The sequence below is a fragment of the Astatotilapia calliptera genome, chromosome 6 (genome assembly GCF_964374335.1).
Source record: "Astatotilapia calliptera chromosome 6, fAstCal68.1, whole genome shotgun sequence".
NCBI lineage: Eukaryota > Metazoa > Chordata > Actinopteri > Cichliformes > Cichlidae > Astatotilapia > Astatotilapia calliptera.
Window position 1 is genome coordinate 43,230,911 of NC_137427.1, and position 144,179 is coordinate 43,375,089.

At 42.2% G+C, this 144,179-nt stretch overlaps 6 protein-coding genes across 10 annotated transcripts in view; 3 read left to right on the forward strand and 3 right to left on the reverse strand.

Moving 5' to 3' along the window:
• LOC113024801 (sarcoplasmic/endoplasmic reticulum calcium ATPase 2) overlaps positions 1-6,591 on the reverse strand; it is a 21,066-nt gene extending 14,475 nt beyond the window's left edge. Inside the window, exons 1-5 of one of the 2 annotated variants that reach the window (XM_026172143.2) lie at positions 5,954-6,591; positions 3,277-3,396; positions 1,453-1,470; positions 1,261-1,343; positions 902-1,006 (exon numbers count right to left, since the gene is read on the reverse strand). In XM_026172143.2, the coding sequence (XP_026027928.1) occupies positions 902-1,006; positions 1,261-1,343; positions 1,453-1,470; positions 3,277-3,394 (324 nt within the window). In that variant the 5' untranslated portion in view covers positions 3,395-3,396; positions 5,954-6,591. The remainder of the gene's footprint in view (positions 1-901; positions 1,007-1,260; positions 1,344-1,452; positions 1,471-3,276; positions 3,397-5,953) is intronic. The other variant, XM_026172144.2, reaches the window with a different exon arrangement.
• A 434-nt stretch (positions 6,592-7,025) lies between these two features.
• Positions 7,026-12,668, reverse strand: pold4 (DNA polymerase delta 4, accessory subunit). 2 transcript variants are annotated; one of them, XM_080303286.1, is made up of 6 exons: positions 12,532-12,662; positions 11,098-11,233; positions 10,719-10,796; positions 7,933-8,044; positions 7,529-7,667; positions 7,026-7,232 (listed from the first exon to the last, which is right to left on the reverse strand). In XM_080303286.1, exons 2-5 carry the CDS (start codon positions 11,204-11,206, stop codon positions 7,553-7,555), a joined length of 414 nt encoding a protein of 137 aa, XP_080159412.1. In that variant the 5' UTR covers positions 11,207-11,233; positions 12,532-12,662; the 3' UTR covers positions 7,026-7,232; positions 7,529-7,552. The 2 variants fall into 2 exon arrangements, with proteins under 2 accessions (XP_080159412.1, XP_026027931.1); XM_026172146.2 differs by lacking the exon at positions 7,529-7,667 and having other exon boundaries at positions 12,532-12,668.
• A 19,815-nt stretch (positions 12,669-32,483) lies between these two features.
• On the forward strand, positions 32,484-34,421 carry LOC145429330 (uncharacterized). 2 transcript variants are annotated; one of them, XM_080302591.1, is made up of 3 exons: positions 32,484-32,864; positions 33,565-33,729; positions 33,820-34,394. In XM_080302591.1, the coding sequence occupies exons 1-3, from the start codon at positions 32,808-32,810 to the stop codon at positions 33,886-33,888; spliced, it is 291 nt and encodes a 96-aa protein (XP_080158717.1). In that variant the 5' UTR covers positions 32,484-32,807; the 3' UTR covers positions 33,889-34,394. The 2 variants fall into 2 exon arrangements, with proteins under 2 accessions (XP_080158717.1, XP_080158716.1); XM_080302590.1 differs by having other exon boundaries at positions 32,490-32,864; positions 33,807-34,421.
• Positions 34,422-36,623: 2,202 nt separating this feature from the next.
• p2rx3b (purinergic receptor P2X, ligand-gated ion channel, 3b) lies at positions 36,624-75,672 on the forward strand. 2 transcript variants are annotated; one of them, XM_026172150.2, is made up of 12 exons: positions 36,624-37,041; positions 41,825-41,960; positions 42,039-42,110; positions 45,103-45,175; positions 45,311-45,404; positions 52,836-52,913; positions 54,757-54,898; positions 55,459-55,595; positions 61,243-61,336; positions 61,599-61,664; positions 64,047-64,124; positions 75,255-75,672. In XM_026172150.2, the coding sequence occupies exons 1-12, from the start codon at positions 36,920-36,922 to the stop codon at positions 75,366-75,368; spliced, it is 1,206 nt and encodes a 401-aa protein (XP_026027935.1). In that variant the 5' UTR covers positions 36,624-36,919; the 3' UTR covers positions 75,369-75,672. The 2 variants fall into 2 exon arrangements, with proteins under 2 accessions (XP_026027935.1, XP_080159413.1); XM_080303287.1 differs by lacking the exon at positions 64,047-64,124 and having other exon boundaries at positions 36,632-37,041.
• A 3,205-nt stretch (positions 75,673-78,877) lies between these two features.
• Positions 78,878-90,193, forward strand: LOC113024803 (uncharacterized). The gene is made up of 11 exons (XM_080303288.1): positions 78,878-80,603; positions 84,706-84,792; positions 85,133-85,273; positions 85,412-85,551; positions 85,668-85,804; positions 85,910-86,003; positions 86,147-86,246; positions 86,364-86,623; positions 86,714-86,900; positions 87,073-87,200; positions 87,287-90,193. The coding sequence occupies exons 1-9, from the start codon at positions 80,261-80,263 to the stop codon at positions 86,795-86,797; spliced, it is 1,386 nt and encodes a 461-aa protein (XP_080159414.1). The 5' UTR covers positions 78,878-80,260; the 3' UTR covers positions 86,798-86,900; positions 87,073-87,200; positions 87,287-90,193.
• Positions 90,194-113,857: 23,664 nt separating this feature from the next.
• Positions 113,858-115,746, reverse strand: LOC113024568 (general transcription factor II-I repeat domain-containing protein 2). Its single transcript, XM_080302620.1, has 2 exons — positions 114,535-115,746; positions 113,858-114,004 (listed from the first exon to the last, which is right to left on the reverse strand). Exons 1-2 carry the CDS (start codon positions 115,744-115,746, stop codon positions 113,858-113,860), a joined length of 1,359 nt encoding a protein of 452 aa, XP_080158746.1.
• Positions 115,747-144,179: the final 28,433 nt, after the last annotated feature.

Below are 144,179 nucleotides of genomic sequence, written 5' to 3' on the forward strand. Positions count from 1 at the left end.
CCATGATGCAGTACTTTACACTGCGTCCAGGAACAGGAAGAAAGTAATCCAACCTGTACAAGTATACTGCCCTGGTGTTACCATTAGCACGGTGTCTTAACTACAAATCAATTATTAATTCGATCCATTAATTGAAGCCAAAAAGCCAAATTAAGTTCAACTAATTATGACCTAAGCAGGGCTTTACAGGGTGACAAACTGCTGCTGCTGGTCCCAGTCCTGGATAAGCGGGGACGGTTACATCAGGAAGAGCATGTGGTGTCACATCAGTGCCAAAGCAAACATGCAGATCCATCTGCTGCGAGACCACTCGGGGAGCAGCTGAAAGCAAAGGCGCCTGAACTATCGACTCGTGGACAGCAACAGTGTAACTGCTTTGGAACAAATAACATCTTCGTTTTATAGTTTTTAGTTCATTTTCCAAATAAGCAATAATCCACTGCAGACGTTAGCGAGTGCACCAGCTCTCACAGAGCGTGGCATTTACAGTTTGGAAAAAGCATCACTCGAAGTGACACGAACACGTTTTTAGCTGGTTATGTGGTGGAGTAAATGAGGTCAGTGCGCAGCAGGCTACACATCGTTTATTTTTGGAAAGATTCAAGTGAGTACCTTAAGTGTGTGAAGTAACACAGTAACATAACCCAAACTGGTGAGGAAGGAGGTGGTTTCCTAGTGTTAAAGTGTGCGACTCAGGGCCATGCAGCCCAGATACGCACATATACAAACTGTAAGCAGCCACATTCTCTTAAATGGCAGAAATGAAAACATCATCAGCTGCCACAACACCTACACAGCAGTCTGCTATATGATCCCAACATTTAGAGATTCAGTCATACTGTTGCCAACATGACCTTATACTGATGAGACAATCAGCTGTGCACACACACACGGGCTTTACCTGCCATACACCCACGATAGCATTTGCAATGAGGATGAGGAGTATGACGAAAGGTTCGACAAAGGCTGTGATCGTCCCTTCACCTTCTTCAAACCATGCCAGGGTCTGGTGGACAGAGAAGCCACAGACAGGTGAGGGCCTACACACACTTCATTTACACTCTGCGTGTATAACAGATTATATGAATGAAGGAAAAGCAAAATTGTGACTCAAAAACCCAAAATAACTTCAGACCAAAGCCAGTGTGCCTCTGCATACCAGCATGATTAACCTGATATATGCTGTGTTATTCACACAAACAAGATTCATGAGCACTTTAACTGTGGAACTGGTTATGATGAACTTTGTGGTTTCCTTACGAATGAGATACATGCAGCCAGCAGCAGGATTCGAACCAGGAGATCCTCAAACTGCTCCACCACCAGCTCCCACAGGGACTTCCCTGCATGGACCAGTGCAGAGGAGGAAGAGGCAGACTGAGACTGAGAGGCACTGACAGAGTGAAAAACCTGGTGTCAGAAAGAAAAATACTGCAGAAGGAGATAACTCACCCTCTTCAGCTGGTAACTCTGGAAGCAAACAAGTAAAAAAAGAGGTCGGTCATTTGCAAAGGGAATAAGAAAGACAACAAAATGAAGCAAATGGGTCATCTGCTGTACACAACACAAAGGACACAGCTACAGTGACTGCCTGCAGAATTCATGAGATTCAGCCAAGTTACGAAAAACCAAGTCGATAGGAATAAATCAGGAGATGCCTCCGTGAATGCACAGAGGCTGAAAACCAACGTGTGCACTCTACATGAAGAAAGACTGAACGTGAAACCTGTTTTTTTGATTGATGAATGATGGGAGGAGAAAAGGAGACGGTGTGGCTCTGCTCGTCTGTAGAGTACACAGAGCTAGTGTCAGATAAAACTGCTTCACAGTTCAAATGGAGAATGACCACAACATCCAGAAACACATCCACGTTACTTCAGTGCGTGATGGTGCGTGTCCCTGATGTTTGCAGGGGTGCTTTTGCAAACATTCACTTACATGGCAAAGCTAAGAGAGCTTCAGTGACTCAGCTGTGCTGGAGACGCTAGCTGCCTGTACTAACAGGACCCTGCGCTGTCTGATGACCACATGTACGACACTGAGAGCTGAGCCAACTACCCCTGCTTTAACCCCGCGTTAGTGAGACTTTCTTTAAGGTGGCCTGTTGGACATTCTCATGTGATGTGAGAACGTAATCAAACTGTTTTTGTGACGTCAGGATACTGAACCCTAACATTAACTGGCAAAATGCTAGCTTACAATCAGCTGCTGTTGCTGAATCATTTCCAAGCCTTTGGGTCACATGTCTCTCTCTGCTTTAGATTTTTACTTCCTGTTACAACAGACAGTTGTGTTTTGTGTGGCCAATAATTAAACACTTATGTGTTACATCTTATTTCACAGTGCAATCTTCAGACACTTCCAGCACCAAAATAATAAAGCACACTCTCTGTTGAATCACCAGCTAATTATATTCACAGTACTCAGTCCCTAGCTTAGCTTAGCTCGTAGCCAACTTGCTAGTAGCATGGCCTCTTCACCTGTCACCTAAAATTGAATTGAATTGAACAAGTAAATCAGCCATCTGAGAGAAAGGTTTTTATGAGGTTTTTAAGCTACGGTGGGACCTGATTATTTTAGACCTTGTATGTGATAAGCAGGATTTTGAATTCTGGATTTAACAGGGAGCCGACACAGGAGAAATCTGCTCTCTTTCTACTTCAGTTTGATCTGAATTAAGAAGCAGAAAGTTAGCGGCCATCCAGGTCTTTATGTCTTTAAGACATTCCTGCAGTTTAACTCATTGGTGTGTGTTATCTGGCTTCATGGACAGATAGAGCTGGGTGTCATCTGCATAGCAGTGTAAATGTATGCTATGTCTTCTAATGATGCTGCCTAAGGGAGACAGAATTGGTAAAATTGGTCAAATGACTTGATGCAGCAGTTGTTGTGATTTGGTGTGACTTATAAGGCGTGCTATGGATGCGGCTCGTCGTGATGATTCGGCAGAACAACGTCTATCTTGGCCACTGCATTGAAGGTGACTTGGCAACAGTGTTGCTTCCAAACCAGCACCTGCTCCTATGTGTTTTTAATGTATTATTTCTAAGTTTATGAGAATACATTAAGTTGTTGAAGAGATCATTACACAATAATTGATGTATATTTATGAGCACAACATTTATTAATGGTAAAAATATAATTAATATTATATCTGTACCTGTAAGATCACAAAGTCGGACATGTAAGGGAAACAATACGGCTCTCTAAAGTCTACATGGTACCAGCAGACTATGAAACACCAAACAAAGGGCCAGTAATGATTTCCATATTTACCATTGGGTCCCCATCTCTCTCTGTTCTTCTTCAGCTGCTCACAGCTCAGACCTGTAGATTCATTTACACCAAAGAACCCCAAAACCTCCTCCACCGTCTTAGTATGAGCATTATCCATCACTGTGGTGAGAGAAGATGTCAGTAATAAGAGTATCAAACATTTACCACCAATAGTCTATTTGTACATAGTTGTATTTGCCTCCTTTCTCATTTTTTTGCATATTCGTCACACTGACTTGCTACAGGTCATCAAACAAATGTTACTGTTATATTGTTCAAGTACAAAATACAGTTTGTTAGATTAGGATATCTGTTGTTAACGGACAAACTCTATCTACACCTACCTGCCCTGTGTGACAAATAATTGCCCACTAAAGCTAATAACTCTGTGCCACCCTTGGCAGCAGGAACTGAAATCAAGCATTTGTAATAACTATCAATGTGTTTTTCACTTCACTGTGGAGGAACTGTGCCTCAAACCAGCATGAACACCCTGTTTGAGGTCATGCCAAAGCATTGCAATTGAATTCAAGTCCCATCAGAGGTGGCCTTGCTGTTGCTGCACAGCCCAGGTGTGTTTGGGCTTCCTGACACTGATGGATGGACATTCTCCCTCAGGTTCTGGTCGTGGTCAGAATTCAGCCAGGTCCTGAAGTAGCAAAGTAGCCCCTGACCGTCACACTAGCACCACCATGTTTGACTGTTGCTACCATGATCTTTTTCTGAAATGCTGTGTTAGCTTCACTAACGCAAGCCCTGTAAAAAGTTTGTCTCATCAGTCCACAGAACATTTTCCCAAATGTCTTGGGAATGAGCGAAATGATCACTGCCACTGTAGATCTCCCACAGATGCAACGTTTGCTCTCTGTCTTATTGATGAATCATGAACCTCAACTAGGGTAAGTGAGGAAGCAGTTTACATGTTGTTCTTTTGTGTTGAGTCGTTGATATGCTATTAGTGTAACTCTGATGGGCCGGATGATCTGATATCGTCGTATCGGTGTTGTTCCCAGATCATCATGAAAATGTTCCAGGTTCAACATTGCAAGTGACCAATCACATTGTTGTGACGTTATTCTTTTGCGCGCCAAGCCATTCGTGCATTTATGAAATTCCAATGTTGCAAGGACAATATCAATTCTGCTCAGCGTTTATTAAAGGGTCAGGGTCCGTTGATCGGCGGACAGAGGCGGTTTCTCGCAGCTTAAGTACAGTTTTTTGTTTTACGGCGGTTTTTCCCGAAGTCGCAAAAGTATGACGTCACCACATTCTGATTGGTCACTTGTTGATCCTGGAACAACATTTTCATGATGATCTGGGAACAACACCAACACGACGATATCAGATCGTGCCTGATGGGCCAGCCATTCCTTGGAAGATTCAGCACTGTTCCAGGTTTTCTTTATTTGTGGATAGTGGCTCTCACTGCGGTTCGCTGGAACCCCAAAGCGCAGGAATGGCTTTGTAGGCCTTCCAGACTGGTACATATAGATGACTATAGATGAAAAAGACTTAGCATATTTAATGTTTAAATTAAACCAGTAATATTATACAATTATAAATAATGTTAATAGTTTGCCACCGTTCATTTGCTTTATGATTTAGGTTCTAAAATAACAAATGTTTAAAAATGAAGAGATTGCCTATTATGCCCATTGTAGTCCAGCACATCATGTCAGAGACCAGGAAACAAAGCATTACCGTATTTTCCACATTTGAAAGAAACTTGCTGGTTCAAAGTGTTTCACAGCATGGCAATAGAAACCGTTCCAGCATCAGATGGCTGGGGAATCAGACGTACCATACAGCCAAGCAACCAGGCTAACTGGAACCCGCAGAGACAGACGAGCCCATGAGACGGGAATTATGGTCATGGGACACAAGCTGGCACTAAAACAAATATCACACTGGATGCTGTTTTATTTCTGCTGTATGAGTCTGGTCTTCTCACGAACCCTGTGTGGATTTGGGCTTCCCAACTCCATTAACAAGTGTGACAACTTAAGGCTGAATTAGATGAAGATTGGAGGCCTTTTCCACACAAACCATCTAATGCACCAAGAAGGTTTTCAATAATTTAAAGGATGCCTGTTGTCCCCATCATCCCGGCCCACTAATCATCACCATGCTGTGTGCTGCCTGTGACAATCAGGAAACTTTGAAGTGCAACATGGTAAAGCACATATGCGCAGCCTGTCACAAAGACTTTATTCTCAGGATATTATTAGTTGTAGACGCTCCAGGCCAGGCTGACACAGGCCCGCGTTAGATCATTACTGTCTTCTGCTGCTCTATAATCACCTACTATCCGTCTGAAAATAATAAATATAATCCAATAATATTCCACACAGATTTCTACTACCACACACTATAATAAAGACACTTCTGTCCATTTGGTTAATGTTAACATTTAGCATTCAATATTTGGCCGTTTTCCCGATGAGCCTGGCCTAAATGCTGGGTTATATTGGAGATGTAGCACTGATTTGTAATGGCAACACAATTAACTGCCTATAATAATATAGTATGAAATGACTTGTGAACAATCACTGCACACTGAAATCTGTCGAGCTATAGAGCAGCAGTTAGCCAGGGAGCGACAGAGTCGCGGCTAGCACGCTCGGCAGCTAGCGTCCGTTTGGACGGATAATCCTGCGGAGATGAACAGGTTGCTTACCAGTCCGTGTGTCCGCTGCCCCGGGAGTATCACAGCACCATGCCTTCTGGCTTTACCTCCTCACGGCAATCAAACAAAGGTGGCAGGAAGTAATTTTTAAACAGCCTGTTCCTTTTCTCTTATCTTATCACAACAGTCTACAGAGTTACGTGACAGCCGCTCATGAGTGAAAAATCATCGTCAACAGATTTCCACTGCAACAGCATCCAGTCGTTCCCGAGCGGCTAAAGGTTGTATGTAAAACAAACACACCAGTGAACCGAGGCCTTTTAAAGGCTTCTCTAAATATGATTCAGGGTTAGTTTACCTATGCAGTACAGTAGTTATCGTTCTCCTGAGTACAGGAGGAGAGCGGCTCCGACAGCCAAACGGGCTACAGCATCCACCGTTATCAAGCTAGCCTCTCACTCACTAACTACATCATCCGGTAAAATCTTTCAAAGTAAAGACCTCTCCTAAAGAAATGACACAGTCTGTGATAAAATATAAATGAATATTTTACAAGCTAATGTTTAAATGACACTTTCAACGCTTCCCAAGTTATGCACAAACGATATCAACACGTTTAAGCCATTTAGTAAATCAAATTTCTCAAAGATCTGGATATACGGGCTGAAGCTAATCCAATCATAGGCCCGGGAATAAAGTCGATCACGCATGTAGACGGTCATTGTCCCGCCCACCGAAAGATTTACAACCTGAGTGCCCCGCCTCTGATGGCAGCCCGGAGCCTCTCCACCAATCAGCAGGTCGTGCGACTGCTGTCGCTCAGCTCTTCGAGTGACAGCCAATTAGCACCGAATGTGTGAGTAAACAACAAACCAATCAGGCAGCACGGAAGGCGGGCTAACATGTATGCAGAGCACTGACGCTCCATTAGCCCTACTCACCTCTCATCCTCTTCAGACCAGGAATTAAAAATCCAGCAGTTATAAAAACCCTGAAGCAAACAGGTGTCAGATTACAGAGCACATGGAAGAAGCCGAGGGAATTGATTTGTCCTTCATGTGTCTTTCACTATTTATTTCAACAAACAACATTAAACTTGCATAATAAGACAAGAATAAGTCAGTTTGGGTTCAATGTGTTTATTAAAAATATTACAAGCTACTAAACCACACAAAGACAACGGCAGGGTTTAGTCGCTGGAACATGGTTGCTGTTGTACAGATTTGTTTCTTCCTCTTTTCCTTTTCATATAAAACGCTGACGTAAAAAAACCCTGGTTTTGACTGCAGTTTGTTTGTGTCCTCCTCAGAGAGGATATCCACTCCACAAGCTGAAAGACAGAGAACACAATCGTCACTCAGCCAGTGAGCAAAAACAATGAAAGTACACTTGACAGTTCTCCAAGTGTTCCATCCATCAGTGATTGGCTTTGTAAGAAAACCTTAATCATGTTTAACTTGTTTTATGTGACATCTTCAAAATGAAGCTTTTTTATTCAAATCCATTAATATTATGTTATGAAAAATGCTGGCAGCTGCCAGTGCTGCCCTCCAGCCTCCTAGCAGATACGTCTATGGTATAAATGTGAAAATCTTAGGTGATTCTCAAAAAACTGCTGAAACGGACTTTGAAGATCAGGGAGATTCGAACTCATCCGGGATTTTTGGCAGATGCACGTGTATCTCCAGAGCCTACGTCACCTCGTTCTTGAGGTATTGTCCTCATGAAGAGGCTTTTACAGCTGAGGGGCACTTCTCTACATCTCCTTAGAGATAAAAAGAGAACATTTTTAACAAAAGAAACAATGTGACCTTTAATTTGCACACTATGTTTGTGTCTGTTACGAGGTGATGTGTCTGGAACCTGATGGCTTCATGAACCCTTCTGACACAAATCAGCTTTAAGCTGTCAACATCTGGGCTGTCACTCATCCTTCAGTAATGTTTATGACCCATCATGTTGTGGTCTTTTCAAATATTCTGGGGATACAAGTGTGTGTGTGTGTGTGGGTGTGTGTGTGTGTGTGTTACCCCAGGTTGTACTCTGGGTCGGCGTGGGTTTGTAGCAGCAGGTCTCTGATCTCCTCAGGTGGGTTCAGACCATGAAGCTTTGCTCTCTCCCACCTCTGCAGCCTGCTGATACCTGACACAGACACATCAGGATGAATCATTCAGTCACTTCAGTCTGTTTTACTGCTAGCAAAGAACGGACCCAAAACTAACGCAGTGCAGTGAGCATCAGGACAACAGGCGAGCACACACACACCTAGCAGGATTACTACGGCTTACATCACTCTGGTCACTCTGCGTTGCTGTGCTAATATGGCACAAAGCACTTGAACATCCCATTTTCTATTTGCACAATGTACATTTTCAGTTTTTTAATCTAAATGTACTTATTGTTTATAATGTTTTGCACAGTCGAGGATCAGCTCAGGACACGTTTCTGTGTCTGTGCACGTCTGTGGTCCTGCCTACAGACTCGTGGGGCAGTTGTCTTCTGTGGGCGGTCACGTCATTAACTGAAGTTGAGGCGTGGCTGCTTCGATCAGCAGGTGTGGAGGCACAGGTAGTAGTTGCTGTGTGAGTCTGCTCCAGAAAATGGAGTCCCTGAAGTAGACCTCCCCACCATGTTTTTAACTTTGGTGATTGAAATCCAAGAATCCAGTCTAATTAGCACAGATTACATTTAACACAAGCATTTTGTTAACCAAGCATCTTTTTGAAGCCATTCATCCAAATTTGTTTACATCTCACTAGATCAAAGCAACATGGTGGCAGCCAAAATGCTTAAGTTGAGAAACAAATGGACTGGTCTCACATACGGCCTCTCTGCTCCACTTATACAGACGTTTACCACGAGCCTGTCACATAAACTCACATTTTGTTCATGGTTTGTCCAACAGACAGACACACAGTCACACTGCAGTGGATGAATAGTGTGCAACTCCCTGCATGCTGATTCCTGCCTGCCCTGCTGAAACACCAGTGTCTGTCCACAGTGAACCAGGATTTACATTGGTGTGGAGAGAGTGGCGACCAAGAAATGAGCCCTAATCCCAAAACATCTTCAAACTCGACTGAAATCTGTGGCTGTCAACATGAAAACATGCCTTGTGGAGAAAGGCTTCACAGTCACGGGATTTTTGGACTACCTCCAAATTCTTAACTTCACCTTAAATCAGCAGCTTGAAACTTGGACGCAACTGGGACTTCCAACAGTACAATGGTGCCAAACACACATTACAACTTTGTTTTGGAATACATAAAGCCCTGACCTCAACCCTACTGTAAATTCGTACACTACGCTTAAAACCCAGCTCCGTGCCAGAAAACCAACCAATTCAAATGAACTCAACCAATCCTACCAAGAAGAGTGGTAAAATGCCCAGCCACAATTGTGCCAGCAGGCTGACGATGACTACCAACTGCGTCTGGACGAGGTACGACTTCCTAAGAGAAATTCAACCAAATACTAGCAGGGTGTCCGTATATTTTTACCTGAAATCCCAAATAAATGGAAAACTTGCAGGGCAATAATTTCCAGAGGAGTTAGGGGGGTTATGACCCCCCCAATAATCAGACCCAGCCAATCAAACCCCCCCCCCAATAAAATGATGAATTATCTTGCATAAATAGGCTGTTGATTTTCTTTACTCATTTCAGCTATTACCAGGAAAATAGCTGCATGTTTAATTATCTGGGAATTTACCCAGATTTATTTATTTATTCAGACAGAGCTCTTGACCGCCCCAAATGTTCAGCACAAAGTTACACCCATGAAAACTTGTATATCCAATTGTTGTTTTGAAGTTCATTAAAGGTGTAAGCAGTGTAATCATTCCACCTGGAAAAGGAACAGTTCAAAGGAATCAGCCCCAAATGATCATTTCACCTTTGGTCTTAATAAAGGTAAATAAACGTCTGACCACAGCTGCCCTGTTATAGTGATGACTGGGGTATGTCAGCGAGCGTAACAGATAAGGGGGATCGGGGTCATTTCCTGTTAATTAGGCCCATCAGTGTGCATTTTTGACAGGTTGCATGATGCTGCAGCACTAAGGTCTGATTCCACGATATCGCTCATTGTCTCCACTACAATCAGGCAAATTCATTACAAGCTGCAAGGTCAAACGTGTGTGAGTGTTGGACGTGTTTCCTCTCTTTGTTGTGATCGCTGTTGGAGTCGTAGTAAAAAAGTTACTGCACATGTTAACCAGAATCGTAACAGTAATGCAGCACGTTACTTAATTACACCCAGGAGAAAGACATTTGTTACACTACTCACTGCGTTACTTTCATGTTACTCTGTCTCATAATCATCATTTAACAATATAAACCTACAGGCTACCCCACACACCGACACACATCCCTGTCCCAACGAGGACACGCGTGATCGTTTTCTTAGTGTTTAGGTATGAACACAAAGCAAAGCTGGAAAGCAGCACAAAGAGACATTACAGCGACATTACTGTAGAACGCTGCAGACGACGGCTCACTTCATCACAGGGCCGGGCTTCACTCCACTTTAACATCACTCTGGGTTCTTGGCTAGCTTAGCGTTAGCATCCTGTCTGTGCAGGTGTTAACACCATGGTGCAGCTGATTCTGTCCAGGAGCAGTCTCCATTGTAGCATGGCACTCTCATCCTTTTGTGCAGTACAAATCGACACAGCCCCCACCGCAGGCCGAGCCATTATTCTCCTGCGAATCAAAACCAGCTGATCGCAGCGAGAGCGCAAGAAGCGATAAATGGGATCAGCTAACGATTCCAAGGAGCTGGACTGCTTCTCAATCTACCACAGCATGAATCTTACCTGTGCAGGGCCCAAAACTCCAGTCGAGGTCAAACTGTCGGAGCTTCTCCAGTTCCTCCTCTCTAACTCGGTCAGCCTCTGCTCACAGGAAGAAAGGGTCATGTGACAACAACACTCACATTAACATCAGGGTAAATATACTGGATGGATCTGCAATTTGGAACTTTCATAGAACACTCGTGCAGCAGGTTTTTGGACATGTTTAGACAGACAGGTAGATGTTCATGTGAGGGCAGTAAGCAAGCACTAAACTGATGAACCGAGGGTCACCGAGGGTCAGCATGAGATACATAATGACTATTTTTATTTGTGAATCATGGAAAGCTGCGTTTGCAGGGAATCTGTTTACAGTGACACCACAAAGAGTGCTGCTCTTCACCTTTCTGTGGGGAAGGAGGAGGAGTTGGGCTCTTCTCTCGCTTCCCTCCTTTTCTGGATCTCTTCACCACTTTGAACGAGTCCGTGATAAGTCTGCGCTTGGTTGTCATGGTGACCGATCCACAGCAGAAACACACCTGTGCAATGGGTTTTTGTTAAAAAGATGGAAGATTTCACATAAGAAACTCTCCTGCGAGCTCACCATCACTCCCTGATGTGATAAGGGCCGCCAAAGTGACGCGTTCAACTGCCAGTCAGCTATCGAGCAACATTTTCTTCAAATGAAAAAGAAAACGCTCGAGCCTAATGACTGAATCCTATATCTATTCACAACCTAAGAGTCGTGTTAGTAGCTGCTGCCTCATCACGCTCACCTTTTGTGTCTAAAAGTCTTTTCAGGTTTTTCCAAAGCTGATTGTTGGTATTTAAGCAGTTGTAAACGAGTTCTTGGCCCATCATTTGTGAAACGTTTCTCTCATGAATGACATCAAGCTATTTGTAGACAGAAAGAACATCTCTGTCACGAGGTAGAAGCTCTGATCAGTTCTTGGCTATCCAACGTCTATATAGCTGAATTTATGTAAATGTAAATATTTATATTGTAAGTGGTCAGTAAGGACTCACTGATTATAATTATACCTGCAAACAGCTCATTCTTTATTACCACTGTTTCAATCAGGAATAATTACGCAGTAATAGCGAGTCACAAGATAAAACGGTTTAACCCACAGTTAGTGGGTGTATCACGGCTCACGTGTGTAATATGCCACATGTAAGCTTACATGTTGTATTAGCATGAAGCTGCAAAACCGACCGTTGATTTTTCTAAAACACATGAAGGCGATTAAAAGCAAGCTCGTTAGTTTGGCCTTTGCCTCTAAATTCGACCGAAAAAGTGAACAATAATGATAATAATCATAATCATAACAATGACTCGTGTAGTTTTTGAACGCCTCTGACGTCACGCCCATGCAGTGACGTGTTGTGAAAAGTAGAAACGGGGACCACAGGTACGCCGCACAGGACTCACGCATTGACCAGCTATTACAGGTTTACTACCACCTGCCGATGACATCACTCCGTTTAGTTTCAGACCACTTCACTGATTTCAAGAACACGGAAGAGTCACAGTGTCCCTACTTTTCCACATCCACGGGCGCAGGAAATACGGTTCGCCGTGAAAAACACGTTCGTGTTTCACCGTCAATCTAAGGTCCAGCTTCACGTTTTAGCCGCACATCCTTCTGTGACCCAGCCTATTTATTTACGTGCGCTGTGATGGACATTTGTTTTGGTCTGTATCTTTTCACTTAGCCTAATAAATCATGTTGAGCTGTAGAGTGCACCCTGGCCTTCTCCTGTGACACGTCGTGTGTTTGGGCGGCCCCTGTCAGCCCCACAGAGGCAGGAAGACCCGAGTGTCCTTTGAACTTACCTTGTTGTTTAAGCGATAACAGCTGTTTGAAACAGATCAGCGCTTTCTCTTTTCTCAGGCTGCAGCACTTTCTTCTTCTCCCATCGTCACTGCGCTACACTGAGCCGGGGTCACTCCTTTGCTGCCACCTGTTGTTTGCTCTGCGTACTGCAGATCAGTGTGTTAAAGCGATGGGAATTCCGGATCTATTTAGAGAACCGGCTCGTTCGGCTCAGTTCACTACAAAGAGTCGACTCTCTCTCTCTCTCTCTCTCTCTCTCTCTCTCTCTCTCTCTCTCTCTCTATATATATATATATATATATATATATATATATATATATATACATATATATATATATACATATACATATATAAAGCTCTGACTTGTATTATGAGTATGATCCACATCAGCCAGGCCGCTTTGCTAGCTAAAACACTGGTGTCGGCACATAAGAACGCTGTCATAGCCTGTCAACAACGTTGATTAGCTGCGTATATACGAATGTGAATCGCATCATTGGCTGGACTATGGGATAAGGTGGCATCGTTCTAATCCCATACAGGAGCAGCCAGTCACTTACTGATTAACACTGCAAAACAGAATTATTGAAGTTTTAATTTAATTTCAATTCAGGTTAGATTTTTCTTGTGCGCAAAGCAGATTTTCTGTGCGCAGAGACCGTGCCAGCAGTGCGCAATTGCGCACGTGCGCAGCTTAGAGGGAACATTGCTCCCAACCAGGGTTTTAATATTTTTGCATTTTTCATTAGTTTTTATTTTTATTTAGTTTTGACTTCAGATTTTCAATTTTATATCAGTTTTAATTAGTTTTTACCAATTGTTTGCTAGTTTAGTTTAGTTTTTATTTTTTTGAAAATCCTTAGTTTCAGTTTAGTTTTGATTAGTTTCAGTTATAGTTTTAGTTGTGTTTGCAATAATTAAGTGTAACAAAATCCCAGTTTCAGCATATCAGTCATGCTCTTCTGCTTATCCTTGGGTATGTTACTATTCCAGCTACCATACCCTACACCCTGGACAGGTTGCCTGTCTGTCGCAGGGCTAACACGCAGAGACAGACAACTCACATTCCCACCTATGGGTTCTTTAAATAAATAAATAAAGGCAGATGAACAACCATTGATACCAGGCAACTATAAAATGTATATCTTGGCCCCAATGAGACTATTAACTCTTGCAGCACCGGGTGTTCGTAATTTTGGTTCAAGTGAATTGATAAACTTTTTGAAGGCAATTGACTCACACAGTTATGTAGATGTCCCCGTCCTGTTGTCTCGGGATGCATCACGCTGCCTTGCCTGGGGTTAGCTTCTGTTTCTGGGGATGAGGGTTGAGTGTGCTCCCTTACCTTCTCAAGGTAAGCTAGGTTAGCCTTCTTGTGTGAGCTTTTCAAGTGCACTTTAAGGTTTGTGGGATTTTTTTCCCTTTAGAAATGTCCCTCATAATTTGTCTCTTTCCACTACAAGACACTTGCTTTATCCAAAACACAGTCATATTCAAAGTAATCCCAAATTGGACTCTGGCGCTTTCTCCCGACTTTTCCTGACATGATTCTGCGCGTGGACGGAGCAGCAACACAGACGACTCGACTAACGTGCTGCCACCTGCTGGCACAATGAGACAGCAAGAAAAAAATCTGGAAACTAAACTTCATTTTCACCCTTGACTATTGTATGACACGCACACATCAATGAAAACTAAACACATTTTTGCTATAAATTCAGTTAACTTTAGTTAGTTTTGTGAACACTCATTACAGTTTTAGTTAGTTTTCCTTTTTTTGTTTTTATTTTTTGTAGGAGCCATATGAGTTGTTTCCGTCTGACTAAATGGGTTGGTTTAAGTGGACTCACTGTATTGGTGCATGGGTGTGGGGCGTGTCTCATGGGTGTGGTATAAGGTGAAGGTGGTTGCACTCACTTGTACACAGCACCTGATGTGATGAGCAGAAGGTAGGGTGAGCACGAGGCAAAACTTTCTGTTGACCGCAACATACCGCAACATACCGCAACAGAGCGCAACAGAGCACAACTTGAGCGTAACTTGAATGATTTTGTTGTATTTTAACTGGAACTTGATGGTGTTTGTATATCGGAGTACTAATTAATGCCATAAACCAGGTTGTAATTGGACATAATGGTTAGTACAGTTATCGACGAGTTGTAGTTATTTGTTTGTGCAATCTGTGCGTTTGTTTGATAGTTAATCCTATGTGCCGATGTGTATATATTGGACGGTTGCATGTGTAAATAAAGAAGCAAATGTTACAGAAGTGTTTTGTGCGTTAATTGTTGCGCGTCATCAGGTGTCCTCATGTTTAGCCTGCCGCGGCCATTGGTTGGAGTAGCCGCAACAAATGTCAACAGAAAGAGCTCTTTTTAGGTTTTATTGGATTATTTATGAAGAGCTGAGTTTTATTGATGATAGTTTTGTAGTTTGCTGTTGCCTTTGTCCACCCGCCTTTAGATTAAGCCTTTGGCTACACTAGCGCATTTTGTTCAGGAGTTTTGTTCCCCTGTTAGGTTTTAGCAGTACAGCTGCACAAGGCGTTGTACTGATTTGCTTTCTAGTATTTGTGCATCAGGCGGCTGAAGCCATTGGCTTGGGAGTACCGCCGCAGTTTGTGTTTAAGACAGTTTGTCTTCCTCACAGCTGACGGTATGGAGGTACATAAATACCCACCGCTAGTATGTACGGAAGACTAGGTTAAGTTAGTTAGGTTTAATAGGCAGTTAGTGGGGGATATTGCTCCTGTCAATTGTGTATGGCCAGGGTTTATGAAGTGAACGTCATCAAGTTGAGGTGTTGGAATGAGGCTGTGTGGCATAGGTGCAGTTCAGCGTTTGGATTTCGTAATGTTTTGAAGAAAAATGGAGACACACCAATTAACACAATGTGGTGATGTGGATGGAAAGAAAAGACAGCCAAAACCGACTGCTAAGGCTTTGGAGAATCAGATTGAAAGACTGCAAACAGAACGTCACACTAAGATTAATAAAATTAAAAAGGTCATAAAAATTATTAAAGAGTTAAAGCAATATGAGGATAATGTTTCAACTGTTCAGGCTCAGTTAGAGAATTTGTCTGTGTTGCTTAAAGAGGCGACTCATCTGCATGAAACCTTGCTTCCTTTGCTTCCTCAAGCAGAGCAAGAAAAACAAACTGCTTGGTTCATAAGTGTGCGAGCACATAATACTGAGTTTATGGAGGAGATAAAGAAATGGCTTCATGATGCAAAGGGAAACCCTCAGAGCAAAAATCAGGTGTCTGAGCTTGATTTGCCAGATTTAAATCCACCTGGTGTTGATTCCTCTGATCCATTACCTGCTGGAAATGGTTCTGGTGTTTCTAGGCAGACCGGGAATGTTGGTAAAGGTGCTGCGATAGATGATGTTAATCCAAGTGATAGCATCTCTAATGTTGGAAACAAAAGTAGGAAAAGCAGATCATCACTCAGTGGCTCAATGGTTTCATCTGCCTTGTCAGCACGCATAAAGGCAGAGGCTGACATGGCTGCCCTTCTTGTTCGACAGAGGTTGTTGAAAGAAAAGCATGCTTTGGAAGAACAAGAAATACAGCTTAAGAAAAGAAAGGAGCTGCTTGACTTGGAAACTGAAATAGCAGCCTCAGCAGCAAAGGTGAATGTTTTAAAAACTTCTGAAATGTCCCGAGTCTCAAGTGCTGCTAATGTTAAATCCGATGGAATGAATTCGTATTTAGAACGAGAGCAGGGGCGTTTAGCCGTTTTAAATCCTAATGCTCCGACGTTCAAACCTGTGTTACCAGAACAACCATATCAGGGTGTGGATGCTAGTGATCATCAAGCACAGGTATTGGATGTAAGGCCCAAGTTTAAAAATACTTTTCAACCCAAGGTCGTTTCGTTGGAAAGGGCAGAGACTAAGTTGCATCAAGTATTTCCAGGTGCAGTTTCAACTACTCAGATGATTTCACAGTCCCACGCACAATCAAAACCTCTCACACATACAGGGCAAGGTGGTGAGGGTCATGATCATTTAGTCACAGTTTTGAAGAAACAAAATGAAATTACAACTTTATTAGCTGAGCAGCAGTCTCTGTTTTTGTTACCAAGACGTGACATTCAGTTATTTGATGGCGATCCTTTGCAATATCAAACATTTATGAGAGCTTTTGAGCACATGGTGGAGAGTCAAGCTCACAGTGCTAAGGATTGTTTATATTTTCTCGAGCAATACACTAGAGGCCATCCAAGAGAAATGGTCAGAAGCTGTCATTATATGCCTGCTGAGTATGGATATGCTAAAGCTAAATCTTTGCTCCAAGAGAACTTTGGCAATTCGCTGAAAATTGCTGCTGCCTACGTCGAAAGGGTCAGTAAATGGCCGTCTATAAAATCTGATGATGTGAAGGCTTTGCAGGAATATGGGTTTTTGTTAAGGCAATGTTGCAATGCAATGGGGGACGTTGAGTCCTTGCATGAGTTGGATGTCTCTGCTAATATGCAAGCAGTTATAAAAAAGTTGCCTTACAAGCTCAGGGATAAGTGGAGGAATGTTGTCTGCGATCTACAGGAGAGATTTCGACGTAAAGTGTCTTTTTGCGATGTCGTTGAGTTTGTTGAAAGGCAAGTTAAGATTGCAAGTGATCCATTGTTTGGAGATATACAGGATCCTCCGACAGCCACCAGAAAAGATGCGAGGAATAGTAAGCCTCAGTTGTACCCCAAGGCTAAGCGGAGTAGTTTTGCTACTACAGTGGCCAAGGTGGAAGGGAAGATTGAGCCAGCACTGAGGCGAGAAAATGGTTCAGTTGTGACGAAGGCTTGCTTGTTTTGTGGAGCAGGGCATATGTTGGATTTGTGTCCTTCATTTGAAAGAAAGTTACACTGTGAAAGATTATCTTTTTTGAAAGAGAATGGTGTGTGTTATGGTTGTCTGCGCATTGGGCACAGAAGCAGAGACTGTAGGAAACGTCTCTTGTGTAAAGTTTGTAGCCAGAAACACCCCACACTCTTACATATTCACTCCAAGCGGAGGGAAAGTGTCGCAGTGCAAACTATAGGAGGGAGAGAACCATCAGATGAAGGTCCTTCTTGTGCTGTGCAAAGCAGTGGTGTTACTGGGGCCGGTGAGCAAAATAGTGCTCTGTCCGTAATACCAGTTAGAGTGAAGTCTAAGAAAGGTACTCAGTCATTGGTAACCTATGCTTTTCTGGATCCTGGGAGTTCAGCTTCATTTTGTACGGAAGCACTCATGAATAGGCTAAATCTTTCAGGAAGGAAAACTGGCATTCTTTTGCGGACAATGGGTCAGGAGAAAATGGTCAGTAGCTATGTGGTTTCAGATTTGGAAGTAGCTGGTTTGGGTTTAGATAATTACTGTGATTTGCCTGACTTATTTACTCAAAAAAGCATGCCTGTTCATCAACGTAATATTCCCCGACAGGAAGATCTCGAAAGATGGCCACATTTGCGCCATATTAACATACTGGAGATAAATTCCGGGGTAGACCTGTTGATCGGGACCAATGTGCCCAAGGCTTTGGAGCCATGGGATGTTATTAGAAGTCAAGATGGAGGTCCCTATGCAGTAAAAACTATGCTGGGTTGGACGGTGAATGGTCCTCTCAGAGAGGATTGTAATACTGACATTTTTGATGTGAGTGTTAATAGGATTTCCGTAGCAAGATTGGATGAACTGTGGAAACGTCAAATGAAGACTGACTTTCCAGAATGTATTCAAGATGAGCAGTTGGCTTTGTCTAGAGAAGACCAGCAGTTTATGGAGTCAGTGATGGATTCTGCTAAGTTGGTTGATGGTCATTACACCATTGGTTTGCCTTTTAGATGCAATCAGGTAAACATGCCAAATAATAGGAAGGCTGTAGAACAGCGAGCTCTGAGCCTTAAACGAAAGTTTATTAGGAATGGTTCATTTCATGACGAATACACCAGTTTTATGACTGAAGTCATTTCTAAAGGGTATGCAGAGAAGGTGCCTGTTGAAGAGTTCGATCGCTGTGATGGAGGATTATGGTATATTCCACATCATGGGGTGTATCACCCACAGAAGAAGAAGTTACGAGTTGTCTTTGATTGTGGTGCTTCGTTTCAGGGAGTGTCTCTGAATGGACAACTTCTGGAAGGCCCAGTTCTCACTAGCTTGCTAGTCGGGGTCATAACCAGATTCCGAAAAGAACATGTGGTGCTCATGGCAGATATTGAATCCATGTTTTATCAGGTCAGAGTACAAAGAGATGACTTAGATCTGTTAAGGTTTCTGTGGTGGCCGGACGGAGATCATAGTCAGGATCTGGTGGAATATAGAATGAAAGTACACCTCTTCGGAGCTACTTCATCCCCAAGTTGTGCGAATTTTGCCTTGAGGAAATGTGCAGAGGACAACAGAGATCATTTTAGACTAGAGGTTGTCAACAATGTTTTACATAGCTTCTATGTGGATGATTGCCTTATCTCTGTTGGTTCTGAAGAGGAGGCAGTGAGGCTCTATCAGGAACTTGTTGCTCTTTGTGCTAAAGGAGGCTTTAAGCTCACAAAGTGGGTTAGCAACAGAAGAGCAGTGCTTGCTGCTATACCTCAACAGGAGCGATCCAAGGAGATGAAGGATCTGGATTTGGATAGTGATGTGTTACCGGTAGAGAGAGTACTGGGTGTACAGTGGTGTATCCAATCGGATACATTCAAGTTTAAGATCACACTGAAAAACAAACCTCCAACAAGGAGAGGGATATTGTCCCTTGTGAGCTCAATCTACGATCCATTAGGGTTTTTGGCACCTGTGGTGCTGCCTGCTAAGTTGATCCTTCAGAAACTATGCAGAAGTCATTGGGGTTGGGATGATGTGTTGCCAGTTACTGTTGAACAAGAATGGACAGTTTGGCTAAATGATCTTTGCCTTCTTGCAGATTTTAAGGTCGACCGGTGCCTTAAACCTTCTGATTTTGGAGACGTTGCTTCTGCTCAGTTACATCACTTTGCAGATGCAAGCGAGGAGGGTTATGGCACAGTCACTTATCTGCTGTTGCGCAGTACCCAGAATCAAGTGCATTGTGCGTTTATAATGGGTAAAGCAAGAGTGGCTCCATTAAAACAAACTTCCATTCCTCGCATGGAATTGACAGCTGCCTTAGTTGCGAGTAGAATGGATAAGATGTGGGAAAAAAGAGCTGCAAATGCATTTGCAGGAGTCGGTATTCTGGACTGATAGTACCTCGGTGTTAAGGTATATCAGCAATGAAACCTCAAGGTTTAAAGTGTTTGTAGCAAACCGGGTGACCGAGATACTTAAAGTGTCCAAACCTTCCCAGTGGAAATATGTTAATACATCATGTAATCCTGCTGATCTAGCCTCCAGGGGGGTTAAGGTGCAAACCTTTTTGAGGGATGATTCTTGGTTGTCAGGGCCAAACTTCCTTGTTGAACCAGAAATTAATTGGCCAGTGAATCTTGATTTTGGAAAGAGCTCCATAAATGATCCAGAGATTAAAACGACTGTTTTAGTCAATGCTGTTGGTACAAACGAATGCAAAGATGGGGTGATGAAGTTCATTACTTATTTTTCTTCGTGGACTCGTCTAAAAAGGATGGTTGCATGGGTTCTTAGATTCAAAGATTTGTTGCAGGAACTTAGTAAAAAGAGGAAACAGCTGGAAGAAAGCTTTGCATCAAGCGTGACTCAAGAAAATCTTGAGGAAAGGCTTAAAAGAGAGTTGCAAACTGTCAAGGACCATGCTGCTAAAGGATTTCTTTCGGTAGAAGAGCTTAACAAGGCAGAGAATGCAGTTCTTTGCTTTTGTCAAAGAAGGAGATATTCAGATGAAATCAGTAGGTTGCAGAGGGGTGACAGGGTGAAGAAGAGTAGTGAGCTCTATAGGCTTAACCCTAAATTTGAGAATGGTGTGTTGAGAGTTGGAGGTAGGCTTAGTAGGGCAGCTATGCCTGAAGATGCAAGGCATCCAACAATTATAGCCAGGGATCTGCATATTACTAACCTAATACTTCAACATGTACATCAGAAAATAGGGCATGGTGGACGTAACCACATGCTGTCCGAATTGCGGCAAAGGTATTGGGTTCCAGGTGCAAGCATTGCCATAAGGAGGATTTTGGCTAAATGCATAGTGTGTCGCAGACTTCATGCAGCATCAGGATATCAGATGATGGCAGACCTTCCACAAGATCGCATCTCACCCGATGAACCTCCATTTTCTCGGGTTGGAGTGGATTGTTTCGGACCTTTTCAAGTTAAGCGTGGAAGGTGTGAAGTAAAGAGATATGGAATTATCTTTACATGCCTGGCTGTGAGAGCTGTGCATTTGGAGGTATTGTCATCTTTAAGCACAGATTCTTTTATTAATGCGCTTCGTCGATTTATATCAAGGCGAGGTCAGGTATTGGAGATACGATCGGATAATGGTACCAACTTTGTGGGTGGTGAACGCGAGTTGAGAGAGGCAGTGGAAGGATGGAATCAGGCACAGATTCAGGAGATGCTGCTGCAAAAGGGCATTAAATGGATTTTTAATCCTCCTGCTGGTTCCCATCATGGCGGTGTTTGGGAACGTCTCATAAGGTCTGTTAGGAAGGTGTTAAATTCCATTTTGAAAGTGCAGAATTTGGACGAAGAAGGCCTTTGTACAGTTCTTTGTGAGGCAGAGGCTATTGTGAACAGTAGACCAATAACTAAAGCCTCTACTGATCCTAATGATTTGGAGGCCTTGACTCCTAACCATCTGTTGTTGCTTAAGACCAAGCCATTGATACCACCAGGAGTGTTTCAGAAGGGGGACGTGTATGGACGACGTCGATGGAGGCAAGTACAGTACATGTCTGACCTGTTCTGGAAGCGCTGGGTCAAGGAGTACCTGCCCCAGCTTCAAGAGCGTCAGAAGTGGCAGAGAATCGGACGGAACTTCATTCCTGGGGATGTGGTTATCGTTGTCGATGATTCTGCGCCTCGTAACTCTTGGGTGACTGGAAGGATTGTGGAAGCGATTTCTGACAGTAAAGGACTTGTACGTCGGGTTCGTGTTAAGACAAAGACTGGTTGTTTGGACAGGCCGATCACTAAAGTGTGTCTTCTACAGGAAGCAGAAGAGTCATGAAAATTGACATTTTTTAAATATCTATTTGCATTAAGGTATATTTATTTATTTGGAATTGAAATTGTATTTTTGAATGTTTGATAAAAGATTGATTATGTTTATTAGTGTCTCCTACGTGGTAAGTATGCTGTAATTATTGCTCTAAAATAATTAGGGGCCGGTATGTAGGAGCCATATGAGTTGTTTCCGTCTGACTAAATGGGTTGGTTTAAGTGGACTCACTGTATTGGTGCATGGGTGTGGGGCGTGTCTCATGGGTGTGGTATAAGGTGAAGGTGGTTGCACTCACTTGTACACAGCACCTGATGTGATGAGCAGAAGGTAGGGTGAGCACGAGGCAAAACTTTCTGTTGACCGCAACATACCGCAACATACCGCAACATACCGCAACAGAGCGCAACAGAGCACAACTTGAGCGTAACTTGAATGATTTTGTTGTATTTTAACTGGAACTTGATGGTGTTTGTATATCGGAGTACTAATTAATGCCATAAACCAGGTTGTAATTGGACATAATGGTTAGTACAGTTATCGACGAGTTGTAGTTATTTGTTTGTGCAATCTGTGCGTTTGTTTGATAGTTAATCCTATGTGCCGATGTGTATATATTGGACGGTTGCATGTGTAAATAAAGAAGCAAATGTTACAGAAGTGTTTTGTGCGTTAATTGTTGCGCGTCATCAGGTGTCCTCATGTTTAGCCTGCCGCGGCCATTGGTTGGAGTAGCCGCAACATTTTTATTTCCGTTAACGAAAATGTTTTTCACTTCTAGTTTTCGTTATTTCGTTAGTTTTCGTTAACGTTAATAACCTTGCTCCCAACCGACTCTTCGGGTTGTTTTGTTGCTATAATTAATTTATTATCAACAACAGTATACAATTCTAATTACTAATGTAAAAAAAAAAAAAACCTTGTGGTTTTCTTGTTTATACATGAATACATGCGGTGGGCCCTAGAGACAAAGCACATACAAACTCCAAAACATGTACAAATTCTAAAGCACAAACAGAGCTACCTAGATCACTTAAATTACACAATTGAAAGCATATGTGTATTGTTTGTGTATTTATACACAAACACTCATATATATATATTCAAATAATTTAAAAAAAAAAGTTCATTTACCTGTTACTACCACACACCAAATCCGGCCATTGGTACTTCCTGGCTTGTGTTGGCACTAGGTAACAAAAGCTCACCACTGCGCCCGAGCATCCTGGAGCACTTCTGTTGTGTTTTGGAGTTTGTACGTGTTTTTCAACTTTGTATGTGCTTTGTCTCTAGGGTACCGTAAATATACTTTTATTTATTCACTCCACATAAAATGTAATAAATAAATCATATAATACAAAAACTATTTACATTTCAACTTTTAACTATTTAAATTTTCAGCTTTTTCCTTTTAAATAAATTTAAAGTGAAACAACACAAAACACTGCAAACCACAACACAATTAAATATAAATTAAAATATGAAAACAAAAAGAACATGCACATTCTCTGTCATATGGACCTGCATGAATAAACTTTCTGAATCCTTTATCATCTGCAACTGAAAATAGTTGTGGATGATTACTATACCTTTCTAATGTAACATTGTTGTCCCTGGCTCTCTCTCTCTCCCTCCCTCCCGCTCTGTTCCTGTGCTACTGCAAGTGTAACTACCGCCCCTCCCCCCTCTTCCCAACACAAAGCACAAGGCTCGCATGCAGAGTGAAGCAGAAAAAAGTGCGAGAGAGAGAGAGAGAGAGAGAGAGAGGGAGAGACAGAGAAAAAAACATGGCTCCCAATAAGGCTCGCATCATTCACTTCAAAGAGCCGGCTCTAAGAGCCGTTTCGTTGGCGACCAACACATCACAAGTTTTCCGCTGTATCCATGCAGGGTACGTGTTTCCGGCTACTGTGGAGGTCGCAATATGGCGCTCCACAGTGGCTGCAGCCAGACCCTTATCAAAAAAAGTGTGAGAGAGAGGGTGAGAGAAAGAAAAAAAAATACATGGCTCCCAATAAGGAACCGACTCGCGTCATTCACTTCAAAGAGTCGGCTCTAGTATCCGTTTCGTTTGCGACCGACACATCACTAGCGTGTTAAGAGTACACTTGTAAATATGATCAAATCTTTGTTTCACTCAGTTTATCTGGGAGAAGAAATCCATTATACCAGATTTAGCTACCTCATTTCCATCTGCAGTCTCCGGGCAGGTCAAGCAACAAATATAAATACACAAAATTACAATATATGGCCTGTATTTGTATAATATAAAGAAATCAGTTATATGAACAGAAATGGGATTGACACTTCCAACATAATACCGCAGACAGCCCAGTTAAAACCACTTTAAAACCACATAGACTGTAATGCAGCCCCATGTATCAATTACTATTTGGTTAAAGGCTGAGCAGACCAACTGGCAGGGATCCTCACCAGGCTGTCCACCCTCTCCCTCACTCATGCCACCGTTCCCACCTGTGTGAAGGCCTTCACCATCATTCTCACCCCTAAAAAGACTGGCATAGACGGCCTTATTAACTAAAGACCTATAGCCCTCACGTCTGTAGTCAGGAAGTGTTTTGAGCGGATAGTGTCTTAGCACATCAGAGACTGCCTACCTACTGCCTCCCTCAACCCCACAGATTTCATTCAGCAGACAGATGCCTCTGGAGTAGGCACAGGAGCAGTACTGCTGCAGGAGAGAGAGTCTCGATAATCCACTGTGGAAAAGGAGTGTCTTGCAATGAAGTGGGTGGTGGAGTCACTGAGACACTATCCCCTAAGCAGACATTTCATCCCGGAGACAGACCACAGCCCTCCAGTGTCTACACAAGATGAAAGAGACCAACATGCATGTTGCAACCCTACGATTTCACAGCATTAAAAAAACAAGGAAACACATTTGTGGGTTAGTGATTCCTTATTATGTTCATTAGGTAGTATTTGATTCACTGCTCGTGCAAGGTGAAGAGACAGGGGGACTGGCCATCCTACCTGTGTCAGGAAAAAGAACCTGAGTTAGAGCTGATAGAGCGGATCTTGCAGAGTCATGTGAGAAAGAGTGGAATAAAAGAAAGCTTATTCGGGTCCCTGATTAAACAAAAAGACAGATTTGGAAAGTCGAGTAAAGCTTTCAGAAATGATAAATATCCTTCAAAAGTTCTTTGACTAAAATCTCTGAGCCAGTGTTGTGGGAAAGGCAATTGTCAGTCTCAGTGAGCTTTGTCTCTGTTTCTGCTAACTCTGGTTAAAAGTGCCACAAAAAAGCTTCCAAATGAATATGAACATTTATTCAGACACTGAACTGGTCTCATCAATCTTTCATTCAGAGCCCTAACTGCACTGATTATAGGGGTGTGGTATAATCTAGGAATAACTTTAAGAATAATTCTTATCATCATAATCAGAATTTTCATAATTTCTTTGCTCCGTTGGGAAACTCACCAATTCCAGATGTCATCACATCAATGAAAAACAAAAGACTGGACTTAAGTCCTTATTTGGACCCCCATTAGCTCCAAGACTGATTACAATGTTTCCAGTGCTTCAGTCACATGGAAGCATGGAAGTGATGTTTTCAATGAAAATGATAGTTCTGGTGTTGAGCATTAAGCTAATGAAAGCAGCAACCTCTCACTGTCTCTGAGCATAAATCAGAAAATCAATACAAATCTGTTCTGTGGTATTTACTGCTCTGCGCCTGTAATCCATCCAGCCTGACACATCACTTACACATAATCTCATCTAAGGTGCAGAAGAGAGAAGTGCTGTCTCTCCTTTGTGGCTTATACAGTAAAATGCAGGAAAAACATGTGAGAGACACATTCTGTGGAAATGAATGTTGAGTTTTTTGTGCCATGATGTAATAATGAGCTTCACAGCTTAAAGTGGAACCAGGCTCTGTCTGTGCTGTCCGTGCTTTTAGCGATGTTGCTCCCTTTTCTCTTTGTGTAATACTACACCGTTGCTTAGCACATCTTCTTGATTTTTTATATATGTACGCATATGCTCAAACTAAATGATCAATCAGTATGTGCACTGTTGGCTCTTTAGAGGGCTGCATGCAAGGCTCTCTGCTTTGGTTGCACACCCATAATCCTTCACTCTGCCTAACCCAAGTCAGATCCCAATGGACACAATTATGGTGCCATGAAGTCCACTGTAGGTGGGACAAACCAAAGAGCATGATCATAAGCCTTCTCCAAATTTACACATTTAGAGTAATTGGGTAGACTGCCTCATTTTTATGGCTGTCAAACATAAAGAGATAATAGTAAACCTTAAAACGGTTATTTTAAGTGTAGGAAATGCACATTTGTTTTTTCCTGTTTACACCAACAATCCTCTCAAAGATGTAAATGGACTGATTCTCATATCAGTACTCAGAGCACTCTTCCCACGCAGAGCTGCGTTGAATCTAACGTTCAAACACTAACACAGGACCTCCCCTATCCCGAGCTACAGCCACCTCGTGTGAAATCCTTTGACCCTTTTAGACAGTTTGGACATAAGGGATGAGCAATCACTATATGATCAGATAACCATGAGAAACACAAAGAGATTCTGTCAGTATAAAGTTATCAAAGACAATATTTTATGCTCGTGACTAAATAACAGTACAGTATTCTCAGGTTTAATCTGCATAATGGATGAGGGTTGAAGTTCTGCTAGTAATTGTGACGGGTTCCAGTTATAGACTCCAGGAAATTAGTCTAATATCCATGAAGTCAGGAATACATGGACATGTGGGTGTGACTGTGCACTTGCATCAGAAATTCAAAGGTCGTCCGCCTGACTGGAAACGAAGCAGCTTTCTACAGTTTTTCTTTGACATTTGTGTAAACCACCTCTCCATCCACATCGTGATCTTTTTGATCTTTTTATAACCAGTCGCTCAGCCCCACGACGCTCTACACTAATTCAGCCTTCAGTGCTTCTGCAGCTTTTTGCTTCGTGTCCAGTGTCAGACCATTATCGACTCCTAGTAAGTGACTGCTTTGTAATGGAGGCATTCAGTGAGTTTCAATGGCATTACATAAGCAGCTATTAAATTAGTGGGAAATACTATCTCCTGGATGTGGTTTGTGGTGTGTATCTGGATGTGGAGACTGATCCACAAGCTTGAAAGTAGCCTCTCATACAAAATGACTTCTGCTCTCTTCGCTTTGGTGAGCCTTTGACATAATGGACATCACAAACCTTGCATTGTTAAATATTTATTAGGGAATTAGTCAGTGCTGTCCTGCACTGGCTCTGTAAGTGAAGTCATATTATGAAGTTGAAATGATTCAGTTTGCATTCGATGTTTTCGTGGTTAGGGTACAGTGCCAGCTATGAGAGTGTGTAATAAACAGCCATCAGCATGTTAAAGCTTTACAGTCAATGATGCAAATAGAAATAAATCAGCTGTTGTATTTTGTTGTATTTCCATTCTTTTCATTTTCTTTGTTGTAAAGCACTTTGTGATTTTTATCTGCGAAAAGCGCTATATAAAAAATTTTTACTTACTGACTGACTGCAACTGTTTGAAAGGAAAATAGGCCCCTTTCTAACAGTTTTAAACTGGTTTACTTGCACTGGTTTCCAGTAAATAGGTGTGTTAGTAATAACAGGCTTTACTCATCTGGTTTCCCTGTTTGTACGTCTTGGTCTCAATGTTAGCTACTTCTGGTTTTATTTAATGATGATAATGTACACTTTATTGATCCCCGTGGGGAAATTCCTCTCTGCATTTAACCCATTCACTCAGTGAAGCAGTGGGCAGCCTTTGGGTGCCCGGGGAGCGGTGTGTAGGGACGTTACCTTGCTCAGGGGTACCTCAGCTAGTTTATATTGTCTCTTCTCTCTGGGTACTCTGGCTTCTTTCCACAGTCCAAAGACATGGAGTCCATGGTGTTAGGTTAATTAGTGATTCTAAATTGTCCATGGGCGTGATGTGACTGCGAACGGTTGCCTGTCTCTCTTTGTTACCCTATCACTCAGAAAAATTATGGTTCTTAAATGGTTCTTCAGATGTCTTCATGGTTCTTTAAAGAACCATCATACGTCAAAGAACCTTTTTATTTTGTGGATGGTTCTTCAGCTATTACAAATGGTTCTTTAAAGAACAAAAGGTTCTTCATCCTTAGCTATCTAAGTTTGATGGTGTAAATGGCATAAATATTTAGGTAGGGGTGGGGGGGGGGGGGGGCACACACACACACCCCTAACCCCGCAAACCCATTATGAATATGGTGAGTTAACAAACAGTAGACACAATACACACATTCAAATACTGTACTTTAGTTTTAAATTTTAATAAGGTATTACTATTTTCTACTCCAAGGCATTACTTTTGAGATTATTATATATTTTTGAAAATATAGCATAATATCCTTGAATCGCTACCTTATCGTGGTGGAGGGGTTTGTGTGTCCCAGGGATCCCAGGGGCTATGTTGTCTGGGGTCTCCCATGGCAAATTGGTCCTGGGTGAGGGACCAGACAAAGAGCGACCATATGTTCTGGACACTTGGGTAAAGAGAGGGGCTGAGCTGTCAACTGATCACCACCTGGTGGTGAGTTGGATCAGGTGGCGGGGGAGGACGCTGGACAGACCTGGTGCACCTAAACGCGTAGTGAGGGTGTGCTGGGAACGTCTAGCAGAGGGGCCCCAGTCTGCGAGATCTTCAACGCACACCTCCAGCAGAGCTTCAATAGCATTCCGAGGGAGACTGGGGACATTGAGTCCGAATGGACCATGTTCAGCGTCTCCATTGCCGAAGCTGCTGCATTGAGCTGCGGCCGCAAGGTGGTTGGTGCCTGCCGTGGTGGTAATCCCCGAACCAAATGGTGGACACCAGAGGTGAAGGGAGCCACCAGGCTGAAGTAGGAGTCCTATCGCGCTTGGTTAGCCCGTGGGACTCCGGAGGCAGCCGACAGGTATTGACAGGCCAAGCGGAATGTGGCTCGGGCAGTGGCTGAAGCAAAAACTCGGGTGTGGGAGGAGTTCGGAGAGGCCATGGAAAAAGACTTTCGGACTGCCTCGAAGAGATTCTGGCAAACCGTCAGGCGTCTCAGGAGAGGAAAGCGGTGCTCTACCTGCACTGTGTATAGTGCTGGCGGAGCTCTGCTGACGTCGACTGAGAAAATTGTCAGGCGGTAGAAGGAATACTTCGAGGACCTCCTTAATCCCACTGACACGTCTTCAGAGGAGGAAGCAGAGTCTGGGGATGAGGGGAATGACCCGCCAATTTCCGGGTGCGAGGTCACTGAGGCAGTTAAACAACTCCTTGGTGGCAGAGCCCCTGGTGTTGATGAGGTCCGCCCCGAGTTCCTGAAGGCTCTGGACGTTGTAGGGCTGTCCTGGTTGACACACCTCTGCAATGTTGTGTGGAGATCATGGGCAGTACCCGTGGACTGGCAGACCGGGGTGGTGGTCCCCATCTTTAAGAAGGGGGACCGGAGGGTGTGTCCCAACTACAGGGGGATCACACTCCTCAGCCTCCCTGGGAAAGTCTATGCCAGGGTGCTGGAAAGGAGAGTTCGTCCGCTAGTCGAACCTCGGATACAGGAGGAACAATGCGGTTTTCGTCCTGGTCGCGGAACACTGGACCAGCTCTTTATCCTCTCGAGGATACTTGAGGGTGCATGGGAGTTTGCCCAACCAGTCTACATGTGTTTTGGGGACTTAGAGAAGGCATTCGACCGTGTCCCTCAGGGTGTCTTGTGGGAGGTGTTGTTGGAGTATGGGGTGTCTGGCCCATTGCTACGGGCCATTCGATCCCTATACAACCGTTGCAAGAGCTTGGTTCGCATTGCCGGCAATAAGTCGGACTCGTTCCCGGTGGGTGATGGGCTCCACCAGGGCTGCCCTTTGTCTCCAGTTCTGTTCATAATTTTTATGGAGAGGATTTCTAGGCGCAGCCAAGTGGCGGAGGGCTTTCACTTTGGTGGCCTCAGAATCTCATCTCTGATTTTTGCGGATGATGTGGTTCTGTTGGCTTCATCGGGTGAGGGACTCCAGCTCGCACTGGAACGGTTCGCAACCGAGTGTGAAGCAGCGGGAATGAGGATCAGCACCTCCAAATCTGAGGCCATGGTTCTCAGCCGGAAAAGGGTGGAGTGCCCACTCCGGGTCGGGGATGAGTTCCTGCCCCAAGTGGAGGAGTTCAAGTATCTCGGGGTCTTGTTCGCGAGTGATGGGAGAAGGGAGCCGGAGATCGACAGACGGATTGGGGCTGCAGCTGCAGTAATGCGGACGCTGCACCGGTCCATCGTGGTGAAGAGGGAGCTGAGTGTAAAAGCGAAGCTCTCAATTTACCGGTCGATCTACGTCCCTACCCTCACCTATGGCCACGAGCTGTGGGTAGTGACCGAAAGAACGAGATCGCGGATACAAGCGGCAGAAATGAGCTTCCTCCGAAGGGTGGCTGGCCTCTCCCTTAGAGATAGGGTGAGAAGTTCGGCCATCCGGGAGGGGCTCAGAGTAGAGCAGCTGCTGCTCCACATCGAAAGGAGCCAGCTGAGGTGGTTCGGGCATCTGACAAGGATGCCCCCTGGGCGCCTCCTGGGTGAGCTGTTCCAGGCATGTCCCACCCGGGGGAGGCCCCGGGGCAGACCCAGGACACGCTGGAGAGATTATATCTCTCGGCTGGCCTGGGAACGCCTTGGTGTTCCCCCGGATAAGCTGGAGGTGGTGGCTGGGGAGAGGGAGGTCTGGGCCTCTTTGCTTAGGCTGCTGCCCCGGTGACCCGGCCTCGGATAAAGCGGATGAAGATGGATGGATGGATGGATAGCATAATGATAATACTAGTTATTGTAAACTTCACGTACATAACCTAATGTCAGCTAGACCGAAATTAAAATTTAATATACAGTGGGGCAAAAAAGTATTTAGTCAGCCACCGATTGTGCAAGTTCCCCCACTTAAAATGATGAAAGAGGTCAGTAATTTGCACCAGAGGTACACTTCAACTGTGAGAGACAGAATGTGAAAAAAAAATCCATGAATTCACATGGTAGGATTTGTAAAGAATTTATTGGTAAATCAGGGTGGAAAATAAGTATTTGGTCAATAACAAAAATACAACTCAATAATTTGTAACATAACCTTTGTTGGCAATAACAGAGGTCAAACGTTTACTATAGGTCTTTACCAGGTTTGCACACACAGTAGCTGGTATTTTGGCCCATTCCTCCATGCAGATCTTCTCGAGAGCAGTGATGTTTTGGGGCTGTTGCCGAGCAACACGGACTTTCAACTCCCGCCACAGATCTTCTATGGGGTTGAGGTCTGGAGACTGGCTAGGCCACTCCAGGACTTTCAAATGCTTCTTACGGAGCCACTCCTTTGTTGCCCGGGCGGTGTGTTTTGGATCATTGTCATGTTGGAAGACCCAGCCTCGTTTCATCTTCAAAGTTCTCACTGATGGAAGGAGGTTTTGGCTCAAAATCTCACGATACATGGCCCCATTCATTCTGTCCTTAACACGGATCAGTCGTCCTGTCCCCTTGGCAGAAAAACAGCCCCATAGCATGATGTTTCCACCCCCATGCTTCACAGTAGGTATGGTGTTCTTGGGATGCAACTCAGTATTCTTCTTCCTCCAAACACGACGAGTTGAGTTTATACCAAAAAGTTCTACTTTGGTTTCATCTGACCACATGACATTCTCCCAATCCTCTGCTGTATCATCCATGTGCTCTCTGGCAAACTTCAGACGGGCCTGGACATGCACTGGCTTCAGCAGCGGAACACGTCTGACACTGCGGGATTTGATTCCCTGCCGTTGTAGTGTGTTACTGATGGTGACCTTTGTTACTTTGGTCCCAGCTCTCTGCAGGTCATTCACCAGGTCCCCCCGTGTGGTACTGGGATCTTTGCTCAACGTTCTCATGATCATTTTGACCCCACGGGATGAGATCTTGCGTGGAGCCCCAGATCGTGGGAGATTATCAGTGGTCTTGTATGTCTTCCATTTTCTGATGATTGCTCCCACAGTTGATTTTTTCACACCAAGCTGCTTGCCTATTGTAGATTCACTCTTCCCAGTCTGGTGCAGGTCTACAATACTTTTCCTGGTGTCCTTCGAAAGCTCTTTGGTCTTGGCCATGGCGGAGTTTGGAGTCTGACTGTTTGAGGCTGTGGACAGGTGTCTTTTATACAGATGATGAGTTCAAACAGGTGCCATTCATACAGGTAACGAGTGGGGGACAGAAAAGCTTCTTACAGAAGATGTTACAGGTCTGTGAGAGCCAGAGATTTTCCTTGTTTGAGGTGACCAAATACTTATTTTCCACCCTAATTTACCAATAAATTCTTTACAAATCCTACCATGTGGATTCATGGATTTTTTTTTTCACATTCTGTCTCTCACAGTTGAAGTGTACCTCTGGTGCAAATTACTGACCTCTGTCATCATTTTAAGTGGGGGAACTTGCACAATCGGTGGCTGACTAAATACTTTTTTGCCCCACTGTACTGTTAAAGTCACTAAAATGGCGCCTGAAGCCTGTTGTGGCGTGAGCTCTGTGTCTGCTCTAGAAACTCTGAAATTCTGTAGATCTGAGCCATACATTAAATACTCACATGAACCTGCACTTTGAATTCTGTATGAGCTGTATAAAATACAGCTATGCATAAGTGTTTTGAATGAATAATTAGATTAGATAACTCTTTATTGTCTAATATAGAAATGAATAGAAATGTGACATGAGAAGGTGTGTCTTTGACTGTACCTGCATAACTTATTTTTGGACTAGTTGGCAAGTTATGCTCTGGTCATTTGATGTTTCCAAGCTAATGTTCTTTTTGTAATATAGTTAAATTTTCTTTGTATATTTCATTTATCCACCATCATACATACAAGCTAAGAAGAGGTCGTTATACTAACAAGAGGTATCAACGCTGGGCCAAAGTTCAGCACATGGTTAAAGTTTGTAATCCAGCCAGGGTGTAAATATCACTCAGCAGCCAGAGCTGAAGCAGGTAGCATCAACACATAAATCTACTCTACCTGGCTTAAATCACAAGAGCACCTCTGACCAAAAAGCTGTAGATTTTTCTTGTTTGCACAAATTAATCCAGATTCACATTAATTGTGTTCACAGCTCCAACAAAATGAGGAAGAGGAGGGGGAGAAACACAATTAGGTTGAATTACAATTGTATGGAAGCTGAGGACAAGGAGAAGGAAGCTTAGGATGAGGAGGAAGAGAAGCAGCAGGAGCATCTTTAGGGATCCCTATGATGTCATTGAGGTTTGTTTCATTAAAATGGTCCTCTCACAAAGAAAGATGACTTGTTTTAGTCCACCTACTTCCTGTATTAAATAGTGATGTGCAAAATGTTGTGAAAAACCATGGAGCAGGTACGTATAGGGCATCTGCAGGTAAATGAACATCAAATCTCTAAGACAGACTGAAATCTGTATATTTATCACCCTTATGATAAAACCCATGTCAGCCATTGGTTTATGGACTTTGTATTTTGAAGCCTCAACATTTGCTTTATTGCTGTTGCTATGTTGGGACCATATTAGGATGAGGGATCAGAATCTGGAGTCATGCACACTATTGTTTCATTTAGTGTGTATCCATAAGATTCGTACAGCAGATCCAAGTTGTGCCTTGAAAACAGGAAAGTCGTCTGCATAGAGGAGAACTGTAATAGCAGGCTTGTACAAAGTGAGGCTTTGTGCACTCGTTTTACTTCTGTCACCCTGTTTTGATGCAGAATTCATTTGAAATCAGGCAAGAACTGGACTTATTTTTTTATAATGTGTTCTTGTGAATTGATTGTGTATCGCATATGTTTGATTTGATTCTGCAAGACAACAGTCGTCCGCTGGCCAAAAAAGTTTTCCAAATACCTCCACGTGATCTAGCCTGGATTTAGAAAAGAATAGCAAAAAACATCTGCACCTCCTGCTTCAGATGCAATTTGTGTTTCTGTGTTCAGAGGCAGCGGCGAGAGGGGAGACCTCGGCTCATCCAGCTGGAGAGCCTGACCAGGAGGAGTCGAACATTAACTCAGCTCTTCCAGGGCACCCTGCAGACTCGGCTGTTGGCATCGGCGAGGGATGACGTGAACGCCAAACTGGAGTCCATCACAGGTCAACTGCAGGTATGCGAGTCAGACCTTCTGAGGAGGGTTTCACTTTTCTCTCTTCTTTATAATTGACTCTTTTCTCTCTCTTTCAGCTCCTTGTCTCAGAGTGGGAGGGATTTGAAGCACAAAGGGAGGAACTTGTCGTTTGGTTGGCTGATATGGATGTCCGCCTGAGTGAGGTTGACCAGCTGACAGGAAACACCTGTGAAAAACTGAAACAACTGCAGGTGTGGGCTTGTTTTGATATGACATATATTTGATATGATACATACGTCAGAGACATTGTCCTAAACTGGACTAACAAAGGACCATGAGTAGAACATGAAACGTACATTACATAACGTAAGGCTGAAGTTCATTGATCATTTTAATCATAAACTTGTTGTTGAAATGTTTTTACTGAACATGCAAACATCTGCTGATGAAAATGTGTTGATTTATTGGTCTGTTATGAAGCTATTGCTATTTCTAATGTGTTTTATCACTTTCTGATGTTTTATTAATTAAACAATATATGCATTAATTGTTGTGTTATCTGTAGATATAGTATTTATATATATTTATTTATAGTATAGCAAATATATTTAATTATTACTGTTTAAAACACTAATATGTGACATGTATTAGTAGTGATGTTGTGCTGAGGGTTAAAATGCCTTTTTGTCTTTTGGTAACTGCAAAATGACAATAAACCATTAATATGTCTATGCTGTGCTCGTATTTATTTTTACCCTACTCAAATTCAATTTATGATACATTTTATTTTGAAAGATTTAAAATGTTTTTTAAAGAACCATTTGAAGGATCTTTTTAAAAATGGTCCCCACTGTCTTCCTGTCAGTTATTTTCAAGCTTTACTCTTCCCCCCATAACTGATGTATCTAATCTCATTAAAAAATCTAAGTCATCAACCTGTCAACTTGACCCTCTCCCTACTGTGTTAGTTAAAGCCTGTCTTCCCTCGTTAGCTCCTCTCATAACCAATATTATTCATTCCTCCCTGAACACTGGACTTGTTCCTGAAGCACTGAAAAAGGCTTCTGTTATCCTAACTCTCAAAAAGCCTGGTGCAGACCCCAATAACTTTGATCATCTTCGCCCAATATCAAATCTCCCCTTCATTTCAAAAATTCTTGAAAAAGTTGTCGCCGCCCAGCTTCATTTACATCTCAATGACCATAATCTCTATGAACGATTTCAATCTGGTTTCTGCCCCAATCACAGCACAGAAACTGCTCTGTTAAGGATTACCAATGACCTTCTGATGGCAGCTGATTCTGGTCTCCTATCCATCCTCATCCTTCTTGATCTTAGTGCGGCGTTTGATACCATTTCTCACAATATTCTCCTGAACCGGTTAGCTTCCATTGGTATTAGTCACACCCCCCTTGCCTGGTTTACCTCATATCTCTCAGACTGCACTCAGTTTATCCAATTTAAATCCCATTCTTCAACTCTCTATCCTGTGTCTGCTGGTGTGCCCCAGGGTTCAGTATTGGGACCTCTTTTATTCATTACTTACATGCTCCCTCTTGGTTATATATTCCGAAAATATAATATAAATTTTCACTGTTATGTCGATGACACCCAGCTCTACATTTCTTCTAAACCCAATTCATCCCTCCCACCTTCCTCCCTCTCAAACTGTCTTATTGAGATTAGATCCTGGTTCTCCTCCAATTTCCTCAAACTCAACAGTAATAAAACTGAAGTTTTACTTGTTGGTTCACCATCTATCTTATCCAAATCCCACAGTTTTTCCATTAACATTGAAAATTCTCCCACCCTTCCCTCCCCTCAGGTTAAGAGTTTGGGTGTCATACTTGATAATACTCTTTCATTCCAGTCTCACATTAATTACATAACCCGTCTGCTTACTTCCACTTACGTAATATTAACCGACTCCGCCCCTTCCTTCCTCCCCATGCTGCTGCCGTCCTTGTTCATAGTCTTATTACGTCCCGTATTGATTACTGCAATTCCCTCCTATTTGGTCTCCCTAAAAAGTCCCTTCATAAACTCCAACTTCTTCAAAATTCTGCAGCTCGGGTCTTAACTTGCACTCCGTTAAGTGTTCATATTCCCCCAGTTCTTCAGCAGCTTCACTGGTTGTCCGTAGAAGCCAGGATAAACTTTAAAATCTTACTTCTTACATACAAGTGTCTCCATAAATCTGCTCCTTCATATTTGTGTGACCTGCTCCATATCACCACTGTTTCCCGCCCTCTTAGATCATCATCTGCTATTCATCTTACTGTTCCATCCTCACATCTCATCACTGTGGGGAGCAGAGCTTTCAGTCGCTCTGCTCCTCGGCTCTGGAACTCTCTTCCTCCTGTACTAAGAAATATTGACTCCCTCTTCACATTTAAGACACAGCTCAAAGCACATCTGTTTGAACTGGTTTATTTGCTTTAATGCTGATTTTATCTGTTGTCACGCTCTGTTTTGTAATTTTAACTTATTTTATGTATTTTATGACTATTGTTCCTTTTATTAATTGTGTTTTTTGTAAGGTGACCTTGGGTTTCTGAAAGGTGCCCTCAAATAAAATGTATTATTATTATAATTATTACTATTTAACTAGATTTGTCTCATTACAATCAAAAACTCATATTCAGTTTGACATATGTTCCCACATGTTTGCTGTTCCTGCTGAAATGAAGGTAAAAACAATAATAACATTTATCTAAGTAATGAAACTGGACACATTTTCTCAGTAATAGGATTAAAACCTTTTACAACATCACAATTTGATTCACACAGAAAATGTCCATCGTGCTCTGAGCAGAGACAGGAAGAGAGAGAGAGAGAGAGAGAGAGAGAGAGCGAGAGAGACAGAGCGAGAGAGAGCGAGAGAGAGAGAGAGAGAGAGAGAGGAAACGAGATTGGTATTTTGCATGAAGAGAGGAGTAATGGCATAGAAAGGCGCTGCTAAATGTGCTGCTCGTACTAATTACTCATTTTTCACGACACATGAAGCCTGAAGTAACGAGTGAAGAGGAGCAGCTGAAATTAAAAGTGACTGAGCTCCTTCACACAGTGATGAGCTGCAGCTCCTGCGTTCTGTCTTGGATCTAAATCTGTCGCTATCTTTCCTATTTTCAGATCATCTGGAGTCAACTTCCAGCTTTTTTTATTTCGATTCTTCACACAGTGGAATTATTTTTCTAACAAAGGCTTGTCAAGCACAAATACTGCCAGGATGTGGTCTTGCATCACAGACTTCTTCACCTATGAAACCACTAAGTCGGTGGTTGTGAAAAGTTGGACTATTGGAATCATCAACCGTGTTGTCCAGCTCCTCATCATCACTTACTTCATTGGGTGAGTGTTTGCTTGGACTTGGACAGTACCGACATTTATCTGGTTGAATAAAACATCATAACACAAACATGTATTTTAAAGGCTTTGCTGTTCAGTGTTCTGGATTAGTTGTTACATTAGGAAGGTTTAATTCTTCACTTTATTACTTTATATTTTATTATCTTTATAAAGCCACAGTTGTGTTGGTTAAATACATCGTTCATGTTTTACATAAAACCTCTTTGTTACTAGGAAAAGTAACCCATTCACTCAGCTGTAAAAGAAAGCTAACGAAGCATGCTTAATCATCCAAGTAAGGAAGCCCCAGAAAGTTGATTTGGCTCATTTGAACGTAGCATTTTGAATGGTCATGATCATGAAACTGAGCTCACGAGCCATTGTTAGTCAGTGTACTAGGTTTGGTCTTCATACAGATGTACTGTAAATCTAACAAACCTTCATGTATTACTACAGTTTGTGGCTCTGAGAGTTAGTGTCTCAGTCCGAGTACTTAGGAATTACAACTGATTACTCGCTCTAATTTAAACGTCAGCAACTGGTGAAAAAATTGAAATTGAAACTTGATCCTTTTCGTCATTTGAGGCAAGAAAGATGTGATTTGTATGCATGCATGCTCTGCTTATGCTGGATTCTGTTCATCGTGAGCTTCCTTACACACTCTAAACCTCTTACTGTCGGGTTGGGTGGTTATGTCGTAGACTCAACCTCTGGTATGTTCTTATTTATCAGGCTATTCTTATTTACAAACTAGCACCCATCAAAAAAGTATGGGAAGCTACTGTTTTGGGTGCCAAGAATTGTTCTTCTTTCTCAGAGATTCACAGTAAATTTGGAAAAAGAGCATGCAGCTCCTTCCTCCTGGAATCAGCTGGGGAACCAACTGGTCTCACTCAATGAATTTAAAGTAAATGTAAACAACTTGAATGCAGTTAATTCAGGCTCTTTGACTGTGCTTTACTGTTGTATGGATATGCATGCTCTATTAGTTTATGCAACGCATGATTGTCCTGCTGTCCGTCTTGGCCAGGTAAAAGAGATTTTTAATGTGAAGAGTTTGTCGTTTTCCTGTTTTCATAAAGGTAAAAATAATAATAGCAATACTGTGGAGAACAGTCAGAATTGTTCTTTTGGTCCATAGCTGATGAAAAATGGAAATAGCTTCTTGGTCTGAAAGTACCTTGAACATGAATTATTTGTAGTAGCCAGCAGGGGGCAGAATCCTCTGGTTCTGAAAAGACTTGTACATATTTTCCTGTGACTGTAGAGGTCAACAAACAGGATTGTCCAGTCCCACTGGCTAATGTCTTGCAATTAAGAAGTAATTAGCCTCTGAGCATGTGGTGTCCACACTTACCCTGCCTTTTTTTAATCACAGTCTCCAACACTGAGGTGCTGATGTGAACATTCTGAGCTTAGCTTCCTCACTAATGCTTTTCCAACCAGTTACTGTGAGAAGCCACTTTTTTTATGCCCAATTTCTGTTGGAGTCTCTGTCATGCTGGAAGCTAGCCATGTTTCCTCCTTCAAGCACAGGCCGGGGAGGACTGGTGGCAGCTATCTTTTACTCCAGCTCATGAAATAACCAAAGACCCAGACAGGAAGCAGGAGTTTACATTTGGAAGCTTGACTCTAAGCCTCGAATACACTAATTAAAAAACTCTAAAAATAGTTTTGTTTGTTGCTTTCTGTTGTTTATCCCCTTTAATCAGAGTTTCTATTTGAATTCTCTTTTACCTGATTTAATGCTCATTTCAGATAAAATAATTATAGTGGGTGATTAAATTTTCGTATAGGTACTGAAATCAACAGCCTAAACACTGCATTTAATCTATTATTAGACCCAGTTGGCTTTAATCACACTCTGGGCCTCATTCTGACACAAGGCATAGGAAATGGACATTAGTGAATACTGTTTAATGTCTGATCTTTTCTTAATAAAGTTTACATGTGCAAAAATGGACTACAAGAAAAAAAAAGAGAACCTCAAATCAGAAGTGCTTGACTTCCTTGTACAACTTACAGACACGGGCCTTAAAACAGATAGCTCTAGAGAGCAAATGGCATCTCACTAATTTAGAAATTCGTTTTTTCTTTCTTTTTAAGGCCATCAGTGAAGATAGGACTTATTTATCACTGAGTGAAGTAAATGAGTACATCTCCAGGTTTCTCGTCAGAGCTGTAACCAGGCTGATGAAAACTCAGAGCGCTGTTCAGCCCAGCATTCCTTTATCCTTAAACAGTAACCACTCCATCAATTTCTTCACAGATAACATTTTAACCATTAAAGAAAGAAATATTGATGACCATCTCACAGACATTATGTCCAAAACTTTCATTACTACTGATATTTATTTAGACTCGTTTTCTTAGATTGTTTGAGTAATTTGATTACTTCCTCCAATATATCTTTTAGACCCCATTCCTACAAGACTGCTCAAAGACATCCCACCATTAACTAATCCCTTTATCTTAAATATGATCAAAATATCTTTACTCCCTAACTTCTCTTAATATCACGTGACCAGCTGTCTTATATATCTCTGACCTTCCTTTTATCAATTGTTGAACGAGTAGTTGTAAAACAACTGTTCATCTGTAGATATATGGTTTTGTTGAAGTCAGTCAGAGCTCATCACAGCACAGAAACAGCACTAGTGAAAATACTGAATAATCGTACGGCCTCTGACAGTGGACTCATGCCTGTGCATGTCCTGGTAGACCATCGCTGATCTCAACATTGTACTGCACAGATTAGAACATGCCGTGGGTATGAAGGCCATTGCAGTGGTTTGAATCATGTCTATGTAACAGACTCCAGTGTGTTTATGTAAATGTCTTCTTCACATACCGAGGTTAATTATGGAGTTCCACAGGGTTCTGTGCTGAGACCAGTTGTCTGGCCATCGTGGCTCAAGAGTTGGGAGTTGGCCTTGTAATCGGAAGGTTCTCGACAGTCTCGGTCGTTGTGTCCTTGGGCAAGACACTTCACCTGTTGCCTACTGGTGGTGGTCAGAGGGCCCAGTGGCGCCAGTGTCCGGCAGCCTTGCCTCTGTCAGTGCGCCCTAGGGTGGCTGTGGCTACAATGTAGCTTGCCATCACCAGTGTGTGAATGTGTGTGTGAATGGGTGGATGACTGGATGTGTAAAGCGCTTTGGGGTCCTTAGGGACTAGAAAAGCGCTATATAAATACAGGCCATATTTACATTATTTTACATTATTACTGCTATGCAGATGATACTCAGCTTTATCTGTACATGAAGCCATATGAGACACACCGATTAGTTAAACTACAGAAAAAAACACTAATAGATGAAGAAAACTGAACTGAATTGTTTATGCTAGCGATTCCTTCTTAGACTTAGTCTCTCCTACACCGATTGGCACATAGGATAACTAATGACTTCCAACGACTCCGGTCATTTGTGGTTAGCTCAGCTTCCCAGATGATGCCAACAATGTTCAGATCTTTAACGTCTTCACTTCAGTCTACGACATGGTTGCTCAGTAGCCACTGATGCCTGTCCCAAACCGAGAGGTTAGAAGGAATGGGCATGCACCCCGTAAAAAGTTATCTTGCTACAGAATCAGCTCATGATATCTCGATGTTAGGGATTAGTAGACTCCATTTCTAATTTGATATTAGCTGCTGCTGTTGACTGAAGCCAAAACTGAGCATGAGTATCACGTTCTGTTTTTATTTATTTATTTAACATAACACAAAAGGTTTTTAACCTCCTAAGACCCCAACTCTTCCATGACATGTATTTTTAATTTCTCTTTGATATTTGGACATATTTGGGCCCAATGAATGTAAAAACAAAGAATTACCAGATTCTTTTTTAACCTTATTTTTGTTTTTAAGAAAAATAAGAGCCACATATGAGGATATTCGTTTTAAATTTTGATAGAACAGTAGCAGTATAATGTCCTCGTAAGTGGATGTCAGGCCCATGTAGAGCAAAATTGAGTATTTTAGCCTAAAAACCCCAAAATGTGATGTCCACATATGTGGACGCCAGGTCCTAGGAGGTTAAGCGATGAAAAGGCCTGTACAAAGCATTTCAGAGGGTCGCCAGATTTTTTTTAAAGTTGAAAAATTCCAAACTCTCAGGTGACGTCTTGCAGTTCTGTAAGTAGAACATGCAATAAGTCCAAATGGCTTTGGTGGGAACGGACGCCCATAAACCATCCGTTCTAACATGCAGTCAAAACTGTGTAAGGGTTCATTTTAGACCTAAACAAGATGTTTTATTAAACTGACAGTTTTGCTGCACACACCACAGCAAACAAGCACCAAAGGTAAGAATCCAATAAACCTGAATACTTAGTGAACTCTGTCAGAAAACATGGTTTCCATTGGTAGTATGAATCCTGTTCTCCTGGCTGAAGTCTCACATTTAACAACTTCTGTTTCTTAATGTGGATTTTTGATCTTTATACTGCCTCACTAGAGGCTAAATCACACTGAGAATAATGAGAATAATATGAGAGTAATCACACTTGTCTGCTCTGCAAATTCTCATAGTGACTTCTCAATAGGTCATTCATTTCATTATTTATTTCCAATCAAAAGACCTCAACTCTTAATTATTCTGAAAAGAAAACTCTGAGCTAATGATCACAGATTAGCAGATCTAACTGAATTCCTTTGTAGTGTCTTACAGCGAGCATTTTCAGTGCACTATCCCTGATTGTAGCTAGTGGCAAGAAGGGTTGTTTTTTTAAGTATAATGATGCTTATGATTACATTTTGGCATGCGTCACTCTCTATGTAATGTTTCAGATGGGTGTTTCTCACTGAGAAGGCCTACCAGATTAGAGACACGGCGATTGAATCCTCTGTGATGACCAAGGTCAAAGGCTTTGGAATCTACAATAACAAGGTTATGGATGTAGCAGACTACGTCACTCCTACACAGGTGTGTGTGTATGGACGAATGTAAGGACTGACTGAGTGAAGATGAGATACTGACAGACTGCATTTGTATCTCCTGCAGGGAGCTTCGGTGTTCTGCATCATCACTAAACTGATTACTACAGAGAACCAAGTCCAAGGATACTGTCCTGACGTAAGTCATCATCACCACGACTAACAGATCATCACTCAGTCCTGGGGCTCATTTACTTTACAGATACACAAAGCCAATGTTGGCTACGTGCTAGTTGTAAACACAATGCTTTCCCTTTTGGAAAAAGCAGTAGTATCTCACCCTGTACAAAAAAGGACAACGCTCCATTACTTTAACCAGCTGCTGTGATGTGATATAAAGATATAAAGGAATTTGCTGCATTTCTAACTGAAGTCACGATAAAATATGACTCCTTTCTTATTGTTGGGGATTTTAATATTCATGTGTGCTGTCCAGATAAGCCCATGGTTAAAGACTTTTTGAATCTTACTGATTCCTTTAATTTAGTTCGATGTGTGTCTGCACCCACGCAACAGTGTGGCCACACTCTCGATCTGGTTTTAGCCTACTCATTGCCTGTTTTTAATCTGAAAGTCTCCGATCCTGTTTTTTCTGATCATATGCCGGTTCTGTTTGACATCTCTTTATCTAGAAATGAATTCAGGGGGCTTGTCCCTGCAAAGACATCTCGTTTGTTAAATTCTTCCACGGCAGCACGGTTCTCCACCTACTATAATCAGTTCTCCATTCCTGAGACACTCCAATACGTAGAGGAACTCAGTTTTTGGTTTCATACCACTTGTCAGACTGTCTTGGATATTGTTGCTCCTCTAAAAATTAAGCATCCTAAGACAAAGCTTGAACCCTGGTTGAACGATGAAACCCGTGCTGCGAGGCGTGAATGTCGTAGGGCTGAGCGGAGATGGAAAAAAGATAACTTACAGGTCTCTTTACAAAGTTTAAGAGAGTGCTGGGCCTTATATCAGCTTACAATAAAAGAAGCAAAGCGGAAACACTTTGCAAATATTATTATGGTGAATTATCAGAAACCACACATATTGTTTAAGTCAATTGAGACTATTTTAAGCCCTCCCTCTGCTCTTAGTTTTGAGCCTTCACTTGAAATGTGTGAAAGGTTTCTGCACTTCTTTATAAACAAGGTAGCCTCGGCTAGGGCGCAGATTATTTTGCCCACATCTGACCCCTCTGATCTTCCAGTTTGCTCAGCTGTCTTTCAACAGTTTGAGTCGGTTACTCTTGCTCAGCTACAGGAGGTGGTAGTTCATTTAAAGCCTGTAGGCTCACCTTATGATCCTATCCCTCCCCTTTTTCTGAAAGAAGTTTTTTCTACCATAGGTCCAACCATTTTAACCATTTTAAATAGCAGCCTTACTTCAGGTGTGGTTCCAAAGAATTTCAAAGATGCAATTGTGCAACCACTTCTTAAGAAACCTGGGCTAGATACAAACGCTGTTGAGAATTTTAGACCAATATCTAAGCTGCCCTTTTTATCTAAAGTCTTGGAAAAAATTGTATATGACCAATTGATCTCATACTTGAATGCACAAAATGTTCAGGAGATTTTTCAATCTGGTTTTAAAGCAATGCATAGCACTGAATCAGCACTTTTAAGAATTTTTAATGATATATTTTTATCATGTGATTCTGGTGAAAGTGTCATTCTTATTTTACTCGATTTAACTGCTGCATTTGACACTGTAGACCATGAAATTTTAATCTCACGTTTGGAGCAGTGTGTCGGTATAACAGGTGTGGCTCTGAAATGGTTCAGGTCTTACTTAACAAACCGAACCTTTTCAGTTTGCTTAGGAAACTGTGAGTCCTCCCGAGCTCCGCTGTCTCACGGAGTACCACAGGGTTCCATTCTGGGCCCTATCCTGTTGTCACTTTATTTACTTCCATTGGGCTCAATTTTTAGAAAACACAGACTCTCGTTTCACTGTTATGCAGATGACTGCCAGATTTATGTTCCTCTTAAAAAGAAAGATGGGTCGTCTGTAAATCGTTTACAAACATGTCTGGAGGACGTCAAGTCGTGGTTGGCGCTAAACTTTCTTTGTTTTAATGATTCTAAAACTGAAGTAATGGTGTTCAGACCTGCCTCCACTGCTGTTCCGTGTGTTGATTTGCAATCCCTGAAATCATTCTGTAAACCAGAGATTGTTAATCTGGGTTTTAAAATGGATCCTGAGCTTAAGCTTGAAAGCCAGATTGGGTTGGTTGTAAGGTCTAGTTTCTTTCATCTGAGGCAACTGGCCAAAATTAAGCACTTTCTTACGAGACAGCAATTTGAAACAGTAATCCACGCTTTTGTAACCGTTCGGCTGGATTACTGTAATTCTCTTTATTTTGGGGTGAGTCGGTCTTCTGTTTTTCGACTGCAGTTAGTCCAGAATGCTGCTGCACGCCTTTTAACTGGCACTCATAGATACGAGCATATCACCCCAGTTTTATATTCACTTCATTGGCTGCCCGTGCATTTTAGGATCCATTTTAAGATGCTTTTATTTGTTTTTAAATGTTTGTCCAATGCTGCCCCTGTGTACCTCTCTGAGCTTCTTCATCCATACATACCTTCCCGGTCCCTCAGGTCGGCAGACCAGCTCCTCCTGAGTGTGCCCAGGACTAATCGTAAGCTCAGAGGGGATCGGGCGTTTGCTGTGGCAGCACCAAAATTGTGGAATGAGTTGCCTTTACATGTTAGACAGGCACCTTCCTTATCTGTTTTTAAATCACGTCTTAAAACATATTTATTTACCTTGGCTTTTAGCACAGCAGGACTTGTTGATGTCTCTTAATACGTTTCTTATTAATTATATTACTTTTAATTTTAAGATATTTTATATGTAATTTAAACTGTTTCCTCTCTGTTTTATATTTGTAGCACTTTGGTCAACATAGTTGGATGTAAAGTGCGTTATAAATAAAGATGCTATGCTATGCTATGCTATGTGAGTGGATTTAGAGAGACGTCGGTGTCAATACAACTGCTGCACATGATGAGAAAATTAAAAATTAATTATAAAATGTATGCACGTATTTGAGGGATGTAAAAAACTAAACACTGTACTGTAAAACAGCTGTGATGCAGCTTTAATGTTCTCTTCACATGTCACTGTATTTTATCCAGAGTGAAAAAAGAAAGTTTCTTTGTACAGACGACAGAAACTGCACAAAGCACATCAATAAGCCGGCAAGTTATGGTGAGATACTTTGTCTTTATCATGCAGTAACAATATTTCACGTTAAAATGATCTGTTGATGACTAGATTTATGTGCATTAATATGTTGAAGTGTTTTACTTTGGACCTTGTACCTGTATTTTCTTTTCTACTCAGGAATTGCTACAGGGAGGTGTGTTCCTTTTAATGCCATGATCAAGACGTGTGAGATTAAGGGTTGGTGTCCTGCTGAGATCGACACCATCAAGCCGTAAGATGATGCTCTGCATGTGGTAAAGAGCTTTTTAGTAGTGATGTGTCGGTTGCAAACGACACGAGCCGGATCTTTGAAGTGAACGATGCTCCTTATCGCGAGCCGTGGGGTTTTTCTTTCTCTCTCTCTCTCTCGCACTTTTTTCCGCTTCACTCTGCATGCAAGCCGTGTGCTTTGCACTGGGCAGAGGGGGGAGGGGCGGTAGTTACACTGTTACACTCGCAGTAGCACAGGAACAGAGCGGGAGGGAAGGAGAGAGAAAGAGAGCCAGGGACAACAACGTCACATTAGAAAGGTATAGTAATCATCCACAACTATTTTCAGTTGCAGATGATAAAGGATTCAGAAAGTTTATTCATGCAGGTCCATATGACAGAGAATATGCATCTTCTTTTTGTTTTCATATTATAATTTATATTTAATTGTGTTGTGGTTTGCAGTGTTTTGTGTTGTTTCACTTTAAATTTGTTTAAAAGGAAAAAGCTGAAAATTTTAATAGTTAAAAGTTGAAATGTGAATAGTTGGTTTTTGTATTATATGATTTATTTATTACATTTTATGTGGAGTGAATAAATAAAAGTATATTTACGGTACCCTAGAGACAAAGCACATACAAACTCCAAAACATGTAAAAACTGTACAAAAGACAACAGCGGTGCTCCAGAATGCTGGGCGCAGTGGTGAGCGTTTGTTACCTAGTGGCTACACAAGCCAGGAAGTACCAAGTTTGTACGTGCTTTTTGGAGTTTGTACGTGTTTTGTCTCTAGGGGGCACCGCATATATTTATATATAAACATACATAGATAAAACCACTTTTTCTTTTACATTAGTAATTCCTTTTGTGCAAAATTTTATATTATTGTTAATAATAAATTAATTAAAGCAACAAAACAACCTGAAGAGCCGGTTCGGAGCTGAAAGAACCGGTTCTCTAAAAAGAGCCAAAAATCCCATCACTACCTTTTAGCAGGCTTTCCCATATGGAAAAGATATTTATAAATCTTATAAAGTTTGTATCTGTCTTGTGTGAAACTTGTACGAAAAGCATACAAGAGTGAAAACAGATATAAGATCCCTAGAAAAATTTGATAAATGAAACTTGTATGTTTTGGATACTTCCTGGAACAATATCTGAAAGTAATGAGAAAGTGGCCACATGAGTAAATCATATAAGCCTTATATGATTCACTATATGAAGTAGGCCACATCTGATGCAAGTTTTTACTATTCCTTTTCAATTCAATTCAATTTTATTTATATAGCGCCAAATCACAACAAAAGTCGCCTCAAGGCGCTTCATAGATACAGAGAAAAACCCAACAATCATATGACCCCCTATGAGCAGCACTTTGGCGACAGTGGGAAGAAAAAACTTAACAGGAAGAAACCTCCGGCAGAACCAGGCTCAGGGAGAGGCGGGGCCATCTGCTGTGATTGGTTGGGGTGAGAGAAGGAAGACAGGATAAAAGACATGCTGTGGAAGAGAGAGAGAGATTAATAACAGATATGATTCAATGCAGAGAGGTCTGTTAATACATAGTGAGTGAGAAAGGTGACTGGAAAGGAAAAACTCAATGCATCATGGGAATCCCCCGGCAGCCTACGTCTATTGCAGCATAACTAAGGGACAATTCAGGGTCACCTGGTCCAGCCCTAACTATATGCTTTAGCAAAAAGGAAAGTTTGAAGCCTAATCTTGAAAGTAGAGATAGTGTCTGTCTCCTGAATCCAAACTGGAAGCTGGTTCCACAGAAGAGGGGCCTGAAAACTGAAGGCTCTGCCTCCCATTCTACTTTTAAATACTCTAGGAACAACAAGTAGGCCTGCAGAGCGAGAGCGAAGTGCTCTAATAGGGTGATATGGTACTACAAGGTCATTAAGATAAGATGGGGCCTGATTATTTAAGACCTTGTATGTGAGGAGCAGGATTTTGAATTCTGGATTTAACAGGAAGCCAATGAAGGGAAGCCAAAACAGGAGAAATCTGCTCTCTCTTTCTAGTCCCTGTCAGGACTCTTGCTGCAGCATTTTGGATTAGCTGAAGGCTTTTCAGGGAGTTTTTAGGACTTTCTGATAATAATGAATTACAGTCGTCCAGCCTGAAAGTAATGAATGCATGAACTAGTTTTTCAGCATCACTCTGAGACAGGATATTTCTAATTTTAGAGATGTTGCACAAATGGAAGAAAGCAGTCTTACATATTTGTTTAATATGTGCGTTGAAGGACATGTCCTGGTCAAAAATGACTCCAAGGTTCCTCACAGTGTTACTGGAGGCCAAGGTAATGCCATCCAGAGTAAGAATCTGGTTAGATACCATATTTCTAAGCTTTTCAGGGCCGAGTACAATAACCTCAGTTTGATCTGAATTAAGAAGCAGAAAGTTAGCGGCCATCCAGGTCTTTATGTCTTTAAGACATTCCTGCAGTTTAACTCATTGGTGTGTGTTATCTGGCTTCATGGACAGATAGAGCTGGGTGTCATCTGCATAGCAGTGTAAATGTATGCTATGTCTTCTGATGATGCTGCCTAAGGGAAGCATGTATAATGTAAACAGAATTGGTCCTAGCACTGAACCCTGAGGAACTCCATAATTAACCTCAGTGTGTGAAGAGGACTCTCCATTGACATGCACAAACTGGAGTCTATTAGATAGATATGATACAAACCACTGCAGCACAGTACCTGTAATACCTACAGCATGTTCTAATCGCTCTAATAGGATATTATGGTCGACAGTATCGAACGCTGCACTGAGGTCTAGCAGGACAAGCACAGAGATGAGTCCACTGTCAGAGGCCATAAGAAGATCATTTGTAACCTTCACTAAAGCTGTTTCTGTGCTGTGATGAGCTCTGAAACCTGACTGAAACTCTTCAAATAAACCTCTGCAGATGATCTGTTAGCTGTTTGACAACTACTCTTTCAAGGATGTTTGATATAAAGGAAGGTTGGAGATTGGCCTATAATTAGCTAAGACTGCTGGGTCTAGAGATGCTTTTTGAGTAAAGGTTTAACTACAGCCAGCTTGAAGGCCTGTGGTACATAGCCGATTATTAGAGATAGGTTGATCATATTTAAGATCGAAGCATTAATTAATGGCAGGACTTCTTTGAGCAGTTTTGTAGGAATGGGGTCTAAAAGACACGTTGATGGTTTGGAGGAAGTAATTATTGAAGTTAACTCAGAAAGATCAATTAGAGAAAAAGAGTCTAACTTAACATCAATGGTACTAAGAGTAGCTGTAGATAATATTACATCTGTGGGATGATTATTGGTAATTTTTTCTCTAATGATAAAAATGTTATTTGTGAAGAAGTTCATGAAGTCATTACTAGTTAACATTAAAGGGATGGTTGGCTCAACAGAGCTCTGACTGTTTGTCAGCCTGGCTACAGTGCTGAAGAGAAACCTGGGGTTGTTCTTATTTTCTTCAATCAGTGATGAATAGTAAGATATTCTGGCTTTGCGGAGGGCTTTCTTATAAAGCAACAAATTATTTCTCCAGGCTAAATGATGATCCTCTAAATTTGTGACATGCCATTTCCTCTCCAGATTACGAGTCGTCTGCTTTAGGCTACGTGTTTGAGAATTATTCCACAGAGTCAGGTACTTCTGATTAGAGACCTTAGTTTTCACCGGAGCTACAGTATCCAGAGTTGTACGTAGTGAGGAGGTGAAATTATTAACAAGATAATCGACCTCTGTTGGGGTAGCGTTCAGATAGCTGCTCTGCTCTGTGTTGGTACAGGGCATTGAAGATGATAACAGTGGGTGGATTATATTCTTAAACTTAGTTACAGCGCTTTCAGAAAGACATCTACTGTGATAAAGTCTACTCTCCACCACTGTGTAATCAATTATTGTAAATGTAAATGTTATCAGGAAATGATCAGACAGGAGAGGGTTTTCAGGAAACACTGTTAAATGTTCAGTTTCTATGCTATATGTTAAAACAAGATCTAGAGTGTGATTAAAGTGGTGGGTGGGTTCTTTTACATTTTGACAGAAGCCAATTGAGTCTAATAACAGATTAAATGCCATGTTGAGGCTGTCATTTTAGCATCTACATGGATGTTAAAATCACCCACAATAATTATTTTATCTGAGCTCAGAACTAAATTAGATATAAAGTCTGAGAAATCAGACAGAAACTCTGTGTAAGGCCCAGGTGGACGATAGATGATAACAAGTAAGACTGGTTTCTGAGTTTTACAGCTGGGGTGGACGAGGCTAAGCATCAGGCTTTCAAATGAATTAAAAGTCTGTCTTGGTCTTTCATTAATTAATAGGCTGGTGTGAAAAATTGCTGCCACACCTCCCCCTCGGTCTGTGCTTCGAGATTTCTGATAGTTAGAATGACTCGGGGGTGTTGATTCATTTAAACTAACATAATCATCCTGCTGCAACCAGGTTTCTGTAAGGCAGAGTAAATCGATTTGTTGATCAATTATTAAGTCATGTACTAACAGAGACTTGGAGGAGAGAGACCTAATATTTAATAATCCACATTTCACTGTTTTACTCTTTGGTACAGATGTGGATACTGTATTGTTCTTTCTTTGTAATTGTTTATGTTTAAGTTGTTTGTTGCTGGTTTTTAGTTTGTTTTTTGTCTGTTTGGAAGCTGACACAGTCTCTATGGAGATGGGTTTTTGGGGGGGTAGCAGGAGGAGAGAAGCTGCAGAGAGGCGTGTAAGACTGCAACTCTGCTTCCTGGTCCCAACTCTGGATAGTCATATTTTGGGGGGTTTAATAAATTTGTCCATATTTCTAGAAATGAGAGCTGCTCCATCCAAAGTGGGATGGATGCCGTCTCTCCTAACAAGACCAGGTTTCCTCCAGAAGGTTTGCCAATTATCTATGAAGCCCACATCGTTTCTGGGACACCACTCAGACAGCCAGCAATTTAAGGAGAACATGCGGCTAAACATGTCACTCCTGGTCTGATTGGGGAGGGGACCAGAGAAAACTACAGAGTCCCACATTGTTTTAGCAAAGTTACACACCGATTCAATATTGATTTTAGTGACCTCCGATTGGCGTAACCGGGTGTCATTACTGCCGACGTGAATTATGATTTTACTGAATTTATGTTTACCCTTAGCCAGCAGTTTTAAATTTCCTTCAATGTCGCCTGCTCTGGCCCCTGGAAGACAATTGACTATGGTTGCCGGTGTCTCTAGCTTCACATGTCTGAGAACAGAATCACCAATTACCAGAGTTTGACCCCCGGCGGGTGTGTCGCCGAGTGGGGAAAAATGGTTAGACACATGAACGGGTTGGTGGTGTACCTGGGGCTTCTGTTTAGGACTATGCTTCCTCCTCACCGTCATCCAGCCGCCCTCTTTCCCCAGCTGCTTGGGGTCTGCCGGGAAACAGGTAGCGGGGCCTACGCTATCTTCGGCTGCACCAGCTACAGGGGCCTGGCTAGCTACGGGTGAATGAAGGGTTCGAATCAGAGTCTCCAATTCAGTAATCCTGGCCTCCAGAGCTGCAAATATGCTACATTTGTTACAGATATCATTACTGCTAAAGGAGGCCGAGGAGTAACTAAACATCTGACACAATGAGCAGGAAAGTGCAGGAGGGACAGGTGAAGTAGCCATGGTGCTAACGAGTCGGCTACGAGCTAAGCTAAGCTAGCGAAACACCAAAGACACAGTGAGCTGGTAGGCGTACACCCGCTCTGACTGCTATGCTTATAAAAACACTGACAGTGTGAGAGGTCGGATGATCTGATATCCTCGTGTTGGTGTTGTTCCCAGACCATCATGAAAATGTTGTTCCAGGTTCAACATTGCAAGTGACCAATCACATTGTTGTGACGTTATTCCTTTGCGCGCCAAGCCATTCGTGAATTTATGAAATTCCAATGTTGCAAGGACAATATTAATTCTGCTTACTGTTTATTAAAGGGTTACGGTTAGGGTTAGGGTCAGGGTCCGTTGATCGGCGGACAGAGGCGGTTTCACGCAGCTTAAGTACAGTTTTTTGTTTTACGCCGGTTTTTCCCGAAGTCGCAAAGGTATGACGTCACAACATTCTGATTGGTCACTTGCAATGTTGATCCTGGAACAACATTTAGTATGATGATCTGGGAACAACACCAACACGAGGATATCAGATCAACCGTGAGAGGTCACAGTTATCCTGATAGCAAGAACAATTCTGCAACACTATGATCCATGACCAGTGAGACCAATGCTCACTGGTCAGTGTTGAAACTGACCTCCCAGCCCATTGTTCCTTCAGTGCTGCTAGTTTCAGTCATCATGCAAATGTCCCGTTTATAAGGTTGGAAACCTGCAGTCAGCTGAGACTGAAGATGAAACGTTTCTCAAACATCCAGATGAACAGAATCAGAGACAAGTTTTATAAATCACTAACTTTGGTCCACCAGTGTAAACGAGGGGGGAAAATAGACTTTTAAAAAAAATATTTCAGCACCCCTACTGTAGTGTCTGTAACACTATTAAACTGCAGTTTTGTGTATTATATTTTTCTAGCTTTATTTTTATAGAAATGCAGAGTTTTGTTGGCCGATTCTGTTTTCCAACGTTTTTGTTAGTGTGACCAACCAGTTTGTGTTTATACTGGTTTTCTTTCTAATAACTAGAAGGAAATATGCTTATCTTTAGTGTAAGGTATTATTTTCATAGCTAAAGTAATGATTAGAATTACAACTTTGCCAAACTGCAGCAGGTTATAGATTTTTCTGCTTTCATCCGTCTTATTTTACCTCACCCAACAAAAGCAGTTGCAGCAGATTTATGTAGCAACATTTGTATCACATACCTACAAGATGCCTTAAAAGATACCTGTTTCTCTTTTTCATTCGTGTCTTTCATTTTCCTCATAACTGGATCCTTTATCTCAGGGGCGGGGCAATCCACTGTCCTGCAGGTTTTAGATGTCCCCCTGGGACGGCACACCTGAGGCTTGGAGTTCCCCACACCTGCTTTATCTTATTGATTATTTGTGCTAGCCTGTGGCTGGCTTCAAGCTCCAGCTTTAGTTTTAGCCACTTTGCATTTTTTAGCAATTAAAATAACCATGTTCAGCTGCATGAGTATAATATCTGATTAGGTTTGTTCTTATGAACATTATCACAGTGGTTCCCCTGCATTTTACTTTGGTCTGTGCATCTTCACTCACAGTGAAGAGCTTCCACACTAAGGACATATCAGTGCGTGCACGGCTATTTGTATGGGCTGCTGCGTGGGTGCTGTGCATGCATGAAATGGATGAGCTAATAATTGGACAAGCATGATACAAGCAAGCCGGTCACCAGCCGAGAACATCGTCCGGTTCTCGTCCCCGGCAGTCAGTCGGTGCATTTTTTAATTAAATATATGTTAAGTAAATTCTGTCTTTCCTGTGACTCTGTGTGACGTTTTCATGTTTGTCTGTTCTCCCCTATGCAGCACACCAATGATGGAAACAGAAAATTTCACCATCTTCATCAAAAACAGCATCCGCTTCCCGACCTTCAACTACACCAAGTATCACACACCCTTATATGTTGACATTAAGGCTCGTCTGGAACATCTGTTTGTTTGTTTAACAAGGACAAATTATTCTGTTTTCACATTATTGCTCACTTTAATGAAGAAATGTTATATTCAGACTACTGAGTTGTGAAGAGAACGCTTTATCCCCGATAACTGTCACTCTGAATGCACTGGCACTAACACTGGAGTTGACATTTGCAAAGCATTCAATGCAAAACACTGTCAGCTCTGCATTCAAGCCAAGGATGCAAAATGAATATGAATCAGTGTTGATATAACTGCACAGTACCGCCAATTTAAAGGGAAAATTAAGGACTGTGAATAGATGGAGAGATCAGTTTCACTGAGCAGGAAAGGGTTCTGCTGTTTTTGCAGGGATGAAACCCCAACAGGTGACATTAATTAGCTAGCATTAGCATCTGTGTAATTCACTGTTTCACTCATGCTTCAATGTAAAGTGTAATGTTAGCCAAGCACCAGACTGAGCAACGGCAGCCTGCTCTGACAGGATGAGACACACTGGCTAATTCAGTTGAAAGCTGTTATGTCGTTATCACAGAGAAGTGTGTGCTACAGGAGGAGTCTCCATCTTTGTGCATACTTGTCACGTCTCAGATCATCAGACATATTTTATATTAGCCAAAGATAACTTGTGTGAATACAAAATGAGGTTTTTAATGATTGTTTCTTTTATAAATGTAACAAAACCGTTCAAAACTGGCCTGTGTGGAGAAAATCGCCCACTAAACCTAATAACTGGTTTTGCTACGTTGGCAGCAAGGCTTGGAATGAAGAGTTTGTGATAACTGGTCACACTAAAGCATCTCAATCTGGCAGAAGTCGGGAATTTGACTTGGTGTTCAGAGAATGACTTCCTGGTGTGTTTTGGATGTCCTGCTTGCACCGAGTGCACAGCTTGTTGGCTGAATAGTCTGCTTCAGGACTTTTTGGTAGTGACCAGACCATCACACCACCATCACCACTATGTTTGATGTGTATTTTACAAAATGCACATCATACCAAACCTTTAATGGGATGCAAACCTTCCAAAAGAAATACAATCTTTACACCACCCCTTGAAAATTGCTTTGTAACCCTTTCCACACTGACAGATATCAATGACTTTGATTCTGAGCTGTTTCTTTAGGTACTGGCATGCTGCTGTTTGAGAACTCTTAGGCTACTTCACTTTGTTAGACAGGTAATCAGGTAATTTCTTGAATCAACAGTTCTGGCTTTAATCAGATTTGAGTCGAACAAAGTGAACTCTGCTTTCCAAAAGAAGCGGTTAACCACAGTAGTACATAATCGAACAACATTTATCCTCCGATTAATAAAATCATGACTTAAAAAACACATTTTGTATTCAGTCAAGTTATGTTTGTCTAATATTACATTTTTTGATGATCCGAAACATGCAAGTGTGACAAATATGAAGCAACTTGAAAATAAGAAAGGGGGCAAATACTTTTTCATGTCACTGTATCTGTTCAGAGTTAAGCCACAATTATACTTTTGTAAAAGTCAATCTGAAAATGGCACAATTATAGTTCAGAGACGCTTTGGCATGTGGCCATTATGCACAGCTGTAGCATGTACTTTTTGGTGATCATTTGGTGACATTACTGAAGTCATTTGCAAACCAAAACATGCAGTAATATTTTAGACATTTTCATTTAAGACAAAGGACTTTGTACCAGGCCAACTGAGAGGAAATGTACTTGTCCAAAGGGCAGGTGCCACAAAAGTTAGTGTCGAGCCCAGAAATGATTAAATCTTACTGTTAGAATGATTGTCATATTTAAGGCTGACATATTGATGTGTTTGTTGGCAGAGGGAACTTCCTTCCTAACATCACGAAAAAATATATCAGTGAGTGTAACTTTGACATGGTCAACAACACCTACTGCCCGATCTTCAGAGTGGGAGATGTCGTCCGCTACGCCCAGCAGAACTTCACTAATCTGGCAGAACATGTACAGACCAAGCCTGTGTGTGTGTGTGTGTGTGTGTGGGGGGGGGGGTGTCCACTGGTTTTGGTGGGATTTTACCAGGATGGAAACTGACTTACGAGTGCTGGTTAGCTATTGCTTTACTTCAGTTTTATGCAACCCTAACTATAAGCTTTATAAAGAAAAAACTTAATAAAGCCTAATTTTAGAAGCAGATGAGGGACTCTCTCCTGAACACAAACTGAAAGCTTGTTCCACAGGAGAAGAGCCTCATAGCTAACAGGTCTGCCTCCCATTTAACTTTTAGAAACTCTAGGAACCACAAGTCAGCCTCCAACCTGTTTGGTAGTGAATAGTCTTTAAGAGGCTTCATAGTTTCATAGTGCAAATGCAAACAGAAAGCAGACCTTAAAAGTAGTTCTTGGAGGAGCTGCTACCAGGTCGTTGCCCACAGGTGCTGCAGGGAGTCAGCTGAACTAACCCAGTGACTGAAAAGGAAGTCGTTTACATGTGTCAAAGTAGCAAGACTGGACCTGAAGTGATTGTGTCACTTACACAATAAAGCCTGTATGTACTTCTGTCAGGGAGGAGTGATTGGAATAAAGATCGGCTGGATGTGCGATCTGGACAAGTCGGATGACCACTGTAACCCCTCGTACTCATTCACCCGACTGGATGCTATGTCACAGAACAACACTGTCTCACCTGGCTACAATTTCAGGTATTAATGCCAAGAAATATGCAGACTCTGACTGACCATGAAACTCCACATTTACAGAGGAAATATGAGACTACTATAAATATCAGAAAAATCAAAATCTCTGATTTTCTCAGCTGCAATTATAATCAATCAATCAATCAATCAATCAATCTTTATTTATAAAGCACTTTTCATACAAAAAATGTAGCACAAAGTGCTTTACATAGTTAAAAGCAGCCCACCCCACCCTCCAACTCACTCCCCACACTCTCATTAACATAAATGATGTGAATACACACATATCTCCCCCCCCACCCCACCCACCCACACACACACACGCACACACACACACTTAGAGAGTGAAATTGGGCTGGGCACATATGAGCCAGGTGAGGAAACACTATCACAGGGAGCCGTCTGCACCGGGAGCCGGTCACAGACCTCCAGGCTGGGCACACAGCAGGAGGGAGGCGCAGGAGCCCCCCAGCCAGGCTGAGAGGACCCCCAGAGCCCCAGCAGCCACGGTCGATCACAGCCCCGGTGCAGAGAGCCCCCTCCGAGGAAACACTGGAGATATGCCACAATAGGATATATACAGGGTAAAAAGATAAAATAAATAAGAACAGGATACAATATAAATATAAATATAAATATAAATAGAGTAAGAAGATAAAAAAATGGATAAGAATAAAATCAATAAATATTAGGTAAAGCCTGAATTAATAATAGAATAACAGGATAGAATAAATAAGCATAAAATAAATAAACGCTAAGTAAAAGCTAAATTAAAAAGGTGGGTCTTGAGCCTGTTCTTAAAAACATGTACGTTCTCTGCGGCCCTGAGCTCCTCCGGCAGGCTGTTCCACAGACGAGGACCATACCACTGAAAGGCTGCCTCTCCGTGAGTATGTGTCCTGACTTTAGGGACAATCAAAAGGCCAGCACCAGAGGACCTCAGGGTCCGCGAGGGTTCGTATGGTAAAAGCAGATCTGAGAGATAAGAAGGCCCAAGACCATTAAGACATTTAAAAACCAATAAAAGAACTTTAAAATCGATCCTGAAACACACGGGGAGCCAGTGCAGCGATTCTAAAACCGGTGTAATGTGGGCCCGCCCTCTGGTCTTCGTCAGCACACGAGCTGCAGAGTTTTGCAAAAGTTGTAAAGTTGAAATATTCTTCTTAGGAAGACCAGAGAGCAGGGCATTACAGTAATCAATGCGACTGGTAATAAAAGCATGCATCAGCATCTCCGTGTTGCCCCGAGAGAGAATAGGGCGGACTCTGGCTATATTTTTTAGATGATAAAATCCAATTTTGGTCACATGTTTAATATGTGGGATAAAACCAAGCTCAGAGTCAAAAATAACACCCAGGTTTTTCACTTGTAGCGAAGGACATAGTGAAAATGCCTCTAATTTAGACAAGAGTTTCTCTCTCTGAGCCTCAGGACCGACGATTAAAACTTCAGTTTTGTCCTGGTTAAGCTGTAAAAAGTTTTCTGCCATCCAAGATCTTATATCCAAGATACAGTTAAAAAGAGCATCCATTGGTCTGGTGTCATCAGGAGACACGGAGATGTACAGCTGAGTGTCATCAGCGTAACTGTTAAAGTTATAACCACTGTTAGGAAACTGGTAAATAGACTGGTGCTAATATAGGTATTTCCTACTCCAGTTAACCACCCGACACAAATTCATTCAGTGCTGTGCCTAAGCAGCACGTCTAACACTCACACATGCTCATTTATCCTCTGATGAATGCATCAGTATTCCAGTGTCTTTAGAACAGGTACTGTCAATATAAATGCTGACAATTGGAAAAAGACACAATTCATTAGACAGTTTAAAGTTTTTAGACAACAGAAATTACAACCAACAAATGTACGGTCATTTACAAGATGGTAGGTTTGATTAGGAAAGTCAGCGTGCAGACAAGGTGTTTGTGCGGAGGACCCAAATGCAGATGCATGGAGGCGGGGTGCGTTCAGCAAAAAGCAAGCTGTTTATTGGCTGATGATGAAGATACCAAGTACAAACATAAAGTTCACAAAGGGAATTTAAATCTTGGACAATCCTGGGAACAGTGAACAGACAAACTGACAAAGGCCAAGACAAGTGTGGAGAACACATCACAGGTGAACTAGACTGCAGCAGATGAGCCAAGGGAAGCAAAAACTGAAAACAAAGCACCACGACAACAGCTCACTAACATCCAGCAGGAAATGTGAAAACTGAAATCCTGCTGATATTTAGGGCAGATCAAGCCTAACCGGACTGCAACAGCCTGATGAATCTGTTTGTGTTCCATGATGCTATAAAAAATGGATGGATGTGTGCACGTTCACTATAATGCTGCACTTCTCTCTGGATAAGCTGGACACCCGATACTTTAAGAGTGCCTCAGTTTTCTGTTGCATGTCTTGACTCTGGAATAATTAACGGAAGCTGTGAGAACTTTGAGGACTGTTCTAATATCTGTCCTTCAGCCTGCACTGATATCTTGGACTCCACTCAGACTGTCTGCGCTAAGCCATTGTCAGAGCCATGGTTCAGTGAACATAGGTGCACCCTTAGACATGATTGTAGATGTGCTGAAGGTAGATGGAAGAAGGATAGGATGTATGTTTCTATAAAGATACTTAGGGACTGTCTCTCTGTTTACCAAATAGCCACAAGCCTAATCATATCATCAGTACAAGTAATAATGTTGGAGCTTAGTATGTGTGAGGCAGTAGGTGACGAGACACAAGACCTAATAGCTGAAACTTGGTCAGTAAAAAATGCCAAAAAAATCGTCAGTGTTCCTCCTGTGTGCTCAGCTGTCTTGGAGCAGTTTGAGCCTGTTTCCCTGAGTTAAGGATCCGTGGTAGTTCATCGCCTAAGATAATCACACTGCCCATCAGATCGTCTCCCCCCAAACCTCCTTAAACATAATTGGGCTTTATATCCAGAAATTAATTGACACTTTGTGTCCCATCATTTTTTAAACAGCCTCTTCTTAAAAATCACACTGTGGACCCAACTGTTCTGGTTAATTACAGGCCAATCTTGAAGCTCCCCTTTCTTTAAAAAGTTCTAGAGACAGTGATCTGCTTACAGTTGGAGGCTCACCTTGATCTTAATGAGATCTCTGAAAAGTTTCCGTTTGGTTCTAAATCACTACACAGCACTGAGACAGCACTTTTGAATGTTTTAATGACATTTTCTTAACTCTGGGTTGTAGCAGCCCTGCTGCCCTCTTGATGTTGAGCCTTTTATCCTTTCACTGTAAGACAAATGTTAAAAACCTCGGTGTGCTGTGATGCTTCCTTCAAACTGTGTAGGCAGGTGAGCGCAGTAGTCCGATCTAGCTTTTTCCATCTGAGACAGGTAGCCAAGGTAAAGCCAGACCTTCCAGCTAATGTCTTTCAGTGTGTTATTCATCTCTTCATTATGTGAAGATTACTGCCATTCTCTGCACAGGCCTCTCTTTATCATCTCCAGTTGGTCCGAAATGCCGCCGCTCGTCTGCTAACTGGCATTAAAAGGAAGGAGCCTGTGACCCCAGTGTTGGCCTCTCTACACTGGCTTCCTGTTCCTCATAGGATCCAAATTTAACTTTTTGTTTTTAAATCACTGAACAGTCGAGCCTGCTCTTACCTGTCTGAGCTCCAGAAAGAACCACGAGGTCCAGGTCAAAACGAATGCTATCCATTTCACAGTCTTAAATCTGGTGGCAACAGAGCCTTCTCCGTGGCAGGTCCCAGACTCTGGAAGAGTCTGCCTCTACATATTAGATCTACACATGTTTGGGTTAGCACACACTGACCCAAACCTCTCTTTGTTTTAACAGCCTTAGTCATTGTTGTTGTAGTTGGTTTTTGTGTCTAATGGTTTTATTCCTTCTCTTTTATTGCATCATTTTTGTGCATTTTAATTTGTAAAGCATAATGTGCAGCATGAGCAGCACTGTGGTAGGCAGTGAGCAGAGGGCCCAGTAGAGGACGTCGGGCCCTCAGGCCACGATCATGAAATCCATTTCTAATTGTTTGGTCTGAGACATTGACACTGGTGGCCTGCTGGAGGGCATCCTGTGGAGCTTTGGACATGCTCATTTTCTTTGTCCTTGCACAAATGAGGAGATATCAGTCCCCCCGATCGGTTAAAGGCTTCTACAGCCCCGTCCAACTCTCCTAGAGTAACTCCCTGTCTCCTGGACTCTCCTCCATGCTCTTGAGACTGTGCTGGGAGACACAGCAAACCTTCTGGCAATGACACATATTGATGTGCCATCCTAGAGGAGTTGTACTACCCGTGCAACCTCTGTAGGGTCCAAGTATCTCCTCATGCTACCAGTAGCAATGCTCACCCTATCCAAATGCAGAAATACTGATAAAACAGTCAGAAAAGATGAGGAGGGACAAATGTCAGTGGCCTCCACCTGTAAAACTATGCCTGCTGATTATTTCATTAACACCAAAGCTGCTGAAACTGATAAACTCCTTTGGTACTCAACTGACCAGGTAATTACCTCAGAAGTTTAACTGACTGTACTCTGATAAAAACTGTTCTTTTAATTGTATTTTGGAGCAGTATATTTAAGTTACGATAAGGTACGATCGTGGCTCAAGTGTTGGCAGTTCGTCTTGTAATCGGAAGGTTGCCGGTTCGAGCCCTGGCTCGGACAGACTCGGTCGTTGTGTCCTTGGGCAAGACACTTCACCTACCGCCTACTGGTGTTGGCCAGAGGGGCCGATGGCGCGATACGGCAGCCTCGCCTCTGTCAGTGCGCCCCAGGGCAGCTGTGGCTACACCTGTAGCTGCCTCCACCAGTGTGTGAGAGTGAAGTGAAATTTATTTCGGTCAACAACACAGATTATCATTTTACATAAAAGTACTCAATCATACAGCCTGTGGCTTATAATTATCCTATCCTTTACCCCATAGGAATAATCAAATCCTTAGCCAAGAAAATAAATAGCATTGACAAATAAGTTATATAACAGTTTGAAAATAAATCAATGATAAATCAAGAAATGAAATCAACACAAAGTTATTCATCAAACCAAATTTCCATAAGCTTGAATGATACCAATTTTTAAATTCTTCCTGAAAAATGACAAAGAAAAACACATCTTCAGTTCATCATTAAGTCCATTCCATAATTTCACTCCCAAAACTGGCACATCTATACCTAACATTGGTTTCCACTTTAGGTATTTCAAACTTATAAGACCCCCTCAAATCATATTTTCCATCTCTTAGTTTAAACATACTTAGAATACAAAGTGGAACATTCTTTTTCATCACTCGATATATCATTTCTAAAGTTTTACAATACATAATGTCCATGAATTTTAACATAGATGATCCTACAAAAACTGGTTGGTGGACTCCCTATACGCAACTTTATTTATTATTCAGATTGAATGAATAGTGGAATTGTAAAGCGGTTGAAAAGCACTATATAAATGCAATCCATTATTACATGTGGCCAAATAGCATTAAGTAAAAACTAGCTTTAATTGTGGCATATAAAAACAGTGTTTGATCTTTGTCTAATCATATCTACATGTCTACAAGAAATGTGTTTTTTTGTCTTGTTTTATTGATCATTCATGAACCTTCTAGTAAATTGAACAGAATAGATGTCACTATAAGAATGATGTGATGTTTCTTTCTATTTAGATTTGCAAAGTATTTTAAGATGGAAAATGGGACTGACTACCGCACTCTGGTCAAAGCCTATGCTATCAGGTTTGACGTCTTGGTCAATGGAAATGTGAGTGTGTAGTTTCACTGTCAGTTCACTGAATAAAGAAGTTTACATCCAGTTACCTTTATTTCACAAACACATTAATGATACAGGAATATAAATATGTGTGTAATTTTTTAAAATATATTTTTAAATGATACATCTATAGTCTTGATTGTCATGTTTCTGTTGTTGTTTGTGAATAAAAGAAGAAAACACAAAACACCAGGACTTTTTTGTACCGATCTTCTCCAGGAAACTGAACCTGACTCATACTCTTGTTTTGCAGGCAGGAAAGTTCAACATGATCCCTACACTCATTAACATGGTTGCAGCCTTTACATCAGTGGGAGTGGTGAGTTAACGTTTAGATTTAATCAAATCGTTATAAATGTTTAATTCAGGAGTTTTGTTAAGATTAGTCAATTCTAAAAAGCAAAAGTTTTCCTCTTATCTTTTTCTACCCTTTAAAAAGGAAAATGGAAAGCCTGACATAAAAAATTTTGGTCTAAGAACTGAAGGTGGCTTTGAAGCAGCTTACACCTCAAATGTAAGCCAAAAATCAGGAAGGGGTCTTTATTATTAAGTGGAAAAAATCCAGAGCTACTTGGCCCTGTGTGAAAAGTTCATTGTCCCCTAAGCCTAACAACTGGTTGGGAATTTGAACAGATGTGCGGACATTCTCCATCATGTTTTGGTAAACAGCAGAAGTCGTGCTTCCATTTACCACAGCAAGTCTTCCAGGTGCTGATGCAGCAAAACAGCCCCAGACCATCACGCTGACACCAACATATGTTACTGTGGTATGTTTTCTGAAATGCTGTTACTGTTACTCCAGATGTAATGGGACACACACCTTCAACATTTGTCTCGTCAGTCCACAGAGTGTTTTTCCAAAAGCCTGGGGGACCATCAAGATGTTTTCTGGTAAACAAGCCTTTATGGTTCTTTTGCTCAGCAGTGGGTTTCGTCTTTGAACTCTGCCATCTGGGCAACAATGGCCTGCATGGCGGAGTCATGAACACTGACCTTAACTGAGGCAAGTCAGGCCTGCAGTTCTTTGGATGTTGTTCTGGGCTCTTTTGTGACCTGCTGGATCAGTCGTTGTAGCACCTTTGGGGTATCTTTGGTCAGCAATCAATTTTTCACTCAGAGCCATGTAGGTTTGGGTTTTATTTCCCCGTAATAATAAATACCTTCATTTTGTGTACTTGTGTTATCTTGGTACCTGGACTGGTTCTTACAGAGCACTTTTCCACTATAACTGCTTTTTCTATTTAACATTCACACACATTCATTTTCCAATGGATGCATCAGAGAGGAGCTTGGGGTTAGTATCTTTCCCAAGGACATTTGGCATGCAGACTGGACCAGCCAGGGGAACAAACCACCAGCCTTACAAGTAGTAGGTGACCTGCTCTACCACCTGAGTTACAGCCTCCCCTTAAATTGGTGTGGTGATCCGAAACATTTAAGTGTGACAAACATACAAAAAAATAGGAAATCATGAAGGGGGCAAACATGTATTCGCACCACTGTGTGTGTGGTGTCCCTATCCCATGAAAATAAAAGCCTTTTATTACATATTAAAACCTATCAGAAGTTCCTGGACCACAATCTTTCCAATTTTCTTTATTACTGTAATTCCCTTCAATGACCATTATTGTTTCTTCTTACTTTCTAATTTAGATTTAAAGAATGTTTTGAAAATGCTCATGAAAGTGAGTTCATGAGCATTTTCTGCATCTGAAATTAGAGAAGATCCATTAGTGTCATCGTTGTCAGTCAAAAATATATCAAACATCTGCAACTGCTTGTTTTCAGGATGAAACAACCAACATGTGCAACACCGCTTCATTTTTCCAAATTAAGGGACATTCATATCATTAGTTTATTTGCTGTTGTTTTCTAAACTTACAATAGATTTTCTATGTTTAGACCCGAACTCTTTCATGGCATGCATTTTTAAACTCTCTTTGCTATTTAGGCTGTTTGGGACCTGATTAATGTAAAAACAAAGAATTACCAGATTTTTTTTACCTGATTTTTCTTTCTGAGAGAAATGAGATCCACATATGAGGATATTTGCTTTAAATTTTGATAGAACAGAGGCAGTATAATGTCCTCGTAATTGGAAATCAGGCCCTTGTAGAGCAACATTTTGTATTTTGGTCTAGATATCCCAAAATGTGATGTCCACATATGTGGACGCCAGGTCCTAGGAAGTTAATATATTTATTTAGGCCACTTATATTTGGAAGCCAGGATTATTAAATAAATACATAATGGGTTACATTTGAGGTGTGATTAAAAAAAGTCCCAAATTGATGAATATTGACAAAAAGGTAAAGCATCCATGATGCTTCACACAAAATTTTGGTTAGGTTGGAAAAGAGGTTGATTTTATTTCTCAGTAGAAGTTCAAGGTTAGTGGGGAAATCAGTGCTCAGTGTTCAGAAACAGACAGCTAGAGAACAATCTGAAAATAGCAGCTGTGCTTGAAGATGTCTGCACATGTCCTAGAAAATGATCTTAAACTGGTGATCATCAAAAATTCAATCAGGTTAGACTTTTGATTTTTATTGGCCTTAAATACCAGAAAAAATGAACTGAAACTAAATGGAAATGAAGCTGTGGACCAAGGGGTGGTGACAAGTGACATTTTGGAGGTTGAAGGGGCTTGTTTGTAATTATTATTATTATAATTATAATTATTATCATTATTATTATTACGTAGGGAACAGTGCTGTGTGACATCATACTGCTCAACTTCCTGAAAGGTGCGGAGCAATACAAGGCCAAGAAATTTGAAGAGGTAAAATACCCAGCTCTTAATCACGTTTTAATGTGCACGTTATCTGATTTTTATTGGTGACCATGTTGCTGACATGTAAGGTTAAAACATTATTACATTAAAACACAAAAAGGCTCAAAGTTCAGCAGAACGCAATTTGGAAAAAGTGCGTTTTAAAAAATGTTTTTAAAAAGGACACCCAGCTTGAACCCCTTTCACTTTTGGCAATTCATTCAAATTCTTGGGGTCTTAGATCATATTTAACTCTTGACTCTCTTTTCTGAACTAATCAGATTTCAGGCCTGCTTAAAGAACAACTGTTGCGGGTTCAGATATTGAGGGTGAACACAAAAACAATAATGGTCCAGAAGAGCTTCGGTCAAACAATGATTTTAATGAACACATGCGTGGGGAGATGAATACTGCACACAGACAGCATCGATCTCCAAATGGTGGAGCATTACTCAAACTCTTATAGCCACTGTTGACCCCCACCTAGTCGTAAAAGCCTAAACATTCACATTTTCCTAACTCCTAGCGAGCCTGACTTATGGCCTTGGCTCCCTATTTTGTCTGCCTTTAACAACGGTGGGAGTGAAGCTCCCGTGGAATGTGCTCTGTCTCCTCTACTATCAGAAAAAGCAAAGTCCTGACTCTCTGAAAACAGTATTTCTTATAACTATAACAGGGAGTGCAGAATTATTAGGCAAGTTGTATTTGTGAGGAATAATGTTATTATTGAACAACAACCATGTTCTCAATGAACCCAAAAAACTCATTAATATCAAAGCTGAATGTTTCTGGAAGTAGTTTTTAGTTTGTTTTTAGTTTTAGCTATTTTAGGGGGATATCTGTGTGTGCAGGTGACTATTACTGTGCATAATTATTAGGCAACTTAACAAAAAACAAATATATACCCATTTCAATCATTTATTTTTACCAGTGACACCAATATAACATCTCCACATTCACAAATATACATTTCTGACATTCAAAAACAAAACAAATCAGCGACCAATATAGCCACCTTTCTTTGCAAGGACACTCAAAAGCCTGCCATCCATGGATTCTGTCAGTGTTTTGATCTGTTCACCATCAACATTGCGTGCAGCAGCAACCACAGCCTCCCAGACACTGTTCAGAGAGGTGTACTGTTTTCCCTCCTTGTAAATCTCACATTTGATGATGGACCACAGGTTCTCAATGGGGTTCAGATCAGGTGAACAAGGAGGCCATGTCATTAGTTTTTCTTCTTTTATACCCTTTCTTGCCAGCCACGCTGTGGAGTATGGGCAGAAATCTGTGCCATCAGAAACTGAATTTGAATAAGTTAAATTTGAATTTGAATTGCTAGTAAAACGTAGTTCTATTAATCTGCGCTTGAACCGGAACCGGATGTAAGTTCCAAAAAACTGAATTGTAGAACTGAAACTGAATGGTGAGAAGTGAAACTGAAATTATTCGAGAGCTGAATTTTTAAAGGATAAAATGCAGTTTCAAAGCAAATCAATTCATTTTCAAAATATAAAATTCAATTTCAATTTAGTGATGATCATTTTCAAACCATAAATTCAATTTCAAATTAGACTAATTCAAATTCAGTTTTCAAAAGCATTTATTCAAGTTACAATTCAGATTCAATCTGAGCAATTCAAATTCAAATTGAACTTATTCAAATTCAGTTTCTGATGGCACAGATTTCTGCCCATAGTGGAGTACTTGGACGCGTGTGATGGAGCATTGTCCTGCATGAAAATCATGTTTTTCTTGAAGGATGCAGACTTCTTCCTGTACCACTGCTTGAAGAAGGTGTCTTCCAGAAACTGGCAGTAGGACTGGGAGTTGAGCTTGACTCCATCCTCAACCCGAAAAGGCCCCACAAGCTCATCTTTGATGATACCAGCCCAAACCAGTACTCCACCTCCACCTTGCTGGCGTCTGAGTGGGACTGGAGCTCTCTGCCCTTTACCAATCCAGCCACGGGCCCATCCATCTGGCCCATCAAGACTCACTCTCATTTCATTAGTCCATAAAACCTTAGAAAAACCAGTCTTGAGATATTTCTTGGCCCAGTCTTGACGTTTCAGCTTGTGTGTCTTGTTCAGTGGTGGTCGTCTTTCAGCCTTTCTTACCTTGGCCATGTCTCTGAGTATTGCACACCTTGTGCTTTTGGGCACTCCAGTGATGTTGCAGCTCTGAAATATGGCCAAACTGGTGGCAAGTGGCATCTTGGCAGCTGCACGCTTGACTTTTCTAGTAAGTAAGTAAGTAAAATTTTATTTATATAGCACATTTCTAGATAGAGATCACAAAGTGCTTTACAAGATATAACAGATTAAAAAGACAAAATACAAACAAAGTTAGCAAAAGGCAGTTTTAAAAAGATGTGTTTTTAGCTGTTTTTTAAAAGTAATCAATGAATCAGCGGATCGTAAGTCCTGAGGAAGGGAATTCCACAGTCTGGCGGCCACAGTAGCAAAAGCTCTATCCCCCCTAGTTTTCAGTCTCGTATACTGAATGACAAGTAGGCCCTGACTACTCGACCTCAGAGACCTACTAGGGGCATAGGGCTGTAAAAGTTCAATGATATATGGTGGTGCTTGTTGTTGAAGAGCCTTGAAAGTTAAAACCAAAATCTTAAACTGGACTCTAAATTCAACAGGAAGCCAATGTAACTGCATGAGCAACGGTGTTATATGTGAAAATTTAGAAGCTTTCGTCAAAAGTCTTGCTGCAGCATTCTGAACGATCTGCAGACGCTCCAAAGAACCTTTATTTAAACAAGTAAACAGGGAATTGCAATAGTCCAGTCGTGAAGAGATAAAAGCATGAATAACAATCTCCAGTTCGGTATAGGATATAATAGAGCTCAATTTAGAAATATTTCTTAAATGATAAAAGCAAGACCGAACAAGAGATTTAACATGACTATCTAACGTAAGAGCAGGATCAAGGATAATCCCTAAGTTCCTGACAGATGGTTTTACAAACGTTGAAAGAGGACCAAGAGCATTTATTATACTGGGTATATGTCTATCTGGGGCACATAAGAGGACTTCGGTTTTACTTTCATTTAGTTGGAGGAAGTTTTCAGCCATCCAGCCTTTAATGGTTTCCAAGCACACATTTAAAAGCCGCAGCTTAGAAGCCTCTTCCGGTTTAAAAGATATATAGAGTTGTATATCGTCTGCATAACAATGGTAACAAATATCCTCAAAAGGGCTCAAAATGTGCTGAAGAGGGAGTAAATAAACTAAAAACAGTAATGGCCCTAGCACAGAGCCTTGTGGCACACCAAAAGACAGGGACGCAGAAGATGATCTATACTTAGAAACTGCCACAGAAGAATATCGTTCAGAGAGATACGAGGAGAACCATTTCAATGCAGTCCCAGAGACACCAACCCAGTGTTTCAGCCTGTTAAGTAAAATATAGTGGTCAACAGTATCAAAGGCCGCCGTAAGATCCAACATTAAGAGAACAGAACATTTACCTGCATCGCTTTGTAACAAAATGTCATTAGAAACTCTAAGAAGGGCTGTTTCAGTGGAATGAACTTTACGAAAGCCAGATTGAAATTTGTCGAAAATACTATATTTATCTAAAACTGCTGTAAGCTGCTTAGCCACGATCTTCTCTAGAATCTTAGCAATTAACGGAATTTTTGAGATCGGTCTATAATTGCTAGTGAGAGATGGGTCCAGCATAGGCTTTTTTAACAAGGGATGTATAACAGCAGTTTTAAAATAGGCAGGGACTATGCCCGAGGCCAAGGAGGTATTAATTATAGTAAGAATACAGGGACCAGTAGAGTAAAAGACATTTTTAAATAATGATGCAGGTAAAAAATCAAGAGAGCAAGAGGATAATTTTGTTGCACTAACTATTTTTCCCAGCTCTGGTAGTGAAACAGGTGAAAAACCTTCTAAAACAACAGGCCGAGCTGGCGTGGGAACAGACAGCGCAGACGCTGAAAAAGACAGGTTTTTCCTTATGTTGCTAATTTTTTCTAAAAAGAAAGCAAGAAAAGTTTCACAATCTTCAACAGAAGAAATAATAGCAGCAGGTGGAGCAGGAGTAATAATATTAGTAATAGTATCAAATAAAACTTTAGGATTACCTCTGCTCCTTGCAACCAACTGAGAAAAGTAAGCAGCCCTCGCAACTCTAATAGTATTGTTAAAGGAGGCTAAAAGATCCTTTAAATAGAGGAGATGAACATTTAAGTGCGTTTTCCTCCATAACCGCTCGGCTTTACGACAATTACGTTTTATAAGACGAATGTTGTCATTTAACCAGGGTACAGACTTGGAAACAGGCACAGGTCTCATTTTAATCGGACAGATTTCATCTAAGATCGAAAGACAATGATAATTGAATAGATCTATAGAAAAATCAACATCGTTTTGTGGGGATAATGTTAAATTAAAAACATCAGAGAACTTCTGTGCTGTGGAGGAGTCTAAAGTGCGGGAAATAACTGTCCGATGAACAGGAGACATAGGCTCATAAAAAGACATATTAAAAAAGACACAATAATGGTCAGAAATAAAAATGTCCTTAGAACAGATATAATCAATATTCAGACCCAAAGAAAAAACAAGGTCCAGTGTATGGCCTTTGTTATGTGTGGGGCCAGATACATGTTGGATAAAATGAAAAGAGTCCATGATACTGGTAAAACTCCTAGCAAAGCGGTCGGACTCATCATCAATATGTATATTAAAATCTCCCACAAGAAGCAATTTAGACAACCTCATAGTAGAGGACAGAAAATCACTAAACTCGGCTAAAAACGAGTTGTTTGGGCCAGGAGGGCGATAGACCAACGCACAGTAAAAAGGATCCTTCTTTCCAATTTTGATGAGCTGCAATTCAAAAGACAGAAAGTGTCCAACTTTCACTGAACGGCAGTTAAAACGGCTCCGATATGCCACCGCGAGGCCTCCTCCACGACCAGATCCTCGAGGCTGGCTAATGACAGAGAAGCCATTTGGGCACATTTCAATAGTAGACGAATAATCCGACCCCCGTTGCCAGGTCTCAGTCAAGAGCAGGAAGTCCAGATTTTTAGAAACAATAAAATCGTTAAGCACAAACGATTTATTCGTCAAAGATCGGGCATTAAAGAGCGCCATAGACAGCGGGGTGAAAACATTGTTGTTGGAAGAAGCTAGAGTTTCTCGAATTAAAGGGCGTAAATTCTCGGGATCAGACCCTTCACGTTCATATATTCCACTCACCGAGGGGATGAAAAGCCAGTCGGCAGGAGAGTCTGGATGAACCCTTCTGAGATAACACGGCCTTGGAAAGCCGGGCCCCCTATATCCAAGTAGGGCCTTGGGAGACAGATTCCTCTCCATATAGCTGTCATGTGCGTAGGCAACGGAAAACGCCCGACATCGCTTTCCAATTCGTCCCCGCCGCCAGAGGAGCCTAAGCTTCACCTGGATGCCCGATCTCTTTCCTCTTCTTCTCCGTAGTCTACGGGGAACGCTGAAAGCGCTGGCCGAAGATCCAGTCACAGGCAGAGGGTGGAAGGTACCAAAGGAGTGCGGAGAAAAGTGTGGAGAATGGAAAGTCCCACAAAAGGAAGGAGAAAAAACATCTTTGGCCGTCATTGACGAACGGATGGATAACAGCGTCAGACGATCGTAGACCAAGGCAGCCAGTACATCATTAAAACAGTTAAAAAACAGCAGAGTAGAAAGAAAAAACACGACAATAGAGCGAGACCAACTACACCCGGCAGCGGCGAAGCCAAACACAGGCGCCATCATGCCGGAAGTTCTCAGTTCATGGGCAGTTATTTTGCGCCTTGGTTTTTCCACACGCTTCTTGCGACTCTGTTGGCTATTTTGAATGAAACGCTTGATTGTTCGATGATCATGCTTCAGAAGCTTTGCAATTTTGAGACTGCTGCATCCCTCTGCAAGATATCTCACTATTTTTGACTTTTCTGAGCCTGTCAAGTCCTTCTTTTGACCCATTTTGCCAAAGGAAAGGACGTTGCCTAATAATTATGCACACCTGATATAGGGTGTTGATGTCATTAGACCACACCCCTTCTCATTACAGAGATGCACATCACCTAATATGCTTAATTGGTAGTAGGCTTTCGAGCCTATACAGCTTGGAGTAGGACAACATGCATGAAGAGGATGATGTGGACAAAATACTCATTTGCCTAATAATTCTGCATTCCCTGTATAATGCATCATAAACAATATCATTCATTCACAATAAATCAGCAGTCTAATGTAATACAAATAAGTTTAACACATGTAATAGTTATCACCTTCTTCTAATTCAGGAGAATGCAAACTAAAACTACATAATAGCTTCACAATCCTTAATCAGGGGCATAACATGGCGTAAGATAATATTATAATCTCACACAACCTTACTGTAAATGCAACAAAAACGTGTGAATAATAATGGATCCAAACTGCAGGCTGCTGAAGTGGAGGGTGAGTTTATTTGCAACCAAAAGGTACAACAGACTGGGTGGCGAGGAACAGAACGGTGAAAACTCTAAACTGGGAAAACTAAATAAAACACTAACCGGAATACGAACGTGACTTGCAGGGAGAATGACCAGAGAATCAACACAGAAGGGTGGAAGGGAAATAACACAGACGAACCAGCAATTACTATGACAGAAGACACAACTTAAATACACTCAGAGAACACAGGGAGATTACATACAGGTGGGAACACAGCTGGGAGTGATTAACATGACGAGACTAGGGAGGCAAACTGAAAACACTCACATAAGACACAGACCTTCACAATAAAACAGGAACTTACACAAGAAAAGACACAAACTAAGAAACGCGGACTAGATACAGGAACACACGGGAAGAACAGAGTAAACACTAACCAGAGAATTAACAGAACCACAATCACGAAGAGAAAACACAAAACGCTGGGTCAAAAGGACCCAGGATCATGACAAGTTTCTTATTGTGATAGCCCGGTCCTGTGTGCAGCTGTGTTCTCTTTCCCTGCTTATCTCATGTGTGTGTATTTAAGCCCATAGTTTTCCTTTTTATATTTTGTGTCTAAGCGTTTTGCTGTGCGGCCCCTGTTTAGGACTACCTTTAAAACCTGGTTTCTTCAGCCAGCTGGACTTGCTGCCTCACCTAAATAAAGGTGTATTTTTGTCTATTATTTACCACGACACTAGTGATGTGTTGGTCCCAAACGAACAAACTCTTAGAGCCGGCTCTTTGAAGTGAACGATGCGAGCCGGCTCCTAATTGGGAGCCGTGATTTTTTTTTTTCTTTCTCCCATCCTCTCTCTCGCACTTTTTTCGGCTTCACTCCGCATGCGAGCCTTGTGCTTTACGCTGGAAAGAGGGGAGAGGGGCGGTAGTTACACTCGCAGTCAAAGCGTTCTCACTCCCGAAGCGTAACATGTCGACGTTTTGTCACGTCCCGCGGCGTTCCTGAGGAACGCGAAAGGAGACCTTCGGCGTTCTTATGGTACGCGGCGGGTCATGGCTGGAATCCAGTGCAATGACGCTCCCGCGGTAATAACCCAGCCCTAAACCTAACCTTATCCCTAGCCCTGACCATAACCTTATTCCTGACCTTAACCAGGACTTTAATGATGTTAAATAGCGTGTTTCTAAGCGATTTGAAGAAAAAGAGCAAACATGTGTAGATTCAGTCCAGACGGTTCGCATATTTCCTCTTTTTTCCGAGGTCGTCATTTAGGAACGTGGTGGGTAGCCGAAAACGTAATATGGTGATGATTTGTCACCTAGCGTAAAATGTTACGCTTTGGGAGTGAGAACGGGTTGTCGCAGTAGCACAGAGAGAGAAAGAGAGCCAGGGACAACAACGTCACATTAGAAAGGTATAGTAATCATCCACAACTATTTTCAGTTGCAGATGATAAAGGATTCAGAAAGTTTATTCATGCATTGAAGCCTATGTATGCAATTCCAAGCAGGAAACACCCTAGGCCTATATGACTGAGAATGTGCATCTTCTTTTTGTTTTGTTTTGTTACGCTTTAAATTTGTTTAAAAGGAAAAAGCTGAAAATTTAAATAGTTAAAAGTTGAAATGTAAATAGTTGTTTTATTGTATTTTATAATTTATTTATGACATTTTATGTGGAGTGAATAAATAAAAGTATATTTACAGTGGCCCCTAGAGACAAATCATGTACAAATTCCAAAACACAGCAGAAATGCTCCAGGATCCTAGTGGCTACACAAGCCAGCAAGTACCAACGACCAGATTTGGTGTGTGGTAGTAACAGGTAAATGAACACTTTTTAAAAAACCATTTGAATATATATGAGTGTTTGTGTATAAATACACAAACAATACACATATGCTTTCAGTTGTGTAATTTAAATGATCTAGGTAGCTGTTTTGGAAGTTTAGTTAACGCTAGAAATGTGTTTTTGTCACGGCGGGGTGCACCGATGTGTGTGGAAACAGGACCCAAAAGCAGATGACGACGAGGAGTAGTAAGGTTTTAACGGAAAAGTGATCCTTTAATGATAACGGCAAGGAAAAACCAGGAAACCAAAGCAAACTGTCAAAACACTAAGAAACAAAACACTAAGAGGTACTAAGACCAAAAACTATAACTATAACTGTGGTGGAAAATAACAGGCTAAGACTAAGACTATAACTGTAACTCTGGTGAGATAAACAGACGACCCGACAATGGCATGCAGAAAACAAAGGGCTTAAATACATACATGAGGTGATCAGGGGAAGTGGAGACACATGGGGGAACAGCTGACTGACATAAACCTAATGACAGGACCAGGAGAGGAAAGCTAAATACAATGAACAAAGAACACATGACACTGTCAGAATAAAACAGGAAACACTAAAACTAGACATGACAATACAAACTTAACAAACCTAATGCGTGATGAATGATACAAGAACCCAAAACATAGAAAACCAGAGGAACAATAAACAATAACTGCCCAAACTAAAGACAGATAGGAAATGACACAAAACTAATCACATAACAAAATGAGACAAATACAAACATGAACTCAGAGTGCTGGGTCAGAGACCCAGCCTGTGACAGAGCCCCCCCCCCTCAAGGGCGGATTCCAGACGCCCGAAAACAACCAGAAAACAAACACAAAAACAAAACCACAACAACCCACCCAGGGCGGGCGGAGGGGGACCAGGACGGAGGGCTGGAAACAAAACCACAAAACACAAAGCGAAAACACAGAGCAAACACAACAAGGGCACAAGAGGCCGAGACCCAGCTCCAGGAGGGCGACCATGAACCCGGCAGAACAGGAGTGAATGGCGAAGCAGTTCAGGTGGCCGCCCCGGAGGTTGACAGCAAAACAAAAGAAAGTTCAAAAGTTCAGGCGGCCGACCAGGAGGCCAACGGTCCAGCAGTCCAAAATCCATGAGCTCAGGGGGCCGACCCGGAGGTCGAGAGCACAGCAGGTCAGAGGTCAAAGGTTCAGGGGGCCGACCCGGAGGTCGAGAGCACAGCAGGTCACAGTTCATCAGTTCAGGCGGCTGACCCCGATGGCAACGAAGTCCAGCTGACGGCCCGGAAAGCGGCCGGCGATTCCGAGGGGCAAAACGCGGCTTGGGCAGCGGCAGCACAGCCGCGGGACCAGGCGAGGCCGACACAGAAACAGAGGCCGATGCTGGACCAGGCGAAGCAGAAGCCGAAGCCGGACCAGGCGAGGGCGAAGCAGAAGCCAAGGCCGAAGCCGGACCCAGCGAGGGCGAAGCAGGAGCTAAGGTCGAAGCTGGACCAGGCGAAGCACAGGCCGAAGCTGGACCAGGCAGAGGCGAAGCAGGAACAGAGGCTGATGCTGGACCTGACGATGGCGAAGCAGAGGCAGAAACTGGACCAGGCGAAGCAGAGGCAGAAGCTGGACCAGGCGAAGCAGAGGGAGAAGCTGGACCAGGCGAAGCAGGAGCAGAGGCAGAAGCTGGACCAGGCGTAGCAGAAGCTGAGGCTGGACCAGGCGAAGCAGAGGCAGAAACTGGACCAGGCGAAGCAGAGGCATAAGCTGGACCAGGCGAAGCAGAGGCAGAAGCTGGACCAGGCGAAGCAGGAGCAGAGGCAGAAGCTGGACCAGGCGTAGCAGAAGCTGAGGCTGGACCAGGCGAAGCACAGGCTGAGGCTGGACCAGGCGAAGCACAGGCTGAAGCTGGACCAGGCGAAGCAGAAGCACAGGCTGAAGCTGGACCAGGCGAAGCAGAAGCCGAAGCCGAAGCTGGACCAGGCGAAGCACAGGCTGAAGCTGGACCAGGCGAAGCAGAAGCCGAAGCCGAAGCTGGACCAGGCGAAGCAGAAGCCGAAGCCGAAGCTGGACCAGGCGAAGCACAGGCTGGAGCTGGACCAGGCGAAGCAGAAGCACAGGCTGGAGCCGGACCAGGCAAAGAAGAAGCACAGGCTGGAGCCGGACCAGGCGAAGCACAGGCTGGAGCCGGACCAGGCGAAGCACAGGCTGGAGCTGGACCAGGCGAAGCAGAGGCAGAGGCTGGACCAGGCGTAGCAGAGGCAGAGGCTGGACCAGGCGTAGCAGAGGCAGAACCAGGTGACAGTGAGGCAGCCACAGGTGGTGGCTGGACGGGCTCCTCGGGCCCCCCAGCTGACGTGGCAGGAGGCTGTGTAAGTTGCAGCAACACACAGTCTATAGTGGGTGAAATGAGTTTGTATGAGTTCTCAGACTGAGGTGTGGCAGAACCAGGCGAGGCGTCGTCCTCAGGCTGAGGCGCAGAAGCAGCAAGCGGTAGCAGGTGGCGGCATGGGAGCCGCAGGTGGTGGCGCTGCAGCCACAGGTGGTGAAACAGAAGGTGGCCAGACGGGCTCCTCGAGCCCGCCAGCTGACGAGGCGTGAAGCTGGACGGGCTCCTCGGGCCCTCCAGCTGACGTGGCATGAGGCTGGTGCGGTTCTCCTGAACCCCCAGCAGACGAAACATGAAACTGGCTGGGTTCTCCCGAACCTCCAGCAGACGAGACATGAAGCTGGCTGGGTTCTCCCGAACCTCCAGCAGACGAAACATGAAGCTGGCTGGGTTCTCCAGAACCTCCAGCAGTCATAATACAATTTGTTTTGTCTCACTCGAACTGAAGATCAGGGGTCTGGATCTATAATGATACAAACTCTTTTTCTCTCTTTCTGTAGGTGTCCGACAACCCATCCGAAGGCAATGGACTGTATCGTTCCCAACTGTCTCTCAGACAAACCATGACAAAGTCCAATGACTCAGGGGCATTTTCTATTGAACCTTACAGCTAAATGGACAGCATACGTGTTTATTTCATGTTTTATTATCCAGCAGTACCAAGGTGAAACCATGTCTTTATGTTGTTAGAGATAATACGTAGAATGCTGAATTATTGCTGCTTTGCACTGATTCAAGTTGGATACAAACAAGGACAAAGACATAAAATGAAAACAAAAGCATGACTATCTTTGCATGACTATCATTTGGCATGCGACAGGAGCTCAGGATTTCTGATGTGGTCTGGCTTTTGAAAAGAAATGAGAACTGACTGAAGTTACCGTTTTAACAATAAAGTTAGAAACAAGATAACTGTGATGAACTGGTTCTTGTTTAGTATTTCTATTGTGATTTCCACTCTCATTCATTTACTAGTGATGTGCGGATCGATCCTGAAATATCGATTCCTCCGATACCAATCATTTATGTTCTTGAATCGATTCTCACATTAAAATATCAAAATTTTAGTAATTTAGGGTAAATTTGTAGTTTATCATTAACAAGAACACAGTGGAAAGAAACTATAACATTCTAATTGCCTACATTCAAAGGAACTACTTCCTCTTCCGCCTTTCATAGTCATGTGCGAAATACGGCTGTATAAATGTCTCGCAGCCCCTGGTGTGCGCACTCACAACAATGGCTGAGCGTAATTGTGTGGACGTATTTTACCTCCACAAACTTACCAACCTTGAGACCTCAGAATCAGGGAGACATTCAAAAGGGCTGTTTATTACAGTGTTTATTTATCGGATAAAATACGTTAAATGTCACCGTTATTATTGGCCGGCCCGGAAACAGCGGGGGTGTCCAAATTCAGAGGCTGCTTCCACCTGAGGACCCGGCCTTCGCGGTCTAAAGAAAGCCAGGTAGTACCTCACGAGCTCCATCGGTGGAGTGAAACTCTGCCGTCTGCTTCTTGCTCTCTAAAATATAACCGGGCGCTGACGTAAACTCTCGACTGTCTCACACTTTGTTTATTTAGTTTTATTCAGCTGTGTGAAAACCCGGAGGAACCCTCCCGAGGGATTAATAAAGTTACATGTAATTTAATCTAATCTAATAACTTTAATCTCAGCCAAACCAATTTAATCACGAACAAATAAAACACTGAAAAAGCCAAACAATAACATTTTTAAGTTATCAAAGTGACTTATATATCATGTTTAACCCGAGTAGCGAAAGACCGCGGGGGTTTGAAGACGATGTGTCGGTCGGCTCAGATATTTGAAGTTTACACAGCTACATTCTGAAAATATGTTAAAAGTTTTTTTGCGACCCAGAAAGAGAAAAAAGAGTAATATTAAAACTAAGTCGCTGCCTCCATTGTTGGAAACTGGAATTGGCTGGGCCGCGCTATGAATTCTGCGATATGGTTTTTCAATTTTGTTGTCCGGGTGGAAAATTGGAGAAATTCAGGAGAATGGTGGCTCTGGGAGATTTTTGGGAGGGGCACTGAAATTCAGGATTCTCCCGGAAAAATCGGGAGGGTTGGCATGTATGGTTGTGGCAACATCACTAACCTTGTCAAACACCTCAGAGTAAATCATATCACAGAATATGACGAGCGTATGTTGAGACGAACTGAAGAGGAGGACAGGGACAGGTGCTGCTAGGGCGAGACAGACGTCTCTCATGGAGTTCTTTAGTGCTGCAGGCAGGCAACGTGTTCAAATATGCACAACTTCAGGTTTTTATTTCTATATGATGAACTCTGCATTATTAAGTGATAAGAACAAGTAATCTGATGTCCTGTAATCATTATGACGCTATAATTTGAGATACAATTAATAAAATAAGTTTTTGTACAAAGTATCGGTAAATGGCCTATATAGCGCTTTACTAGTCCCTAAGGACCCCAAAGCGCTTTACATATCCACCCATTCACAAACTGGTGATGGCAGCTACATTGTAGCCACAGCCACCCTGGGGCGCACTGACAGAGGCAAGGCTGCCGGACACTGGCGCCACCGGGCCCTCTGACCACAGTAGGCAACGGGTGAAGTGTCTTGCCCAAGGACACAATGACCGAGACTGTCCAAGCCGGGGCTAGAACCGCCAACCTTCCGATTACAAGGTGAACTTCCAACTCTTGAGCCACAATCGCCCCATCGGTATCGGATCAGTATCGTCGATACGACCCTGAATATTACTTGGTATCGGATCGGAAAGGAAATCAGTGGTATCGCACATCACTATCATTTACGGTGTGTAATATAGACTGATTGTGGTTTGGTTAGATGACAGCAGATACGACCTGATATGGTTTTTCAACCATAGTGATGGAAAGCTTGGTATCCTTTCTTCATCTTCTTGTTCTTCTTTGTGCCACAGTGGGTCACCTGCCTCCATCTTGCCCTATCTCTACCATTCTTTCCTGTAACATCAACCCTCTGTGAATCTTTCCTGCAATCTACCTTCTTAACTCCTGCGTGGCAGCTCCATATTCAACATCCTTTGCAAAATATATCTACCACCACTCCCCTGCAGATGTCCGAACCTTTTCCCTTTAACTTTGTCTCCAAAATGTTCAACCTGAGCTTTCCCTCTGATGTATTCATGTCTAATCCTAACCAACCTCGTCACTCCCAATGAAGACCTTAGCATTTTTAACTCTGTCATCTCTAGTTCTGCCTCCTGTCTTTTTGTTGGTGCATTGTTAATTTCGTTGACTAATAATTTTCATAATAGTTTTTGTCAACCTTTTTTTTCTGACGAAAACACAACTGTGATAACACGATGACAAAAACTATGATGAAACTTATTGACACTTTCATCGAGTAATAAAAATGAGATGTAAATGTTCTGGAGTGATGAGATCCAATTAAAACTAATTAAGATGTGTAGAAAGAGGGGATGAGTTTGGAAGTGATCCAAGCAGAAGTTATCTCCCTATGCAGTAAGGTTAGTTTGGTAGAGATGCTCCCGTGCTCCCTGTTTCTCATGAAAAGGTGACAAAATGTGAATACCTGGAAGTATATAGTATCAAATGTGCACATTCCACATTTGATGAAAAAGCAGATAAGATACTTTATAAACCGTGAGGAGCAACTCTCACTGGTTCAAAACACTACGTACTTTATGCTTTAGTCAACTGAATCAACTTCAGATTCACTGTAGCTCTACTATATTTTATTCAGTCAACTAAAAATAGACTCAAAGAATTTAGATGCCTTAATTAATTGAGTAAAACTACATCAAAGTTTTCTGTCAAAATGAATGCTGCTGACTGTTAGGGTGCCTGGGTCATCAACGCAGTTTTGAGTTTTCATTTGGTTTCTTTATTAGAGCTCTGTCTTCTGGTTTCTGTCTGTGTTCCATAGTTACTCTCTCTCCCCTGGCTGCTGTGTCCCCTTGTCAGGTCTGCGTCTTTGTGTTATGTTTCCTGTTTTACTTTGAAGTCCGTGTCTCATATTTTGCCTCATTGCGGTTTATTTCAATCAATCAATCAATCAATCAAAATTTATTTATATAGCACATTTTTAAAGACCGAAGTACACCAAAGTGCTTTCCAGTAAAATCATGATACAGATAAAAATCAAAATATAAAATATAAATTACAGATATAAATAAAATATAAAATAATTACATAATCTAAATGCAAAGCTAGATGTAAATTACACTAATTCACCTTGAATGCCAAGTTAAACAAATACGTTTTTAGACGTGATTTAAAAGACTGAATGGAATCTGATTCGCGAATATGAAGAGGAAGAGTATTCCATAACCTGGGTGCAGCAAAGGCAAAGCACGGTCTCCTCTGGTCTTCAGCCGAGACCTAGGTTGCACTAAGAGCAGCTGGCCCGATGATCTTAGCGCTCTCTGAGGGCTATACAGACAGAGGAGATCAGCTAGGTAGTCAGGTGCCATATTGTTAAGAATTTTATAAGTAAACAATAAAATTTTAAAATCAATTCGGTATTTAATAGGAAGCCAGTGTAAATTTGCCAGAACAGGGGTGATAGAATCGTACTTTCTAGTGCCGGTCAAGAGACGTGCTGCGGCATTTTGGACCAGTTGCAAACGCTGAAGAAGAGAAGATTGTAGACCCAAGTAGAGAGAATTACAATAATCCAGTCTTGAAGTGATGAAAGCATGAATGAGTTTCTCCAGATCTTTGTGTGGTATGTAAGGTTTAGCCTTAGAAATTAGGCGTAGTTGGTGAAAGCTGGTTTTTACCACAGTAGAGACCTGTTTATCTAGTTTGAAGGAGCTATCCATGAAAACTCCAAGATTCCTGGCAGTATCAGTGAGGCGGTTAGCAACAGGCCCGAATGTGCCAGTCAGTTGTCCCAGAGGCATATTTCTATCAAAAACAATAATTTCTGTCTTCTTTTCATTTAAAGTAAGAAAGTTACGTGATAACCAGTCTTTGACATCGCTCAGACAATCAAACAGAAGATGTAGTGAAGATGAAACAGCCCCAGTCAGGTGGAGGTAGATTTGAATATCATCAGCATAGCAGTGAAAAGAGACATTATGTTTTTCAAAAATGGAGTCCAAGGGCAGCATATACAGAGAAAGCAACACAGGACCCAATACCGACTCCTGGGGCACACCACACCGAAAAAGGGCAGAAGAAGAGGAATATTTTCCCATCATGACAGAGAACGACCTCAAACATTTAGTGAACAATTAAGCAAATACAGGTAATCTGCAATAAATTACAGGTAGTAAGAAAATAAACTACTAACTCTTTTACGCTGCGTCCGCACCTACACGGGTGATTTTGAAAACGCAGCTGTTTCGTCCACGTAAACGGCGTTTCAAATCACTGAAAACTGAGATTTTTTAAACTCCTTTTTTGCGTTTACGTGTGGACGAGGAATACAGAGTTCGTCACGCAGCGTCAAAGGTATGTGCCTTTTTTCACGTCACGCTGTGGCCACGTTATTGTTTACATGAGATGAATTGCAGAATGGCAGATATTCAGATCAACAGTATTTTGTCTCTATCTGCAGGTTTACACACAGTTACTGTCCCTCCATTTACAAAGGCAGAGGCGTCACAGTGTGATTGTTTTACACACAGTAAATTTCCCAGTGTTAAATCAGCAGTGTTAAAGTGTATTTACTCTAATAGAGTCATTATAACAACAGCTGGAGCAAAACGCCCCCCAGTGTGGGTGATGATTCCTGGAGTTAAAAGAGACAGTGTCAACGTTACTCTAGAAAGCTCCTCCCACCACAGACTGGTTTTCAAACCAAGAGGATTTTTCACGACGCCATTTTCTTCACATCAGTTGCAGGGTAAGTTGTTCATATTTACTTTTTTTTTTTTTTTTAATTCATATTTTTATTAAGGTTTCAAAAGCAGGCATTCACAGTATGTACATCATGTAAGCATTCTTCATACTTAGGTTATCTGCCTTAAATACTGAAATAGTATTTTAATTTACATCCAAGTCATAAGGGAAGAATACTTACAACGATAGAAGTAATTGAAACCATCACATAATCCGAAAATCAAAAAACAAAAAACAAAACTAACAAACCTAAGAAAAGAGAAAAAAAAAAACAAAACAAAACAAAAAAAAGAAACAAAAAAAAAAAAAAAAAAAAAAAAAACCAAAAAAAAAACACGGATGTGTTGGTATGGGGTGATCCTATAAATATATATACATACATCATAATTATTGGTTTGTAATAGTAAAATCTGGCCTATGAGGCGTGATATATTTAACCCAGTTTTCCCAATATGATGTAAATTTCTCCAGCTTGTGGTTAACAGAAGCTGTTATCTTTTCCATGTTATAAATTTCCATTGTGATTTCCATCCATGTACTTATGTTTGGGCTCTCTGGGGATAACCATTTTCTGGTGATATTCTTTTTACAGGCCACCAATAAAATATTTATTAAATGTTTATCATATTTAGGCCATTCCTGAGGTATATATCCAAAGAACATAATCTTACTCTCGAGAGGTATTTCACGTTTAAAGATATCCTGTAAGGCATTATGTATTTCTCTCCAATAATCCCTCAAGATTGAGCAGTCCCAGAAAATATGGTAATGATTTGCACTTTGATTTCCACAGTTCCTCCAACAAGCAGGGGGTTATCATCATAATGAGACTTCTGAGAAGGTGTTATAAAGTATCTAATTAGGCACTTCCAGCCAAATTCCCTCCACTTTTGTGAGCTGGTACACATCCACTGATATCTCCATATTGCCGTCCATTCTTCCTCTAATATTTTTATCCCTCCTTCCTTCTCCCATTTTGTTCTAATATATGAAGTCGAATGTGGTTTCAAATCCATTAGACCCTTATAGAGACATGATACAATTCTATCAATAGTTTCTGAGTTATAGCTTTTTATAAACAGTTCCATCAAGCGTGTGTTTATCATTGTTACGTTTCTCATCTTCGTGTCGGCATAGTGCCTTAACTGCAGATATCGATAGAAGTCTTCTTTTTCTAATGAAAATGTTTTTCTAAGCATGTCAAAGCTGAACAATTTTCCATCCTTCATTATACTGCACAGGGCTGTTATGCCCTTACCTGTCCAGTCCTTGAATCTAGAATCCAGTTCATTAGGTTTGAACTCTGAGTCGTAAGCACACCATTTAAGAACTGTAATATTGGTCTCGAGTTTATATTCCTTTATAATAGTTCTCCATGTTTTAAGGGTCCTTTTCACCCACATGTTATCAGTATTTTTTATATAGGTTTGTAAGTTATTGTCAGCTAGAGTTGCCTGAATAGGTATAGACAGCATTTGTTCCTCAATGGTTTTCCATTGGGCAGTGTATGATTGGTTACACCAGCATATTATTGCTCTCATCTGCGCTGCAAAATAATAATATCTGAGGTCAGGGAGGCCCCATCCTCCCTTTTGCTTAGCCAGCTGTAGTGTTTTAAGGCGAACCCTTGGTCTTTTACCTTGCCATATATATCTAGATAACATTTTATCCCACTCATTAAATTGACTTTGGTTAATCTCTATTGGTAGGATTTGAAATAGATACAAAAATCTTGGCAATACATTCATTTTAATAGAATCAATTCTTGAATTAAAACTAAAGAAAGGAATTAAATTCCATCTTACTATATCTTCCTTTATTTTTTTGTATAAGGGTAGGTAGTTCTGTTCGAATAGTTTTGTAAGGTCTTTCGGTAAATTTATGCCTAAATATTTAAAACACTCCGTTTGCCATACCAGAGAGTAGCTACATTTTATTTCTTCTGGTGGGCTGTAGTTATATGAGAGTAGCTGGGTTTTACCTATATTAATTTTATAGCCTGATAATTGGCCGTATTGTTCAAATGACAGCATCAGCTTGGGTAAAGAATATGTTGGGTGTCCAAGGTAAATCAAAATGTCATCCGCGTAGCAAGCCAGTTTATATTGTGTCCCTTTGATAAAAATTCCCTTAATGTCCTTATTTTGCCTGATGGATTGAGCTAGTGGTTCCAAGTATAGTGCAAAAAGTAACGGTGACCATGCACAGCCCTGTCTAGTGCCCCTTTTTAGGGTAAAACTGTTGGATAGGCATCCATTAATTTTGATCCTGGCTGTAGGATTATCATATAATGCTTGTATCGTTTTAATAATCATATCATGAAAGCCAAATTTATATAGTACCCTGTAGAGGAACTTCCAATTGACAGAGTCAAAGGCTTTTTCAGCGTCTACACTCATCACAATTGCTTTGATTTTGTGTTTTTGTATATGGTCCATAATGTGTAGTGTCTTTCGTATATTGTCCTGTGTTTGGCGTTGATGTATGAAACCTGTTTGATCATTACATATCAGTGTTGGTAGGAACTCTTCTAGCCGTTTGGCCATGATAGATGTGAAAAGTTTATAGTCCACGTTAAGAACAGAGATTGGCCTGAAAGATCCACATTCCATTTTATCTTTGCCTTCTTTTGGTATAACTGAAATAATTGCCTCCTTCCAACTGGGGGGCATTTGTGCCTTTTTCAAAACCCAATTCAATGTAGGCAGTAAGACAGGTATCAGTTCCTTTTTAAATTCTTTATACCACTCTGCCGTGTAACCATCTGGTCCTGGTGATTTACTTAATTTAAGCCTATTAATTGCAGCTTTTAATTCTTCCTCAGTTATATTCATTGTCATTGCTTGATTTTGTTCTTCATCTAGAGTGGGTAAGTCTAGAGAGTTCAGAAAGCTATCCATCTGAGCTTCAGTCCCGCCCGGGGCTTCAGAGTATAGGGTTTTATAAAATCTTTCAAAGGCTTCCTGTATTTCATTTAATTTATTTTGTATCACTTTTGTACTTGGGTCCCTAATTTTATAAATTGTATTTTCCGCTATCTTTTTTTTCAATTTCCACGCCAATATTTTGGTAGATTTAATGCCACTTTCATATTGTCTCTGTTTCAAAAACATTAAATCTTTCTTGATTTCTTGTGTGGCATATTTACTTATTAAACCAACAATTCGACATTTTAAGCACAGGTAGCACGTTAAAATAAGGTTACATTCCTTTTGTCCATGTTTATTATATATTTCATTTTGTACCAGAAGCAAATGTGACACTATCTGTATGCTAATGTAAGGTTGTTAATTAGCTAAAAAAGTTGACTGATATCAGTGTTGGACTGTAAGGCTTGTTATCAAAATTTATTTCAGTGTGTAGTGGTGATTGTGTTGTGTTCTAGCATGTTCGAAATTCCATTAAATGAAACCCTCCATGTGTTGGGATCTACATATTAACATTAGCTAGCTAACTAGCATTTTGGCTAACCTCAGTGCGCGGGCAATTCGCTAGTTATCGTTAAATTTTAAATCACCTAACTCAAGCATTAACTAATTAAAATTGTACACTAAATGTTACATCTTTCTTTTTTTCTTTTTTTGATACCTAGGTACCAGATATAGAGGTCGTTTTTAGTAAGGTTATTGTCTTATTTTAACTCGGCTGTCTTCAGCGATTTTACAGTTACAGGATTACAACCAGCAGGTGTTATAAGCTTGATAAAATATCCAAAATGTCCAGGATTCAGTTTTTAATGCATTTTTTTAGTAGTTTGAATTTAAGATGACAGCGTTTGTATTTATTGTGAGTTGATGGTATTGACAAAAGTTACCCTGCTGCTTTCCATTTTGGTTACCAGACTGTTCAGTATGTTAAACTAAAGATGAACAAAATACTGACTCCCTAGTGCTAAGTTAGGTCAGACAAATGGTAAAAAGTAGTAGTTATTATTTTAGTTTTGTATTGAGGATTATATCTTGACACCTTGTTACACTGACATAAAAGTAACATACAGTGTAAGAAATCACATTGCAAGGCTGTTTATGGGACTGTTTTAATATTCACATTTTCTGTTTACTGTAGTTCAATGAAGAGCACTGACTATAAGAAATTACTGTCTACAGGAAGCATGCTGCTTAAAGCAAAACTCGGAGGTGTGCAGAAATTTGTTAGAGTATCTGAGCCAAGCCTTAAGGAGTTTTTGATTGCCGGTAAGAAACCAACATTGTATTAAAAAGGTGTACAAGAGGCTTCAAGTTCTTTTTGTTATTTAGTCTCTTCAAACTGCATTTTATGATTAATTGAAAATGATCTGTGTTTTGGAAGCATCTTAGTTATGAATGTATATTTAGTGGGGGGGAAAACTGCATAATGTGAGTGTCACTCCTTTTAATCTACCACTTATCAAGCATGTTAGTGGCGCTTAATAATTTAGCCTTTGTTTATCTGACTCATTTTTGAAAGAGTATCTTGAAATGATCTTTATTTTAAGCTACAAAACATTAAATGTCATGTCTTTTTGTTTACACAAACTTGTGTGCTTGTTTCCAGCATTTGCAAAGTTTGGTGCGCCAGCCGTAACAGAAGGAGTGAAAGTTTTTGATAGTTCAGGGACTGAGTTGGATGAGGATGTTTTTGAGGATATAGTAACAGATCCCTCAACCGGGGTACTAACCATCAAATATGAAACAGGTTTGTTTGAGTGATTTGTGTTTCATTGGATGTCTTTTTTTTTTTTTGTGTCATTATTACATTGTTTAATCAAAGAGTGTATAAAATGAGTCTATGGAGGGACCATGTAAACTAATTTGTTTTGCTCCTATTTTTAAGGTCTGGAAACATCTGTTGCAGAAGTGTCTCCTGAGCGGTTCCAGTTATCATCGCCACATTCATCAGATTCACAGGATACGGTCATCCTTTCAGACAGCCCTTTGAGGAAACGTCAGAAGCTGGATGCAGAAGCTAAGCAAGTAAGAGTTAACAGATTTCCACATTCTTCTAATAGTGTCTTTTTTGTTTGTAGTTTAAGTGTTCTGAACTGTAGTGGTTATATCAACATGTAGAATGTTTTTATTGTGTTTTCCAGTTGGTGGAATCCATTCTCACAAGCAAACCTGGTGGAGAACGTATAATAAATGAGTACAATCGGACCAAGTCCCTGGTGGATGAAACCAGAAGAAAAATGGTCAACATACTGGTAGCTGACATGACAGAAAAAAATGGGTAATTTATTTCTGGCCCTGTGATTTTTACTATCATTTTCAAATTATTTTAAATCTCTATTAATTCCAGCGAAGCTGACTAGTTCTTTTCCTTTTGATCTTGCAGTACATCACCACCACGGCAGGTAAAAGAAATGTATGCCAGAGGAATTGTAACCTTTTTCCCTTACCTCAGTGACCCGTACTCAAAAAATGGCTATGTAAGTAGCTAACAGCAATAACTGATACAACTAAAATCAAAATTTTAAATCCTGCCAAAATGTATGTCCTTATCAACTGTTCATGGTCACATAACTTACTGATAAATTAATAAACAAAATGTCTGTATATGTCACTCTCCAAGGAACATTATTATGATGGCGAGAGTGGCACTGGGTACTTGGCCTGGAGGATTAAAACCATACAGAGATGCACTGCTAAAGAGAGGCGATTAACATCTGGAGGTAACACTTATAATTCAGTGGAAACGTATAATACAGTTCCAAATTGTGGTTCTGTATTAATAATGGTTATCAAATGTTATTATTAGTTTTGATAAAGTTGTATTTCATATTGTCTAGCACCAGGAGATGGATCATCGGGTGAAGACCAGTGTGGTGGACCAACTGTCAGACGAGAGTTGCAGTTTGTTACAGAGAACGTGCTGAGTGAGGATGAGTGCAAGGAAGCAATCTCTCTGATGAAACATTCAGCTGATGAAGACACAGTCAAGAAGAAGATGAAGTTGACATTTGTTTATCGACACAACATGGTCCTTGACCCCCTGCTGTCAAGCAACATACTGTCTGTGTTTCCACGTTTCAAAGATATCAAAGGCTTGGTGAATATTTTTCATTACGTTGACAATGTAAACACATTTTATTTTTTGCAGAGAGCAGATATAATTCTCTGTTCTCTATCCCTGTTACAGATCGAACAGGATTTTGTACTGATGTTTGGTGAGGATGTATCAGGCAGGTTGCTGGAGAGGTGGCCAACAACATTCAAAAGATAGATTATCCAACAAGGCAGAAAGCTTCCTTCTACCAGTGACCTGGAAGAACTCTTGCTGGCAGCTGACTCTCCTGAGGATGCCACTGAAGTTAATGCTGACATTGGTGAGCTGTTATTTCTTTAATTAGAACATTCACAGGATATATAATGTTTGTCACAGAACAGCTGTCCTTTTGTATTTTGGGTCTACTCAAACATTTTGTCAATGCAGATGCATTGAAATTTGTTATTGATGAGGATGATTCAACTTTATTAAAAACAAATATATTTTTTCAGGCTGGGACAGTGACCTCTCAGCGATTCTATTGCTATTACATTTGATTCCACCATCTGGTCAGGGTTGGAAGAGACCAGGAAAGGTGTCAGCTTCTCAAGCAGAAAGGCATCTTGTGGTCTTCAAGAAGGTTTGTTTCTTTTCTATTTTTATGGTATGAATTACCAGTTTAAGAAACACTTGATTCTTATTGCCTGTCTGTATTTGTCTTTTCAGACTGGAACAAATATCCAAGAGCACCTTGATGCCATCACTACCAGCACTCAACCCTACCTCCTGGCTGTTGGGGTGAAAAAGCATGACATCCACCAGTTCTTCATTATTCTTGACAAGAATGCCATACCATGCAAGTCTACCTCTTCACTTGGTGCTTTTGATGAACTGTTTAAAGCACATTTTGTGTTTGGCACATCTTACAACACCATGCATGTACACGTTCATCCAAACCACTGTGTACAATATAGATGTTGGCAAAATCAAAGAAAGTCCCAGAGTTGCTGAAATAAGGACAAGGTTGCTTCGTTAGGGCTTGAAGATTAATTCTCCATCATGAAGTGTTTTGTCTGTCAAGCTGAGTTTACTGGTTCAAACATGCTTGTTAGGCATTTACGGTTAGTCCATGGTTACTTACCTGGAAGAAACCTTCGCCTTAAATGTGCCCAGCGTGACTGTGGCTGTGTGTTTGGCACTTTTTCAGGTTTTAGAAAACATTTAAATACCAAACACCTTAACTATTTCGACCAACAGGCTGACACTGATGTTAATTTACAGCCTGATGTGGCAGTTAAAGAAGTTAGCACTACAGGGCAGGTGGTGTCAACTAATGTAGAAGAAACACCCACAACATCTGAAATGTTGAAAAGTTCAAATAAGAGCACTTTGGATATGTGTGCCTCTACTGTTGCACAGCTCAGGGCAGCTGGATTAAGCCAATCTACTGTGAATAGTTTTGTCTCCTCAATGGAGGAAGTGTTTTTTGAGATTCATACTCAGGCTAAAGATGCAGCTTTACAGAGCTTACCTTCACAGGACACTTCAAGTAAAAAGAAATTAGAGCAGTCATTCAAAAACTTTGAAAACCCATTCACACTGTTAAATTCAGAAGCTAAACGAAATAGGCACTTTAAACAAAAATGGGCAACTGTTGAACCTGTTGAAATGGTGCTTGGCACAAGATTTGACAGTAGAAGAAACAAGATCACAGGGACTTTTGATCAAGTCATTGTAACCGATAGGTTTGCATATGTTCCTATTTTGGAAACACTGAAAACTATCTTTCAAAACCACCATGTTGTCGACATGTTCAAGTCGAGGAATATGTCCAGAGAAGGTGTGTATGCAGACTTAATCGATGCTGCCTATGTTAAAAGATGTCCCCTATTTTCTGCAGAAAAAGATGCCTTACAAATTCAACTGTTTTATGATGACTTTGAAACTGCAAATCCCCTGGGCTCTAAAAAGGGTGTACATAAATTAGGTGCAATATACTTTACACTAAGGAATTTTCCTCCAATCTTTAATTCGTTGTTGGTCAATATTCATTTGTGTGCTCTTTTTCATGCACAAGACTCAAAGCGTTATGGCTTTAATTCAATCCTTGAGCCACTTGTCAATGATCTGAAAGTTCTTGAGACAGAGGGACTGAAACTTCCCATGTTTAAACACTTGGTTCATGGCACTGTAATCCAGGTCACTGGGGACAATCTTGGCTTGCATAGTCTGTTTGGGTTCGTGGAGTCATTTGCAGCTCGATATTGTTGTCGTTTTTGTCTGCTTGAGAAGGATTGTTTTCAAAGTGTGTTCTGTGAAGATGATTCTGGTGTTGCACTAAGAACTCTTGATATGCATAAGCAGCACTGTGAAAGTGTACAAAGAGATCCTACGCTACCTCATGTATGTGGTGTGAAACGCACTTGTCTCTTGAATTCACTTAAATATTTCAACACAGCCAACAATTTTTCTGTAGATATCATGCATGACATTTTGGAGGGAGTTGCTCAGTTAGAGGTGAAACTTGTGCTGCAGTACATTCAGGAGAACTTCCTAAGTGCTGAACAACTTGCTGGTAGAATACATGCCTTTTACTATGGCTTCAATCAGCAGCGAAATCGCCCACCAAGGGTAAAGTTGTTTGATGGCAGTAATGATTTAGGACTAAATGCAATTCAATCTTGGTGCTTATTGCATAATGTACCTTTGATGTTTGGCGATTTGGTACAGGTGGGTGATAGCTACTGGCATCTTCTACTTCTGCTTCTACAAATTGTCAATATTGTGTTTTCACCAGTGCTGTCAGAAGGTATGACCATCTACCTCAAACATTTAATTATTGATCATCATCAGCTCTTTAAGCAGTTATTTCCTACACTCAGTCTCCTACCAAAGCATCACTTCATGATACATTACCCTCGCAGTATACGAAATATTGGCCCAATTCTGCACATGTGGTGCATGCGTTACGAAGCCAAACATAACTTCTTTAAGAAGCAATTAAAAAGCTTTAAAAACATTACAATGACATTGGCCAAGAAACACCAAAGTTGTATGGCCATGTATTGGGAGTCTTTTAGCCTCGAAAGATTAGCTTTAGGACCAGGAAAGATGGTGACACTTGGAGAGCTGAAAGAAGGTCCAGAAATTGCTTTAAAATTTGGAGCTGCGTTGTCTACCAGTGTTTTTTCAGCTAAGTGGATAAAACATCATGGTACAGAGTACCGCCCTGACTTTATCATCTGTACAGAGGTAGTGTCTGAGATTCCAGTGTTTTATAAGATCAAAAGTATTGTTGTGAAAGATGACATTGCATTGCTCTGTGGAAAACTGATGGAAACCCTGTGTTTTGATGACCATTATCATGCATTTAAGGTCAGAATGCACCCCAATATGGTGCTGAAGGTGTTGAACATAAAAGAGCTGTGTTACTTCAAACCATTTGATCTTCAAATGAAGTATGGCACTTCTGATTCCTCCCTGTATGTGGTTCCATATTGTCATTTTATGCCGAACTAAATTCATTGTTTTAAAGTGTTTTATGACTGTTTTTGTGTGTGTAGTGTTTTATGTACACTACATGAGATGTTTTAATATTTTGAGCCTGACATCAAAATAAAGCTGTTAAACGTATTATCTAGTTGTGGTTTTTGCTTACTTGTTTTATATTTTAAAGCATTATTAGAAACCAGGTTTTCATGCTGGAAGAGGAAGAGTTTTAGTAACACTACTTGGTGTAAAATTAATTTAAAATTTTACTCTATGAGAGCTAATTTTTCACAAGAAAAAGTGTACGAATAACACAGTATAGAGTAACATCAACTCTCATCAGAGTTATTTGAACCCCCAGTGTTAACTTGAAATAACTCAATTCAGTGTTAAAAATCAGTGGAATTTTACTCAAATAGAGTTAATTTATCACTATGTTAGAGTAAATAATATGACACTACTAGTAGTGTTAGGTTCATTTAACACTCTGCGGTGTTACTCAGTGTTAAATTTTTACTCTATTTAGAGTTAATTTTACTCTAAAATTTTAACACTATAGAAAGAGTTGATTTAACACCAATTCCGAATGGGACCAAATAGACTCGGGACCAGTGTTAAATTTAACTCTTTAAGTGTTATTTTAACACTCCGAATTTTACTGTGCATCTAGTTGTTTTTTCCTGTGTAATAATATTCAACATTGCTATCAATACATTTTTCAAAAAAATGCCTCTCTGTGCAAAATGTGTTCAAAAACATAAACAGCTGTAGGATCCTGTTTGTCTGTGATTTGGAGAGCCCAGCGCTGCTCCCGACGAAGGGAAAATCTGCAGGGAGACCTACCTCATGTTGCGAAATCAGTTTTACCCCGGTTCTTTTTATTCCTCGAGCATCCAGAGATGGCACCGGACTCAGTAGTCATTTTCACAAAACCTTTATTCATCTTTACTCATCTTCATTTATCTTTACTCTTCTTCATTTATCCTCATTTAAGCATGCATCTTCTAGAAGGGAAGACGAGGCCGGTGTCCCTCTCCAAATCTTCACCCCTTTGTTCGTTACAGCCAGCTTTATAGAGGCGTCCCCATCATAAAACCCCCCACGGTGTGCTGCAAACTCTGTGTCTGTATCTATGTGCACGAGCACATGAATGCCTACATGTGCGCTTTCCCACCTGTCTATGTGAGTGCTCGTGTGTGACTGTGTACGCATACCTGTGTGTATGTGTGAGTGCACATGAGTGAGTGTGCGTGTGGATGTGTGTGCGTGACAGTTAAAACACTGTGGGTGTAGGTGACTCCCTAGAGGTCATAAAACCCATCTCCCTTCCAGACCACAGTTATCCAGTTACAAATGTTGAGACCCCCACCCAAACATTCTCTGGGAAATTTCCACTCAGCATTAACTCTTCTCTGTTTTACTTTCACAGTTCAAGTGGGGGAGGGGTCTCCTACAATCTACTCCTAAGTTCATGACACAGTGAGGCCTTTATTATATTGAGGGCAGTGTCTCTACAATAGTTCTACATTCTATGTTAACACATTTCTAAACTCTAAAATCAGCTAAACACTCCTACACCCAGCACTTGTGCAGGTGAAGCCAAAGGGCAGATTTGCTTCACCATATTTTCTAGTCTGTGGCTTAGAATGCTTCATCTCCTCCTTTGCGTTTTGTGTGGGAGCCCCGTGCTAGCAGTGTCCAAGCATTGTTTTTGTTTTTTCCCTTTTCATACCGCGCCCCCCCTGCAATGGCTCCCCCGTGGGGGGCGGGCCCACACTTTGGTCTGTGTTAATTCATCTGGTTTTGTCTGTGAAGGTTCTCAGTCATCCAGGTCATCGTAGTCAAAGGAGCTTGCAAAGAAAAGCGTCTGGACTTCTTTAAGTTGCTTGAAGAACTGAAGAAGCTTCTCGGATGAGAGGTGAAACGTCTTCAAGCAACTTAAAGAAGTCCAGACGCTTTTCTTTGCAAGCTCCTTTGACTTATCTGGTTTTGCTTACCTTGTCTCGTTAGCCCTGATTTTTCCCAGCTGTGTTTCCCTCCTGTATCCCATTCCCTGATTGCTCCCTCTGTGTATTTAAGCCCTGTGTTTCTCTTGTCTGTGTTGTGATCACCCACATCCCACACTGTGCCAACCTTCCCGTTCACTCTAGCTATCTTTCTGCCACAAATCACCCTCTCCACTCATCTCCACCCACTCCACCCTGGCTCTTTCTTTTGTGAACTGTGAATTGTTACGCATGGTTAGCCCCAGGTATTTAAACTCATCCATCTTCTCTGCTCCTTGCATCTTTACTGTTTTTTTTTTTTTGCCTGTCCCGTTTGGCTCTTTTGCCATCAGATTTATTGTCTAAAGGTGAAGAAAGATGCCCAACGGATTTACTTTACCAAATAGACCATCCCAGCCTTGCCATAATGGTCCATTTGATTCACCTTTTATTGTTTATTTTATTTTTTATTTTCACTTGCTGAATACGGGACAGACTTGACTGAGGAAAAGAGAAGGGAGAAAGAAAGAGGGAAAGAGAAACAGCAGATAAGATAAAGGGCAAAAAACAAAAACTAACAAAATAAGCAGACAAAAAAATCCATATAACAATCACCTGGATCACCTGTTGAGAATGAAAAAAGAAAGCAAGCAGAAGAGAACAAGAGTAATAGAATAAACAACATCACAATGATATATGGGAATATGACAATAAATACTAAATATTAAACATTATTGTGCAGCACATAAGATCAACAGCACACAGTGTGCTTTGAGGTAGGAGCCAAAAAGGGTGTAGTTTGTGGGTGTGATCACCCGTGTGTACACCTGTGAGCATGGACGCGCTTGTTTTTAAAAGGTTCCTTCATGTAATGATCTGCTAGAGAGTGTGGGGGGGCCACAGCCCCGTCCTCCAGGGCATGAAGCAGGTATGGAGGAGATCAAAACTCCAGACATCCAGAGGCCCCCAGAACACAAGAGACCAAGGAAGACCAACAGAGGGGCAGCTGCGCCACTGTCCCAGAAAGAGCTGAGGAGAGTCCCAGATGAGGGCTCACTCAGCAGCCGCGGAGCAGAAGCCAGGGGGAGTTGCAGTGACGCGCCCGTGAGCTCCGCCGGCAGCCAGCCGTGCCTGAGTGACCGAGCCCCAGGCCGAGAGGCCGGGGGCACCCCACCTCCGAAGTGGCCCGAGCGAGCCCCAGGCTCCAGGCCCCGATAAGCGGCCACCAAGGAATGAGCCGGTGTGTACCTGGACGCCCATCCCCGGACACAAAGAACCACCAACGCACCGATGTCTGAGGGCGTCCGCCACTGGCAGGGGAAGTGGTGGTGGGGGGAGATAGACCTCCATACCTTGGAGGGCCTGAGATGTCCCCAGAGAGGTGGCGTCTGATACCCAACCTGACATATAGACACAGACATACAGGCACACACAGATACAAACATCCATTCCCACCCTCATGCTCTCATATGCACTTACTCCACACTCAACCAACGTGGAGACAGACATAGAGAGACACGCCCTAAGCCTGTCCCTACACCCACACCAATCACAACAGCGAAGGTGGGACCAAACTATGACCCCCCCACCCACACTAGGTGATGGAGCTGATCAAAGGAGCCCAGAGCAATTGATCTGATGTGGTGGCAGAGGCTGTATCAAGACTAGTGTAATCTAATAGATAATTTCTATATTGGTTAGAATTAAGATTATTTTTATTTTTCCAGTTCATGAGGACTGTTTTCTTGGCTATGCATAGGGCAGTGAAAACCATATGGGCGATATTCTTTTCTGAAGTGACATTATCTAAGCTGCCCAACAAACACACTAAGGGGGAAGTTGGAATGTTACATTTCAGACACTTTGATAAGTCTTCACATATCTCGCGCCAAAACTTCTGAACTGATGGACAGAACCAAAGAGCGTGGATATAATTGTCCGGTGAATTGGTTTGGCAGTGTGAGCAGTTGTTGGTAGACGTAAAGCCCATCTTGAACATCTGATGACCTGTATAGTGCACTCTATGTAATATTTTGTATTGAATTAATTGAAGACTGGGATTTCTAATTAGATGAAAGGTTTTTAAGCAAATCTGAGACCAGAAGTTTAGGTCTAAGTTAACTGATAAATCCGCTTCCCATTTTGCAATAGGAAGTGATATTAATTCATCTGTTTTAGAAAGCATTCTGTATATTTTGGATAGTAATTTGGGGGTTTTAAGAGTAAGAAATTGAACCACACTTGGTGGTGTTTGTAGTTCAACTTGACCCGGTTTAAATTTCTTTTTTACTATGGATTTAATTTGTTGATATTCTAAAAATCTTTTCTTGTTGATCCCATATTGTGTAACTAGTCTGTCAAATGAAATAAATTCTGTTCCTTCTAGTATATGTTCTAAATATTTGATTCCTTTACCACTCCAATCTGAAAAGTTTATCATATTATTGTTTTGTAATATGTCAGGGTTGTTCCAGATAGGTGTAGGTGCATGGGATTAATGAAGACGCCATCAATTTTAGAAACTCCCACCATGCTGTCAGAGAAGAGCTGATGTTGATGCTTTTAAAGCATTCCTGTCATTGGATGTTTGAGCTGATAAATGGTAGGTCTGAGATCTCTAGATTATTGCAAAGTGCTTGTTCTACATCTAGCCAAGGTTCATCTAAGAGGGTATGTTTTAGCCATCCTGAGATAAACTGAAGCCTGTTGGCTAAGAAGTAGTGCTGAAAGTTAGGCAGTTCTAGTCCTCCTTTATCCTTGGTCTTTTGTAGTGTTTTTAAGCTTATATGTGGAGGTTTATTTTTCCAAAGGAATTTGGACATACATGAATCTAGAGATCTGAACCAATCTTGTGGCGGTTTAGTTGGGATCTTTACTGTTAAACCTATTGCTTCTACCGACTATAGCTGTTTCCGAATTCAGGGAAGAATGCTTAAAATTAGGGATGCACCGATACCACTTTTTTGGAAACGAGTACGAGTACTTGCATTTCAGTACTTGCCGATACCGATACCGAGTACTTAATAAAAACATGATTTAAATTTACAGGTAACAGCTTTAGTTTTTAGTATTTTTTTTGTTGTTGTTTTATAGCGACTTCATAGAACAGCTACAGCATAGGCAAACATTCAGTGAGTGAGTAAGTAAGTACATAGACTGCATTAGAACTAGAAATCCTAGAAAACAAGTGAAATGAAACTCAGCCTTCATAGTGTAACAAGGAGAAACGGGGTGGGTTTAGCTAAGCGAACATTGCCAGTGTACAATTTAACTGAGAATATCCAAGGGCTCCACCGAGCCCCATGAGAACATAAGATGTAAAGTACGCTCCTGTGCCAAATAATCCCAGGGAAGCGAGGCCGAAGAATTTACACCGCTCCTTCAATTCGATCCTCTCCTCTTCTTCCCTTTTTCTTTATTCTTCCTCCTTTCTTTCTCCTCTTCAGCCTTTCTCCTTCGAGTTTCTTCTGGGCCGCCTTATACATCTCGTCGGTGTAGTGGTTTCCTCTATTGAAATCCACCATTTCATATATTTCATCCAAAAGACAGCCCCAGAGTGTCGATCACAGCGATATTTCTTCTCTGCCTCTTTTCTGAGACAGCCGTCGGTGACAGATTCAGGCGAAACGTCTTCTTTGAAAGCGTTCGCATCCCCCAGGATGGTGTTTCTGGATGCACTCTTTCCCGATCCTGTTTTACCGACCAGAAGGAGTCTCAGTTCTTCACGGGTCGCAGAGCCTGCGCTGGTTGGGGAAATGATAGTAACATTTGAATCATTCAAAAAAAAAAACCATAAAACACTACGTTACACTAGGCTTTTCTTTTGTTATCTTTCTATCGATGTTGACAGCAAGCAGTTTGTCCACATAAAGCGAGTACCACAAGCAGCACACAACCCTGGGATTGCACTTTACCTTTGTATCGATGTTGACAGCGTGTGTGTGTGTGGGAGGTACTGGGTTCCTCACAGACGGTGGTGTTCGCGAAACCCACCCTCCCCAAAGCTAAGGGCTCGCCAGCGAGGCGTGTGAGAGCGAGGAAAATGTTTTAAAAAAGGGAAAGGAGGATGAGGAGACACTGAGGGTCCGAGGTCTAAACGGAAGGCTGTGTTCAGGTAACCCGCCCTCCGCAGACCTAAGCGTACGCTAGCGAGGCTCTTGAGAACGATGTAGAGGGAGGAAGGATGAGGAGGAGGCAAGGAGTGTCTGAAGTCCAAACGGAGGGCGGTGTTGCGTAATAGGCAGGCCACATAGCTGGTCTTTCACTAGCGAGGCAGATGAGAACGAAGGCGAGGGAGCAAGAAGGACATCCGCATTCGCGTACGCTCGCGAAGAGCATAAACGGAGGCCTGTGTTCACATAATGGGCAGGCCAAACAGCTGCGCTTTCACTAGCGAAGAGCATGAGAGAGATGAAGAGCACGAGGAGGCATGGAGAGCCCGAGGTCCAACTGGAGGGTGGTGTTCGCGTAATAGGCAGGCCACACAGCTGCTCTTTCACTAGCGAGGTGCATGACAACAGTAGAGAAGGAGCAAGGAGGACGAGGAGCAACGGAGAGCCCGATGTCCTCACCGAAGGGGGTGTTTGCGAAACCGGCCCTCCGCAGACCTAAGCATACACTAGCGAGGAGCATAAACGGAGGGCGGTGTTCGCGTAATAGGCAGGCCAGACAGCTGCGCTTTCACTAGCAAGGCACTTGAGAATGATGGAGAGAGAGCAAGGACGACACGGAGGCACGGAAAGCCCGAGGTCCTGTTGTTAAAGACTAGTAGTTAAACATATGCCATTTTATGACCAGTAGTCAATGTAGTAAATTAGCTTAACAGCTGCAGGCCATATATTATCCTTTAGTTCTAATGGTGTGCTATGTATGTAGTTTAGTCTCTATTATACTCTTGAATAAAAGAAACATAATCATTTGTAGTTCATTAGACAAAATGTGCATTACTCTGTATCCTTGATCAGCTGTGAATGTCTGACACTGTTTTCTTGAGAATGTTTTATTGCTGAATCATGTGAAGAAGGCCATAAGAGGGAGACTAGGTGTCTGGGCAGAAGAGATAAAACCACATTCTTTACCCCCCTTCCAATTTCACACAGAAAGACAGGGAGGCAAGGTCAGGAGCCAGGCTCACTAAGAATTAGAAAAACATGTGAAGATGCAGCTTTTATGACAAAGAGGGGGGCTGGGATTAGCTATAAAAGTCTGTGAAAGTTGCCACCATTTTGAGACATGCTGTCGAACCTCTGCAGGCATCTCTCCCGTCCGGACGTTGTAATGCTCTTATTGTGAATCGTACCAAAATAAATGATTGTTGATTGAGCATATATACACCGAGTATTGTCCTTCCTTCAGCCCAAAGATTCAAAGAACTGCTTGTTTTCAACAGTCCTCACCGACGGGGTGTTCGCTAAACCGGCCCTCCGGAGACCTAAGCATACGCTAGCGAGGAGAATGAGAACGATGTAGAGGGAGCAAGTATGAGGAGGAGCAACGGAGAGCCCGTGGTCCTCACTTAGGCCCATTTACGCATAACCCAAGGCCCATCCGGCAAAGCGCTCACCTGCGAGGAGCAGGAGAACGGAACAGAAGGAAGTCGCAGGACGGGGAGGCAGGGAGAGTCCAAAGTCCTCACTTAGGCCGGTTTACACGAACACTGCTGAGAAGGAGACATTGATGATGATGATGATGATGTGAAGTTGAGAGTTGTTTGCTCCGGCGGTTCGGGGTCCCTCCAGACCCCAGTGTTTGCCATCGTAACTTACGAATGTGCATTGGGGTTGCGAAATACCCCATCGCCATTACTAAGGGGTCACAGTGTACCCACGGAGTAGAGAGCACCCCCAGTCCTCGCGAAGGCCGGTTTACGCGTAACTTGGGGCCCACCCGGCTAAACGCTTGCCTGCGAGGAGCAGGAGAATGGAGCAGAAGGAGGTAGGAAGGAGGCAGGGAGAGTGAGGCCCTCAAGGAGGGCGGTTTACGCGAACTCTGCCCTCTGTAAAGCCAAGCGTCCAACAGCGAGGCCCAGGAGAACTGAGGAGAGGGCCGGTTTACGTGAAGACTACCCTCTGTAAAGCTGAGCGTTTGCAAGCGCAGGGTAGAAGGAGCAAGGAGAAGGAGGAAGGAGACGATGATGATGATGATGATGTGTAGTTGAGAGATGTTTGCTCTGGTGGTTCGGGGTCCCTCCAGACCCCAGTATTTGCCATCGTAACTTACGAATGTGGTGTGGGGTGGCGAAATACCCCATCATAATCACTAAGGGGTCACAGAGTACCCATGGAGCACGGAGCGCCCGCGGTCCGCACTTGGGCCGGTTTACGCATAACCCGGGGCCCATCCGGCTAAGCACTCGCCTGCGGGGAGCAGAAGGAGGTCGAGGAGGAACGGAGAGTCCGAGGTCCTCACTGAGGCCGGTTTATGCGAACACTCTCGAGAAGGAGACGATGATGATGATGATGATGATGATGATGTGAAGTTGAGAGTTGTTGCCGTGGCGCTTTGGGGTCCCTCCAGACCCCAAGGTTTGCCATCGTAACTTACGCGATCGATGGAGGGTTACAGCCAATTAGGTGCCTTTGTCTGACGCTGTGACGAGACCCGCTATACCCGGGGGTCCGCCTGACCCCCATCTGCCCCCACTGCGAACCGGAGCCCTGTTTCGCGACGAGACCTGGGTCGGCGCTGCGTGACCCCCCTTCTTTTTTTTTTTGGTCCAGGCTGCACAAGGATTAATAATATACTTTGTGAGCTACTGGACTCTGTTGCTCCTGTAAAGAAGTTAAAATGCCAAAAAAGGAACCCCATGCCCTTGCTAAGTGAGGAGCTCTAGAAAAGCAGAGCGTCGCTGGCGATCTTCCACACTAGAAGTATTTCTCCAGGCTTGTAAAGACTCATTTTCTGTTTTTCATTGTGCTGATAAACTTTTTTCTGACTTCAAGGTTATTTCCCTGTCTGGATTAACTAAAATTGTAAACGCAGCTCGATGTACAACCTGTTCTTTGGATCCTCTACCAGCCTGGGCAATAAAGGAACTGTGGTCAAGGTCAAGGTCAAATTGATTTATATAGCACATTTCAAACAGCCGATGCGGCACAAAGTGCTTAACAATATAAAAATGGCATTAAAAAGCAACAATGTAATACAATAATAACAATAAAAAAACAATAATAGGACAATAAAAGAATTCAAACAATAACTAAAACTAATTCAAATAAGACCAGAATGCTTCGGTCATAGTGTGTTAAAAGCCAGGCATAGAAATGTGTCTTTAGTAATGATTTAAATTGCTCAAGTATTTGTGCAGATCTAATATTTAAGGGGAGACTATTCCAAAGTCTGGGACCTGCCACAGAGAAGGCTCTATCACCACGGGATTTGAGATACCGTATTTTCACGACCATAAGACGCACTGTACTAAAAGGCGCAGTCTCAGTTATGTGTGCCATTACTGTATTTAACACACACATAAGGCGCACTGGATCATAGGGCGCATACAAGTACCGTATGCGTATTTAAAAATAAAGCGGGAGCAAACCTGAGTTTGGTACCTTACTCACATTTCTATTACCGGTAATCATCATCATCAACAACACACAAGCATACAAGTGTGCATATTTAAAAATAAAGCAGGAGCAAAACAAAGTTTGGTACTCACATTTTTATCATCAATCAAACCCATCGAAGTCCTCATCCTCTGTGTCTGAATTGAACAGCCCTCATGCTCTCATATGCAATTATTCAACACTCAACCACATCGTAGTTTGACATCGTCAAGGCAGCGTAATAAGAGCTGGGGATGGTCTGACCCTGCTTTTAAAGGTAGATAAATCATCAGCAAAACAGTGAAATGAAATGCTGTACTGTGAGAAGATGGAGCCCAATAGCAACAAATAGAGTGCGAACAGGGTGTTGGGTCTGTGTTTCCACAAGCCCCGCTAATTCTAGAGACTTATTCATCATGAAGAAAACAAGACAGTCGATCGATCAATTATTTGCGCAAGGGAGGCCTCGTCTGTGTCCACCACGAAAATGACCCCAGATCTGACCTCCTCCTGCTACCTTTTATTGAGAGACAGTTCACACAAAACACGTCAGAACAAAGCCACGCCCCCTTGGTTCTAAGACAAAGCATTTTATGTATATGTGTGAAGTTCTGTAAGAGTGTGTGTGTGTGTGTGTGTGTGTGTGTGTGTGTGTGTGTGTGTGTGTGTGTGTGTGTGTGTGTGTCAGACTCCTGCTGACCAAAGGGTCGTAAACCCAGGAAGCTTACATCAAAAGAAACAGATCTTTCAGATAGGATGTATCTACAATAAAACCTCCCCCAGCACAGAGTGGTTGGAGAGGTGGTCAGGATCAATGGAATAGCTTTGATCCTACTGCTTCAAGTAAACAACTGAATGTCAAAGGTCAACAAGAAGAATCATCATTCTCAAAAATCATATGTCACTACAATCCAACTGTATACAGACATAGGTATTTAAACGCATCAGTTGACTTTATTGTTTGTTCATGTGGCTCTCAACTAACTTCAAAGCTGCAGCCTGGTCAACACCCTTCTTTATGACTCCTATCAACCCCCAAATCTTCTCACTGTAGGCATCCTGTGGGGGTTAGAGTCAACTGGTGAGTTATCTGCATTTACAACTCTTCTCCTGTCCTGTTGTCACCACAGAAAAAGCTTTGTAAAGGAAATTGGATCAAGCTGTTTTGATCTTCTTGGCTCAAAACCTCAAGTGTTCATGATGTAAATGTAGACAAAAGGCTTCTCTGTTTACATCCTTCTTGCAGAAGACAAAATAGGTGATGTTCCACAAATTCCATGGTAAATCTCCAACTTGGACTAATCTATTGCCCTTCATACACATAGCCAATTGACCTGTTTCCAGTTCGTTTAACTGTATAATGTCCTGCAACAAGTCATATTCTTTAAGTCAGACGAGCAGGTCTGTCGTACCAGAGCAGTTCATCTTCCCAGCTACTGGTGAATCAACCTTCCATTCAGGTTCAGAGCAGTTGAAAAGTTGGCAGTGTTCCTGGATGTGTTGCTAAAGCAACCAAACAAACTGTCTCGCTCTCAGTGATGCTATATGGCCACAGTCCAGAAGAATGTGTAGCCAGTGGCATCACAAGCATAACCATTGGTCTCGTTGTTTATGTGAGCGGTTGTGTTCTTAAACTGCCACCAGTAGTTGTTGAAAACCCATGCGGGTACTGGGTGTGGTTTGCTCTGTTCCAGTGCGCTCCCTGTCATCCCACTCAGGGATCCACAGGCTCAAGAAGATGCACAACACATTCCCAGCTTTCCCTCCCCTTTGTACCCGGTCTTCCTGCCACTTACTCCGAGCTGGCCTGGATGTGTGTCACCTTCTTGCAGTGCGCTTGATGTATCCAAGTGTTCCTTCCAGCAATCTTCACTGCTGTGGTCGTCGTCAGCAGCATCCGATATGGACCTTCCCACCATGGACTGGACCAGCACTTCCTCTCCATGGCCTTATCAACATCCAATCTCCAGACTTCAGACTCTGCTCCTGCGGAGAAACAGAATCATCTGGCAGATCATTTGTTCTCATGACTACTTTACTTTTAAACATTTCAAGCATCTAATCTGCTAATATGCTCTCTCCTCTGCTCTTCTATCATCACTACAGAAGACTAGAACTCTAAATGCTCTAACATCTCAAAGAGTCAGACCATTCTCTGTTGGAGTAATCCTCATGTACATCTTAACTAATTCTATACAGTCTAACCATGTCCTGCCTGTCTTCCTAAATCTTAACTTTACTGTTCCATTAGTTCTCTCTGCCTGCAAAAAGTTTTTTTAAAAAAAAGTATTTAATAATCCTAGAGTGAGTATAAACGACTGCTCATCTCCCTCCTGTTGAGACATGGTATAGCCCATGGCTCAAAATAGCAGCAGTCTTATACAAATTATTAGGCAGTATTGGTTCATCACACAGATAATAAACACCAACCTGCAAGCTTGCTCCCTCTGTAAGTCACAACTGTTTTCCTGCAGTAGGTGAGTGGCCCTATATGTCTGCTGATGTTGTACTGCTAAAATGTTAACACCATGTTTAACTAAAGCTGCCTCTTTTGCGATTTTATCTGCAAAAACTTTCCCTAATGCAACTGGATCTTTCCCTCACATGTGTGCTGCACATTTACAAACAGCAATTCTACTGGGTAATAACACTGCCTCCAGCAGATTTTGCAAGAGTTTGGTGTGTTCTGCAGGTTTCCCTGTAGAGGTTGTCACACCTCGTCTCACTCACTGCACTACAAAGAAATGTACAGTAGCAAATACATACTGCCTATCAGGGTATATTGTCTCTCTACAGCTTGACACGCTTCCGTTAAAGCTAGCATCTCTGCTGCTCAAGCAAATATGAAACATGATAGTTGCCCTACATAGATAACTCTCTCTCACTGTCTGCTACAGTAAAACCTGTTCTAGTCTGTCCCTCTGCTGTTGTAAAACTCAAATCATCAAAAAACCAAACCTTTCCCTCAACGAGTGGCACATCTATTAAGTCATCCCTCGGCTTACACTTCTTCTCCTCGCGCTCTCTACTCTCATGAGAAGTGCCCTCCTCCATTGGCAAAAAGGGTTTGACAGATTCTGTCACGGCGAGTGAGATAAGCCGTGTGAAAATAATAAATGAGGATCCAATCGCAGGCAGTCGTGAAGATGCGAAGGTGGTTTATTGAACACGAAATAAGGACAAACAGCAAAAGGAGCTCGAACTAAACTATACTGGGAAACAACTAAACTATAGCGCAGAAACCAGAACATGAACATGAAGCAGGGCGAGCAGAGGCAGACGATGGTAGACAGCAGGGTGAACACACGAGCGAGACACGGTGGTTACACAGATGGACCAGCAACTACAATGACGGAGGACATGACGTAAATACACACAGGTGGTGGACACAGCTGGGAACAATCAGTAAGATGAGACAGAGGTAAAACTGAACACACTCACATGAGACGCAGACCTTCACAATAAAACATCACACGCAGGCTCGACATCGAGAGACAGACAGGAGATGACATATGAAACTAAACCCACATCTTAAGCCCAGATAAACAGAAACATGGAACTCTAATAATAGACATCATAATCATCACCCCAACACGACAAGAGAACAAGAACACAATCCCTGATGCAAACTTAAATCAAAACACAATAAACTCAAAATACTGGGTCCCACGGACCCAGAACCGTGACAGATTCAGAATTGTGCACCACTTTATGGTAATATGTGTGGTTGTGAGAGTAACAGTAACATTAAAGGCAAGTGTCTTGTAGGTGAAAGAAATGTAAGTTTAGTCTGCAGTAGTAAACATCTACCTCGTGTGGAACTAACAATGTCAAAAGGTGAAATAAACTATTTCCTGAAACATTGTACAGCTTAAGCTGCTGCACATACTGATCTCACGCATGGAGGTAAAGCATGAGCAACTAGAGGTAATCTTTTAGGATAGTAAGTTACTGGCTTTACTTGTGGAAAAAGTGCTGTTAGTTATTTTACAGTCACCTGGCATTTGTTTTTTTTTTGTTTTTTTTTTTTTTGCCTGTCCTGTTTGGCTCTTTTGCCATCAGAATTATTGTCTAAAGGCAAACAAAGATGCCCAACGGATTTACTTTACCAAATTGACCATCCCAGCCTTGCCATAATGGTCCATTTGATTCACCTTTTATTGTTTATTTATTTTGACTTGCTGAATACGGGACAGACTTGACTGGAGGAAAGAAGGGGAGAAAGAAAGAGGGAAAGAGAAACAGCTGAGAAGAGGGATGGGGGAGAAGGGCAAAAGACAAAAACCAACAGAATGGGCAGGGAAAAAAATGCATATATCAATCACCTGGATCACCTGCTGAGAAAGAAAAAAGAAAACAAGCAGAAGAGAACAAGAGTAATAGAATAAACAACATCACAATGATATATGGGAATATGACAGTAAATACTAAATATTAAACATTATTGTGCAGCACATAAGATCAACAGAACACAGTGTGCTTTGAGGTAGGAGCCAAAAAGGGTGTAGTTTGTGGGTGTGATCACCCGTGTGTACACCTGTGAGCATGGACGCGCTTGTTTTTTGTTTTTTAAAAGGTTCCTTCATGTAATGATCTGCTGTGAATGTGTTACATGCTTAATTGTTGAATCATGAAGAGAAGATTGTAAGCAGGAGACTCTGTGTCTAAGACAGGGGAGATAGACAGACCACATTCCATACCCCCACCTTACAGAAAGCAGAGAAACAACTGCCGAGGTCATAACTTAGGCGCTGTAACAGAGAAAGAATGTGATGTTTTGGCTTTTACGACTAGATGGGGGCCACTAGAGACTATAAAAAGCTGAGCAACCCATCACCATTTTGAGACTTGCTGTGACCCTCTTCAGGCATGTCTCCCCATCATGATGGTTCTTATGCTCTTAAGTGTTGAATTGTATGGAAATAAATGATTGTTGATTGAGCATAAATACACAGAGTATTGTCCTTCCTTCAGCCCAAAGATTCAAAGAATTGGAAGATTTCAACAGTGGATAAAACTATCCGCAACGCTCTGAGATCCCGCACCGCTGCCTACAACAGGACAGGAAGATATTGCCAGCACCGGAAATGTGCTCGTCATCTCCGAGCATGAAGTAAGGAGAGCCTTCAAAAGAGTGAACACCAGGAAAGCAGCAGGACCAGACGGCATCCCAGGTCGTATCCTAAGAGACTGCGCATACCAGCTAGCTCCTGTGTTCACTGAGATATTCAACATCTCTTTATCTCAGTCGGTGATCCCCACATGCTTCAAAGAGTCCATCATTGTTCCTGTCCCGAAGAAACCCCACCCTACTTCTCTCAATGACTATCGCCCTGTAGCCCTCACGTCAGTAGTGATGAAGTGCTTTGAACGCCTGGTCAGAGACTTCATCATTTCTTCACTACCAGACACACTGGACCCACTACAGTTCGCTTACCGTCCAAATCGTTCCACAGACGATGCCATCTCTCATCTCCTCCACACATCACTCACTCACTTGGACACTAGAAGGGGGAATTATGTTAAAATGCTCTTCATAGACTACAGCTCTGCATTTAACACCATAATTCCCTCCACACTCACCACCAAGCTGGAGCATCTGGGACTCAGCTCATCTATGTGTCAGTGGATCTCCAACTTCCTAACTGGCAGACCACAGGCAGTAAGGATGGGCGGACATGTCTCAGCCTCCACCACTCTCAGCACTGGAGCCCCCCAGGGGTGTGTCCTGAGCCCCCTGCTGTACTCTTTGTACACATATGACTGCGTGGCCACTACCAGCTCCACCACCATCATCAAGTTTGCTGACAACACCGTCGTGGTGGGCCTGATCTCTGATAACAACGAGACGGCCTACCTGAAGGAGATTAGGAATCTGGAGAACTGGTGCCAGAGGAACAACCTCCTTCTAAACGTCAGTAAGACAAAGGAGCTGATAGTGGACTTCAGCACTAAGCAGGAGAGGAACTACCAGACCCCCGTCATCAACGAGTGCCCAGTGGAGAGAGTGGACAGCTTCAAATACCTCGGAGTTCACATCACGCAGGACCTGTCATGGTCCTGTCACATCAACACCGTGGTGAAAAAGGCCCGACAGCGTCTCTACCACCTCAGACGCTTGAGAGACTTCCAACTGCCCTCCAAGGTGCTCAGGAACTTTTACTCGTGCACCATAGAGAGCATCCTGGCGGGAAACATCTTAACCTGGTTCGGGAACAGCACCATGCAGGACAGACGAGCTCTACAGAGGGTTGTGCGGTCAGCTGAGCGCACCATCCGCTCCGAGCTCCCTGACCTGCACTCAATCTACAGCAGGCGGTGCTGGACCAAGGCCAGGAAGATCGTGAAGGACCTCAGCCATCCCAACAACAGACTGTTCTCTCTTTTGAGGTCAGGAAAGCGATTCCGCTCCCTAAAGACCAACACAGAGAGACTGAGGAGGAGCTTCTTCCCGCAGGCGATACGGTCTCTCAATCACACCACCACACAGTACTGACCCACACATATGGTTCTTACACACACACTGGACTTTCTGGACTTTGGTTTTGCACAACACTGGTCACTATATTCTTCATCTCCGGTTAATACTTGTACAGCTGCTGTTATTGTGTATATATTTATTTATATTTAGATTTCTTCATACATTCTTATATAGTTCTATATTGTGTATTTTGTTGTACAGTTATTTTATTTTCAACTTTAATTTATATATTTTATCTTATTCTTCCCAGTTAAATTTACCCTTCATTCTAATTTGTGTTGTACAGTTATTTCATTTTTAACCTTAATTTATATTTTATTCCTTCCTAGTTAAATTTACCCTTTTTAATTTTTCATATTTATTTCCTATCTTATTCATAGCCTTTTCCTTTTTTGTTTTCTTTAGGTCACGAGCAGTTGTCCAAGCATTTCACTACATATCGTACTGTGTATGACTGTGTATGTGACAAATAAAATTTGAATTTGATTTAGAAAAACATATTAAGTTGTGTCCTGCTGTAAATCACATGATCAAATCACATGATTAACCATCTGCTGTAAAAAGAAATGTAAATGTTAGCGCTGCGCAGGTGTATACACTCTTTCTCACAGTAATCTCTGTGAGCAACACAAGGTAGTGAATAACACACACATGGTAAATTCACAGACAGAGAATTTAAACTAAAAAGGTTAAATTTTCAGAGTTCACATAGTCATGTGACCCAAGTTTCCTCCTGTGGTCTCCTTCTGCTCCTGCAACAGAGACACACACAGAGATACATCCACACCTTTGTCAGGTGTGGGTTAACTTCACACAATGGTGTTAAGTCAGTCTTGTCAGCTTTTGTCAGCCAGTCAGTTTCCCATTTATTTTAAAATTCTTACTCATTCACTCAGTGATTCCTTCTTTTGCTAATTGTGGAAATTATCGTCGCAGTCGTTTCCACGCTCAGCAAAACAACGTCATTTCAAAAAGAAAAACAATTTAGACTGGATTTCCTCGTTGAATCCTTTTAGACAGGAACTTGTTTCCTAATTGTCCCAAATAAGTGGCTTTCTCCTGAGCCCATTTTAATTTTGGAGAAGCTCACTTTGCAACAGTTTTCTCGACGACGCTTCGGTTCTAATTGTGCAGATCTGCTCAAACAAAGATCATCAAACAAAACTTTCAGTGCACCATGAAAGTAACAAAATAAAAGAAAGAAAATAAAGGAAAGCAAAGGAAAGAAAGGCCTTGTTTAAGTCATGACACGTGTTCTTCATGCCAGGGGGATAAATCGTAACAACCCAATTGGCAGGCTCAACTTAATAACAAAAGACAAATGAACAGCCAGTTTAATCTCAAACATTCATCCAAATCAGCCATACACACACACAACATACAGCATAACCGTGTTGTCTCAGCACATAATAAGTTTCTTCTCATGTAACTAAATGTGTTAAAACTTCTTCACACATCAGAAACTCACAATCAGCTCACTCATTTAACCTTCGCTGACCCTTAAAAATGCATCCCTTTAGAGCCCTGGGGACCAAAAATGGTCCCGCCCCAAAAGTGCAATAAAAAGATTATATATTCATATTTTTTTCCACTTTAAATTGGTCAGTCTTTTAAAACTACTTCTCCCTGAAATATTCATATAAAGTTTTAATTATATTTTCGTTGTTTTAACCCTTTAAATCCCAGTTTTATTACATGAGCGCCCTGTTTTTTTAGCCCCAAAAAACAAAAAACTAAATATTTTCCAAAAAAAACATTTGAAGTAATATTTGTTTGTTATTATAATTAGGCCTTTAGATGGACCAAAGATTGGCACCAACAGTCATTTCGATCGCCTTTTATTTTTTTTGCAGGAGCGCATTTCATAAAATGCACACCCTATCGGTCCTAATCGACCACGCCCAAAAAAGTGCTATAAAAAATTTATATATTAATATTTTATTCCACTTTAAATTAGCCAATCTTTTAGACCTACTTCTCCTTGAAATATTCATGTCAAGTTTTAATTACATTTCGCGGATTTTAACCCTTTATATCCCGGTTTCGTCACATGAGCGCACTGCTTTTTTTGCCCCAAAAAACATAAAACTTGAATATTTTCCAAAAAAAACATTTGAGGTAATATTCAATTGTTATTATAATTAGGCCTTTAGATGGACTAAAGATTGGCACCAACATTCATTTCGATCGCCTTTTTTTTTTTTTTTCAGGACCAGAAAATGGTCTCCAGGCGGCAAATGCTCCTCCTCTAGGCCGAAATAAGTGCATGTTGCCGGGGTAAGTCGCGACGATCACCGGGGCACGATCACCGGGGACTGCTTTTTCCAGCCCACACATCCGATACCACGTGACAACAAATACGTCATTTCCTGTTGACTAAAAAAAAAAAAAAGCACCCTCTAACGGTCCTAGGGACCAAAAAATGGTCCCGCCCGATCATCGGGCGAAGCCGCTGCTGCACGCCGGAAATGAGGCTTCGTTTCCCGCAGGTCTGTCCAAGCAGCCCGCTGTTTTCCAGCAGGGATCAAATGTGGAGCAAGGGCGCCACCCGGTGGACAAATAAAAAAATTACAACTCTAAGGCTCATAGACCAAAACGAGACGGAAACATAAGTAATCACCAAGACATTAACGGTAATAATTCTGCAGTGAAAAATAGCGTTTATAATGGAAGTCAATGGGCCAAAAATGGTCCCTAGGGCTCTAAGAGGATGTGTATTGTTAGCTTAGCCACTGAAGCTAATTTAAGGAAGTCAGACTTGAATTTTGAAATGAAATTATGCCAAACTTTTTTTTAGAGAATTTGGCTATATTCCATTCAACACAGTGCAAATGGCTTGTAACTGAAAAACTAAAGGGACCAAAAATGGTCCCAGGGCCAAAGAAGGGTTAAGACCCCTCATCAGCATTCTGTTTTCTCCTCTATGATGCAACCATCTGTCCTCCTATAATATTCAGTCCACTAGTCTATGTATCACTTTCATCTTACTAGTGACTTGGACAAGATGACAAACAGAATCTCATGCTTAAGATGCTGTCTGGTCTTCATGAGTGTCATTGTATGTGTATATGCATGTGGGGTTAGTATAGTAAATGCACTTTCTGTATGTTTTTGTGTTAGTCTCTCATCACACTTTCATTATTCTCATCACTGCTTAAACAACACACATCTCTCTCTGATTTTTTTTTAAACTGTACTTTTCTCAAAACAGAAAATAGCATTACAGTTGTTTCAGACTGAGAAACACCAAACACTCTTCGTGCTATCATTCATCCACACAACTATTTTATTCCTTTTTGTCCACTGGGCAGGTGATCTGCAGAATCATGTCTGCCCCAGCTGGATACCTTTTCACACACACCGTGACGTCAAACATGCTCACACTCACGGAATGGATCAGGAGAAAAACTTTCTTCATCTTCACACTCTGGGACCGAAACACCATATGTTTTTTTTGTGTTGTGTCAGGGATGGATATGTGGTTGTAACGTCTGTGTTCACTAACTTTACTTTCTGTTTCCTGCCCTGCCTAGTCTGTCTTGGACTCAATGCTGCTCCCAATGCCTCTCCATACCCAGCCTTTAATTTCTCCTCCACCTCTGCTCTCTCACGCTCTTCTCTGGCTCTTCGTTCTGCTAACATTCTTGCTCTTCCTAATGCTTTTCTACGGTTCTAAAGTAGTTGCAGTGGATTGAGCTGTTTCATCCTCAGGTTTCACAACCACTGCTTGCAATATTGCTCTTTTAACGTTCTGTGCTTCTCTTCTCTTTTGAGCCTGCTCCAGCCACAACTTAGCAACTGCTAACTGCAATTCCTTCCTCTGCTTCGCTTCCCCTGTTTTACCTGCTACGCTTACAGCTATTCTTTCTACCAGCATTTTACCTTTAACTTCCATTAATGTCCCTTCAAATCCATATTTTTTTATTTTTATTTTTTACGCCAACAACCTACATACTGCGTGCTGCCCGGTGAAAATTTCTCCATAAATTTTACATCTCCTTCTAAGGCAGACTTACACATTTTATTCTCCATTACAAGACAACAATCAGCCACACTCACGCAGACCACATCTGGCCCGCACACACACACAACATAGGCCTATCACTTGCGTCTGCACGCACAGCTAGCGCCTGCACACACAGCTAGCGCTCTCTGTTGAAAACTCTCAAACGCCCCATATGGCGGAGAATTCAACCTTCGGACACTCTCTAACGCCCCAAATGGCGGAGATTCCGGACTCTCTTCACGGCGGAGTCACCGAACCTAGGTTATCTCTACGCCCCACACGGCGGAGAAGCCTGCGTCTCTCTCACGCGGCTAGCGCGCTCCCGTACCTGCAGTCAACGCAGGGTCACGTAGCCGCTCTCTAAGGCCTTCTGTACTCACTGTTTGTTTACGTTCATGGGAAGTAGTGATGGGTCAGTCGCGAACGAAATGGCTCTTAGAGCCGGGTCTTTGACGTGAACGACGCGAGCCGGCTCCTTATCGCGAGCCGTGGGGTTTTTTTTTCTCTCACCCTCTCTCTCGCACTTTTTTCGGCTTCACTCAGCATGCGAGCCTTGTGCTTTATGCTTGGAAGAGGGGCGGTAGTTGCACTCAGTAGCACAGGAACAGAGCAGGAGGGAGAGAGAGAGAAAGAGAGCCAGGGACAACAACGTCACATTAGAAAGGTATAGTAATCATCCACAACTATTTTCAGTTGCAGATGATAAAGGATTCAGAAAGTTTATACATACAGGCCCATATGACAGAGAATGTGCATCTTCTTTTTGTTTTCATATTATAATTTATATTTAATTGTGTTGTGGTTTGCAGTGTTTTGTGTTGTTTCACTTTAAATTGGTTTAAAAGGAAAAAGCTGAAAATTTAAATAGTTAAAAGTTGAACTGTAACTAGTAGGTTTTTGTATTATATGATTTATTTATTACATTTTATGTGGCGTGAATAAATAAAAGTATATTTACGGTGGCCCCTAGAGACAAAGCATGTACAAACTTCAAATCACGTACGAACCCTGAAGCACATACAAACTCCGAAGCACGTGCAAACTCCAAAACACATAAAAACTCAGAAGCACATAAAAACTCAAAACACGTACAAAAGACAACAGAAGTGCTCCAGGATGCTAGGCGCAGTGTTGAGCTTTTGTTACCTAGTGGCTACACAAGCCAGCAAGTACCAACGACCGGATTTGGTGTGTGGCAGTAACAGGTAAATGAACTTTTTTTTAAATTTTATTTGACTCTATATGAATGCTTGTGTATAAATACACAAACAATACACATATGCTTTCATGCTTTCAATTGTGTAATTTAAGTGATCTAGGTAGCTCTGTTTTGGAAGTTCAGAGCTACCTAGATCACTTATGCTAGAAATGCTAGAAATGAGTTTTGGAGTTTGTACGTGTTTTGTCTCTAGGGGCCACCGCATATATTTATATATAAACATATATGAATAAAACCACTTTTTTTTTACATTAGTAATTCCTTTTGTGCATAATTTTATATTATTGTTAATAATAAATTAATTAAAGCAACAAAACAACCTTAAGAGCCGGTTCGGAGCTGAAAGAGCCGGCTCTTTTTAGTGAGCCGAACCGAAAGAGCCGGTTCTCTAAAAAGAGCCGGAAATCCCATCACTAATGGGAAGAGTCTCTGGATCCCGTCAATCGTCATCCATCCCGAGGGGAGGTCAGGCGCAAACTTCCCAGCCTGGTGACAAGCAAAGTGAAACACCAGGGCTTTACGTCAATCATCCCAGACGTTGTGGTGGCGTCCTCTCCCTCTCCTCGGTGGATGCAATGTGTTAGGTTCCGGCTCCGAAGGACTAAATAAATGTTGGGTCTGTGTTTCCACAAGCCCCGCTAATTCTAGAGACTTATTCATCATGAAGAAAACAAGACAGTCGATCGATCGATCGATTATTTGCGCAAGGGAGGCCTGTGTCCACCACGAAAATGACCCCCAGATCTGACCTCCTCCTGCTACCTTTTATTGAGAGACAGTTCACACAAAACACGTCAGAACAAAGCCACGCCCACATGGTCCTAAGATGTGTGAACTTCTGTATTTAAGTAAGAGTGTGTGTGTGTGTGTGTGTGTATGTATGTGTGTGTGTGTATGTGTGCGTGTGTATGTGTGCGTGTGTGTGTGTGTGTGTGTGTGTGTGTGTGTGTGTCAGACCTCCTGCTCACCAAAGGGTCATAAACCCAGGAAGCTTACATCAAAAGAAACAGATCTTTCAGATAGGATGTATCTACAATAAAACCTCCCCCAGCACAGAGTGGTTGGAGAGGTGGTCAGGATCAAAGGAATGGCTTTGATCCTACTGCTTGAACTAAGACTGTACAAATTTAAGAAACACAATGGCAACATTCAACAATTAGACTTAACACAGGGCAGGACCCAAAATAGAGCCTTGAGGTACACCGTATTTAAGAGGGGCTATTTTGGAGTTGTGGGGACCCATATTGACATGAAAAGACCTTTCTGACAAATAGGCATACAGAAACCACTGTTGGGCAGATCCTTTTAGGACAGCATAAAATTCTAGCCGTGATAACAGGATGTCAAGGTCGACTGTGTCGACAGCTTGACAGCTGCTGACAAGTCCAACAATAAGAGGGCAGCAGGGCTGCCAGAGTCCAGAGTTAAAAGAATATGGTTAAAAACCCTTAAAAGTGCCGTCTCAGTGCTATGTAGTTATTTAAAACCAGATTGAAATTTTTCAGAGATCATATTAAAATCAAGGTGGGCCTGCAACTGTAGGTAGATAGACCACTTTCTCCAAGACTTTAGATCAAGGGTGTCCAAACTTTTTGCAAAGAGGGCCAAATTTTATAAAGTGAAGATGCCTGGGGGCCAATGGTTCCTTTTGACTTTTTTTCCATAACAAAGTTACATGAAAATATAATGAAGAACAATTTTAATAGTCACAATTACCTTTGTTTTTAAAATAGAAATGTACCTAAATAAAAGACACTCAGGCAAGCATTTACAACTCTAAAGACACAATTCCGCCTTTCATTTATATCTGGAGAGTCAGACAACAGTGAACAAACTGTATAGAATACCCTAAATTTCCATGAGTTTGCAATATCTTTGCCTAATGAACATTTAAACAGGTGTTATAAGTAATGAAAAGTGTTCTGTTATCAATAAAGTTTTTTTTAAAGTGAATTTTGCCCTTGACTTTTACAAGACCTTTCAGGAAGCCAAAGTTTTTCACATCTACTGCACAACTGGAAGTTCACTTGCCGCAAGAAATAAACACATTTGTAAATTTACACAATATGTACACAACACACTCAACTATGAATTAAGAGCATAACATCAACAGTTAAAACCAAATCTTAAGAGTTTTAGAAAATACGTTTCCTTTTGTGGATTACATTAGCATGCTTTATGCTTTTTACTGTTCAGGAACACATGAGTAATGCAGGGATGTCACTCCTGGAGGCCTGCTCTTCATTTGATTCAACTGTGCTAAACCAGAAAGAACTAAAACATGCATAGCAGCTCTCCAGTACAGAATTTGGACATCCCTGGACTAATGAGAGGGGTGATACTGGGATCTAGATTTTAGTAAAGCAATTAGGTCTGGTTTGAGGGCAGTGGTTGAGATGTGTAAAATATCACGCAAGTGGGAGTCACTCATCCTTGATCTCAATCGGTTCTTGTTTAAGTTCATGACAGAGAATGTTTGCTCACACAAATATGTGGAACCAAATAAGCCCAGCATTTTCTTAGCAAGAGATCGCACTTCAGGAAACCTGTCTTTGTCTAGCTGCTGATAAAAGTCAACAAGAGAACACTGCCGGTGTTTTCCACTCATCGTCACACTGCAGCTCAATGAGCTCCAGCTGAAGCTGTGGAGGAGCATCATTAGGGTCCACGGAGAAGGGCGATGAGAAAAGCAGCATGTCTTTTTCAATAGCTGCAAAGTCCTGAAAGTGTTTGTTAAATTCTCCAGAAAGAGACGCGGTAGCTGTTGCGTACCCCTTCATCTGGACATTGTTACACCCCGGCCTAGGCAACCGGCGTGCAACTCAGGAAAAATAGAAATAAGGGAAAAAGGGCCCCCAAGCTCACTGCTCTTAAGGAGGGCGAACTCATAAAAAAGACTAATACGGGCTTCCACAAAAATAATCCCAAAATGAAAGTATCGACAACTATTTTCTTTAAAGCAAAATACGATATTTATTTACATCACAACACAAGGCGCCAAACTATTTACAACGGGGGGGGGGAGATCGCGACCATGACATACTGAAACACAGGGTTTAAATACCTAGAGGGAGCAATCAGGAAATGGACAACAAGAGGGAAACACAGCTGGGGCAACGCTTACACTGACGAGACAGGGACACGTAAATTGAACACACTAAGATAACACAGACTTTCAAAGTAAAACGGGAAGCACATAACAGTCACGCCAAAACAAAACGCCTAAAACAATACACTGCCAACGCCGAACCGTAACAACATTAATGTCCACTGGGAAACTGTCAATAACGTCTTTCAAAGCTGGGAAGTGTGCAGTACAGGGCTCTGTTAGGGACAAGTGTCTTTGGAAAAGTTGCAGTTTGGTTCCAAAGGCCTTGATGTGAGCGTATAGCTGGCTCACCACTGCGTCTTTTCCTTGAAGATTAACATTCAGCGCATTCACGTGTTTCGTAATGTCAACCAAAAAAGCCAGATTTGCCAGCCATACAAGATCAGACAGTTCTTCCATTGGTTGTCCCGTCTCATCCAAAAACTGTCTAATTTCCTCTCTGAGAGAGAAAAATCGCTGTAGTGCAGACCCCTGACTTAGCCACCTCACATCATTGTAATAAATGACGTCACCATATTCAGCCTGGATGTCGTGAAGAAACTGCTGAAACTGTCGGTGGTACAGAGCTTTAGAGCGAATACAGTTGACTGTCTTTGCTACTGGTTTCATAACATCATCAGATTTGAGATGTTTGGCACAGAGAGCCTGCTGATGAATGATACAGTCAAGTTTAACAGCGTTACCTGCTTCTTCACTGACTTTATTGCAGATCAGTGTGGACAATCCGCTTCGCTCACCAGCCACGGCAGGTGCACCATCAGTAATGATCCCAGAAACTTTACTCCATGGTGGCGTCACATCATCAACAGCTTCACAAACAGAAGCCAATCCTCTGGTTTGACCCTTAAGGCTTTTGAGATCCAGCAGCTCCTCTGTCACGTTCATCTTGTCATCGACTCCTCGTAAATAAATCAGCAGTTGCGCGGTGTCAGATGCATTGGTGCTTTCATCGCAGGCTAATGAGAAATAATCAAAATCCACTCCTCTGTCCCGCAGCTGTCTGTGAATGTCTGACAATATATCCTCACCTCTTCGTGCCACAGTGTTGCGTGCCAAGCAAACACTCAGAAATTCTCGCTTCTTCTCGGGGCAAATGTTCTCCACTATTTTCATGACACAGTCTTTGACAAACGTACCTTCGGTGAAAGGTTTGCCATGTTTCGCTATTAACATAGCCACTTCGTAGCTGGCTTTCGTGATATTTTCATGTATCTCACAGGCCCGCATGAAAAATCGCTGTTGCGAAGCCAGAGCAGCTTGGAGTTGCTTCACTTTTTCAGCGCGCTCACTCCCTGTTAGCTTGTTATATGCTGCAACATCTATACTGTCCTCTGTGTCCACTCTCCTTGTCATTGTTTGTTCTAGTATAATGTGATCACTGTTTTTGTCCTTGTCACATGACCTGTAAATAGTGTCTCTGTATGTTTTTACTAATTTGTGTTCAACACCAACCTGCCAGAGGGTCTGCAGATGGAAATTAGCCCAAGGCTGTAATCTAGCATATTTACATTTGTTAAAATGTTCATTAATATGTATTGCCCCTCTTTTTAAAAAATAAATAAATAAATAAAATAACAAGCTAACAGCTTAGTCTCGTAGTGTCTCCTAATGTTAAAATCCTTAAACAAGGCAACAGTCTCTTTACAAATCAGGCAAACACAATTGCCTCAAATTTCAGTAAAAAAATACTGCAATTCCCACCGCTCCTGAAAGCGGCGGCCCTCACCATCAACTTTTCTCTTTTTTTGTACAGTCGCTGATAGGTTTGTAGCATAAACCTATTCGCTGGAACGTTAAGGACAATTTAATTACACAGCAAAGCAAGACACGAGTAGGCAAAGTTCTTTATGTTTCTCGTGCACGGGAGAGAACTGGACAAACCCCGTTCCTTCGCTTGACCCCAGTTGCTCTCATCTGCTCCCCCATAACACTGCTCTTTTATTGTGGTTACATGAATATGCATAGGTGCATTAACATACGACGTATACATACACACAAAGAGTACCTTGCCTGTGCGTTGTGTAAGGCAAGGCAAGGCAAGGCAAGGCAAGTTTATTTGTATAGCACAATTCAACAACAAGGTGATTCAAAGTGCTTTACAGAGACATTAGAAACAAGAACAAATAAAAAGCATGATTTAAAATTGATTAAAACAAGCAAATAAACTAACTAACTAATTAACAAACAAACAACAAACAACAGTATATAAACTCAAAACAGATAAAATCAGAACAGTAGATAAAATCAGTAGTTAAATGTAAGTTTTGAAATTTAAGCTTAAAGTGTGGATTTGGTGCTTTATTCAAATGCAGCTGAGAACAGGTGAGTCTTCAACCTGGATTTAAATAAACTGAGTGTTTCAGCTGATCTGAGGCTTTCTGGGGGTCAGAGTGTGACCCATAAACAACTTCCCTAACCCTGCTGGTTTGGAAGTCCAACAGTTCATCTAAACAAAAGGCTCTTAGCCTAAAACATATAGACACGTTTATCCTACCATAAAACAATAAGAGAAGGTACACCTCTCCCATGCTCCCAGAATGTGGGTGTGAATGCCACAAACTTGTAATCTGTCCTTTTTCCATCTCCTTTCAGCACGTCTGTAGTCACATCTGAGGGAGCGCGTATGTTCATTCAACCACGGCTCTGATAAATTCTTAGGCACAGTCCTGAGCGGAGCAATAGAGTCCAAGATATCAGTGCAGGTAGAAGGAAGAATGTCCGAAAGGTCCTCAACACTTTTACAGTTGGAGTTCATTATTCCAGAATCCATAAAGGCAGCAGAAAAAGTGGGCACTGTTAGAGTATTTCTCTGCTTTATCAGAGAAATAAGAGAGCGGAACCGGCTGTTCAAACCCCCACATGGCTGCCCGCTGGATTCGAAGCGCCGGGACGAGGTGCGACCTCTCACAACGAACGTAATATGGTCAACACCTTGGAGACGCTTACTGCTGCTGTGAAGGCTCAAAACAACACCATTGAGCGTATGAGGGGAAACATCAGAGAGAGGCCTGCTCAAAATGACACCCTTGAGCGACAGCTGGAAAACATTGCGGAACGGATCACTGCAGTTGTGAAGTCTCAGAATCAAAAGACTGACAACACCTTGGAACTGAAGTTTGATACCATCATGGGGAGGCTCGCGGCTCTCCAACGCGAAGTTGAGGGACCAGTCTCAGAGTGCTAAAATTCGAGCTGCTCACAAAACAGAAATCAACAATATTCAACATTCGGACACCACGGCGCCAGCTGCAGGCCCAAGGCTGGAGCCCACCAAAACAACTCCCTGATAACGACTGTGTGATGACTATTCTTCCCGTCCCATGAAGGCCACCTGGGTTGGCTGGCAGACTGTTTACTTAGCCTGATAGTGCGAAGGACACTGTCTCCGCTGAACTCTGGACACACACACACACACACACACTTACACTGACAAGCACTCACTCATCCCCCTCCCTTTCCAACGCCTTCAGATATTTCCGTGATGCACACATCCAGCCCGTGGGAGAGCACCAAGTCCAGTGTGTGACCTTTTTCATGTGTGGGACCGGTAACCCACTGGGTCAAGTTAAAAGAGTCAATAATATTTAAAAAGTCCTTGACCAAAAGTTTAGAGTCACAGCAAACATGGATGTTAAAATCACCAAGGATTAAAAAACTGTCAAATTTAAGAATGATTCCAGCCATAAAACCTCAAAACTCTTTGATAAAATCCTTGTTAAACTTGGGAGGGCGGTATATGAGGGCACACAGCAAAGGCGCAGCCGAGTTCAGGTGTAACTCAAACAGCTGGAGTTCAAAACTAGAAAATGAGTCGTGCTGTAATGTTTGATGGCAATGAAATCGAGCGTTGAACACGGTAGCTAAGCCTCCCCCCCTACCAGAGGACCGAGGGAGACTGAAGAATGAGAAATTAGGAGGAACCAGTGCCGAAAAAGCTACAGACTCACCGGGTTGAAGCCATGTTTCTGTCAGAAACAGAAAATCCAACTGTTGTGACTTTAGGAAGTTGTTTAATACAAACGTCTTGTTTGCTAATGATATTACATTTACTAAAGCCATTTGGAGTTTGCGACAACAGGCAGGATCCATCTAAAGACGCACTCTGCTGGTCCAGTAGTTCCACGAGAAGCACGGAGAAGAGCTCGGACTTTGATGAGTGTATCAGCCCGCTTTCCTCGTTTCCTCGGGCGCTTCTTCCAGGAAGTGGAGTAGGAGTGTTGGCACAGATAAACCGGAATACAGGGCTCAAAAAGTGGTGGAGGAGGCCCATAATCATCTCCTGTCTCCGTTTGTTTAAGAGCCAGGTCATACGATGCTTTGATTTCTAAGAGTAACTGGTGAGAGTAACATGCAGAGCGAGGGCATTTTGGGATAAAATAGAAAAGGATAAGCCAAAGCAAAGCTAGCAGAGTTGACGGACGTGTCGCCGTGCATACTGCTAGCGCCATCTTCTACGTGTATTCACAGTACACGGATTTCTCTGACGAACTGTCTGTATTAGGACCCTACATTCTGTTTCTTTTAAATACTTCGTTAACAACTGGAGTCTTCCCTGAATGTTTTAAATCAGCTGTGGTAGTACCAATCTTGAAAAGGCCTGGACTGGATGTTGACATAGTTGCAAACTATAGACCCATCTCACATTTGTCTTTCTTATCAATCTTTCTTATCACTGAGCATTTGTCAACAGACAATCTGTTTGAACCATTTCAGTCTGCTTTTAGACCAAATCACTTTAGTCAAAGTGGTAAAAGATCTACTGGTAAATGCAGACAATGATCGCTCTTCAGTTTTATTATTGCTGGATCTCAGTGTTGCATTTGTCACTGTGGCTTACTGTATTTTATTGGATAGTCTAGAACAATTTATTGGAGTTACGGGAAATGTTTTATCATGGCTGAGATCCTACCTGTCTGGGAGATCTCACACTGTTAGTTTTAAAAATGATCTGACTTGAGGGGGTGCTCAGCTGGTTAATTACTTCCGATAAGGTAGGGATAACAACTGAGCTAATTTCTGAATGAACAGAAGTGACAGCAGCAGCTTGGGAAGAGTTGATGAATTGAGAGACTGATTAGAGGGTCGATTGTGTCGAGGGTGGATGCCTGATGATGCTGGTGAATGCACATGAGAAGTGAAGGGACGCCACGAAGGATTATGTGCACGGATTAAGTTTGGATGTCTTAAAAGGAGCAATAGAGGACAGAACCTGGCATTCCGGTGCCACGAAGGTTCGCCGGTGCTTTGCGAAGGCAGGAAAGATGGCAGTGACTCTGGCATCTCGGTGCAGAGCAGAGAAACTGGCAACTCTATATTAGAAAGCATGCTGCTGTGTTTGCGAATGAGGGATAAAGAGAGAACCTCATATCTCGGCGTCAAGCTTGATATTGCATTCGTAAAGGAGGGACAGAGGAAGAGAACCTGGCATCGCGGTGTCAAAAGCATGCTGCTGCATTTGCGAATGAGGGATAAAGAGAGAACCTGGCATCTCAGTGCCAGAGGGGTTTACTACTGCTTTGCAATAACGGATGCAGAGAAACTGGCAAAGTGGTGGAAGAAGATTGCTGCTGCCATTACGAATGATGGATATAGAAGGAACCTGCTAGAAGATTTCGCTGCTGCTTTTGCCATGATAGATGGACAGGGCCTGGCAACTCAGGTGTAAGAAGCTTGTCACTGAAGTTTGGAAATTATAGATATAGCAAGAATCTGACACCAAAGTCCTAGAAGGGTTTGCCGCTGCTTTGCGATGATAGATGCGGAGAAACTGGCAGTTTGGTAGTAGAGAAGCTTAATGCTGCGTTGCAAATGGGAGATGAAGGAAAACCTGGCAACCCAGTGTCTTTTTAAAAAGAAAGTCTTTAGCAGATATAGGGAAGCTGGCAACTCTGTGCCAAAGCATGCTGCATTTTGCATTGAGAACTGGGGGATTGACAACTGCTGCTTTTGCGAATGAGGGATAAAGGAAACCTGGCAACCCGGTGCCGACGTTTGCTGTAGAGTTTAGCAAAGGAGGAATTAGTGGCTGAAAGCCTGGCAAGTCGGTGCTGAGGTTTGCTGCATAATTTGCAAAAGAGGGATGAGTGCCTGAGAACCTAGCAACCCAGTGCTGGCGTTTGCTGCAGAATTTTGCAAAGGAGGGATGGAGAACTGGCAACTCTGTGCCTTTTTTTTATGCTGAGAAACTGCAACCTGATGGTGGAAAGCTTCCTGCTGCTTTTGCGAATGAAGGATAAAGGAAACCTGGCAACCCAGTGCTGACGTTTGCTGCTGCAGAGTTTAGCAAAGGATGGCTGAGTGGCTGAGAACCTGGCATACGCTGTAGCTTTTCCTGTTGGAACTGTAATTTGCTTCTGCATGGAAGAAGACTTTGTATTGACATTTGGATCTGCGAGGACGAGGAGCGTTTGAAACCAGGCTACAGTCCTCTACAGTCCTTAACGAAAGGATATACTTGGGATCTTACGGAAGCATGGGTTCGGCACTGACATCTGTCAGCTTTCTGGCTAACTCGCCTGGCCTGAGGGCCTGTTTCAGAGCAACACGAGAGGAGCTGTGAGTTCTGCTGGTGGGCACCTGCTGGTTTTCATTGAAGTGGTGAGCGGCCAGAGTTACTTCATAACTGGAGTTAGCGGAGATAAGACGACTGGATGGATCGACGTAGCAGATCATATGACGGGTGGAGAGAAAACTGCTAGAGGGTTTCCCGGAATGGGCGTCAGCATGACGTTCAGTGTGTTTCTCGGATTGCCCGAGGAAAAGCGATGAATGCAGAGCTTGAGTAGTTGTTCGCCTGATGCCCCGATGGACGAGAACGAAATTGTAAGAAAATGGAAGGGTGAGTAAAATTATGTTATTCCTGAGAGATAAGCTGTGTTAAAGGCATTTGCAGAGAAAGGACCCTGTTTGGAACTGGGGGAACCTATATAGATGTGAGCCGGAAGGAGCGTGTTTGGAGGTGTCGTCCCGCTCCTGATATCCCGATACTTAATCGCCAATACACTTGTTATCAAATGCTGAGTTTATCCACTGCTGACAAATAACTCTCCAGATTGCAGGACAACAGGTTAACTTTTGTGAAATGATAGATTAACAGAATTGGGATGAAAACAGGCCAGGCTTTGGCTTAAAAATTTGACAGCTTCACCTCTCATTCTGTCCTTATCCTGAGAAGAAGCTTAAAGGACAGTCAATCTCCTGATGAAGACAGAAGACAGACAGAGCAACACCATGTACTTGAAGAATTAACAGCAGGCAAAAGACAGCACAACTGACCTAAAATACTATGAATACAATTGTGGATGGAACATGCACTCTGGATTACAAGCTGGGAAGTTGAACAGTGAGATGACTGTGTGAAAGCACTGGACAGCACTGGACACTGATTTTCATATTTGCCATGCTGGGAGTTAACCTCCAAGAAAAGACTGAAAAGATAAAGAGAGAAGGAATGGAGAGAAGAAACAGCTGATTTGGGCCTGTGTTTGATCTGGGAGGCCACACAGGAAACTGTGAGAACAGGGACGAGGACCAGTGAGAGGTGAACCTAGACGTGATAAAGTGAAAGCATGTGGGAAATTGGATTGAAGATTGAGACTGAACTCATGGAGGTTTAGAAATGTCCAGAGCATCACAACAGAAAGGTTAAAAAAAAGAGAGAGAGATAGAGAAATAAATGAACTAACAATTACATGAATGTATAGAAAAGACACATATACAAACTGGCATATGTGAAATTATTTTTGGAGAGAAAAAGAAGTGAAACAGTTTGAATCCAAAGCTCACATCGAGGCAGTGAAGATCAGCTTACACTCAATATTATTCTGAAATAATATTAATTTAGTAATAATAATAATAATAATTTAGTAAACCTAGTGTTAATCAGCAAGCCTCAGTCCATTAAATACACCGGGAGTTGTTCTGAAATCACATACGGATGCGTCACTACTTGGTTACCAAGTTCAGTCTTTAAAGGTGTTGTGACAGGCAGCGTCAAGTAGCTTCTGGACACTTATAGATCATTAGGACTAAAGTGTTCTTAACAGAAACAGCAACATTTTTATAGTTACCTTATCCTCAGCGCTCCGTGTGTCTGTGGCCTAGACACAGCTGAAGCCTGATTACAGCGTCTGGGCACCGAGCAGCCTCAATAGCCTAGAAAGGTGCTAACCGCTAGGCTAACTAGCAACAAGATGCCTTCCCCCTCCACAGATGACTACCACAGCCTCCTGCAGAAGATTGCAGCACTGGAGACAAAAATTCATCGCTTAGAAGTAAACGTGGAGGTAAATGGACTGTGTGGAAATGAAACAACCTTGCCTTTGACTCAAAACAATGGCGATGAGCAAGCTAGTACACAGCTAAGGAGCACAGATAACATGACCAAGAAAGTAGACTTTGTGCACTATTATAAATCCTCAAGCGATAATCCCCCCTTGGACTGTCTTGGTGCAAAACCAAGACATAAATCATGTCTCCTGGAAGGGGGAGGACGTACCACAGGCAGGGCACAGCGAGCTGAAATCTCTGAAACCGACTGGCCTTCACTTCCTACGAGACAGAGAAGCTCTTCTACCCCTGTATATGAGAGGAAACAGGACTGGACAACCGTGAATAGGAAGGTTAACAACAAACCTTCAAAACAACTGAATGTGAAACTGCAGAACAGATTTGCTCCACTATCAAAGGACCCTGGATCTATATCGGACAACCATCCATCTAAAAGTAGCGAAGTAAGGCCTGAAAATCCACGGGGAAAGCTGAAGGCTAGGCCTGAAACGCTGATTGTGGGTGACTCTGCCGTAAAGATAAGATAAGATAAGATAAGATAAGATAACCTTTATTAGTCCCACACGTGGGAAATTTGTTTTGTCACAGCAGGAAGTGGACAGTGCAAAAGTTATGAGGCAAAAATTAGAATACAATAAGAATAAATACAGTACACAACTGTACAGAATAGAATAAAATAAAATAAAATACTATATACAGTAGAATAAAATAAAATAAATATACAATAAGATAAAAATAGAATACAAATACAAATACTATATACAACTGAGTAAAAATACAACGATGACAGAAAGGATTATTGCACTTGGTATTATTGCATATGTATGGATGTGTGTGCTTGATCAGTTAAAGTCTTTATTATGGAGTCTGACAGCAGTGGGGAGGAAAGACCTGCGAAATCTCTCCGCCCCACACCGTGGGTGCCGCAGTCTCCCACTGAAGGAGCTGCTCAGTGCTGTCACAGTCTGCTGCATGGGGTGGGAGATGTTGTCCATCAGGGATGACAGCTTAGCCGCCGTTCTCCTGTCACTCACCACCTCCACTGGGTCCAGAGGGCATCCTAGAACAGAGCTGGCCCTTCGGATCACCCTGTTCAGTCTCTTCCTGTCCCCAGCAGAGATGCTGCCGCCCCAGCAGACCACGCCATAAAAGATAGCAGAAGCCACAACAGAGTCATAGAATTTCTTCAGGAGTGGGCCCTCCACTCCAAACGACCTGAGTCTCCGCAGCAGGTACAGCCTGCTCTGCCCTTTCCTGTAGAGGGCGTCTGAGTTATGAGTCCAGTCCAGTCTATTGTTCAGATGAACACCAAGGTACCTGTAGCTGTCCACAGCCTCAATGTCCATACCTTGGATGTTCAGTGGTTGCAGTGGAGAATGCTTGTGCCTGCGGAAGTCTACCACCAGTTCCTTGGTTTTACTGGCGTTGATCTGGAGGTAGTTCAGCTGGCACCAGTCCACAAAGTCTTGGGTCAGACCTCTGTACTCCTTGTCGTCCCCATCAGTGATGAGGCCGACTATTGCAGAGTCATCAGAGAACTTCTGCAGGAAGCACTGGGTGGAATTGTGGGAGAAGTCTGCAGTGTAGATGGTGAAGAGGAACGGAGCCAGAACCGTTCCCTGTGGGGCCCCCGTACTGCAGACGACCCTGTCCGACACACAGCCCTGAGTCCTCACATACTGTGGTCGGTCGGTGAGGTAATCCAGGATCCAGGTAGTGAGGTGATGGTCCACTCCAGAGTTCACCAGCTTGTCCTTTAGAACCGAGGGAAGAATGGTGTTGAAGGCACTGGAGAAATCAAAGAACATGATTCTCACAGTGCTTCCAGCGGTCTCCAGGTGAGCGAGGGAACGATGTAGGAGGTGAATGACGGCATCATCCGCTCCAATGCCAGGCTGGTAGGCAAACTGAAGTGGGTCCAGTGATGAGCTTATTAGGCGCCGAAGCTGAGCCAGGACCAACCGCTCCAGGGTCTTCATCAGGTGGGATGTCAGAGCCACCGGCCTGTAGCTGTTGAGGTCCTTGGGGCGTGAAGTCTTTGGCACTGGTACAACACAGGAGGTTTTCCAGAGCTGTGGGACTCTTCCCAACCTCAGGCTCAGGTTGAAGAGGTGCTCCATCACCCCACACAGTTGGTCCACGCAGGACCTGACGACCCTCGAGCTGATGCCATCTGGACCCGCTGCCTTCTTGCCATTAATCCTCCTCAGTTCCCTCCTAACCTGGGTGGTTGAGAGAGACAGGCTGGAGCCTTGTGTTGAGTGTGTATTGGATGCTGTTGTTGGGGGTGGGGGGGAGTGAGCAGGGTGAATAGAGGAGGTGTGAAGAGTCTGAGGTGGAACAGCAGCAGTGGGGGTGGGTGAGTCTGCAGCCGATGTTGTAGACTGCCTCATGGCTGAGTCAAATCTGTTGAAGAAATGATTCAGTTCATTTGCCCATCTCACATCCCTCCCAGGCAGAGAGTTCTGCTGTTTGTGGCCCGAGATGGTTCTGAGGCCTCTCCAGACTTCACCAACGTTGTTTTGTTGAAGCTGGTTCTCCATCTTCTGCCTGTAGCTCTCCTTCCCATTCCTTATCAGTCCCCTCAGCTCTCTCTGCACCCTTTTCAACTCCTCTTTGTCTCTGGATTTGAAGGCCCTCCTCTTCTGCTTGAGGACGGTTTTAATTTCTGGGGTAATCCAAGGTTTGTTGTTGGAGAAACACCGTACAGTCCTGGTAGGTACAGTGTTATCCACACAGAAGTTTATATAGTCAGTAATGCATGTAGTAAGGCTGTCGATGTCCTCACCGTGGTCATCACAAATCACCTCCCACACAGTCGACTCAAAACAATCCTTAAGAGCCTCCTCGCTCTCCTCTGACCATCTCTGTACTGTGCGGGTGGCTGGTGGCTCCCTGCGCACTAAGGGCTCATACACAGGGACAAGGTGCACCAGGTTGTGATCAGATCTGCCCAGGGGAGGGAGAGGTGATGAACTGTATGCCTCTTCTGCATTGGCATACAGTAAGTCCAGTGTTTTATTGACTCTGGTTGGGCAGGTCACATACTGGGTGAAGGTGGGCAGTGTGGAGTCCAGTGAGGCATGATTGAAGTCCCCTGATATTATGAGAAGGGCTCTCGGTGATTGTGTTTGCAGTCTGCTGACCACAGAGTGGAGAGAGTCACAGGCTGCATCCGCGTTGGCCGAGGGGGGGACATACGCTGTTATCGCGATAACATGCGAGAACTCCCGGAGTTAGCGATGTTAGCCACGACTCCGTTAGCATCATGATGCTACATTGCCGGTACTCCCTCTGTGACCAGGTTAGCGACATGAGCTCATCCATCTTATTGGGCAAAGATCTTACGTTTCCAATAATTACAGAAGGAAGAGATGGTCGATAACGTCTCCTTCTCGGGCGACGGCGCTCCTTCCCAGCACGACACCCCCGTCTTTTCCTCCTCAGCTCGCTGGGAATATCGGGTCTGTCCGCCGGCAGTACCGCTGCAGGACTCAGCGCTAACAGCTGATCCTTACTGTAAACAAAGGATCTCTGCTCTGGGTCCCCAGACACGGGTGAAAAAAGTAGAAATAAACTGAGAAAAACGACCAGGACTAGCACAAAACGGTAGAACATGGTTGCAGAGTCTAATTACTAATACGTTAGTTATAAAAAAATTACGAGAAAAAAGATAAGAAAGAAAGAAACTCAGAATGAGCAGAGCTGCTGTAACAGGCTGCCGCACACGGGGGGCGCCGGAAGTTTAGTAAAGGATGTACAAAGGATGTGCGGTAAGAACACTAAAGTCCTCTGCTTTGACGAGCTCTACAGAGGGTTGTGCGGTCAGCTGAGCGCACCATCCGCTCCGAGCTCCCTGACCTGCACTCAATCTACAGCAGGCGGTGCTGGACCAAGGCCAGGATCGTGAAGGACCTCAGCCATCCCAACAACAGACTGTTCTCTCTGTTGAGGTCAGGAAAGCGATTCCGCTCCCTGAAGACCAACACAGAGAGACTGAGGAGGAGCTTCTTCCCGCAGGCGATACGGTCTCTCAATCACACCACCACACAGTACTGACCCACACATATGGTTCTTACACACACACTGGACTTTCTGGACTTTGGTTTTGCACAACACTGGTCACTATATTCTTCATTTCCGGTTAATACTTGTACAGCTGCTGTTATTGTGTATATATTTATTTAGATTTAGATTTCTTCATACATTCTTGTATAGTTCTATATTGTGTATTGTGTATTTTGTTGTACAGTTATTTTATTTTCAACTTTAATTTATATATTTATCTTTATCTTATTCTTTCCCAGTTAAATTTACCCTTCATTCTAATTTGTGTTGTACAGTTATTTCATTTTTAACCTTAATTTATATTTTATTCCTTCCTAGTTAAATTTACCCTTTTTAATTTTTCATATTTATTTCCTATCTTATTCATAGCCTTTTCCTTTTTTGTTCTCTTTAGGTCACGAGCAGTTGTCCAAGCATTTCACTACATATCGTACTGTGTATGACTGTGTACGTGACAAATAAAATTTGAATTTGAATTTTGAATTTGAATTTGCTTTCCTAACGATATGGTCAACAACCTGAAGGAGAGAATTCTTCAAATTGCAGATGAATATCCAACTGTGACAAACATTGTTCTGCATACAGGGTCAAACGATGTGTCCAAACAACAATCGGAGGTTCTGAAACGGGACTTTACTGGATTATTAAATACTGTAAACTCTCTGAATGCAGCTGTATTCATCAGTGGACCTGTACCGCCGGTCAGAGGAGGAGACGAGAGATTCAGCAGGCTGTTTACACTGAATAAATGGCTTATATCAGCATGTGCTGACCACTCAGTGCATTTTATCAACAACTTTAATATTTTTTGGGAACGCAGGCATCTGTTTAAAGCAAATGGATTTAATTTTAACAAGTCAGGGGTAAAACTGTTCACCTCCAACTTGTTTTATTCCATACGTCATCCATCTGTGCTTGGAGCCAAGGCTGAGATAAACGAGGAGTTATCTCATAAAGAGGAACAAACAGTCCCCCGGCCCAATCCCTCTTTGTCCCCCATAAAAAGCACCCAAAGGTTCGCCACCGAGCCCCACCCTCAACAGAGCAATCGAAGTCACATTGCCCAGCCTCGCCCCCCTTAGTCCCTCTTCATGCCCTGTCTCCGCAGTCTGATGTGTGATGTGTGGAGGGTCCGGGCTGCGTGGATTATGGCAGTGATGACTTTTCCCAGGAGAAGCTGGAACCCTGTTTACTAGAAGGTTTTAAAATCTCTGTACTTTTAGGTGACAGAAGGAGACATGTGGCCTGGTCAAAACACAGAGAGCTGCACTCTAAAAGATCTTTAAATATAGTAAACATACCTCGTGTGCCACAGACTGCTCCCAAACATGAGGGGACAAGTAATACCTCTAAAACACTTAAGTTGGCTTTATTAAACGTTAGACCTTTAGCTGGGAAAACATTTTTAATTAATGATTTAATCATTGAGCACAGCCTTGATTTTATGTTTCTAACTGAAACTTGGTTGGACCAAAGTAACAGTGGAGCTGTTCTCATCGAGACGACCCCTCCTAACTACAGTTTTATCAGTGAGGCCAGGGTGAGCAGGAGAGGAGGAGGGGTCGCTGTCTTATTTAATGAACCATTTCAATGTAAGCAGCTATCTCCTGGAAGTTTTCAGTCTTTTGAATATGTGGCTTTACAGCTGAAGGCCCCATCCAAAGTTGTGTTTCTTAATGTTTACAGGCCTCCCAAATACTGCAGACTTTTTTAATGACCTCAGTGAACTGCTGTCTGTGATCTGTGTTGATTTTGACTGTGTAATTATTGTTGGGGATTTTAACATCCATGTGGACAACCCTCAGGACAAAGGGACTAAAGACCTGAGTAACACTCTGGGCAACTTTGGGCTGACTCAGCATGTAACAGAGGCCACACATAATAGAGGACACACTCTTGACCTACTGATCTCCAAAGGCCTGAGCATTTCAAAGGTTACTGTGTCTGATGTGGGCCTGTCTGATCATTACTGTGTTTTCTTTGAAAGTAAAATCTCAGCCCACACAAATATATCAACACAGTGATCACAAAACGGTGTATAACTGAACACAGTAGTGAGATCTTTAACCAGGTCTTCCCATTAACACCTGACCTGCCCAGAAGGTCAGTCAATGAGCTCGTCAATAGCGTCAATGCTAACATGTTAAATGTAATGGACACTATTGCTCCCATTAAGGTGAAGGTTATCTCTGGAAGGAAAAAGTCTCCATGGAGAAACTCCACACTGGTGAAAAATGAAAAAAGAGAGTGTAGGAAAGCTGAGCGCAGATGGAGAAAAACAAACCTCCAGGTTCATTATGACATCTATAAAGAGAAACTTCACAATTATAATTTACAACTGAGGAGTGCAAGGAGGTCCTACTTCTCTGACATCATCACTAAAAACAGCCATAATGCTCGGGTCTTATTTTCTACAGTTGACAGGCTAACAAACCCTCCTGTGTCAGTGGCAGCTGAACTTCATTCAACCATGGCCTGCAATGACTTTGCCAAATTCTTCACAGACAAAATCCAAAAAATTAGACAAGCAATTGGTACGTCAACAGCAGATCCAGGATATGTACTGTGTCCACCGAAAAACTGTTTAAACACCATGAAACAGTTTCAACCTATTAACAGCAAAGACCTGGAGGACATCTTAGGTAAACTGAACTCCTCCTGCTGTTTAGATGTCCTGCCAACAAGTTTTTTCAAAAAGGTCTCAAAGACTTTAGAGTCAGACCTGTTACAGATCGTCAGCTTTTCCTTAATGTCAGGTGTGTTTCCAGAATCACTAAAAACTGCTGTAATCAAACCTATACTGAAAAAGGACAATCTTGACAAGACACAAATGAACAACTACAGGCCGATCTCAAATCTCCCGTTTTTAAGTAAGATCATTGAAAAAGCAGTTTCTCAACAGCTCAATTACTTCTTAAAACAAAATAACTGCTATGATGCCTTCCAGTCAGGTTTTAGACAGAACCACAGCACTGAAACCGCTCTGACCAAAGTGTTTAATGACATATGTCTGAATACAGACAGCGGAAAAATGTCAGTCCTAGTTTTACTGGATCTCAGTGCAGCATTTGATACAGTTGACCACAACATATTACTCAAACGACTGGAGAACTGGGCAGGTCTTTCAGGAACTGTACTAAACTGGTTCAAAACATACTTAGAAAACAGGAAATACTTTGTATCAATAGGTAACTTCACATCTGAGCAGACAAGTATCACATGTGGAGTTCCCCAAGGTTCCATCTTGGGACCCCTTCTGTTTAACATTTACATGCTCCCACTGACACAGATTATAAAGAACAACAAAATAAACTACCACAGTTATGCAGATGACACACAAATATATATCACAATGTCACCAGGAGACCGAGGCCCTGTACAGGCTCTTGGTAAATGCATTGAGGAAATTAATGACTGGCTGTGCCACAATTTTCTCCAACTAAACAAAAACAAAACTGAGGTAATAGTCTTTGGCGCCAAAGAAAAACGATTACAGGTCACCAGAGAACTTCAATCTATACATCTAAAAACCACAAACCAGGCGAGAAATTTGGGTGTAGTGATGGATGCAGACCTAAACTTAGAAAAACACATTAAGACAATAACAAAGTCAGCTTACTATCACCTCAAGAATATATCAAGGATAAAAGATCTGATGTCTCAACAGGACCTGGAAAAACTAGTCCATGCATTCATCTTTAGTAAGCTTGATTACTGTAACAGCATCTTTACAGGTCTACCTAAAAAATCAGTCAGACAACTACAGCTCATTCAGAACTCTGCTGCTCGAGTCCTCACTAAGACCAAAAAAGTGGACCACATCAGTCCAGCTCTGAGGTCTTTACACTGGCTGCCTGTCCGTCAGAGGATAGACTTTAAAGTCCTGATGCTGGTCTATAAAGCTCTGAATGGTTTAGGACCAAAATACATCAGTGACCTCCTGACCCAGTATGAACCTTCCAGATCCCTCAGGTCATCTGGATCCGGTCTTTTATCAGTTCCCAGAGTCAGAACCAGACACGGAGAAGCTGCATTCAGCTTTTATGCTCCTTATATCTGGAACAAACTCCCAGAAAGCCTCAGATCAGCTGAAACACTCAGTTTATTTAAATCCAGGTTGAAGACTCACCTGTTCTCAGCTGCATTTGAATAAAGCACCAAATCCACACTTTTAAGCTTAAATTTCAAAACTTACATTTAACTACTGATTTTATCTACTGTTCTGATTTTATCTGTTTTGATTTTATATACTGTTGTTTGTTTGTTAATTAGTTAAGCTTAAATTTCAAAACTTACATTAACTACTGATTTTATCTATTTCTGATTTTATCTGTTTTGATTTTATATACTGTTTTGTTTGTTTGTTTGTTTGTTTGTTAAGTGGGTTTAGAGCTCTGGGTAGCTCCCCAGCTGGGTCTAGACTGGGTCTAGAGAGTATTTTAAATTCAGGGAATTTAAAATAGAAAGTAGCTCGTCCACAGAAGGACTGGTAGCTCCCCTTACGATAAGGGTTCAGATCGTGCGAACAGGTGTGAAATGTGTGTGTTTAGTTAGTTTGTTTGTTTGCTTGTTTTAATCAATTTTAAATCATGCTTTTTATTTGTTTTGGTTTCTAATGTCTCTGTAAAGCACTTTGAATCACCTTGTTGTTGAATTGTGCTATACAAATAAATTTGCCTTGCCTTGCCTTGCCTGGCACAGAGCCTCACCACTGTGCCATCCTCATTCTCCATACTTCCGTCCATATCAACCGTCACCCCCTGCTCATCACATATTTCTTTAATTTCTCTCCATATTTCCAATATTTTCCCATCCTTACCTGTATTGTTTCCAGTGATGGTGCTCTTCAGAGCTTTTCCCAATTCTTCTCTCTGTTTTTCAATGGTTTTCCATTTGCTTCCATCTTCTATTTTAGCCCTGGGCTCTTCTCTAATGATTTGTTTTAAATCTGCCATTTTCACTTTTTAATTGTAATACTTACCACCATCCACCAGACGTCACCATTGTTCTTTTCTGTCTTCCTCGGCGCTCCTCCTCAGTTACGCCCTCGCGCTCAACTCCACTCCTCTGAGTTGGGCTGCCTGCTCCTCCTCTTTCTGTCTGTCTGCTTCACTCGACTCTGGAAGACACTTCCTTCTCCCTCGCACTCAACATACTATACAGAGCACGTGTCTCGCTCTACAAACCCAAACATGTGGTTTTAGACGCAAATTTCAATCTTAAGCCTAATATACTAACCCAAAATTGACCCACACTGTCTAGAGGCACTGCAGCGGGCCAAAGATCTCAGCTCGGAATGTAACCGGCGAAAGAACTTAGCCCCACTGTCTGGCAGACTGTCAGCTGTAGCAAATTTTAACTTTTTGGGGTTTTTTATATACACACACACACACACACACACACACACACACACACACACACACACACACACACACACACACACACACACACACAATCTAAAGACATTGTAGCAAGATTCCCAATCTCAGTTCGGAATCTAACCGGCGAAAGAACTTGGGCCCACTCTCATACAGGCTGTCAACTGCGGCGAATTTAACTACTTGATTTCAATCGAAATGTGACCTCTCGCCCTTTCACATACACACACAATCTAGAGGCACTACAACGAGTTTGCTCCCCTCCACATGGAATCTAGGCAGCCGAAAAACATGGGCCCGCCCTCGTGCAGGCTTTCAACTGTGACGAGGATCCCACACCTCGATTTAGCCGTTCAGGGGTCCTCAACTTCCCAGATTGCCACCCTAGTTCCCGTCCCACGGGTCTCGCCTCGCGTCCAAAGTGAGTGGAGCAACCATGCCTAAGGATAATTACTCCTACTCTCTTAATTTCAGTCGTTATCCACAACAACCAATTCGTTTACTCGGCTTATTTACTTATTATACTCACAATTTAGTTGCTCTAATGCATTGGGACGGATCACACACCGCCTCTTTGTCTACTGCAGCAAATTGACAACAACTTAGCGAACAGACAATTTAGATAAGCTCCAATGTGCACACTTTTGATTAAAGGTGGTGCTTACCTTTTTAAGATGACCCGGAGTGCTTCGTATTAAAGCACGTCAAGTAATATCATTCTAACACAGGCCTAGAAGAATTTGGAGAAGACAAGAGGTACACAGAAGGAGAGATATTGTTCCTCACCTTACTAACTTTTTCAACAAAGAAAGAAAGAAATTTTTCAGTCATCATTTGATGAAATTGGGACAGCTGGTGGAGCTGGAGCAACAATATCACTAATGGTATCAAAAAGTACCTTGGGGTTACCTCTACTCTTTGAGACTAAGTCAGAGAAATTGTTAGGTTTTGTATTGTTGATTGTCATTTATGCTTAGAAATATTTAACCATATATGCTTAGAGGTGTATAATCAATTGTGTAGTGATAGGATGTGTGATCTTTAGCAGGCTGCCTACATCCTGGGAGCATGGGAAGAGGTCGTACCTTGTCTTATTGTTTTATGGCAGGATAAACGTGGCTGTATTTGTTTTAGGCTAAGTGCCTTTTGCTTAGATGAACTGTTGGACTTCCAGACCAGCAGGTTTAGGGAAGTTATTTATGGGGTCACACACACACACACACACACACACACACACACACACACACACACACACACACACACACACACACACACACACACACACACACACACACACACACACACGGTATTCTTTGTTCACATGTATACCTATGTAAGATGTTATATGTTAATGACCCTATGCATATTCATGTAACCACAATAAAAGGAGTGCTATGGGGAACCTGGCTGAGAGTCTGACGGAGGTCAAGTGGTGGAACGACACTTGGCTCCAGCCAGGTCTCCCTCATGCATGAGTAACACGAAGAACTTTGGTGCCTTGTGTCTTGCTTTTTGCTGTGTAGCAAGTTGTCCTTAACGTTCCAGCGAATAGGTTTATGCTACAAACCTATCAGAAATAGGCAGCCCTTGCATTTCGAATTGAAGGATTAAAAGAAGCTAAAAGGTTGACATGCACGTTTTAAGCAGCGAATGTTGTCGTTTATCCAGGAGGATGATTTTAAGACAGGAGCTAATCTGGATTTAAAAGGACAAATACTATCTAAAATAGAAAGACTAATTATTAAAAAGATTCTTAATAAATCAACATTAGAGACAGACAACACCAAATTAAAAACATCAGAAAATTAGCAGTAGTAGAGAAATATAAAGTTAAATATAATAGAATAAGGGTCAAAAGTCAATGGTTAAGCCTAAAGAAAAAACGAGGTCCAGTGTGTGTCCTTTGATATGTGTGGGTCCAGACACATGCTGTGTAAAATGAAAAGAGTCCATGATGCTAAGAAAACCTCAAAGACGTCATAGTCATCATCAATGTGTATGTTAAAATCCCTAATTATAACCAGTCTGGACAGCTTCAGGGTGGAAGGTAAAAAGTCACTGAACTCCTTTAAGAACTGACCATTTGGGACAGGTGGATGATACACTACAGAACAGTAACACAGATCTTTATTTCCAGTTTTAACCAGATGTAGTTCAAACGAAAAATTTTTATTATTATTATTTTTACTATTAATGAGCAACAATACATCCAACTTCGATACACCACAGCAAGACCTCCTCCTCGACTGGACATCCGAGGCTGGCTAGTGAAGGAGTATCCACCCGTGCAAAGTTTGATGAGGGATGAATAGTCACCGCCGCACTCCCAAGTTTCAGTTCTAGGATGCCCTCTGGACCCAGTGGAGGTGGTGAGTGACAGGAGAACGGCGGCTAAGCTGTCATCCCTGTTGGACAACATCTCCCACCCCATGCAGCAGACTGTGACAGCACTGAGCAGCTCCTTCAGTGGGAGACTGCGGCACCCACGGTGTGGGACGGAGAGATTTCGCAGGTCTTTCCTCCCCACTGCTGTCAGACTCCACAACAAAGACTTTAACTGATCAAGCACACACATCCATACATGTGCAATAATACTAAGTGCAATAATCCTTTCTGTCATCGTTGTATTTTTACTCAGTTGTATATAGTATTTGTATTTGTATTCTATTTTTATCTTATTGTATATTTATTTTATTTTATTCTACTGTATATAGTATTTTATTTTATTCTATTCTGTACAGTTGTGTACTGTATTTATTCTTATTGTATTCTAATTTTTGGGTCATAACTTTTGCACTGTCCACTTCCTGCTGTGACAAAACAAATTTCCCACGTGTGGGACTAATAAAGGTTATCTTATCTTATCTTATCTTATCTTATCTTATCTTATCTTATCTTATCTTATCTTACAATATATAATAGTGTATGCATTTCTGGATGTGTATACTAAATATTTTTTCTACGTGTGTGTGTGTGTGTGTGTGTGTGTGTGTGTGTGTGTGTGTGTGTGTGTACACATATTTTACAAATTAAATAGAGTAAACAATAAATAAAATATATAAAATATACAGAGTGAGACATGTGCAAAACAGTGGCGTTACTGTACAGTATGGAGTGCATAATGTTGAAGTTCCAGTAGTGAAGCTGAGGTGTCTATGACGTGTTCAGCAGTCTGATGGCCTGATGGAAGAAGCTGTCTCTCAGTCTGCTGGTTCGGGACCGGATGCTGCAGAACCTCCTTCCTGATGGAAGCAGTCTGAACAGTTTATGGCTGGGGTGACTGGAGTCCTTGATGATCCTCCCCGCTTTCCTCAGGCACCGCTTCCTGTAGATGTCTTGGAGGGAGGGAAGCTCACCTCCAATTATCCGTTCAGAGCACCGCACTACTCGCTGGAGAGCTTTGCAGTTGTAGGTGGTGCTGTTGCCATACCAGGTGGTGATGCATCCAGTGAGGATGCTCTCAATGGCACAGTGATAGAAGGTCCTGAGGATGCGGGGGCTCATGCCGAATCTTTTCAGTCTCCTGAGAAAGAAGAGGCGCTGCTGCGCCTTCTTCACTGTTTTGTTTGTGTGTACTGACCACGTAAGATCCTCAGCCAGATGTACGCCAAGGAACCGGAAGCTGCTCACTCTCTCCACAGCAGCGCCGCTGATGGTGATGGGGTCCACTATCAACTCCTTTGTCTTTGCGACGTTGAGGGTGAGATGGTTGTCTTGACACCAGTGGGTCAGGGCGCTGACCTCCTCCCTGTAAGCCGTCTCATCACCGTTGGTGATAAGACCCACCACTGTAGTGTCGTCCGCAAACTTCACAATGATGTTGGAGTTGTTAGTGGCCGTGCAGTCGTAGGTGTAGAGTGAGTACAGGAGAGGGCTCAGTACACACCCCTGTGGAGCACCAGTGTTCAGTGTGATGGGGGATGAGGTGATGCTGCCCAGTTTGACCACTTGGCGTCTGTCAGACAGGAAGCTAAGGATCCAGCTGCAGAGGGAGCTGCTCAGTCCTAGATCCTGCAGTTTCCTGTCCAGCTTCGAGGGAACGATGGTATTGAATGCTGAGCTGTAATCTACAAACAGCACCCTCACATACGTGTCTCTCTTCTCCAGGTGTGACAGGGCAGTGTGTAGTGTCAGGGCTATGGCATCATCAGTGGACCTGTTGTGGCGGTATGCGAACTGTACTACAAAGGAGAATACTTTGCCATTTTGGGACTGCACTATGTATAATGAGAAGAATGAAAACCTCAGTACTGAAGTTTACCAGGAGCCCCCACACACAGACCAGTACCTACTCTTTGACTCCCACCACCCTCTGAAAAACAAAGTTGGCATAATCAGGATCCTGCAACACCGGGGAGAAAACATTCCCCCTGAGCCAGAAGATAAAAAAAAGGAACACACACATGTAAAGAAAGCTCTTAAAATATGTGGTTAGCCCAATTGGGCTTTCATGAAATCAGAAAACTGTCTATCCCCCTCCCTTGCTTCTCACCAATTTGCTTACAGAGCAAATCGGTTCACAGAGGATGTCATCACCCTTCATAGAGCACTGAGCCATCTGGAGAACAGGAAGTGCTACGCGAGGATGCTTTTTGTGGACTGCTCAGTGTTCAACACCATAATCCCAGACATCCTCACCACCAAACTGGACCACCTTCAGATACACCCTGCAACCTGCTCCTGGATCAAAGATTTCCTCACATTTTGGCCTCGGTTTTTCCGACTTGGCTCCACCTCTCCTCTGCACTGTCACTCAGCACCAGCTCCCCAAAGAGTTGTGTTCTCAGCCCTCTACTGTATGCCCTGTTCACATATGAGTGTATACCAACTGTGGTGTGGCTTGCGGTGCTGTGCTGTGCAAGGAAGGCAGACGCACCTGCACGGCATCCGCAATCATGCCCTGCGGACTTAAGTATTGTACTGGGTCCTGTGTTTGGGGTTTGGTTGCGTTGAGCTTGCAGCGGGAGAGCTGCAGCTCTGTGTGTGCTAATAAAGTATGCTGCAAAGCACGAACATGCACCCGGGTCTGCAGTCGGTTTCTTACACCAACCTACACAACCAATGTAATCTCAGGTATGCCAATGACACCACAGTGGTTATGCTCGTCTCTGATGGAGATGAAACGGGGAACAGGGAGAGAATTTGTCCCACTGGTGTTTAGAAAATAACCTGAAGTTGAACATCCTTAAAACAAAAACACTCTAAATAGACTTCAGGAGGCACAGACAGGTCCATGACCCTCTCATTATGAATGGAGAACGTGTGGAATCTCTCTCCACCTTCAGGTTTCTGGGCACCCACTTTTCGGCTGATCTCACCTGGACCCACAACACCAATGCTCTGGTAAAGAAGACCCAGCACTGGCTGCACGTTCAACTTGTCCATAGGAAGAATAACCTGGAGCAGAAACTACTGCCCAATGGTCGGCGCCTAAGGTCGGTCAAGTCCCACTACTTCCCCTGGGCCATTTGGAGTGTCAACCCAAACTATCCTCCCATACCCCAGCTCCACCCACCAATTGGTGCCATGGCCTTTATCACTCAGGCTATTCCGACCAAGTCTTTTCTTTGCACTACCTCCGACCACTTTGCAACTATTTTGTAGGGCGATCGTGGCTCAAGAGTTGGGAGTTCCCCTTGTAATCGGAAGGTTGCCAGTTCGAGCCCCGGCTTGAACAGTCTCGGTCGTTGTGTCCTTGGGCAAGACGCTTCACCCGTTGCCTACTGGTGGTGGTCAGAGGGCCCAGTGGCGCCAGTGTCCGGCAGCCTCGCCTCTGTCAGTGCGCCCCAGGGTGGCTGTGGCTACAATGTAGGACCCTTTGTGGTCACACGGCAAGCGGCAGGTGTTGGCTATGAAGTGGTACAGTCGGACACAAACATATCGCATCAACCTTAAAGCATCAAGAAAGGCTGAAACTGCTTCTCTGGAGAGCCTGGTGAAGGAAAGAGATGATTTAGGGCCAGAGTTGCCAAATTGCACAATTCCTGCCTCCCTACAGCTGGTTTCACTGTCATCCTGTAGTGGAAGGACATTTTTCATTGTCTGAAATACAGCTGGTTAGAGTTGGAAATAAAGATCCTTTTTACTGTGCTGTAGTGTATTGTCCACCTGGCCTAAATAGCTCCTTTAACCTCCTAAGACCCTCCTAAGAACTCTTCCACGGCATGCATTTTTAATTTCTCTTTGATATTTGGGCTGATTGGCACCCGATGAATATAAAAACAAAGAATTGCCAGATTTTTTTTTAACCTGATTTTTGTTTCTAAGAAAAATGAGAGCCACATGTGAGGATATTTGTTTAAAATGTCGATAGAACAGTAGCAGTATAACGTCCTCGTAAGTGGATATCAGGCCCTTGTAGAGCAAAATTGAGTATTTTGGTCTAAATAACCCAAAATGTGATGTCCACATATGTGGACGGCAAGTCCTAGGAGGTTAAAGGAGTTCAGTTTTTTTATCCTCCCCCTTGAAGCTGTCCAGACTGGTTATAGTCTGGGATTTTAATATACACATGATGATGACTCTGATCTTTTTGCCCGAGGTTTCTAAATAATTTTTAATAATTCCTGTCTTTCTATTTTTAAAACTGTATGTCCTGTCAAAACCAGACTAGTTCCTGTTTCAAAGTCATCCCCCTGGATAAATGACAGCATTTGCTGTTTAAAGCGTTGTCATAGATTTGAGCGATCATGAAGGAAAACTCATCTACATGTCCATCTCCTTCATTTAAAGGACCTTTTAGTTTCTTTCGACACTTCAGTTCGAGATGCGAGGGCTGCCTATTTCTGCCTACTGGATAAATTCCAATCCGGCTTCTGTAGAGCTCACTCTACTGAAACTGCACTTCTGAGAGTCTCCAGTGACATTTTGATGAGACGTGATGCAGGAGAATGCTCTGTTTTGCTGATGCTGGACCTGACCTCTGCCTTTGACACTTACCTCCTATCAGGAACCTTGGTGTAACTTTTGACTCAGCTCTGCTGACATCCGTTGGACATCGTCATCATTGAAAGAGGAGCCACTGGCTCGTAGGTGTGCAGAGACTGCCGAGTCCTGGCCTGACAAGTTAGCTCTTCTGTGTTGTGCCATCTGCTTACCTAGAGATTCTTTGATTTCCCTTATGTATAAATCAGGGCAATCCTTCTGGCGCTTAACTGTGTACACTATATTATTGTGTTTGTGCCGAGGGACCCATTCCTTAGAGTAGACCAATTTTTGGCAGAGGGTGTTTTGGAGTTTAAAAGCCATGAGTAGAAAAAATGTGTCTCAACTGTTAAGATACTCCTGACACATACAGGGTCACTACAGGTTTTCACGTAGGCAGCGGTTGTCCTTCTCTCCTTGATTGGCTGGAGCTTTCTTTAGGAGCCTTCCCAGCTTTGACAAAAGTCCAGCTGGGATAACCACATTTACTCAGGGCCTTCTTGATGTTCTTCTGCCTCCCTGGCTGCTGTATCTGTGGGGATGGTGTTTGCTCTGTGTTGTAGCGTCCTGATGACTTCTAGTTTGTACTCCAGTGGATGCTGAGAGTCAAACCTTGAGTACTGATCAGTATATGTTGGTTTATGGTACTCATCAACTTAAAATGTCAACTTTAAATGTCCCCAACACTGATGGAAATTTCATAGTCAAGGCTAACCTGTCATTTTTCATATCCTCCCTGGTGAACTTGATGTGCCGGTTCAGCAAGTTGATGTGATCAGTGAACTGTGGTACATCCTGAGATTAGATTTTCACTCAGGTGAAAATCTAATCTCAGGACATTACCAAGTCATTGGTTATAAAAGTCTCATATATTTTAACCACCAACAAACACAAATGTGAGAAAACTGTGAAACATGATGAATTTAGTTAGACTGCAACCGCAACAAAAAAACTTTGTCAATGTCAACTTAGGAAAAGAATAAAAGCTAAAATACAGCGGTTTGCACTAAGTGTCTGTATTGTAAGTATTATTAAAGACACTTCAAAGGACATTTTAGAAAATATTACATAATTCAATTAAATATTTCACAGTGTTTATTTTTTTAGACCCATGGAATGATGCATAGTCTCTCAGATGGTTTAGTGTTTTCTGTCATGCAACAGTGGCTCATAATTTGTTGGGTGTAGTAAAGAGCCGTTACAGATAAAGATCTAAAATGACAGTTTTCAGCTGCTCTAAGACGTTAATGCCTCTAGGTGTCAGTGTTGCTCCACATATTCCTCTCATGCGCCGCATTCAACTTCTAAGACACGATTAAACAGTTACTTTTCACAGTGAACATGGTCTAGTTATAACAGTATTGAAAATGTGTGAAGTTAAAATGTTATAGGTAGTTAAATGTTAATGTTGCAGTGAAATAACTAGAAAATGTCAAAATAACAAAGTGGATAAAATACTTTGCCAGAACATTAAAAGCTTAAAGGATGCCTGTGATTTAATAGCAAAGGCTGGTGTCTTTATATAGTATAATAATAAAGAAACAAAAGAAAACAATAAGTGGCCATGATATCTTGGTTAATTGGAAAACTGCACCCTCATGATTTCAATTCAATTTCAATTCAATTCATTTTATTTATACAGCACAAAATCACAACATTAGTCGCCTTTATATTGTAAGGTAGACCCTACAATGATATATACAGAGAAAAACCCACCAATCATATGACCCCCTATGAGCAGCACTTTCAAACAATGGGAAGGAAAAACTCCCTTTTAACAGGAAGAAACTACCGGCAGAACCAGGCTTGCCAACCAGGCCAAAACAAGGTTAACTGCCACGACTGGTTTTGGTGAGCTAAGGAAGACAGGATAAAAGACATGCTGTGGAAGATTTTAATTATAATCTGGCTCTCACTGATCATGCACCTGTGTCTGTAAATCTGGACAAAGTGCCTACTGTGATGCCTTTGACTAATAATATAGTTGAAGGGAAAATACACTGGGCTACCCTGACTGAGGAGGATCTTATGGTATACTTTGATCAGTCTGATGTTCTGCTGAGTAAGATTGAGCTACCAAAAGATGCATCTGCATGTTATGATGTTACCTGTACAAACGCTCAACATGTGGCTGAGTTGTGTTCTTTATATGAGAATATTGTAGAGTCCCTACTTGTGTCGAGCAGTTCATAGCCTAAGATGTATAAAGGTAAACCAGGCTGGAAGTTATATGCTGAGGAGCTTCATGCTGAGGCCTGAGGCTTGGGTGGAGTCTGGGCAGCAATTTTCTGGCCATTTTTTGACTATATGAAACACACAAATCCTAAATTTAAGTATGATTTACGTTTTATTAAAAGGAATGAAGCTACAGTAAGGGCCAATTGGGGATCAATATGGTAAATTATTTCTGGAAAGAAATCAAAAGAATGAATAGTGTTACGACATCTTTAGCAGCTAATATTGATGGTTTTAGTGGCTCTGAGGAAACGACTCGAATGTGGCAGAAACTCTTCAAATAAGCCATTCCTCTGCAGATGGTCTGTTAGCTGTTTGACAACTACTCTTTCAAGGATGTTCGATATGAAAGGAAGGTTGGAGATTGGCCTATAATTAGCTAAGACAGTTGGGTCTAGAGATGCTTTTTGAGTAAAGGTTTAACTACAGCCAGCTTGAAGGCCTGTGGTACATAGCTGATCATTAGAGATAGGTTGATCATATTTAAGATTGAAGCATTAATTAATGGCAGGACTTCTTTGAGCAGTTTTGTAGGAATGGGGTCTAAAAGACACGTTGATGGTTTGGAGGAAGTAATTATTGAAGTTAACTCAGAAAGATCAATTGGAGAAAAAGAGTCTAACTTAACATCAATGGTACTAAGAGTAGCTGTAGATGATATTACATCTGTGGGATGATTACTGGTCATTTTTTCTCTAATGATAAAAATTTTATTTGTGAAGAAGTTCATGAAGTCAGTACTAGTTAACGTTAAAGGGATGGTTGGCTCAACAGAGCTCTGACTGTTTGTCAGCCTGGCTACAGAGCTGAAGAGAAAGATCTCGAGCTAACTGTTTATAAATAAAATGTAATTAAACTTAGCTTGTAGCCTGTTAGTAACAACTAAAGTACTGTATCTCCTTTCAACAAAGGGTCGACATGGGACAATTTCTAGAATATCACAAGTTAAAGGTCCTGCTATAAATTTTATCCGACTTAAGGAAATAAGTTTTAAGCTGATCAGGATCTGCAGATTTATTTGGAAGTAACCGTTTTAAAGACCTGAAGACCTCCATTACATTAGGAGGAGAAAGGTTAACAGATGTAATGTAAAGAGAGACCATTATACTTCATTAAGCTGTGTGACTCAGAAGAAACAAGATGTTCATTAAAAACAGCTAACAAACAGCTTCTTCCCTGGGATGGTGTTAACTAACACTACCCCCCCACCCCTACCCACCCACCAATTTCTAAACCTCATAACTCAGGGCAACTCACACATGGAGTCCAACTGTGCATTTTACTCCATGCACAGTTGGTACAGAGCACCTACAGGTCCGTTGTAAATGTACAGTGACAATAAAGGAGGGAAGTGTCATGGACCCTCAGTCCTCCCTGGCTGATTCCTCTGGATTTGTGTTCTGCCTTGGTCTCTGTCTCACTATCCACCTATTACAGATGATCTGGCTGCTATTCCCTGCTGGATCGTTGAACTGCACAGTAAGTTAAACCCTGGCTCTTTTTGTTCTGTGTTTGCACTGCCTTTGATGCCCCTGGAAATTTACTGGGTGTTTGTTCGACGCACACACACACACACACTTGCCTGGTGTGTGGTACGCCAAAACCTATGTCGAGAGAGAGTTTTTTTGTGGATTCCTTGGACCCCTTGGAGCACTGTTCCCCGTTTGCACTGTATTGTTGTGTACATATAGTCACTGTAAGTAAGCACACTGAACTTTGACCTTGTGAGTCCTTCACCTAAGTCCAATCTGCCTACTGGCAATAACAGAACCATCCAACCCAAAAAATGGACCTTTGCAGGAGGAGGCATGAGGATCTGGAGAACTAACCTCGATCGCTGAGCAGGACACAGAAGTTCGCACCTGCCATGTTTCAGGCCCTGGTGAATGATGTCCTCCTGGACTTCATTAACCATTTTTATTTTTGACAGTCTAGACAAGATCCTGATCTTCTCACAGTCCCTTCACATGAGCATGAGTCACATGAAATGCAAGTCCTCTGGTTCTTGATTGAAAAAAGTTTGTTCAATTCAATTCAATTTTATTTATATAGCGCCAAATCACAACAACAGTCGCCTCAAGGCGCTTCATAGATAGAGAGAAAAACCCAACAATAATATGACCCCCTATGAGCAGCACTTTGGCAACAGTGGGAAGGAAAAACTCCCTTTTAACAGGAAGAAACCTCCGGCAGAACCAGGCTCAGGGAGGGGCGGGGCCATCTGCTGTGACCGGTTGGGGTGAGAGAAGGAAGACAGGATAAAGACATGCTGTGGAAGAGAGACAGAGGTTAATAACAGATATGATTCAATGCAGAGAGGTCTGTGAACACATAGTGAGTGAGAAAGGTGACTGGAAAGGAAAAACTCAATGCATCATGGGAATCCCCCGGCAGCCTACTTCTATTGCAGCATAACTAAGGGAGGATTCAGGGTCACCTGGTCCAGCCCTAACTATATGCTTTAGCAAAAAGGAAAGTTTGAATCTTAAAAGTAGAGATAGTGTCTGTCTCCTGAATCCAAACTGGAAGCTGGTTCCACAGAAGAGGGGCCTGAAAACTGAAGGCTCTCCCTCCCATTCTACTTTTAAATACTCTAGGAACAACAAGTAGGCCTGCAGAGCGAGAGCGGAGCGCTCTAATAGGGTGATATGGTACTACAAGGTCATTAAGATAAGATGGGGCCTGATTATTTAAGACCTTGTATGTGAGGAGCAGGATTTTGAATTCTGGATTTAACAGGAAGCCAAAACAGGAGAAATCTGCTCTCTCTTTCTAGTCCCTGTCAGGACTCTTGCTGCAGCATTTTGGATCAGCTGAAGGCTTTTCAGGGAGTTTTTAGGACTTCCTGATAATAATGAATTACAGTCGTCCAGCCTGGAAGTAATAAATGCA

Excerpts from the sequence above, each read along its gene's own strand:
- pold4 (XM_080303286.1), bottom strand. The coding sequence starts at position 11,206 with ATGACAACCAAGCGCAGACTTATCACGGACTCGTTCAAAGTGGTGAAG. Across the intron at positions 8,045-10,718 it reads GAGTTTTGGGCCCTGCACAG|GTATCAGCAGGCTGCAGAGG; the intron begins GTAAGATTCATG and ends TGTCTGTGTCAG. Across the intron at positions 7,668-7,932 it reads GACCCAGAGTACAACCTGGG|GAGATGTAGAGAAGTGCCCC; the intron begins GTAACACACACA and ends TTTATCTCTAAG.
- LOC145429330 (XM_080302590.1), top strand. The coding sequence starts at position 32,808 with ATGAGGAGGAAGAGAAGCAGCAGGAGCATCTTTAGGGATCCCTATGAT. Across the intron at positions 32,865-33,564 it reads ATCCCTATGATGTCATTGAG|AGGCAGCGGCGAGAGGGGAG; the intron begins GTTTGTTTCATT and ends TTCTGTGTTCAG. Across the intron at positions 33,730-33,806 it reads CCATCACAGGTCAACTGCAG|CTCCTTGTCTCAGAGTGGGA; the intron begins GTATGCGAGTCA and ends TCTCTCTTTCAG.
- p2rx3b (XM_026172150.2), top strand. The coding sequence starts at position 36,920 with ATGTGGTCTTGCATCACAGACTTCTTCACCTATGAAACCACTAAGTCG. Across the intron at positions 45,405-52,835 it reads GAGATCGACACCATCAAGCC|CACACCAATGATGGAAACAG; the intron begins GTAAGATGATGC and ends TCCCCTATGCAG. Across the intron at positions 61,665-64,046 it reads CCTTTACATCAGTGGGAGTG|GGAACAGTGCTGTGTGACAT; the intron begins GTGAGTTAACGT and ends ATTATTACGTAG.
- LOC113024803 (XM_080303288.1), top strand. The coding sequence starts at position 80,261 with ATGAATTGCAGAATGGCAGATATTCAGATCAACAGTATTTTGTCTCTA. Across the intron at positions 84,793-85,132 it reads TAAGGAGTTTTTGATTGCCG|CATTTGCAAAGTTTGGTGCG; the intron begins GTAAGAAACCAA and ends GCTTGTTTCCAG. Across the intron at positions 86,247-86,363 it reads GAGGCGATTAACATCTGGAG|CACCAGGAGATGGATCATCG; the intron begins GTAACACTTATA and ends CATATTGTCTAG.
- LOC113024568 (XM_080302620.1), bottom strand. The coding sequence starts at position 115,746 with ATGACAAGGAGAGTGGACACAGAGGACAGTATAGATGTTGCAGCATAT. Across the intron at positions 114,005-114,534 it reads TGGACATTAATGTTGTTACG|GACTTTGCAGCTATTGAAAA; the intron begins GTTCGGCGTTGG and ends AAACACTTTCAG.